Source organism: Scardinius erythrophthalmus, assembly GCF_964197995.2.
Source record: "Scardinius erythrophthalmus genome assembly, chromosome: 23".
NCBI classification, from domain to species: Eukaryota; Metazoa; Chordata; class Actinopteri; order Cypriniformes; family Leuciscidae; genus Scardinius; species Scardinius erythrophthalmus.
In genome coordinates this window covers 11,085,660-11,200,968 of record NC_138243.1, presented here as the reverse complement: position 1 = coordinate 11,200,968, position 115,309 = coordinate 11,085,660, and the positions used below count along the sequence as shown (strand labels likewise).

The 115,309-nt window shown below is 42.3% G+C and overlaps 1 protein-coding gene across 1 annotated transcript; it reads right to left on the bottom strand.

The window, feature by feature from the left end:
• Positions 1 to 17,878: 17,878 nt before the first annotated feature.
• LOC308683574 (sodium/glucose cotransporter 1-like) lies at positions 17,879 to 80,859 on the bottom strand (the record flags this gene model as incomplete). Its single annotated transcript, XM_081354071.1, has 14 exons — positions 80,788 to 80,859; positions 79,837 to 79,941; positions 71,933 to 71,992; positions 71,698 to 71,802; positions 70,804 to 70,909; positions 43,518 to 43,598; positions 43,210 to 43,421; positions 33,430 to 33,565; positions 29,879 to 29,986; positions 27,996 to 28,146; positions 27,723 to 27,891; positions 27,326 to 27,541; positions 20,005 to 20,110; positions 17,879 to 18,093 (listed from the first exon to the last, which is right to left on the bottom strand). The coding sequence occupies exons 1-14, from the start codon at positions 80,854 to 80,856 to the stop codon at positions 17,879 to 17,881; spliced, it is 1,839 nt and encodes a 612-aa protein (XP_081210197.1). The 5' UTR covers positions 80,857 to 80,859.
• Positions 80,860 to 115,309: the final 34,450 nt, after the last annotated feature.

Here is a 115,309-nt window from a genome sequence, read left to right as displayed (position 1 = left end):
CCCATGTGATTGTGTCATGTTGTCATTGGTTCATTGTGCACAGGTGTCCCTTGTCTTGCCTGTGTATTTAAGCCCTCATGTTTACCACGTGTCCTTATCAAGTATTTTTTCATGTTGTCAGGACTTGAGTTTGATCATTGCCCTTCCTGCTTTGTCTCTTGGTTATGTTTCCCTGTATATTTCCACAGCACCACAGCTGTGCTGTATTTGTAATCAGCGCTACTGCGCACCTATCTCTCACCTGTTTCTTAATTTCCCTGCACTTTGTTTCCTGGGCAACCACAGCTGCGCAGCATTGTAATTAGTTCTCTTGCACACCTCTCTCACCTGATTCCCCTCTTGTTTGATTTCTCACACTATTTAGATCCCTTTTCTATCTGCCTTCTCTGCCAGAGTGTTTTGACTGTTTTTCTGTCACTCTCCAGCCTCTCAAATATTGTTATATTTTGCCTTGTCAAATTCTTTGATCCTGTTTTGTTTCTCCTAGTCCTGTCCAGGCCTGCAGCTCAGTTTTGCCCAATCCTTTTGGGATTGCCTCTGTTATTGGACCTATGCCTGTACCTAGCTTATTCTTAGGCGGTCCATTTCATTCCCCTTCCCAAACTCCCTTCTGCCAGGGAGACGACTCAGGTGGTCATGGACCACGTCTTCCGGATTCAATGTCTTCCGGAGGACGTGGTCTCCGACAGGGGGCCCAGTTTGTCTCTCACTTTTGGAGGGAGTTCTGTCGGCAGATTGGTGATACTGCTAGTCTGTCGTTGAGATTCCATCCACAGACCAACAGTCAGACAGAGTGGGCAAACCAAGATCTTGGGCGGATTCTCCGGTGTCTTGCTTCCCACTATCCTTCGTCCTGGAGCCAGCTTCTCACCTGGGCTGAATATGCCCATAATTCCTTGCCGGTATTGTCTACTGGGTTATCACCTTTCTTATGCTGTCTTGGTTATCAACTCCCTCTATTTCCCTATTAGGGTCCCGAAGCTGCGGTTTCCTCAGTTCAGGCATTCATTGATCGGTGCCGGCGGACCTGGAGGTGGACCAGGGAGGCACTGCTGCGAACTGGGGAATGCACCAAAGAGATTGGCGGATAGTTGTCAGGCTGAAGCACCTAAATACATCTGTGGGCAAAGGGTGTGGCTCTCCACCAGGGACCTGCCTCTTAGGGTGCCATCTAGGAAGTTGGCACTGTGGTTCATCGGGCCATACCCTATTGCCAAGGTGATCAGTCCGGTGACGGTCCGGCTTTGGCTCCCGCAACCCTTTCACCGTGTTCATCAAGCCTTTTATTCGTTCCTTTGTTTACCCCTCTACCTTTGTGTAGAAGAGTGGCCTTTTATTGTGGCCAGCCTAAGGCACACCTGTGCAATAATCATGCTGTCTAATAAGCATCTTGATATGCCACACCTGTGAGGTGGATGGATTATCTTGGCAAAGGAGAAGTGCTCACTAACACAGCAGTCCAGCATACTAGATTTTCGTCCTTCATATCAGCTTACCTCATCATTGCCATGTACTGTTACATCAGTGAAGCTGCCTCTAGCTACAACAGCCTACACAATTTGTGTGCCACATGTCTACCAGTCACAGCCTGCTGTGCCATGCCAACCACATCGGCAGTCATTCACCATGCCAGACCCTATTGACCCCCATCATCGTTCCCAGGGTATTATGTCACTCAGCCTTCTACACATATTCCAGGACAGACGTGGTATGACTCTCCAGCGATGTACCCGCCACAACCTCCAACTTCTGTTTATCAGCAAATACCTGCAGCACTTCCACTCCAGCCAGTTCAAATCTCCAAATTAGCTTGTGAATGATAGTGAGAGAGAGTTTACGGATCTGAAGATGGCTTTGGCTTTCTCCTCAATCCTCACAATGAGCTTACTGAACATTATAAATACAGAGTGCTGATGGAACAGTTTTTTCTGGAGAAAGCAAGGCTAATAGCCCAAACATGCCAACATCATCCTGCGCCCTATGCAGCAGCTATGACAGCATTGCAATGGCAGTATGGCCAACCTCATCAGCTGGCACAAAGTGAAACTGCATCCCTGTTGAATTCACCTGATATTAGAGCTGGGGATGCAAAGGATTTCCAGAGTTTTGCACTCAATGTTGACTTGTTGGTAGGCATGTTGATGTCACTTGAGGGGCCACAAGGACGAGAACTCACTTGCATGGGGCATGTCGACAGACTACTCAGTAAACTATCCAAGCTCTACAGAGATAGTTTCATTGAGCACCTCCAGTTACAAGGCCAACTGAGCACTTACAGCCTCAACCCGTATAACCTCCATGACCTTGCTGACTGGTTGAAAGTGAAGACAGAGGCTCAGCGTCTGTCATCTAAAATGGTACAGTGCTACCAGACGGAGAAAGTTCAAGTCCCACGTAGAGAACGTCAACCCATTCCGAAGCCTTAAACTCGACTCACAGCAGTTTATCATGGCAGCGACCAACCCAAAGAGGTTAGCACAGTACATTCTGTCCATCCAGAGCCCGCTCATGGTCAACTATTAGTCAAGAAACTGAAACGTCTGTGTCTGTTCTGTAAAAGTCAAGAGCACTACTTGTCGCAGTGCAGTGAAATCACTGAGCGCTCACCTGAACAGATTCTCAAGTGGATAAAGGATGGCAAGAGATGTTGAAAATGTGGTCATACAAGTCATAAATGTGAGGAATGCACGCTAAAGAAACCTTGTAGAGAATGTGGCAATATACACCTCAGATTCGATTCAGGGTATGTTGTTAAGGTACCACTAGAGAATCTGCATCTCAATGAATAGTCATGTTTCATACCACACCACCTTGTACACCACAATGACAAAGACCGGCTGGTTTTTAACTGCTCCTACGTGTATCTGGGCTTATCAGCAGCTGCTCCTGGTCCCAGCCTTGGTGCCTCATTGATGGGAGTTTTCCTTCAGTTTAGGCAGTATCCGGTTGCCATTAGTGGTGTTATACATGGCATGTTTCACCAGGTGTGACTCCTACCCAAAGACAAACCCCTGCTGAGGTTTATTTGGAGGACCATGTGTAGAGAGGATCTGCCTGACGTCTACAAGTGGCAAGTCTTGCCTTTTGGGACGACCTGCAGTCTCTGCTGTGCTACCTTTGCTCTACAGACACATGTTCGCAGCCAGCAGCCTGGACATGAAGAAGTACTGCAGTCTATAGAGCGAAGCTTTTATGTAGACAATTGTCTACAAAGTCTTCCCACTGCTACAGAAACTTGCCTCAGGGGGCTTCGAAATAAGACAGTGGGCTTCTAATGTATCTTCAGTCGTTCAGCATTTACCATCAACGGTGCGTTCAGAGAACACTGAACTGTGGTTGCAACAGTATAATTTGGATCCTTTGGAACCAGCTCTGGGTTTGATGTGCCGCTGTCTAGAGGACCAACTGGGCTACCGGCATCGTGCCATGGTAGAGCACCCTCCAACAATGAGACACATTTACAAGGTCTTGATGTCACAATATGACCCCCTAGGGTTTATCATTCCTTTTATCACACGGGCCAAGATTCTTGTCCCGAAGCTTTGGGCTAAACCAAGGAACTGGGATGATTCGAACCTTCCCACAGACTTGCTAGAGAAGTGGAAAATATGGGAGGAGGAGTTGCCTGACAGATGCTACATCCCTTCCAACTTTGATGTGGAGACATCAAAATTTAGCTTGCATGTGTTTGGTGATGCATCAGAGGTGGCCTATGGATCAGTTGCTTACCTCCTTGTTGAGCAGCATGGAGAGATTCATACCTCCTTTGTCATGGCCCGCTCTAGGGTAGCCCCCAAACTGTCAATCCCATGTCTCGAACTCTGCACAGCTCTGACCAGTGTCCAGCTCACCAATTTCCTCAGCCAGGAACTGACGATCCCCATAGAGGAAGTGACATTATGGACTGACTCTACTACTGCCCTGACATGGATACAGTCCGAGGCTTGTAGGTATAAAGTTTTGTTGACAGAGTTGACAGAGCTTCTCTCATGAAGGTATGTGGATTCCCCCAATTACCCGGCGGATGATATTACTAGAGGGAAGATACTTACAGAGCTGGCAAACCCAGGCAGGTGGAGTTAGGGTCCAAAATTCCTTTGTGAACCACCAGATCACTGGCCATTCATGCTCTTGATGGCCCAAGATGACATATCAGAGACAAAGAAAGTTGTCTTTTGTGGTCTAGTTGTAAATGATCAAGGTTCTGGCATTCTTGATGAATCCCAGTACACTTCCTGGAAGGACTTGATTGATGCTGCTTACCAGTTTCTTCACGGGGTGGCTAGCCAAGGCATGAGCATGCGGATTAGCAGGGATCCACCCTGATTAGTGGAGTGCAGAAACACTTATATTGAGTGAATGTCAGGAGGAGGCCTTGAAGGCAGCAAAACCTCTGACTGCATCCAGCCATCTGAACACACTTGCTCTAGAGTTGGATTGCACACTAGGACTGATCCATGTGGGAGGAAGACTGCAGAAACTGGATTTCTTAAGTGTTACGGAGATCCACGCAGTAGTTTTACACCCAAACTTTTTTTTTTTTACTGGGTTTTACACCCAGAATTGAGCCTATTGTGCTGACTAAACTTCTCATAAAGCACTTTGATGAATGCCTTCTCCATCCAGGACCTGACAGGTTTTTTCGCTGAACTCTGTCGCCACTACTGGATCCTGAGAGGCAGACAAGCAGTAAGGCAACATCAGAGAGAGTGTGTGGAGTGCCAGAATTGGAGAGCCAAGCCGACTGTGCCTATCATGGCTGACTTACCTTTAGCTCGCCTGCAACTGTCTAACCAACCAACAGTCTTTTTTTCAACTGGAGTTGACTGTTTTGGGCCCTTCATTGTGAAGATTGGCTGTCACACTAGCGATGGGCCGTCGCAAAAGCGATGGGGAGTCATCTTCAAGTGTTTGACGACCAGATGCATTCACCTTGACCTCCTCAACATCATTGATACGGATGCATTTTTGTTGGCACTTAAGACGCATTATAGCCCGCAGAGGAACCCCATCCGAAATCCTCTTGGATCAAGGGACCAATATCCGAGGAGCTGAGACCGAGTTAAGCAAAACCTTTAAAGTAATGGAATCTAAACTGCAAGAGTTGTTGGCTAGTCATCAGATCAACTTTAAAATTAATCCTCCCACCGCACCACACTTCGGTGGTGCATGGGAAAGGGAGATTAGATCAATAAAGTCTGCCCTGCGGGTAGTTATCGGGAGCCGGTCGGTTCCAGAGGAAGTACTACGTACATTACTGATTGAAGTAGAGCATCCTCAACAGCAAGCCACTGGGATACGTCTCATCCGATGTTGCAGACCCGGTTACCCCTAACATGCTGCTTATGGGGCGGCGAGATGCCTCACTTCCCCAGGTGATCTACACTCCCGAAACGCTATCCAAGCACCGCTGGCGACATTCTAAGACCATTGTGGATCACTTCTGGTCCTACTACATTCATCAAGCCTCCCAAGCCTCCAGACTCACCAGAAGTCGCAGCGAAAAACCCAGGATTTAACTAAGGACATGGTGGTAATGATTATGGATCCGCAGCTTCCCAGAGCTCAATGGCCAACTGGTAGGGTTGTCAAGTTGATTACCAGTGATGATGGACACATTCGGTCAGCTCAAATCAAGGTCAATGACCACTTATACCTACGACCTGTGGCCAAACTTGTCAGACTTTCAGCACTTCCGGGTGGAGGTGACACAGACTCCAAGGACTAAGGAGTTTATCTTTACACATATTAGCTATGCTAATCTGGGGGCGGCTGTTCTAAATTAACTATATAAGAGTATATGAGAAGGACTTTTATTATGAAACGTTTTACTGTGTATGGTGCTGGGAAACATTAGTTTCCGCTATTCCTATTGTGTTTACTTTCACTTTCACTGGCCGTTTGCTCCACCATTTCCTCAGAAGTTAATGTGTGTGATTGAATGTAAGTTTATTTATTTATACACATTAATAAGTGATGTATGTTGGTTACATTGTTTTATTCAAATATTCATCTTGTGCAATCGGACTTTACATTGTGCACAACATCATAATATGAGTTGTATACAGTGATTCACTTGTATATGGTCGCAGCTGTTAATCCCATGTGACATTGGTTTATATTTAAATAACGTGTCAGTAGTGAGTTGATGTTTATGTTTGTGTAACTCAAAGATATTAGACATACACTGATGTATCTTTTTATTCTGTTTATTCCAGAAAAGCCACATTCAATACCTTTTACATATAATAGAAAACTCAGTACAGCTGGATGATGCCAATGTGTGTGAACATTCAAATCTATAAAGAGTTTACCAGTTCTCTGTCTCCTGTCTCGCTTCTTACCGGAGCCCCGTAGTGAAGTCATGTTTGTTGTTTGTATTTCTGCTTGATTCAGTTTCCTTGTTCGAGTTTGTCATTGCGTCTAGCTTGTTAATTAGTTCTGTTCTCCTCTGTTCCCTGCTGTTTAGTTACAGATTGATTAAAGTCCTCAGTTCAGGTGTGTATTTTTGAGTTATCGCACACCTGATTCTTTTAGATCGCGTCTTTGATAATTCCCACTGCGTGATTGTCACTTTGCCTATGATTTCGGGCATTTGTCTGTGATCTCACAAAACCTGTCAGCGAGCGGAAATAGGACCTAAAATCGTTCAGTGTGAACTCGGCATTAGTTGCTCCTCTTTATTTGTTTGGTGTTAGTCTAAGTTAGTTGTACAAAGTGGTTACCTATTATTCTCCTGTGTTACCTGGATTTTCTTTATGGATTATAATAAAGAGTGTTTTGTTTGAGCTCCTAGTCTACGAGTGATTCCTTACACCACAGTACGTGATTAGAATAGAACTAATTAACAAACCAGAAGCAATGACAAGCTAGAACATGACAAGGAAAGTGATACAAACAGAAATACAAACAATAAACATGACTAAAACAAACTCAGAATTTGACTATTATATTATATTATTATATATTATATTATAAAATTTTAGCAAAATCAGTCAGAATCATCATTCTTTCTTCAGACTTATCTCACATAGTCCAAGCCCTTGTAGATTTATATGTTGATGCAAGGTCAACAAGTCAATGGAAAATGTTGGTGGATGTAAACTGCTGGCCACTTACCCATACTCCCACAGCCAGAACCACCAAAAAATATATAACAATCACCGAGATGTCCGCTGGATTGTTAATATGAATGGTGACATTTCTTCTGTTCTCATTGCGGAGATAAGAGAATCCAAAATAATCTTCCCCCATTTTGATGGTGTTTGCAGGGCAAGTGGAGCACAACACTGCGTCCCTCTCTGACACAATGTTAAGGAGACCTAACTCAAACGTTCACCTGCAGGTGTGTGACTGTGTGTGCGCATGCTTTCTCTTATACGTGTGCATCTACAGATGGGTGTGACCGCCTCAGAGTTAATTATAAAAGTGTGTTTGTGACTTACAGCTGTCAAAATCTGAGGTTGAGAATCATTAATGATCAACTTATATAGTGGGAAGTATGAGATTGGGTTCCTGTAAAGTGTTAAAGCACATTTCATCAACCGCATCGCCTGCATCTTAATTAATGGGTTTCATTGATTCAGCTACAGATCAATTACTGCAATTTATGGTCCAGACATTAGTCTACACACTGTAACACTGGTTATAAGGACACCCTGATGTGCAAAGTGACGTTGCAGCTTGAAGACAAAAGAAAGTGAAAATATCTGATGAAACATCAAACTAAAATTTTGCATACTGGGCTCCAACACTACAGATGGATCAGTTAATGGATATGAATCACCCTTCCATCCTGAAGCGATACAACTGGCAAAATCTATTCTGTATACTGAGAAAGTTGTAAAGGATTGCTGCTCAATGCCTGATTAAAAATGACTGAAAACGTACTCGGTTACTAACGTAACCTCGATTCTCTCAAGAAAAGGGAACTCGTACTGCGTAATATCTTACGCTAGGGGAAAACCTCTTTTCCACGAGATATTGAAGCCAAAAAATTATCCTTATAATTTTGTATTATTGCAAAATGCGTTGCAGCAGCATGCGGCCATGGGCGAGACAGCTCGCGCGCCCATTGGCTGCTCTGCGGCAACTGCATCAGTCTACCGAGCGAGGCCTGAGGTGACGTCAGGCCAATGAGGGCACTTCGCGCCCTCTGCGTCACGTCCCGCCGAAACGGGCATGGCATAGCCCTATAAAGGAAGGCTCAGGACAGCTGATCCCTGGTTTTTCATCGCCGAAGCGAACCAGAGTGTGTTGCATGCACGGCAAGATACGCAGTACTCGTTCCCTCTTCTAGAGAGAACCGAGGTTACGTTAGTAACCGAGTACGTTCTCTTACGAGAGGTCTCTCGTACTGCGTAATATCTTACACTAGGGGACCCAGTGCAAAGCGCCGTGCGTGCTGGGATCAAACACCAATAAACCTGAGGGCGAAGCCGAGGAATTACAGTGCACAATCACCAGAGGGACTCACAGAGAGTCCTGGAAAAGGAGGGGAATCCCTCTATCCATATACAGTAGCGTCATATACGCAAAAGTCAACATGACATCACACAGACAGGGCGGAACTGGCCTGAACTGATGTAGGAAATGCGGGTCTTACGCAATACTGCCCATAGCATAAACAGTCGGCGGCGCGCAGCGCTCACGACCTCAGTGTCCTGGTTAGTGAGCACTGATTCGTCTATACCGACAGCAGCTTAGCCTGTAAGGTGGGAACCTCTAGGTTATAGAACCTTATAAATGTAGACGGCGAGGCCCAGCCTGCCGCCATACATATGTCTTGCAAGGAAATCCCGCTAGACCAAGCCCCCTGTCAGAGTGCGCTCTGACACCCAAAGGGCACTGTAAGCCCTTGGCAGTGTATGCCAGCGCTATGGCGTCAACTATCCATCTGGATAGGCTCTGTTTCGAAACAGCCAGTCCCTTGGAATGTCCGCTGAACGAAACAAACAGCTGCTCTGTCTGTCTGAAAACAGACGAGCGAGACACATAAGCTCTTAGCGCCCTAACTGGACAAGAAAGCTTGCGTCCCCTTCCTCGCCCGACACCGGTAGGGCGGACAGGGAAATGACCTGAGCCAGAAACGGCGTGTTGAGGGATTTTGGAACGTAACCATGCCTAGGTTTGAGTATGACTCTTGAGTCACTTGGCCCAAACTCTAAGCACGCCGCGCTCACTGAGAGCATGTGTAGGTCACCTACGTGCTTCACTGAAGCGAGAGCCAGCAAAAACACTGTTTTGAAAGACAAGTGTTTGAGGCTAATCGTTTGTATAGGCTCGAATGGGTCACCTTTCATGGCTTCCAGCACCGTAGAAAGGTCCCACATAGGGACTGAGGGAGGTCTGGGAGGATTCAGCCTCCTAGCTCCCCTGAGGAAGCGGATGACTAAATCGTTCCTTCCTATTGACTGACCGAGCGTTGATTTAGAAAACACTGCTCTGGCCGCCACATAGACTTTGAGCGTGGAGGGGGCTCTGCCCTTATGCAGCCACTTTTTTTGGAAGGAGAGAACCTCCGTCACCCCACAGTTGAAGGGTGAAAATCCCCGAGCTGTGCACCAGCCGGAGAATACCGACCACTTCGAGGAATAGAGCCGTCTGGTAGACGGAGCTCTAGCCTGAGTGATAGTATTTAGCACTCCCTCTGAGAGGTCAGCGGGTACCCGTTGAGCGCCCATACATGAAGGGACCACAGCTCCGGGTAAGGGTGCCAAATCGAGCACTTGGCCTGGGAGAGGAGGTCCCTCCTCAATGGCGCTGGCCATGGGGAAGTGTCTGCTAACAGCATCAGAACTGGGAACCACGGTTGGTTCTTCCAGAGCGGCGCTACGAGCAGCACTGAGCATTTTACTTCCCTGATCCGTTCTATCACCTGAAGCAGGAGAGAGACGGGGGGGAAAGCATAGAGCGGGCAGCGTGGCCACGCTTGGGCCAGCACACTCTTGCTCTTGGAAAAGAACACAGGGCAGTGAGCGTTTTCGTGAGACGCGAACAGGTCCACTTCCACTCTGCCAAATCTCTCCCACAACAGTTGGACTGTTTGCGGGTGTAGAGACCATTCGCTCGCCGGAATGTTGTTCCTGGACAGTCTGTCTGGCCCCAAATTCTGTAGCCCAGGCATGTGCACTGCTCTCAACGAGCGCAGGTTGCGCTGAGCCCATTACAGGAGGCGTTTCGCCAGCCTATATAAGTTTCGGGATCTGAGACCGCCTTGGCGATTTATGTAGGACACCACTGACATGTTGTCCGAGCGGACTAAGATGTGGTGGCCCTTTATCTGAGGACGAAAGGCGTCAGCGCGTTGTCCACTGCCAACATTTCCAGGCAGTTGATATGTTGGAGCTTTTCCCATTCTGACCACTGGCCGAAGAACGGTCTGCCCTCAAGCAGCGCTCCCCATCCCGAGGTGGAGGCGTCCGTCGACACCATTTTCACCCTCGAGGAAGTCCCCAGGCTTACACCTGAGTGGTACCAGTCGTTTGCTTTCCAGGGTCTCAGAGCTGAAAAGCAAATCTGATCGACCTTGAGACGAAGCTGACCGGATGCCCACGCTCTGCGCGGTACCCGCGCTTTCAACCAGAACTGCAGAGGGCGCATGCGGAGCAAGCCCAGCTGAAGAACTGATGATGCTGAGGCCATGAAACCGAGCATCTTTGAAACTGCCTGAGCGGGGCGGTCACGCCGCAGCGGAAAGAGCTCACTGCGCGCTGAATGTCTAGCACGCGCTGTGATGACAGCCGTGCTATTATAGACTGCAAGTCCAGAACTGTGCCCAGAACGATATCGTTTGACTGGGGTTCAGAGAGCTCTTCGCCCAATTGACTCTGAGACCTAGATTCTCGAGGTGATCGAGTAAGATGGTCCTGTGCTCCACGAGCTCTGAGCGTGATTGAGTTAGAATCAGCCAGTCGTCCAAATAGTTCAGCACTCGTATGCCTCGGAGTCTGAGGGGTGCGAGCGCTGCGTCCATGCACCTCGTAAATGTACGGGGTGCTAGGGACAAACCGAACGGTAGGACTGTGTACTGATAGGCCTGGCCCTCGAAGGCGAATTTTAAGTATCGCCTGTGACGTGACGCTATCTGTATTTGAAAATACGCGTCCTTTAGATCTATTGACATAAACCAGTCTCCTCGGTGAATCTGCGCGAGGATTTTTCTGGTCGTGAGCATTTTGAAACTGCGTTTCGCCAATGCTTTGGTCAGCTGTCTTAGATCTAGTATGGGTCTGAGACCTCCGTCTTTTTTCGGTACCAGGAAGTATCTGCTGTACAGCCCCCCTCCGCTTTTGAGCTTGAGATAAAGGCTCTATTGCCCCTTTGCTCAACAGTTTTGATATTTCAGCTCGAAGTAGGTGTACTACTTCTGAATTCACCGTGGTTTCGACACGCGCTGTGAAGCGGCGAGGGCGTTGACAAAACTGTAGCGAATAGTCTCCTTTTATAATGTCTAGCACCCACTCCGAAACCCCTGGAAGCGCTGCCCACGCATCTGCATGGTTGGCTAGGGGTTGGATGCGAAGCGCGCTCTGCTCGCTTGGCGACAGAAGCGCTTCAGTGTGCTGAGATAAAGGCGTTATGCCTGTGACATTTGAGGCGGGGAGCGCGCTGATCGCAGCGGGCAGAATGCTCGCTCTCAACCCCGCTGCGGTGCTTAACCGAATGGGGGAGGGCTGAGCGAGTCCCGTAGGACTCATAATGTCTGTGAGTAAGTGTGGACGCGGAGGAGCGGGCACATTTACTGCTTTGGACACGCTGTCTGCCTGGGCAGAGCGAGCGCGCGCAGGTTTCGTTTTTACAGATGTGCAGAACATAGTGTTTGTGGGCACTGGGCAGTGGGCACGTTTACTATGTTGGGTGCGCGATCGACCTGAGTCAATTTTGTGAGCGCGGGCCCTGTGTGAAGGGCTGTGCTTGTGCGTAGGGATGGGCACTGGACAGTGGCCATCTCTGCTCTACATTTATAGCACCATCGGCCTTGGCCGTTACAATTTTCAGAATGCCCGACCCCTCTGCGGTGATTAAACGAGCAAGGGAGGGCTGGGCGAGTCCCGTAGGACATATAATGTCTGTGAGTAAGTGTGGGCGCGGGGGAGCGGGCACATTTACTGCTTTGAGCGCACTGTCTGCCTGAGCAGAGCGAATGTGCACAGGTGTCGTTTTTACAGAAACCGTGAGACATGCAGAACATAGTGTTTGTGGGCACTGGGCAGTGGGCACGTTAACTATGTTGTGTGCGCGATCGACCCGAGTCAATTTTATGAGCGCGGGCCCTGTGTGAAGGGCTGTGCTTGTGTGTAGGGATGGGCACTAGGCAGTGGGCATCTTCTCTACACTTATAGCACCATCGGCCGTGGCTGGGACACCAGAAAATTCATTCCTATGGAATTTATCTGGGTAGCCGTAAAAACGTTTTTTGTGTGCAGGCAAGCGGGCAGCTGTTCCGGCTTGTACACTGCAGAATACACTGGAACAGTCACATTTCTTGGAACTGAACGAGCGACAGGCTTCGGTGGAAGCGGAGCGAGAAGTTGCCCTTGAAGCGGCGTTTGGGTGCAGGCGCGAGTTGTACCACATGCTCGTCGGCTGCAAAATACACATCTGCAGTCGCCTTTCAGGGAACTGACAGAGCTAGCATTTCACCGCATAATTTTTTTCTGCCAGTAGAACTGGGATTCGAACACGGGTCTCTCGCGCGAAAGCCTGAGAATCAGCCAACGGACGCTGGCGTTTGTTTGCAGGCGTGTGGGTAGCACAACAGGCTTGCTCACTGCAATATTGACATTTTCAGTCGCCTGAAAAGTGCCAGAGATGAGTGAAAAGTGGATATCGGCCCGGCCGCAGCGGGACTAAAACACTCTTGTCCTTTCGCCAGTGGCGCACGGGGACCGTAGAAACGGTGTTTGGGTGTAGGCGATGCGTGTTTTACTATGCGCTCGCTGGCTGCAAAATGCGCATCTGCAGTCGCCTTCAGGAAACTGACAGAGCGAAGCATTGGCGGCATAAATATATGCCGCTTAGACTGGGATTCGAACCCCGGTCTCCTGTGCGAAAAACCTATGATCCCGCCACTGAGCCACAAGGGCATTCTTCAGCGTTTGCTGGCAGGCGTGCGGGTTGATAACAGACTTGTTTGCTGCAATATTGATATTTCCAGTCGCCGATCAGGGAACTGAGAAATGTGAGAGAAAAGAGGCCAGTCCGGCCGAGGCGGGACTAAAAAACAGTCCTTTCTCCTTTCGCCGGTGAGTGACGTGCGCAGGGGCAGGGTAGCTTTCTTGTAACGTAAAGAAAAACTAACCCCGACCGTCCGCTTCCAGGAGGAGCAGCCTCGGAGAAGGATGTCAGGTGAGTCCTCAGAGTCACCATAGGCAATTGGCTCGCAGTGAGGGCAGTCGCCGTCAGCGAGCGCGAGAGCTGCGTGATCCTCTAGGAAAGGGGGCGTCTTGAAAAAGACACCCGGCTCTTTTAGTGCAATGAGAGTGTGTGTCGCGGCGGCGAGCACACATACATACACAAAACACAGTAGCAGAGAAAGGATATAGGCGCCGGATAGCGCAGCGGGAGCGGCAGTAGAAGGCGGCGTGGCCAGCAGCTTCAGATGATGGCTCGTCCCGCTGAAAGGCTTCTTCAGACGGCGCGGCTTCTCTCGGGATCCAACGATGCGTGAGCTTCGCTGAAGAGATGAAAAATCAGGGATCAGCTGTCCCGAGCCTTCCTATATAGGGCTAACGCCCGTTTCGGCGGGACGTGACGCAGAGGGCACAAAGCACCCTCATTGGCCTGACATCACCTCAGGCCTCGCTCGGTAGGCTGATGCAGTTGCCGCAGAGCAGCCAATGGGCTCGCAAACTGTCTCTCCCATGGCCGCATGCTGCTGTAACGCGTTTTGCAATAATACAAAATTATAAGGATAATTTTTTGGATTCAATATCTCGTGGAAAAGAGGTTTTCACCTAGCGTAAGATATTACGCAGAACGAGAGACCTCTCGTAAGAGAACTGATTTACAGTGTATTTTTTCTTAATCATGAAAATATGTAAATTTATATCATTTATCATTTGTATAATCTAATTACATACTACATTAAATTACCAAAACTATTTTTTTTAATTAAACATTTTCCTATGTGTTTTCAGTTAGCCTTTAGTTTGCAAGCTAACAGTTTAGCTACTATCTTAGCACAGCATTAACAAGTTAAGAAAGACGTGTTGTCCAAAATCACATGTACATTTGGTTTGAAACTTGCTTTGTGACTGTTAAGTATGAATGTGTTTAGCATGATATTCAGATGTACTACACCAGCCATGTTGTCACCGTCATGTGATCTACAGCATCAGTTGTGTTGCTTCACTGCCATTAATTTATCCTATCCCGTGGCCTCATGGATAGTAATTCATTGGATGTGCACTTCAGAATCTCGCCAGAAGTAGTCAGTCATCCAGGTACTTTTCACCTACGGTTTATGAATACTGAAATTATTTAAGTTCATTAGATAACCACATTTTTCTTTAGAAATGTGCTACAACACTCTGAATGTGCGGCTAAAGGATCAGTCATTAACCAATGATGCCATGAACATTTTCAGGTTCAGATAGTAGATGAATATCTTGTTGGTTATATCACGATACCATGAGCAGCCAAATCTCAGTGTCTATGATCTATCCAGTTTGTTTTGGAAATCTAATGGGGAAATTCATAGTATGCTCTCTTTTGGTACAGACAATGATGGATTAGCTTTAAAGGTGCACAGATTAAAGCTAAAAACAGATCATATGGTCTGGTTGACAAAGACATCTTTGACTTCATCAACTTCTCAACAATGCCTTTAAAAATACCGTCATATCTCATCACAGCCATGAACACTTATCTTTAAGATGTAAGGTCTTATAATCATAAACAACTGACCTTCTGCACGGCCTTCATCTTATTCACTATTACTATTATAAATCGATCATACAATGTAACTCCTGCATATCACTGTTTATGGTCTGTTAAAGGCATCTCTTGACAGATTTTTTACATAATCAAAAACAGCAAGATTACACTGACCAATGAGCTGGTGTTTCTCAGAAACGACACTAATATTTAGGCATTTTAATGAATGCTTATGTAATCAGATGCTATTTAACTCCATAATACACGTCTTCCATAAACATCTCCACCCCAGAATACCATTTAAAACGTGTTGTGCAATCATAATGTAAAAGTATTTTTTCTTTACATGTATGTATGTATATGGACAGTATATATTTTAGGAACACTTAATACTAATGCAATTAATGTCTAATAAAGTGTAATAATGTCTAAAAAACAAATACTGAGCATCAATAAGTCTTTTAAGGTGTCAGATAATTTTACCGTTTTATGACAAACCAAAGTTAGCTCAGGGTGTAAAAGGCTTGTCATAAAAAGGTAAAATTATCTGACACTCTATTGACCTTGACGCACAGTCACGAGGCTCCACCAGAGGTCTTCTCTATGATTTAATTTCCTGTTTTTTTTCTGCATGTTGGTTGAACCACATGACTTTTCAGCAAGTTTATTATGGGATTATTTTTGTGCCTTTAAAATTGAACTTTTCAAGAAATGAATGAAAATATAAATTGAAACTTAATAAAATGTCTTTGAAACCGGAAAAAAATTAATCGTAGGCAAAAGTTTTTAATACACTGCATGTTTTACTAACTGTTTTCTCTTTTTTTCTTTCGCTGATCTGTACAAATGCGCCTCCAGAGTTTTCATTTACTCTTCTGAAGTTTTCATTAAAATAACGAAATAATTTTTTAACTAATTAAAATGATCAAACTTAATTCAAACTTTTCTGGTCCAAACTTTCTCAAGCCAACTTAAAGTTTGTCTTGACGGACCTTTTAATCTAGTTATTATTGTAATGTATAAAATAGATTTAAAAAGCCAGCATTTCAGTGGGCTGTCCTTAAAGGTGCTGAACTTACACACAGCCTTAGAGATGACTACTGAATCTAATCATCTAAAGACAATAGAGGCAATTACCCCCAACTGGGATAATGGTACCCCCCAAATTACATAACCAACACATGGTCACGAGAACTAAGACTAGGTAAACATTTACACATAGTTCAACTCTTAGTAGAAAGATCAAAGACTAACAAAACCCCTTTAAAGGGAACTGTTAAATCTAATCAGTAAATGGATGCCCTCATGTTCACCTTGAATGACCAATACAGTATAGTTCACCTTAGTTTTTTATGTGATGTTATGTAGGGAAATAGGATAAGCAGATCTAAAACATATTTGAAATAGATTCTTAAAATTTGTTATTCTTCACTGCTCATGAAACAATTAAACATTATGCCAAAAAGTGATTGAGAAATATTTTAAGTGCCCCTATTATGATGTTTTAAAGGTTCCTAATTTTGTTTTGGAGGTCTCCTACAACAGGTTTACATGCATCAAAGGTCAAAAGACACTTTAATTTTATCATAATATACACCACATTTTTCATGATTCTCAAACAACTCGCTGGAGTATTCAGTCTCTATAAATCCCTCCTTTCCGTGAGCTACTCTACTCTGATTGGCCAGAGGGCCCAGTCTGTTGTGATTGGTCGACCGCTTACAGCACGTGTCGGAAAGGAAACAGCCATTACCATAACCGAACTTCATCTCCGGAGGCTTCCTAAATCCTCAGCGATTGTACGCACTGACAAGACTGTAATGATGGTGTCAATTTTACCATATTTAATCTGAGCGTGAGTCCGATGATGAAACATTGGAAGATCTAGTTATTCAGCCCGAACCTCCATCGCAAGGATGACTTCAGCAGGACGTTTCTCAGTGATGCGCTAAGTAGAATTGAGGTACATTATGAGATGTTGCAACTGTTTCCATCAACAAACCGATGTTTATATTTCTAATTTATTGAAGTGCACGTGTAGGAACTGTATCATTAACTGTATCAATAACAGCGCATACGTTAGCCGAGCACTAACGTGAATGACTAATGTAATATTAAAGTTTGTAAAAACAATCTTGCTCCATCCTTTATTTTTACTAAAAGTAGTAAGAACAACAGACAATCTGCATTAATGGACACAGTTTCAGGTAATAGTGGGCCCACAGTTGATTTGCGGAAGCATTTCAGTAGGACGTGAGTTAGCCGGAGAACTACACAATATAAAACACAAAACTACGTATTTTGAACACCTGGTAGAAAATATATACATCAATAATGATTCATATTTACAGGTTGTGATTCTGACACATTATGCAAATGTGTTACTGTGTTACGTATGCAGGTCACAAAAGTGAGACTGGAATTCCTGCTGACGATATCTTCTACACGTGTGGAATTGTTTTGAAATCGTCAGATGTTTGCCATTAAGCCAGAGTCTGATCCTGAATCAGAAAACCTACACCACAACATAGTTAAATATATTTTCATGATTTATCACAACTTTTTTTCTTTTGTCAAATCAACTTAGATGACTAATGTGTTTCAGACAACATATTATTTTGAGTTTCTGTTGATTAAAACAATCTCCATTTTTTTTAAACAAATATTTAATTTTAATTTCAATAAACTCAATTTTAAGGCAAAGTTTTAAGTTAAGTTAGTTTAGGTGCTAAAAACAATGTATATAAATGAAAAATTACAGAAAAATATTGTATTGTAGTCCCTGCCATCAAATAAAGTACAGTAAGCAGCTATAAGGAAGAAAAGGGTTTTTGTTGAGGATATTATAAGAAAGTATTGAGTGTTTCAAGAGGAAATTTGTAACCTCTCACAATCTGATTAATCACATTTAGCTTGATGTTACTGATAAGGTAACATTTCTGTCCACAGAATACAGGTCTAATATCCTTAACAGAGTTAGATGATACAGATGTGATCTTTAAGCAAAGAAACCATGGAAAAAGACACAGACAGCAAGGAGGATAATAGCGTTAGCGTTGACCACGTTTCTCCACAGAGGTTTTTCAGTGGTGTCGGTGAGCTTCAACTTCATCGCCGCCTCCTGTTCTTTAGTCAGTTTAGGGGCATTGCCTTGATCAAAGCCGCAGAACCAGTTGTAGGCCTTCTTACAACAGCCGGGTTCCTCACGCACCTCTGCAGGGTCAAGAGATGAACGGAAACGGTTGTTATTGGTTATTAAAAGTTAATATGTTATTATTATATATTGTGCAATGTGATTTACTCAAATAAGACGTGTCTGGATCAACATCCTTTGTTTTTCCTAGAACAAACTAGTCAAGTCAAGTCAAGTTTATTTATATAGCGCTTATCACAATACAGATTGTATCAAAGCAGCTTCACAGTATTAAATTAAAATAATACATCAATGTTTGTTTCTAGTGGAAAACCTCCACGTTTGGTAATGCTGATCAATAGTATTGTTGATTGATTAATTAAATTAAATATCCCCAAATATCCCCAACTGAGCAACAGGCAACAGTGGCAAGGAACCGAAAAAACTCCATCAGGTGACCTAATGGAGAAAAGAAAAAAAAAACTTGGGAGAACCCGGGCTCAGTCGGGGGCCAGTTCTCCTCTGGCGTTTATGAACTAGAGGTCGGATTTAACTGTAAGATTAAAAGTATTACATGAATGCCTGGTTGAAGAGATGCGTCTTTAATCTAGTTTTAAACTGGGAGAGCGAGTCTGAGCAACAAACAGTATCAGGAAGGCTATTCCAGAGTTTTGGAGCTAAATGTGAAAATGCTCTCCCTCCTCTGGTGGACCTAGATATCCTAGGTATGACCAAAAGCCTCGAATTTAGTGATCTTAAAGAGCGCGATGGATTATAGGGCGATAGAAGATCCGTTAAATAGACTGGAGCTAAGCCGTTTAGGGCTTTATAAGTCAGTAGCAATACCTTGTAATTAATACAGAACTTTATAGGTAACCAATGTAGTGATGATAAAATTGGTGTTATATGATCATATTTTCTTGATCTAGTAAGAACTCTAGCTGCAACATTTTGGACTAACTGTAGCTTGTTTATTGAGGATGCAGGACAACCAGCTAATAAAGCATTACAGTAATCTTAGGTCATGAATGCATGAACTAACTTGTCTGCATCAGAAACTGATAGCATGTTATGTAGCTTAGCAATGTTTCTAAGGTGGAAAAAGGCTGTTCTTGTAACATATGAAATATGATTTTCAAAAGACAGGTTGCAGTCTAGTATAACACCCAGGTCTTTTACTGTAGAGCAGTGGTTCTCAAACTTTTTACACCAAGTACCACCATAATGACCAATATGAAAATACAGTAGCGTAGTAGGCCTAACTATTCAGCTACAGTTATGCACAGCTCAAAAATGAGGCAGCTTCACTTCAGCCACTTTAAACATTGTAAAAACACAGTTTGAACATTAACTATGCACTGTGCTGCTTACATACAGGTTAATAAAAAAACTTAATGATTCAGTTCAAATGTATTGCACCTAAAAGTGAAATAAAAACTGTAGCCTACTGTCCTTAAAATATTAATAATAATAAAAAAAAACAGGCTGTGTATTCATATTTAACCCTTTTAAATGTAAATGTAAAATATTTTGGCTGACCCCTGTGAGTTTTTCAAGGCGATCATTATATAGATCTGATCACTTTACTGTTTCCATGGTGACGCTCCAGGGACCAGCCAAGACTGATCACACAATAATAGACAGTAAAAGATCACACCGGTTTGATCTTACGTGCGAAATTCAGTGATTCCTCACTGCGTACCACTAGACGGAGCCTGGGTACCACACTCTGAGAACCAGTGCTGTAGAGGATAAAGTAACAGGACATCCTACCATGTTAAAGATGTAGTGTGAGAGGTTTTGTGGGCGGTTTTTTGAACTACAATCTAGTCAATTAATCATGGACATAAACTAGTCTCAGCATCAGACGGCCCACCCACAGACACCCACAGTCCGTTTACTGAACCACGTGATGCACGCTGCACACAAAAACGGTGAGTGTTACCTCTGCTACCTAATGATTATGAATTTGGTGGCTTGTGCAGACGTACCTTCTGTTTCCATAGAGTTGGAATCCTGTTCATCAGTCCAGTCATCTAACTCAAGATCTATCCTCTCCTCAGTGCTGTTCCTCAAGCTCCAGCAGAGCCTGTACAGCTGCACAACAAAAAGCGGCCACAGAATGAGGGGCCGTGACAGAGAAGTTGCTTTTTTATAGATACAAAATAGTTATACACTTGCTCCATAGATTTCCACAGCAAATGCATAACTGTCATAGCATCTATCTATCTATCTATCTATCTATCTATCTATCTATCTATCTATCTATCTATCTATCTATCTATCTATCTATCTATCTATCTATCTATCTATCTATCTGTTGATCAACTTAATGCATCCTTAAAAGTAATGATTTATATATATATATAAAAAAAACTTTTCAACCACAAATTTTGAATTGTAGTATAATGTTATACGTATATTATGTGTATTTCAAGTGAAATAAGAATATTTAATATTTGTTAAAAAAAAATAATAAAAAATATTCGCTTTGGTACCATTTTCACAAGGTGTACATTTTCAAAACACTTTGTACAAAACTTCAAATGGATCACACTTGTAACACAGCTGGTCATACTTTCAAAACCTGATCCCATGCTTTCATTACAGTTATACACATTTCAGTCCACATAATCATTGTTTCAAACACAAGATTATTGTAATATGTAATATGAACATTTGGTTTAATCACCGAAACACAACAGTATGATTTTTCAATTTAGTAACAATCAGGGCTGCGTTCTCCGAAACTACCTTAACGCTTTGTTAAAAAAATCATGGACATAATGGACATAATGGACACCTTAAGAAGTACCTTTTCGTTAATACGTGGTTTCCAAAACCTTCTTAGTTACTTCTGTAAGTCATACGTTCGTAACACTGTTGCAGGTCTATATGAATATAATTCAGAAGTTTGAATACACCCAGACAGTGTTCAGTTAGGCTAATTCAATTGTTTTCATGCAAAGAATAAAATTGTCATTACAATGATTGTTGTTAGAATTTTAATTATATTATTATATAATACAATTTTATAAATTGATTTTAATTAAAGAGCGCTTTTAAAGGCCAGTGAAAGCATAGGCTACTGTTAAGTCCTATTCGGACGCTAATATTGTTTCTCATGGGCTCGTACGGTATTTTAAACATTTACAGGGGTAAGTCGGTTATTTTAGTGCCGTCCGAATCCATATCAGTGTTTTTTCTCACCCAACCTGTGTAAAAATCCCTGTCCAAATTAGTACCTACTGTTTTTTGACAAACAGGTCGTGTGGTAATTTAATTGCCATCTGAATCCAGTTTACAAAAAGAGATTCAAAATCCACTGTTCAAATCCTTTTTGATCACTGCCGAGCATCGTACGTGACGTACACTTTTATTTACTGAAATGCTGGAAAGTATTTACAAGAACAATATTTCATCGCAGCTCCACCGCAGCGAACAAAAATGGGAAAGAGAAGAAAGCACATAAAAAATTAAAATGGTTATTATGGCAGCAATATATGATAGCCTATAATTTTAAAATATGTAGGCAAGTATAGGCTAGTATAGTTTGGATTATTTTTTAAAATATCCCATGAGCCCTAATAAATGCAATTTAAACTATTTCTGAAGTGATTATTTTATAAAGAACACCACTTTCTAGCTTAACGCAGTGAAACAGCCCCTGCACGAGAGAATAATTGATTCTCGAGCCATCGATTTCAAACAATTCAGCACCATCGCCACGGACAGCGCCGGGTAACGTCACACGTAAGAAGGTATATCTTAAGCAGCTTCCTAAGGTATGGTTTGGGGAACACACCTACAAATCGTATACCTTCAGTTAAGTTATACCTTAAGAGTCTTCATAGCGCGCTAAGAGACAACGTTATCAGAGAACGCACCCCAGTTCATTCAAAAGCAAACAATGCAAAAAACATGTTTCGAATCACCCTTGTTGCTAAAATAATTACAGTAATACAGGCTACATTTGCCACATTAGAAAATACACTTACATTACCTAAGTTATGTAATTGAATCCATAATAGTAATGTAATAGTATCTAAGGTGTGATGAAGTTATGAAACTGCCATGAGTTTTTGTGCTAGAACAGAGTTTGCTGGCAATGCAGTAAATGTTCTCACTGTAAACCATATGACTGAATCTATACTGTAGTTGACCTTTACAGATGAAGGGTGGGTGAGTTACAGTAATGTGGCAGTCTCTACCATGGTAATCTGTTTACAGTATCACATGGCATACATACTGTAATGAAGAATACTGTGTTTGATGCCATCTGTCTTCTTTCTACTGATGCATCTCTGATCAGTCAGATGTTATACATTCCTTATACGTTTCCTCTCCCCTATACTCTATCCTGCTATAAAGTTGCAAATTTCTCTGTCTCTCTCTCTCGTTCACACACACACACACACACACACACACACACACACACACACACACACACACACACACACACACACACTTAGAGCAGAGTGTCAATGGAACGAGGAGGCACAGTGGGACATGTTCCTGCATGGGTTGGCTGACAGCGTCCAGAGAGAGATCTACGCCCTGGATCTTCTGACATCCCTAAATGGACTGATTGAGTTGGCTCTGAGAGTAGATGCACGACTGTCCCGAGTCGAGCGACGGGCCCTGCCCAGCCACACCTCCTGGGAGGAGCTGAGGGTCCACGATTCAGCGGCGGGAACGCGGTCAGCCCCGTCTACGATCACGAGCCCATTTAGGTAGGGCGAGCTCAGCTTTCCCGGGAGGAGAAGGAAAGGCGGAGATCCCAGGGACTTTGCCTCTACTGCGGTGGAGCAGGCCATTATGCTTACAAATGTCCGGTAAAAGGCCAAGCCCGATAGTAAGTATGAGGCAACTATCGGGTGGGATCTCCGCCGAGAAGACCTCATCCACATCTACGCTCCTCCCGGTAAGACTGAGATGGTCAACCAACATCCACGACTGTCAGGCACTTCTGGACCCCGGGGCTGAAGGTAATTTCATGGACCACACACTTCAGATTCCCCTCAAGCCCCTCATACACAAGATTGCTGTACACGCCCGCAACGGTCAAGAACTTCCTACCATTTCACTCACCACTGGAGATATCACCCTCATCACGTCAGGCAACCACTCCAAGATCATCTCCTTTTATATACTGGACTCTCCTCTTGCACCCATAGTTCTCGGGCACCCCTGGCTCATCCGTCACAACCCTAGTGTGGACTGGCATCTGAGGGGAAGAAAGACGGATCTTTTTTGTGGGGAAGAAAGACGGATCTCTGCGACCTTATATTGATTACTGGGGGCTGAACAGCATCACGGTAAAGAATACTTATCCTTTGCCACTGATGTCTTCAGCTTTCGAGAGGTTGCAGGGAGCGTCGATCTTCACGAAATTGGATTTACGTAATGCTTATCATTTGGTCCGCATTAGGAAGGGGGATGAATGGAAGACCGCTTTTAACACCCCCAGGGGGCACTTTGAATATTTGGTCATGCCTTTCGAGTTGTCCAACTCCCCAGCGGTCTTCCGGGCACTCGTCAACGTGGATGTCAATGTCTACCTGGATGACATATTGATTTTTTCATCTTCTATCCAGGAACACATGGAACGCACGTTCGACGAGTGCTTCAGAGGCTGCTAGAGAATGGGTTTTTTCTCAAGGCGGAGAAATGCGCTTTTCATGCACAGTCTGTTCCTTTCCTGGGGTACACAGCCAAGGCTGTGTTTGTCAAACTGAAAGGTTGCTTTGTTTTAGCCCCCATCTTAATTGCCCCTGATCCGTCACATCAGTTCGTGGTGGAGGTCGATGCATCAGAGGTGGGGGTAGGTGCAGTGCTATCCCAACGTTCTCCCACAGACGACAAGATGCACCCTTGCGCGTTTTTATCCCATCGTTTATCCCCTGCCGAACGTAATTATGACATTGGTAACAGAGAGTTGTTGGCAGTCAAGTTAGCATTGGAGGAATGGCCCCACTGGTTAGAAGGCTCGGGGGTACCTTTTATCGTCTGGACTGATCACAAGAACTGGAATACATTAGAACCGCTAAAAGATTGAACTCCAGGCAGGCTCGGTGGGCACTTTTTTTCGGTCGTTTTGATTTTACTCTCTTGTACCTCCCTGGTTCCAAAAACATCAAACGCGATTCTTTATCACGCATTTTTGACCGTTCCGAACGCCCGTTTACTCCCGAGTGCATTTTACCCGAGACCCTATTTGTCTCCACACTCACATGGGAGGTCGAATCGAAGGGCAAGACGGCCTTAAAAGGGGTAACGCCTCCGCCCGGTTGCCCACCGAATCGGTCATTTGTGCCGGAGGGATTACGGTCTGACATCATTTAGTGGGGGCATTGTTCCAATGTGGCTTGTCATCCAGGAGTTAATCGCACTAAATTTTTGGTCAAGCAACGATTCTGGTGGCCACTTATGGCTCGCGACATTCACAGTTTTGTTTTGGCTTGCTCGGTTTGTGCCACTGGTAAGACTTCCAATCGACCCCCAGATGGGCTACTTCAACCGCTGCCGGTCCATTCGAGACACTGGTCCCATATAGCGCTAGATTTTATTACCGCCCTCCCGTCCTCTCAGGGCAACACGGTAGTTGACCGTGGTGGACCGGTTCTCGAAGGCGGCCCACTTCATTCCCTTGCCCAAATTACCCTCAGCCAAGGAAACAGCGTTGACCGTCATAGATCACGCCTTTCGCTTACATGGCCTCCCGACAGACGTGGTTTCCGACAGGGGACCCCAGTTTGTGTCAAAATTTTGGCGAGAATTTTGTAGATTGCTGGGAGCGACTGTCAGTCTGTCCTCAGGGTAGAGGTCTTCGCGGTTCCAAAAATTCGTGCCCGAACCCGAAAGAGACCCGTAATGTGCTAAACCGAACTGACCCGGACCCGTCTATTATTTCAAAAGCTGGACCCGGACCCGTGCAGATCCGAGAAATGTCTAACCGGACCCGACCTGGACCCGTCTATTATTTGAAAGCTGGACCCGAAACTGCCGGGAAGACACAGACCCGACTGGACCCGATTGTCACATATTCCACCTTAAACTGCTATTATAAGTCAATAAACCTGTTGCGAAAAATACAACTTTTTGTCATACCTAATTTAAAGAGCCGTGGTAGCGTAGTAGTCTCCTCTCCCTTCCTTGTAACGTTAACGTTACCTGACTGACTGTGATCATGCATTACAATCCTCCGACAAGAAAGTTATTCATGTTATTCCTCTAGTTATTCCAAGTCCAAGCTTAATCCACTCATTATTTCAGCTTCAAAAGTCCACTTGATGTCACGGTGACGGATGACAAATGCAACTTTGCACATGTAACATACATTCTGACTCGAGTTAACTCGCATAATACCTTTGACTGTTTGCCCTTTTTAACTGACGTTATAATAACGATTGCTCGTTCAGTGCCATGGCCGCTGACGTTATTTATTTGCTATCATCTCCGTGCTCTCTGCTCTGCATCGAGTCTGAATCTGACCACTAAAACTTTAAGATTAAATAAGACGGTTAATTTATAATGTAAAATCTAAAGCGCGGTTTGGCGGTCCCTCACTGAAACTCTGCTGGTTGCCATAGAAACATGACACGCACTTGAGACTGCACATGCACGCTAGCTGGATCAACCTAAAATATGCTTTTTAACACAATTTATTTTGAGTGTCCTAATTTTACAAGTTGCAAGTTACAAAAAAACGCAAGCAGTGTCTAATCACGGCCGGGTTTTCTCCGAGTCTGATCTAATGACTCCGATCGCACGGGTATTACACACAATGTTAAACAGACCCGGGACCCAAAGTAATCAATTCGGACCCGCCCCCCAGACCCGGCTGATAATTTAAAATATAGACCCGAACCCGTACGGGTCCCGGGTCAGGTCCCGGGTCGACGGGTCTCGGGTTCACTGTGAAGACCTCTACCTCAGGGTTTCATCCCCAGAGCAATGGTCAAACCGAGAGAGCCAACCAAGATTTGGAAAGGGTGTTGCGATGTTTGGTCTCCAAGAATCTTTCCTCATGGAGCCAACAAATGTCAATGGTGGAGTACGCCCACAATACGCTACCAGTGTCATCTACGGGCCTATCTCCGTTCGAGTGTAGTTTAGGGTACCATCCACCAATTTTTCCCAGTCTGGAATGCGAAGTCACAGGCCCGTGAGACTCTACTCCAAGTGGGGGGCGCGCACCAAAGCCAAAGCCGGTCAAAAAGTGTGGCTTTCTACCAAGAACATACCTCTCCGCTCCGTTTCTAATAAGCTTGCTCCCAAATTCATTGGCCCGTTAACTGTCACCAAGATCATTAGTCCGGTGACAGTCCGCCTCAATCTTCCTCCAGCGTACAGGAGAATTCATCCCATCTTTCATGTAGCAAAAATAAAGCCTGTGTTTCGTTCTCATATTAATCCGCATGCCCCGGTCCCCCCCCCCCCCCCCCCCCCCCCCCCCCCCCCCCCCCCCCCGCCCCCCCCCGCCGCCCCCCGCCGCAACTCGTAGATGGGGAACCTACATATTCGGTTAATCGTATTCTGGACTCAAGACGGAGGGGACACGGATTTCAGTACTTGGTGGACTTGGGAGGGTTACGGTCCGGAGGAGAGAAGTTGGGTACCTGCTAGAGACATCCTGGATCATTCCCTTATCGATGATTACAATCGACAGGTAAGGGAGTCTGGGGACGCCAGGAGGCGTTCCTAGGAGGGGTGGTACTGTCACGGTTCATGAATACATTTTTTCCTTCTTGTCTTGTGTTATGTTGTTATGTGTGTGTGGGTGTGTGTGTGAGTGGGCGTAACCAGCCATCATTGTCTGATCAACGGTTCAGCTGTTCTCACTCACGGCGCCAGCTGCAGCTAATCCACTCACCTTTAAATACTCACCATATTCTCATCTCCTTTGTCAGATCGTTGTTCGAGGTCCTCCGTGCTGCATGTCTGTTTCCGTTCCTGTTCGGCGTTTTCCAGTCTCGTGCTTCATTGTTCCTGTTCAGTGTTTCTCTGTGGATTACATCTTCGTCTGTATCTGTCACCGTCATTCACCAGCGCACTCAACTCACCGTCTCATCTGTCCCGTGTTGACCATTCGAAGACCCTGCGCCACCTGCTGTCATCCGGATCTGGATTATTATTATTATCTGTCTCAATAAAGAGTTTACTTGTATTTGCTTCCTGTCTTCCATCATGACACCTTACTTGTGAAAATAGTACTAAAGCGTATAAAAAAAACTGTAAATGGAAAAAATGGTGGTGCAGAAGCATGATTGAGAACACTCTATAATACTAAAGAGTATCAGAAAAACTTACATGTTTGTCGTCGATGGGTTTGGTCATGAGGGAGATGCCCAGTATCAATATACAGGACAGGGTGAAGAGGATCAGTCCAAAATAGAGGTAGTGCACACCACAGATGATCGTGGGACAGTTACTGGGGTTCATGCAGCTGCCCGTGCCATAGGCAAACTCGGGTATCATACGTGCCAGACCCACCAACAGACCAATACACAACCCGTAGAAAGCGCCCTGGAATACCAACACCATGTGTCAATAGATACAAAATTTACAGCAAGACTTGAGAGAAAAAACATGAACAATATTATTAATATCAAGCTGAATTTAACAAGCAACATGGATATAAACCAAAATATATAAATGGATACAAAGCAAAATATATAAAACTGTGAAATGTGAAGGACTGACTCACTGCTTCATTTACTCTCTTGCAGAAAATGGCGAGGCAGAAGACAGCGGCGATGGGCGGTGCCAGATAGCTGGTGACGGACTGCATGTAATCGTAGAGCTGGCCGCTCTGAGCTGACTGAACTATGGGGATCCACGCGATACTCACAGCAATCAGAATTAGCATGAACAACCTGTACGCATGAACACAGGCATCTCAGAGCCTTTTCACATCCTTTTCTGCTCACAAGGTCAGAAAATCAATATGCAACACATACAAACAGACACGAGAAAGCACCTCCCAGCAATCATGAGCTCCTTCTCTTTGGCTTTGGGACGGATCTTGGTGTAGATGTCCATGGTGAAGAGTGTGCTAGCGCTGTTAAAGATGGAAGTGAGTGAACTCATCAGAGAGGCCAGCATGACAGACAACATCAAGCCTCTGAGACCTTCAGAAACACACACAGCAGTTTAGACTCATAACACCAGACAGATCCTTCAAAGCATGTAAATAGACAGATCATCTAGGTTACTAATGTAACGTTACGTCAGACTGACGTCATGGGGTCTCACCTGGGAGCCCAATCACCTCCAAGTGGTAAAAGAACAAGCCAATGAACATTGGCCAGTGAGATTTGGATGATGAGTCACACCCACCCGGACATACGGGTATAAATAAGACCGGCATTACTCACTTCATTTATGTTTTGCTGAGGAGCCGAGACAGCATTCAGCGGTGGTTTAGGGCTGTGGCAGGGGGGGACGTAGCGTCTCCTAGGTTTACATTAGCAACCTAGAAATTCCCATTTAGTCAGTGACATTCGACATTACATCCCTATGGAAAGTGCCACAGCCACTGAACCGTGTTACGATTGTTGGAGATGCAGATGATGGCAAGCTAAGGCGTGCCCTTTTGGCAACTGCTCTCACAATTTCGTAACCTACCTAGCACCCCATGTAAGCCTGAGAAAGCAGTCTTACCAAAGGAGATGGAAGGGACAGGATCTTATTCTGGGGACGGTCGAAGCTGCTGTTCCTACCCCAGGGAAGAGTGCCTTGGAACTCAATTCCCAATGTTTCTCAGCCATGACCATAATGCTGGGGAAGTGTTCCCAGTCCCAACGGAGGGGAACGCTATGGAGACCACACACATAAACACGCAACGCGCGAACTGGACACAGCAGCGTGAGGGTTGGGTCTCCTACTACCTGTCCCGAAAGGGAGTGGTGGGAACTTTGGGCATGTATCCGGGCCGGGGTCTCAGGAAAGTGTGAGATAAGGCCAGCCTGAACTCTAGGCACGATTCGCTGACCGAAGAGGCCTTCAGGTCCCCCACCCTCCTGAAGGAAGCAAGCGCTGTCTTTAAAGACAGGATTTTAAGCTCAACTGAATCATGGCACATGGCATGCTAGAGGAGTGCGAGGTTCGTGGGGACGGACTCGACAAAGAAGCTCCCACTGTAACCGTCAGATCCCCCTAACCAGTGCTAACCAGACCCGCGGCTCTACTACGAGAAGTGGCGGGGGGCTGGTTAGCAGCAGAGGGGACTCGTGCGTCCGTATTGAAGAAGGGGAGCCGCGACCGCAATGCCAACATGGACATACTCTGGTAGTGAGCGTTTGTGGCCATCAGATGAAGTCAGGAACGACCACATCCAGAAACACACGGACGGAAACACATCTTGAAAAAGACGCTGACCACCCGTGCTTGCTCTTTTAGGAGCTGTTAGGAATGTTGCACTGTGTGCACAGCAAGCTGGATGCATACACCGCTGGAATGCCCCGTCACACGGCAAAGAGATCCCACGATAAGCGAAGATCCCACAATGAGCTTGCAAGCTGCAAGTTTTCACAGTGTTCTCCTGATAGCAATTAAAATTGCTGTTATTTGCTCGTCAAAAATGTACTCTCTTTTCAGTAGAGGTGAATTGGAAGAACGAACGCTGTGCAACCGCTCGGCTCCAAAGCAAAATATAAATGAAGTGAGTAATGCCGGTCCTATTTATACCCATATGTCCGGGTGGGTGTGACTCAGCATGCAAATCTCACTGGCCAATGTTCATTGGTTCTTTCTGTTACCACTTGGAGATGATTGGGCTCCCAGGCAAGACCCCATGACATCAGTCCGATGTAACATCAAACGTGACTGGCTGAATGGGAACTAGAAATATAAGGATATTACCATTTGGCATCAGGTCCACCACTAGTTTCGGATAAGCAATATTACTACAGCCCACACTGGTTCCACAGTATAAGTCACACTCTTTTGGATCCACACATGCAATCTCATCTGACACAAACAAGAGAATATACATAAATATTGGTTTCTCTAATAGTCTTCGTCTGTTCACTGACCTTCTGATGCACATTGCATACAAAAACGTCACAAAAATGCTTTTGACTGTGATTGCATTACTTTTGGACTGACAGAATTTCTTATCACAAAGTCCACATATCATTTCCACAAATCAAACTGTTGTGGAATCATGAATTCAGATTTACTCCCCTGAAATGTCACACATGCTATTTGTATAAATGTTTTTATTAATTAATTTATAGGCTTTTATTGTCAATTTTCATTGTAATTTTAGTTTTAGCTTTAGACATTATGCTATGTTTGTCAGATATGCAGAACTGATTTTTAATTATTATTTCATGTCTGCTTTTCAAAAGTTTATAAAAATTATAATTTTATTAGAAGGATAAATACATACTATGCATTATTATTAAGGTATTTAATATTAATAATATATTAAAGAACCAATTAAAGCATGCATATTATTTTGTATTATTTATATTGTAACAGAATTTATTAATATTTTGAATGACATTTTACTGACCTTTTTTTAAATTTTGTATTAAAGGGGTGGTTCGGGATTTTTGACATCGGACCTCATTTTTAAGTTAGCCTGGTTGTTATTCATCAGTGGAGACATTTTTTTTTTTAAATGATCCAGTCCTTATATTTGGATAGTTAGCCGATGCTAGGCTAGCGCGAGTCAAGGGTAGATGTTAGCCAGCCATTAAAAACCGTTTTACCCACTCCACAGTGCACCAAACACAAATCAATTATAACACTAGACTATCGATGCAAATGAACGTTGAGAGAATAATGTTAGAAATCAAACTTACCTTTCATCTCAATGATCCCAAAGGAAGTAGTTTCTCAGCAGCTGTGGAATTTTACTTTGCTCCAGTTAGTAATTCGGCAAAAAGTAAACACAGAAAAGAAGCGCACTACAGTGTGTGCAGTACATGTGTGTACCGGCTCACTCGGTTGCCTAGGTAATCAATATAACTCAGCTGCTGCTGTAGACAAGGCTTATGATTACAGGGAACAAATTATAACTAATGCAATGTGATGAAAGGTAAGTTTGATTTCTAACATTATTCTCTCAACGGACATTTGCATCGATAGTCTAGTGTTATAATTGATTTGCGTTTGGTGCACTGTGGAGTGGGTAAAACGGTTTTTAATGGCTGGCTAACATCTACCCTTGACTCACGCTAGCCTAGCATCGGCTAACTATCCAAATATAAGGACTGGATAATTTAAAAAAAAAAATGTCTCCACTGATGAATAACAACCAGGCTGACTTAAAAATGAGGTCCGATGTCAAAAATCCCGAACCACCCCTTTAATTTGTATTATAATTTTTCCATTGTAGTAATTTTAGTATTTCAACTTAAACTTATTTTATTTCAGTTAAAACATTTTTCATTTTAATTTAGTTTAAAAAAAGTTTTTCATCTAAATTTAATTGATTTCAATTTTACTTCAATTTACAAAATTTGTGTTAACAACACTGCGTCAAACAAAACAAACTGGTTGTCAGATACTCGACCTGGGGCTTATACCATGAAGCCAGTTTAGGTGGCTAGCCAGCTATGTTTCAGTTTAGTTTCCATCAACCCTGGGTTTTAGGTACTATGAAAGTAGCTCGGCTTTAATCGGAGATCGTCGCCATGGTATCTTACGCTGCACGGCTAACCTGCTCCGGGGCAGGTTATGTTCTGGATTCGAGATCTCAGACTGAAGTTTGACCAATCAGCTGTGAGCAAAGAGACACATCTGATGCGATAAAGTCACTCCACCTGTTTCTGCTCCAAATTAAAGGTCACTACACAGCAAAAGATTTTTAAAGACAAAATCGTCTGGCTTATAGCAATGCTAATTTAGAATAATACATTTGTATGATTTAAATATTGTAATTATTTAAATAATGTAATTATTATAGCCTAAATCAATCAATCACAGGTACAATTTTAGTTCATCTATTATTATTACGCAGAGTTTAAATGAATACATATATAAAAGTCATATAAATACGCTTTAGAATCAATAGATGAAGCTATAAAATGACTACATGTTCAGTTCTCTCTATACCTTCATCAACTGTATAAACTAACTTCACAAATTTTTACTTGCACTGATATATAGTAGCAAGACTTTTACTTTTAGTTGTCCTCTTATAGACAGCTGTTTTCTTCTTGCTGTGTAAATTTGTTTAAATTCTTAATTTTTAATTTCATTTAATATGTGAATCGTGCTGCTTCTCTTGCGAGAAATGAATCACAGTTTCACTCTTTCTCAGCATGCGATTGGTTGTTCGCTACTGATGTCACATCTAAACTCCTAAACGCAGGATCAAAGCCTGAGTTGACAGAGAGAGTTGACAATCAGCATCATGGTACCAACAAAGCCTGGTTGGACAGGTTTGGTTTTGTCAACTCGAAACTAATCCTGCAACCCTGAGTTTGTTCAACTACCATCCTGGTACAGGCCCCAGGGTTGCTCAAGTTAAGGATTTATTAAGCCCACATGTCATGCAAACAAGAAACTATGCTTCTAACCACAGGTCGAGAGCTGTCGTTCAGACCACACAACTTTGCGATGCTGTTTGCGAATGTTCATTGGAACTATGGTTTTGGGAAACACAGACTCATTTAATGATGCTGATAACGACAGAACTTGGAACCATACCTAGTTAGCTAACGATGCTTTTTGGAAACGCACCCCTGTCTAATTAGGCGATTGTTTGCTAGAATAAGATGCTAGTAAGTTGCTAGCATGTTCTGTGAGAAATACATGGACCAGACTTTATTCTGATGGGCAAAAATCTAGTTGGGTGAGACTAACAAACCTAGTTGGCCATATATTAACATTAAAGTTGCCATTAAATATCACTTAGTCAGGATTCAGTCAACATATTTGCTAACATGTACAAAATAGTTAAAGGGTTAGTTCACCCAAAAATGAAAATTATGTCATTAATGACTCACCCTCATGTCGTTCCAAGCCCGTAAGACCTCCGTTCATCTTCGGAACACAGTTTAAGATATTTTAGATTTTGCCGAGAGCTTTCTGTTCCTCCATTGAAAGTCAATGGACGGCATACTGTTCACGTCCATAAAGGCAATACAGACATCATCAAAGTAGTCCATGTGACATCAGTGGCTCAATCTTAAGTTTATCAAGCGACGAGAATACTTTTTGTGCGCAAAAAGTAAACAAAAATAACGACTTTATGCCACTATTCATTTCCTTCTCTCTGTGCCTCAAGTGAGTTCACGTACAACCCAGACGCGCTACGCTGAAACACTACGCGAACTCACTTGGCTTGGAACGACATGAGGGTGAGTCATTAATGACATAATTTTCATTTTTGGGTGAACTAACCCTTTAATCCATTTATCACCCATCTCAGCCAGGATGCTGCCAATCGTTCTCACCTGGGTACAGCACTCTGCTGATCATGCCAGGGAAAACCATGAGGAACATGGGCAGAAGTTTGAGATAACCACACAGGATGCAGCCAGCTTTCACATGGGACAGGCTCTTGGCAGAGAGACAGCGCTGCACTATCACCTAAAACAAGATGGAGTGTTTGTGTGAATAACCCAGAGGAACATTTTAGTGCTCAGAATCCAGTGTTTCCCCATACATTGATTTATTTGTAGCGGCCCACCACAATATCAGCATTGACCGCTATAGATTTCACTGCTTCCCATTCATTAACTAGACTGTGGCGGCCTGAAAATATATTTCAACTTCTCATAATAATATAAAAGTCTTTAATGTTGTGTTTTGTGTCATTGCTCTCAAATAAATAAAAATTTCGATAAGCTCAATAAGGCTTTCAATCCTTTTCAAAAGACTGCGCAAAGAGAAGTGTGTGCTTCACTCACATGATCAGCACATGATCAGCTCAGCTCTCAGTTCACAGTGAATGAATGCAGTGAACTCTATCTGTGCATGTGCTGATTTAGCTTGCATTTGGGAACGCAGTTATGCATTATTTTCACACTTGCATAGTTGACGGTTACAGCATTTCACTAGATTTGTAAAGAGAAGCTTTTGTAAACTTGTTTTCCACCAAAATTAAAGCTTGACTGCAGTTTCCGTCAAAATAAAAGCTCACGTTTATCTCTTGCATGTATAGAAATTAGGACAAAATTAATTTAGAAAGTTCCATTTATTTTTCAGTGCATTTGTTTTACATTATACATGGCTATTTGTTACGGGAGAATGGAGACATGAGGCGTACGGATCCATATGCAAAGGTCTTTATTCACAAGAGATGTGTTTAGAACATGCAGGGGCCCAAACAAAGGCAAACAGGTATGAGATGGACAGGACATTGAGCATTCCAGAGATAGGTGAGGATAAACAAACGAAGACCGTAATCCAGTGGACAAGGCAAGGGAATAAAACAGCTAACCATACTAAAGTCCAGGCATCAAGCAAACAATATCCAAAGGGCAAGACGAGAGAGGTAATCCAAGGCGAGCAAGAGTCCAGAGCAGTATAGGCTAACAATACTCAGCAATAGGTGAGCTTGTGCATGAGTGCTTTATAGTCCCTGTAATTGACTACAGGTGTGGGAACAATTAAAGCCATGAAACATGGAAAATGCAGTCCAGGGTAATCTGTAACTTAGTGTGCAGTGAAAAAGTCTTGATGGTGAACAGGCAACCTCTGGTGGTGAATGGATGGAAACAGCAGGCGTAAAATGTGACACTATTACTGTCATAGGAATATTATTATTTGTATTATTAGTGTAATGTAGACTGAGACACTATCACTAAAAGAGGTTTGAGTCCCGGTTCAGTGACAGACTTTTTCTTTGTTCAGTTTTCAATTTGCTCACTGAATATGGTTTGGAGCTCTTAAATTTAAACTCTCAAAGATTATTATTTTTTTTTAATCTCACCAGATTTATGAATTAAACATGAAAATTCACAACATTAATCGTACGAGGGACCCAGAGTGACCGAGGTCCACCCACCACAGTTTCACAAAATCCTTTGGGAAACACTGGAATCATTTAGTCCGGTTATTGAATGTTTAAACAACTGTTTAAAAAGTTTACAAGGGCTTGCTGATTTAAAAATTTAGAGTTTGAACTTTTATGTATTGTTGTTGTTCAGTGTATCCACCACTGTTCAAAGGTTCAAAAGATTTTTTAATGTTTTTGAAATAAGTCTCTTATGTTCACCAAGGCTACATTTATTTGATCAAAAATACAATAAAAACAGTAATATTGTGAAATGTTAATAGAGTTTACAATGACTGTTTTCCATTTAAATATATTTTTAAAATGCAATTTATTCCTGTGATCAAAACTGAATTTTCAGCATCATTACTCCAGTCTTCAGTGTCTTCCCAGGTGTTTCTGATGAACCACATCCCCTTGTTATCTTGTTTAGCTTGTTTGCCTGTGTATTTAAGCCCTGTGTCTAGTTCAGTCGTTCAGTCATGATCCTTCAGAAATCATTCTAATACGATGAATTTGATCCGTAAGAAACTTATCTATCTGTCTATAAATTACAGGAACGTCTGTCTGTCACATATCTCTTGAACCATTAGATGGATTTCAAGCTTGACAGGTGTCCTGCTACGGGCATGAGTAAGTGCAGTGCCAAGTTTGACGTTGTTTGGATTAGAAATGCAAAAGATATCAGTAAATATATCGGTAAAAGAAGCACACGTGTCATGTGTCATAATTCCTGTCTTGTGTTCCCCTTGTCTTGTGTCATTTCCTGTCCTGTGCCATGTTTTGTAGTCCTTTGTAGTTAGTTTTCTGATCAACCACGCCCCTTTGTCATCTTGTTTAGCTTGTTTGCCTGTGTATTTAAGCCCTGTGTCTAGTTCAGTCTTTGTTAGTTCTTGATGTTGTATGTTCTGTTCCTGAGCCCTGTTCCCTAGTCTGAATTTGTAAAGTTTTGAGTTTATTTTATAAAAGACTGCTGCTGTTTGTGGATCCTGCTTCCTCCTATGTTTCAACCGCATCATTACAGAAGAACTAACCATAACATGGATCCAGCATATCGTCTCTTCCTTCTCGGTCATGGTGACTGTCCAATCAAGGAGTCTGTGAGGGAGTTTTGTGAACTTTGCCATGTGGTGGACTTTTGTGATGAGATCTTAAAAGACATGTTTCACCATGGACTTAATAAGCCGCTTTACTATTTTATGCCTGGCAATACCCCTCACTACACTCTGGTGAAATATATCTAGACTTTGCCCTTTCGTTCAGTGGCTCGTCATTTACTGTGGGCTTTGCAGATGAGGAGCCCCACAAGCCCACAGTATCCCCTCAGTCTGAGCTTCACGTTATGACTGCCGAGCTTGAGTTTCTTCACGTAAGTCCTGCCGAGCCAGAGACTGTTCACGCCAGGTTAGACGTGCTTGTGTCTTCAGACAAGGTGGCTGCTACACCTGAAACAGTTCCGGAGAATACAGCACTCATGGTAGTCGCCACAGCGATTTTGTGTGTGAGAAGCACACACATTGGCTGCAGCCCGCAAGCTCTCACCAAAGTTGGCTGTCATACCCTGGTCACCTGCACAGCCCGATCTGCCCTGGTCGCCTGCACAGCCGGCGCAGCCCACGCTCCACGGCCCAGGTCCGCCCATACTCCTCAGCCCAGGCCCGCCATTGCCAGGTCCTGTTCCCATTTCACTGCATGGGCCTGGCCCTCCATCCCTCCCCCAGGACCGCCTCCGCTCCACCACCCTCCTGGACTGTTGTTTCCTGAGGAGCGTCTGGAATCTGCTCCTTAAGATTCAAGATTCAAGATTCAAGATGTTTATTTGTCATAATTTAAGTGGGGGGGCTCTGTCAAAAGACTACTGCTGCATGTGGATCCTGCTTCCTCCTATGTTTCAACCGCATCGTTACACACTGGCTTTTGCTGCTTTAGCCACTGGCCACTCCCCCTCTCACACTGATGAGGCGCCGGACTGGACAAAAGCGAACTGCGAGACCGAGTGTGTCCGAGAGCGTGCTCGACAATGCGCAAGAGAGACCGAGTGTGTCCGGTGCCTCATACACTGAGTGAGCACAGCGCAGGACCAGAGACAGAGAATGTCAAAAAAGGAAGGGGAGCTTAAGTAGCATTTTCTCTGCGTTCACTCTGTAGCCTCCTCCCCGAATCGTCACGCTTATTAATTTGTGGATGTTAACTGAATCTGTAAGTCAGCTACACTGTTTACTTCTGAATATTATATTTTATTCTGGTGCGCTTAACTTTATCGCTACTGTGTAATAGTAGCCTATGCTATTCACCAACTAAACATATCCTATTCAATGCGTTCAGTCTCTTTCACGGCCATCATTTGTAGTAGCCTATTCACAAACCGTTTGCTCAAGCATAGCCTAGTCTCAATGCTAAGTTATTACTGTGTCATGCATGTTGAAGTTAGCCTGTAATTATGTGATGTTGAATATGCTATGTTAAATAGTTGCCCTGCCTATACAACAGGATAGCTCATGTAGGCTATGCAGGCTTAAATGAGGTTAACTCTCCTCTTACCGATCGTGATGGCAAATCCCCATATCCTTACTGTACACCATACCACTTCATTCACTGTATACTATAACGCATTAATTTACACTTAATTTATTACTTAATATATTAACCATATAGAATCTTTATTAGTTGCTGATGCAGTAATCATTAATTAATGGTTTAGTTCTTCATGAGTCATACATTAACACATGATTATCTGTGCATTAATTAAGCATGAATTAATGCATATTAGTGCACCTGTATTGTAAAGTGTTACCATTTTTACTAATGTCACATCACCCAATTACCAAACTAGGGCAACCAAACATGGAAGTCTGAAACAGTTATGTTTTAAGTTTTGTTAATTGGCTGTTGAACTTACTTACCTGTGGTGAGTCTATATCTGCTTGTTTGTGTCTCTTATCTTATTTAGTGGGGACTAATCAGGGGTCAAACTAAAAGTATGTCTGTTAATGCTTAGACTCGCTCTGACTAAAACAAGAAGCACACTGTTCATTCTGAGAAACTCAAGTGCAGTTTGTCGAAAAGTGGACACAGAAGACATTTGTCAGTTGTATGAATGATGTGTTAATGTCTTAACACATAGGGCACATATATCTCTTATTTTCTCAAATAATGCTTCTTATCCCACACGGAAAGAACCTATATGTGGATATATGCACATATATGAAACCTATATGCAGCATATATGCACATATATGCTGCATATATACAGCATATATGCACATATATGATAATATATATGCTGCATATATGCATATATATACCACATATAGGCAAAACTGAGGTGCATATATGCACATATATGATAATATATATGCTGCATATATGCGTATATATGCCACATATAGGCAAAACTGAGGTGCATATATGTGCATACAGGCCATATAGGTCTCCTGTATTGCTTCTTTATATCCACATATAAGCCCTATATGTACATACAAGATATGCCTCCTATATAGCTCATGGCAGGATGGTCATTTTGTAGCTCATATCTCACTTTGGCAACTGTCATACATGATGCCTAGCTCTGATAGGCACTATCAATTCGAGAAGATCAAAAAGATACATTTTTTTCTGTTCATTTTTTTGTCTTATTTATGTTCTTGTACTATTTGATTGTTGTTAAGTAAATAAATAATGTATATTTCTACATTTTGGGCTTTTATTTATGTTGCCTACACTGTAAAAAAAAAAGTGTAATTTTACAGGTAATGGTCTGTATTTTTTTCTTTTTTACAGGATTTTATTATTTTGTCATTATACAGTGAATGCCTGTTATTTTACAGATATTTGCTGTAATTTAAGGTCCACTATTAAATTTACAGGTAATTGCTTGTATTTTGGTTTTACATCAATTTTACATTTTTTTAAAAGGAACTTGTCTGTATTTTTACAAAGTAATATTTCTGTGAAATTAGAAAACAAAGAAAAGGTGTGTAACTGCAGAAATCTGCATCTATTCAATATGTTGTCTTGTCCTTACATATTATTAAGCATGTGTGGGTTAAAGTGAGTTACACATAGGCTACAGTAGGCCTGTATTGAATTCTTTTTTTATTGCATAGGCTATAGTCTTTTAATCTTGTCTTGCAAATAGATGCTCATTTTGATCATTATTTCATTGTCTTATTCTCCCATAATTTCATGTATATTTTATTAATATTTTCCAGATCTCAGTTGCTGCACATTCAGGGCTTTGTGTGTGTGTGTGTGTGTGTGTGTGCGCACGCAATGACGCAGATTCAAATTCGCCGCCATTACGTTTACGCTGTTTAGTCCCGCCCACAACGGTTAGTTGTTGACCAGTCGACTTTGTTTGGATCTGTATCAAGGGCAAGCGGGAGATTTGAATTCAGTCTACTCTTGTGAAGTGGATTGTGAGATTAACAGTGGTTCAAAGCAATCGTATTCGTCGAGAGCAGCCGTGAGCAGGATCCCTGTTGTGGTCAGTCAGCGTTTGATCACTGATAATAGATCAGTGGTTTGGATTCTTCGGGAATAACGCCCTTTTCAGTGAGCCTGGTTCGTCACAGCGGACATCATGCCAACCGATCACCGGCTGCAGGTAAGAGTCTACATGTGAACGATATTTTATATTACATTTGTGTTACGTTTACGTTACAGTTTTCAAGCTAACGTTAGCATTTTTAAATGATGTTCAGTTAACTGGCAAGAGCTGGAGGCAAAACACTGAAAATGTAGCATGCATCTTTACATTTTCCATCTGTTTTAAGAAAGATATCCCACACCTCAAAAGACCCAAAACAAGCTTTCGTAGACATGTTATACATATCAAAGTCCGTTTAATTGTATATAAAATCTTTGTTAATACTTGATAGTATCTGTCAGTAAATCAATCTCTTAAATGGCAGGACATTTTGAAACACTGTCTGGAAGTGGAACATATTCTGACATGTGTAAATGTAATACTGAGTTGTAATTTTTTTTTTTTTTTTTTTGTGATTTCAGGTCAAGTGGAAAGCAGAATGATCATGGCAAACAAGGTATGGGAAGAAGTAATTTAAAATATTGTAATGGCTGAGTCTTCTGATTCCATATGATTGCACTAAAAGTGGCAGAAAATGTAACATTAATTTGTTTTATTTTATATTTTCCAATATGAATATTCATTTGATTCTTGTGAGGCCACTGGAGCTGCACAAGGTTTGGTTTTGCTACAGTAAGACCACGATTGTGTTAGATTTCACCCATCTCTTTTTTCTTTTTTCTTTTTTTGTATTGTAACTAGGTTCTGTCATTTAGAAACATGGGTTTTCCTATCACTTAATGACATATATCTCTACTTTTCATTCCAGCCAGAGGATCTGACGGTTGCTACAGCATCTCAGCCTACCTGATGGACAATTCTTGCTGGATGAATGACCTTCACCTTCAACTCAACCTTGCCAAGGCAGAACTGCTTATGGTTTCAGCCAAACCATCCTTGCTGTGTGATCCTGCTGATTTGCCTTATACAACACCAGAAAGATCCGGCCCTTCCTATCGGAGCCACACAACTCCTTGTCTAAGCTCTTGTTCTATCCAGACTGGACTATTGTAATGCTCTCCTGGCAGCTCTTCCAGCATCAGTCAAACCTCTGCAACTGATCCAGATGCTGCAGCAAGACCTAAACTCACTGCTTCAGATCTATGTGTTAGTGGTGCAACGGATCATCATTGATCCGTGATCCGTTCGGATCAATATCTTCGGTTCGGCACACACGTGATTCGCGGATTGATTTATGAAAAAAAAAAAAAAGAAGTTGTGCGCATGTTCAGTCCACACACAGCGTGGTCATGGCGAGCGGAGGAACCGAAAGGAGGAGCTTGAACGCCCCGCGTCAAAATTACCTGTATGGGAGCATTTTGGCTTCCCTGGAACACGCGTCTAATTCGCTTCAAACGCTCGCTTTATCACGCGCGCGGCGCGTCCTATTCGCTTTGGACGCGCGAAAGGATTCAAACTGTTCAAGCATCGAACTAGACGCAAATTTGACGCTCTATTCGCGTTTCGTGTTAACGCAGCAAAATGAACAGGCTGCGATGTCAAGATTGCAATGCGTGCGTGCGTGCGTGCGTGTGTGTGTGTGTGTGTGTGTGAGAGAGAGAGCGAGAGAGAGAGGCACGGGCGCGATCGAACAGTGGAAACATGTGGAACAGTCAAACTGTAAACTCTTGTCAAACTGTAACCTAACTGTCACCCAAACACACACACACACACACACACACACACGGTGTTTAAAAGCAAAGATTATCTAATCTTTTGGACATTCATCATATTGCATTGGTTTTCATTTCTTGTCCTCAAACAGAGTAATCTGTTTATTTTGAAGTTACACATTCTACATTGATTAAAAAAGAAAATCAAATGTGTTTTTAATGGTAGTATTATTTTATACAGAAATAAATTATTTATAATTCAGATGAGAATAACGTTAAAGTTTAATTTTAATTTTAAATTCATTCAGGTACAATTACCAAACATATCTAAAGGTCTTTCAAAAGGGTGGCAGTCTTTCATTATCAACTGTTGTTGTGGACTATATACTGGAGAAGTATTTGTTCTCCATTTGAGTGAGATGTTTTTATGTGGCTAATTGAGCAAAGTGCTTCCATATATTTTATTATTAGTAGTATTAGTTCAAGATTAAAATAAAAATGTCGGATTGATTTCGGTATCGGCAAGTAGCCAAAGCTGCGGCATCGGAATCTTATCGGAAGTGAAAAAGTGGTATCGGGACATCGGTGGAAACCTTTTTACAGTCTATGGTGGAAATACATCAAGCATGGCCACGTTACGTCATCCCGTCGCGCACCCACTGTTGATTTTATATATTTTTATTTAATATTTTAAGTGTTAATAAACAAAAAGACAAAACTTATGTTTATTTGTCTTGTCTTGTCTTTTTTTTTTTTTTTGCTGATCCGAAAAATGATCCGATCCGTGACTCTGATCCGAGAAACGATCCGAACCGTGAGTTTTTTGATCCGCACCCCTACTATGTGTCCTCCAGAAGCTTGTGTTATGCAAGTGAACGGCGCCTTGTGGTGCCATCATCCCAAAGAGACACATTTTCACTGACCTTTCCCTGGACTGTTCCCTGCTGGTGGGATGACCGGCCCAACTCAACACATTTTCAAGAAAACTCTAAAGATCCATCTTTTCATAAACACTTGACCCAATAATACTAAATCTTTGTAAAAAAAAAAAAAATGCTATGTGTACTGTGCTGCACTAACTGGGACTTGTCACTGCACTTGTTGCTTCTATTGTTCTCTTAATTTTTAAGTCACTTTAGATAATATGTAATTGTAAATGTGTAAAAATAAGTTATATTAGAGTATAAAGGCATACAGCAATTGCCTTTTAATGTGGATATTTTTACATGTTCTAAATTATATACTAAGATTGTATTTCCTATCATTCAAGTATCTTGATGTGCAGTGTTTATGTTTAATGAGTAATACTGTAAATGTGCAGGTATTCAGGTATGTTTAGTTAATTTAACAGACATTGACTGTACATTTGCTATTATTAAGTACTTAATTAGAGATTGGTTAAAGTTGTGAAATTTGAAATGCAAAAATTAAAACTGTAAATATACAAACTTTGTGTTTGAATTTATGTACTTTGCATTTTTATACATAACTTCATAGTAGGTCAACATATAGGTGCATATATGCACGCATATATAGGTGCATATATAGGTGAACATATAGGTACATATATACACACATATAGGTGAACATATAGGTGCATAAATAGGTGAACATATAGGTACATATATAGGTGAACATATAGGTGTATATATAGGTGAACATAGGTGCATATATAGGTGAACATATAGGTACATATATGCACGCATATAGGTGAACATATAGGTGCATATATGCACACATATAGGTGAACATATAGGTGCATATATGCACACATATATAGGTGCATATATATGTGAACATATATGTACATATATGGACATATAATATAGGAAAACGGTCAATTTTATATATGTCACATATATTCAAAACCTATATCAAAACCTATATTAAAACATATATGTTTATATAGGTTATTTCCATGTGGGATGTCCTAAAAATTCTATGCACAGAATAAAGCAATACGAGAAGGTAGCCACAATCTAGAAAGTGTTACTGCACAAAAATTACTCAGCAACCTTGATAAATGGATCAGTACCTGGTCAGTGCACCAGTACCAGGTAGCCTGGATAGTAAGACCAAAGACCATTCCAGGCCAGGGCAGATTGCCGGTAATGGGGTCTCTGAAAAGGTGGAATGAGTCCTCGCGAGGGGTGTAGCACGCTTCACTGATGTTTGCACCCACCACTGATGGGATCGCATTCATATAACGGTCCTTGAAGCTCTCATAGCCTCCGACCTCATTGAACGCTGAAAGAAAACAGAACACGTTGAAGCAAGTAATCGTTTAGCAGACTTTTTTTATCCAAAACGTTTAAAGTACCGAAAAAAAGTGAACGGACGTACCAAAGCCCATGAGAATGAATGATCCCACAACCATGATGACGGCCTGCAGGGTGTCTGTGTAGATGACTGCAGCTAGACCACCTGTAGAATAAACAGGGAAAGTTTTTCAAGGGAAATCAACTGAGCAACTGAAAAAATCAAGTTCTTAGAAATGTACTTTTGGTATTCATGTTGGTTGCTTTTTTTATATAACATTGTAAAGAAACTTTAAATTGAATGATTTTACAAATGTCTTGTGGGGTCACCATCTAGTAAAAAGTTACTTGAGGCTAAAGCTTGTGAACAAACTTGCCTTGTGCACAGCTGTGGCAAATGTATTATTTTGGCAGCTTTGGAATTCCATACGTATGGGCAGGGGTTAAATTGGGATTTATTATGTGGGGGGGGCTCTCCCTAGGGGGGTCCGGGGGAATGCCCCGCGTGAATTAAAAAAAAAAAAAAAACTATTAAATGGCATTTTCTGGAGAGTTTTGTGCAAAGAAATGGAGAAATTGAGTCTTACATGATATGTGAAAAACTGCAAGGTTAATAGCATATTTGCATTGTTGTAGTATCAACAGGTATTAGGACATTTAGCATTTACATTACTGTTAATCAGCAGTGGTGGAATGTAACGAAGTACAAATACTTTGTTTCTGTAAGCCTACTTTACTTAGGCTAAGTAGAATCAATAGTGCATACTTTTGACTTTTACTTCGTTACATTTTGCTGCAATTATTATACTTTCTACTCCACTACATTTCTACAACGTTTCGTTACATTTTCTGATCAGTTTTTCCCCTGCCAAAACAGGGATTGAAAAAAATGTCCTGTTTTCGGTGCTGATGCGGTGGTGAGCGTTCATGTAACATGTGAGGGTGGCACTGCCAACAAAGCACCTAAAAGCTGTCACAAAGAACCGGCAAAAGTAATGATTAATATGTAAAATATAGCAAGGAGACATTTTAATTGTTTATTAATAAACAAGTGTTTTCTGTGTCAGTGCCCTGCATAGATGAAGTTGACGATGCTATCCTCGCGATCTTCGCAGTAGTGAACTCGCCAGAGAGAAATACACATTTCATAGGCCTACGGATTACACAAGCAGCCAGTGGCGTGCACAGACCTCCTCCGGGGCAGGGGCGGAAGGACCAAAAAGGGCACTTTTTTTTAAAAAACTTTTATTTTTAAAATAAATCACCTGTATTTAAAGCAGTATCCGTCTGTCTGTTGTGTTTTATATATTTTAATGACTTCCTCACAATTATTTGGAATATCTCAGTCGATGGAGAGCAGCAGTAGGTCAGAGAACCTCTCTCGGAAATGATGATAATATATCTAAATATTATTTACTTAACCTAACAAAACCGCGAATCAAGTCGGTAATTATGAGGAATTCATGTTTAGTTATGTTGATGTTATAAATTGTAGGCCTATGTATTCAATAAAGTGTTAGCTATCATGAAATCAGTAACACTTTACAATAAGGTTTCATTAGTTAAATTTATTAACATGAACTAATAATGAACTACACTTCTACACAATTTATTAATCTTAGTTAATATTAATTTCAGCATTTACTAAAACATTATTAAAATCAAAAGTTGTATTTGTTAACATTAGTTAATGCACTGACTGTGACATAACATGAACAAACAATTAAAAGTTGTATTATTATTAAGATTAACAAATAGGCCTACAGTAGCCTAACAAATGTTTAGTTTAGTTTAGTTTCAGACACAGTTGAGCTAACAAACAACAGCACAGTCTGAAACAGGTGTAGGCTGAAGCTCTTGCTTATAATGCCTACCTTTTTAAAACATCTCATATTTTAATAAAAAATAAAAATAATTATTGTCTTACATCATTATGTTGACAAACAAATATAAACAGAATACAAAAACATCAGTATTTCCTATGCAATACCATTGCACAATCCAAATACAACAAAAGCAGCTTGTTCATTTACATTCTTTAAATGGTTTCATATAGTTTCAGTGCATTATTTTTTAAATAGTTTCTTTAACTTATTAAGTGCCCCACATATTTTTAATTCCTCATGACAGCTATTCCATAGATTTACACCTTTAACTGAAATGCAATGGTATTTTGCATTGGTCCTATGTTCTTTTTGAATTGTACAAGTTCCCCTTAAGTCATGTTGGCATTCTCTTTCTGTGAACAACCCTTGGATACTTTCTGGCAATTGATGATTTTTTACTTTGTACATGATCTGTAATGTTTTTAGTTGTTTTGCTCATGATTAGTTAATGTTAGTTAATATGAATAATAAACAAATGAACCTTATTGTAAAGTGTACTATGAAATCAAAGATATAAATTCCTTACAATTTAGAGCTGGACATGGACTTTTCCTTGGACATGAAATTTCCTTTCACTAGATGTATTTCCCCAAGCTAGTAACACTTGCTATGGCCTGGACAAAAACGAATGACATTGTCAGACTCAGAATGCGGCTGAAATTGAGTTATACTTTTATGATTGTTAAGCATAACTCACATGCTGACGCAACTTTTACAGTAGCATGGTAGGATAAATGTAACTTTTCCGTATTAGCTTAATGTTACCTGCTGCCGTGCAATTTGAAGACTCGCGGCGAACTGCTGTGTATAATACATAGCGCTGAAAAAAAGAACGCCTACTGCCACTTCACATCCGCCAAATGCTTCCGCCAAAAAAAAAAAAAAATTTAATATTAGTTTGTATTATTATTGTTCGTGGCAATGGTGTATAAGTGTATTGTTATTTATTATAATATTTATTTTAATAATTGTTATTATTTACATTTATCAGAGAGGGGCACAATACATTTTGAGACAAAAGGGGCAGGGGCTTGAGCCCCCCCTGTTTTTTGTCTATATACTATATTTACTTATTTATTAAATCCAGGCAATTGGTATTATTGACTAAAATTAAGATACAATTAATACAAAACGAAATTCATTTTAAAGAAAGGCTTTGTGCTTTCTGTTTGAGGTCTCAGTGAAAGTTTTAAACAGTCTTTTAGTGCTGCTTTCAGAGCACTCACGTCCGTAACATTGTTTTTTCCTCATAAATGCGAACATGAAAAATAAAATAAAATGAATGTGTTATGTTCTGAGGAGAGCCAACCCTTCTTCATCCGGTGGGTAGTATTAGGCTTCTTTGGTTTGCAGTGCAATTCACAGAATTACAAAAAAATATTTTGCCACCTAAAAGTTCAAGATTTTTTGTGTCACGTCCACGGCATGTGTAGCCTATTTCCCTCATATTAAATATAAAACGCTTGATTACACATTGTATTACCTTGTTATGATAGTGACCCATACAATGTGCCAAACATTTTTTCCTTACCTTGTCATTCAAGGCCAGGGCACTTTTTGTACAACCAACGTTGTGCTGAACTTGACAAAATTGATCTGCTGCTAAAGCAGCGGCCAGCAGCACGTTTTTTTTTTTTTTTTTTTTTTTTTTTTTCAAGGTAGTAGAAGGTTATGGAACTTTTGCGCGCTTCCACATACCGCGCAACTAAGGATCTCCCAGGAACATTCATTATATATTGCTGCGTAGTCTACATTTATCCGTGTCGGAGTTCTGAGTAGTAGCCTATACCTAGATGCGCATGGCATGCACGAGCGGTGCGCGATCATGGTCGACTGACAATGAGATTAAGCAGCTGAACAAGAGTACAGCTGTGTTCCGATTGTTCTCATCTCAGCTCCGCCGAGACAAAATAGACATGCCATTTCAAAATCTTTCAATTATAATCAGAAATATGTTTTCAAAAGCATCACTTTCATCAAATTTTATGTGACATAATTTCCAGTAGGCAACTGACTGCAAACGAGCAGGCTTATGTGCCGGGGCTGAGCCCCGGAGAGCCCCGGCCCAATTTAACCACTGCGTAAGGGATAATGTACATCCAGCGGTTGTTGATAATGTACGATTGTATTTCACCACATAATTAATTATGGATATAGAGATATTGATTTCAGATTAAACTGTTTTAAAATTGTACCTGTTTGTCTCTTAATCCAACAGTTTATAAAATAATAGTCACAAAATGGCAGCAGCTGCGTTTGTATGAAACAAGAGAGAGTGAGTCCACGATACTGGATGGCATAATTAAATAACATACACAAAAATATTGATTTGACTGATTTTTTATATTTTATTAGCTCACCAAATACAAAACATAGCGCTACTGACTTCAGCATCCCGGATGAGCCTGCGTTATCCGTTTTCAGCGGTTGTTATCTGGGAATATCCTACCACTAGATGGTGCGATCGACCAATCAGAATCAAGCATTCCACAGAGCTGTGTAATAAAGACAGTGATATTGCTCCAACATAACAGCTAACTTTCATTAGTTACTTTACTATGGGTTGTCCCATTTCTTACAGATTTCTAGTAGGAATGCATTATAATTATGCATTATAATCGATGTCTGAGGAATGTGTTTATGTGTGGTCCTAAGTTTGAGGGTATCAAATCATTGGATTATGATTATTTTTATTTTGGCATTCTTAATTGGAACGCTGGGAACAGTATCAGGAGCACCAAACTTCTGCTCCATTATTTATTCAATACAACAATAATTGGCACTTCAACATAAAGCGATGTCATCTGTACCTAGAATGGAGAATCCTGTGGAACTAAGGAGGAGGAAAGAGCTGGAGTAAAGCATCGACTGAAGAAAAAACGACATAAACCATTTTTACCCGTGATTGTCATTGGAAATATCATAGACAGTATATAAACTGTACACAGCGACCCCATAAGTTTCAACGGAGAAAAGTGAAGTCAATTAGAAGCTCTCACTTCCTGATGGCTGACCGTACTGCGCAGACTCAAACTGAGCTTGACGACGTAGATGTGACGTGAGCAACCCGTCTGTCTTCTAGTAGCTGTGCCAAGAGAAATCTGAATCATTCCCTTCCGAATCTTGCAGAGACGGAGAGTGTGAGTTGGAGCTGTCCATGAGCTAGGAGCAGGAGAAACTTTTGCCAAGTATTCTGATTAATTACTTTGTCATTTTGCCTCCACGTCCCCCCGATTGCGCGCAAGCTTCTCCTCCTGTCCATACGGTAATTTCTCTACTGTGCGACAGAGAGTCGCGTGGTTATGACGCAATCGTTAGCCTATTTGTACAAAAACTGCATCAACGGGGCCATGACGTAAGATACAAGGTAATGGAGCCTTTTATACATTTTCGTGTTTCTTTAGAAATAAATAATGGACAAATGGAGTTTTTAAACCCCTCAGATGTAAAGTTAATCGCTGTCAAAGTGACGCCAAAACGAATGGGAGTCAATGGAATGCTAACAGCAGGTGGGGGTCCGCTAATCAATGGCGGCGCCCGGGAAATCTTCAATGTTTTCCGAAACACTGCCCCCCTGGGAAATATCCGGTCGCTTGGGAATAAAATGGAGGAGCTTACGGCACTAACAAAGATGCAACCAGGGGGGTAATCGAGCTCTCGGATAGCGTACCACCCCTGGGGGCTGCCATTGGCTAACAAGCCATCACCTGCTGTTAGCATTCCATTGACTCCCATTCATTTTGGCGTCACTTTGACAGCGAATAACTACCTAACAGTAGTATTTTTATGGGTACCGACACATATTGGTATCCAAGGAAATGAAATAGCAGTTAAGGCAGCAAAAGAAGCCATAAAAAAACAATGACATCAGTTTATCAGTTAGTCTAAGTCAGAATGAAATGAAGAGTATTATTTAAAAAAAGGTTGGCAAAAACAATGGGAATAAGGAGAAAAAAGGCGAATGGTTTTATAGAATACAAAGGAAAGTAGGAGAGATGAGAAGTGCAGGAAAAAACGAGAGATGAGATAATAATAATTTCAAGGATAAGATTTGGACACACAAGACTTAAAGGAGCATTTCACCCGTGGGAACATTAATCTTTATTGAAAGTGGGTCATACATGTAGTTGAAATGGAACATAAATTTCAAATTTGGTGCCTTCTTGACCGAGGAAAGACAGATAGTAACTTTAGGGCGCATATGTATGGAAGACAACAACTTCCACAATGCACCACATTGCACAACTCCGCAAGACACTCCCAATAATCCAGAACACCGCCTATGAGGTATCCGCCTATCAGAGAAATCACTCTTCTGTCTACAAGGCTAGCTACCACCAGAGCTTAAAATTCATTTCACACAAAATTTCTAGTTAGTTGGCGACCTCATTAGTGAATTACTCCTCGTTTGTATTTCTTTCGAAATGGTGAATTATTGCATGGTACCTGGATGTTCAGTCCGCGTCAGTGACAGGTAGGTCTTCTGCCTCAGCTCCAGAAGCCGCAGCAGCCGCCTCCTGTTCCTCCATCAGCCTCAGCTGCTCTTCGCTATATTGCGGCTCATAAAGGTAGCCACGAACATCTGATTCGAGCATCAGACTTTCAAAATCCTCTTCTTCCATATCATATTGAGTACCTTCTGCCATTGTCGTAATTTCACATCTGTCTCCACAGTGCCTGTTAGCTAAGCTTCCAAACAAGATGGTGGATATTGCTTTTAGTTTCTGCAAGTGAAGTCCCACCCACTGATCTGTAATAGGTCTGTGGCGAGAGTGGGTCCCACCCCCTGGGGCGCCAATGTGAATGTGCACACCGACGCGAAAAACGCCACGCGTAAAAGCGTCATTTTTAAAAAAACGCCTCGGGTTCTTTTTTTTGGTTTGATGCGCCGCGTCAAAAACTATCCGACCAATGAGATTGGCGCTTTTGCTCACGTGTCTGGAGCTTCTGAAGTTACAGTAAAACACAACTTGGGGGCGCTCAAACACAAAACAGTCTTGCCGAGCACACATACGTAACGGCGAAGAAGATATATGCTGAGTAGCGTCTTAACCAGGGCTATTCAATTGGTGGCCCGCGGGCCAAATGCGGCCCGCCAATCATCTCCATACGGCCCGACGGCACCAACCTCCCTCCTCCTCTTTTTCTGGCGGTTCGGCTAATTCAGTTTGATACTCGCTCCGATTGACCTGAGAAACGTTTTACGTGCGAATATTTCAGCAGTTATTATATGTGTCCCGAATTTATGTTGACTGAACCAGCAATAGACTACCAATCATTCGTGAATGAATCATTCTTTTGGCTCGGTTCTAAACGCGCTTGCATAACGGTCTAAAACTATTCGGATTCATTCGGACCGCTCCGTCACTGAATCATCAGAAGCGGTTTCTCATTCAGTACAGTAACAACAAATAGCGCTGTTTTCTGTTGTTTCACTAGTTGTTTCAACACGGCCCAGCACGGAGTTGCGTTTACTCCCGGTCCGGACACTATAGTAAACAGTGTTGCGACAACCAGTGGGAAGCGTTTCAGTTCGACAGAAACCTCTGTTACAAACCACAAATCACTTGATGATTTAATTAGTATTAAATCGGATGAAACAGCCTCAACATTCCCAACAAGACTGATGAGGAAAGCAGGAGAAACACTGAGGCATGAACGAAATTAGAAGACTTTAAATCCCCTAATCACCCTTACAAACATTTACCATGAATGTACTGTAGTAATTTACCATGGTTGGGCAGAAATGTGCAATATTTCTATTGAATACTATGTAGTAATAAATAAATATAGTAAATATATATACTATAATATTATGTACTATAATAGTAAATATAGTGATTAGTTTATATTGCATTAGTTTTATTAGGTGGGTAGAGGAATATATAATTAATTTGTTATGAAATTATTATTTATTTGTTATGGTTTTATATATCTGCATACTGTTGGGTACCACATTTCCAAGTAAATACCACACTTTTTTAGGGTTACTTTGACTTATTTATTAACTTATATATTATATTTCAATAAATAAACTAAACCCCCAAACCAACCCACCGACCCACCTCAACTTTTCAATTTGATAATGTGGCCCTCGAATGAAACTAATTGAATATCCCTGGTCTAAACACTGCCAGGAAGAAATAAGACGAGGAAGATGCAAGGCAAGATGAATGTAGAGCTGCTGGTCTCGTTGGTGTCGGAACATAAAGAACTATGACTATGACAAACGCGACAGCGACTACAAAAATCTTGATAAAAGAGAACTGTTATGGAGTGGTATTAAGCGCCATCTAATGTCAGGGAATGAATTTGCATGTTCACTTGGCTCATCATCAGCGAAAATCGCTTGGGTGTGAACACAAAAAACGCATTGAAAAACGCTGGGGAATAACGCGCGCCGATATTCGTCCCGGTGTGAACGGACCTTAAAGGAACACTCCGACTTTTTGGGACTTTAGCCTATTCACAGTATCCCCCAGAGTTAGATAAGTCCATACATACCTTTTTCATTTCTGTGCGTTCTATAAGTGTTATTTGACGCACCCACCGCTAGCCTAGCTTAGCACAAAGACTGGATGTAAATGGATAATGGTAGCATACTAATCCCAATAAGTGACAAAATAATGCAAACATTTTCCTATTTACATGTTGTGATCTGTATAGTCACAGCGTGTACAAATAACAAGGCTGTATGAGACAGAGACCATTTTTAATCGTATAAATACTGGGAACTATATTCTCACTAGGCGTAGGAGCACAGCTACTTGGGCGGAGTGGCTACTTGGGCGGAGTGATTAGCGCAGCACACGAGACGCCCTGTGGTGAGGAGCAGAGAGTTTGCTCAGAGTTGGAGTAATAGAGTCAGCAATTACTAGATAGTAAATTTATAGTTTACAATCATGGGTGTTCGCTGTATTGTAAAGAGCTGCGACAATAAACAGGGGAGACCAGGTAATACTATGATGTTTCATAAAATTCCAACCAAAAACGCTGACCTGATGAATCGATGGCTACTTATCCAAACACACCTGTAAACAGCATCAATAAGTATTTCGCTTGCTCTGAACATTTTACTATAGACGACTATTTTGAAAAAATGCAAGTTGCCACACGGACCATGAAACGTGCTAAAGGATACAGCCATCCCATCGATAATAAAGACAGGACAAATTGAATCACTTGTTGCTGCGGTAAGTGTTCCGTTATGTTTTGAGATGACTAACATTAGCCATACTGTAACAGTGCCATGCTAATGTAATGTAACCTTAGTAGTGACACTATTACGTGAATAGAGGCTCCGTGTATCCCCTTTATTGTTATTATCACTGTACTATGAATGATCATTATAACAAAATCACTTACTTGGTGGACAGCTGACCATTAGGTTCACTCGGCATGGGACGTTTCTTCCAGTTGATCTTCCGTGGTAGTGACGCAAATATTTTGATTGTCATCACTCATCAAGCCTTGACATTGATGGCAATACCCGGTCCCATTCATTACAACAAAGGCACTAGGTTTCTGTCGGCATAGGTTGGCATGTTCCACATTTACACCACCAGTCCGTGTTCGTTCTGATTCTCCCTTCGACATCAATCTGTTCGGCATCTTGTCTTACAGCTTCCAAAGTTTGTAACTCCTCGTGTCTGTGTATTCTGGCTCAAAACTATGTGGTTCTGGATCTTGGTTTGATACACAGTAAAATTCCTCTGACAATTCCTCAAAGTCAGCCATGATCCCGAGTCGCATTCGCTACTAGCTAGTCTGTCACGTTTGTTTTGTTTACGGAACCATCAACAGTCAGGGCGTCTCGTGTGCTGCGCTAATCACTCCGCCCAAGTAGCTGTGCTCCTACGCCTAGTGAGAATATAGTTCCCAGTATTTATACGATTAAAAATGGTCTCTGTCTCATATAGCCTTGTTATTTGTACACGCTGCGACTATACAGATCACAACATGTAAATAGGAAAATGTTTGCATTATTTTGTCACTTATTAGGATTAGTATGCTACCATTATCCATTTACATCCAGTCTTTGTGCTAAGCTAGGCTAGCGGTGGGTGCGTCAAATAACACTTACAGAACGCACAGAAATGAAAAAGGTATGTATGGACTTATCTAACTCTGGGGGATACTGTGAATAAGCTAAAGTCCCAAAAAGTCGGAGTGTTCCTTTAACAGTATACACTTTACAAAATGAGTGAACGTAATACGGAAAGGTGTGAATTTTGTGGACAAGAAGAATCGGAACATGTTGTGCTGTCAAAAATATACTGTCAGAAATATGAGACTGAAAGAAGGATTTATATAAAAAAATCTAGCAAAGATAAAAATTTAATTTATACTAGGAGATATTCTACAAAATAACTCAAAAATCTATATTTTTTAGTATCTTAAAATAACTAATTTGTGGGAGAGGATATAAAAAGGGAGGGGAAATATGTCATTTTGATCCACACTTCATACCAGTCGGTAGCGGTAATAAACCATTTTATTGTTTGACAACCACCTATAAAATCTCAAAAAAAGAAATCATGGCACACAGTGGAAAGTGCAGTTGATCGGTTCATTTCTGTGTTTACTTAAGTTAAAGAAGTTAGAGATCAGTTAAAGTTTATTAACAGCTAATAGTCCACGTGTGAACATCAACATTTATTTTAAAGGAACCATATGTAAGATTGTGGCCAAAACTGGTACTGCAATCACTTTCAAATTACTGTAGAGCGGTGTTTTTCTGTTAATTATGTTTATGCTTCATGAGAGATGTTTTGCGAAGTAATTATGTATCGCAAAAATTTACTAATGGCGTAACGTTAAGACATTTTTTATCCGACACGTTTGTAGCTGCAGCTGTGGTAACTAGAGCAGAGCTGGCAACCCGGATGCTGAAACACTACTGACTTGGTCGATAGGTGGAGGGTGGCGCATCAGGCCAAAACACAACATGACAACATCAACATCAGTTGAGGGCTGCAACTTCACTTTTAAATGACAATATCCTGGCCGGACTACTGTTGTCAGTGATATAAGTATTTGAAATGAACATGATTTCTTAATGTCTAGTGACATATCAGGGCCATTTTATGATTAAGTCAAGTCAAGTCAAGTTTATTTATATAGTGCTTTTCACAACATAGATTGTATCAAAGCAGCTTCACAGTATTAAATTAAAACAATACATCAATGTTTGTTTCTAGTGGAAAACGTCCACGTTTGGTAATGCTGATCAATAGTATTGTTGATTGATTAATTAAATTAAATATCCCCAAATATCCCCAACTGAGCAAGCCAAAGGCAACAGTGGCAAGGAACCGAAAAACTCCATCAGGTGACCTAATGAAGAAAAAAAAAAACACCTTGGGAGAACCCAGGCTCAGTCGGGGGCCAGTTCTCCTCTGGCGTTTATGAACTAGAGGTCGGATTTAACTGTAAGATTAAAAGTATTATATGAATGCCTGGCTGAAGAGATGCGTCTTTAATCTAGTTTTAAACTGGGAGAGCGAGTCTGAGCAACAAACAGTATCAGGAAGACTATTCCAGAGTTTTGGAGCTAAATGTGAAAATGCTCTCCCTCCTTTGCTGGACCTAGATATCCTAGGTATGACCAAAAGCCTCGAATTTAGTGATCTTAAAGAGCGCGATGGATTATAGGGCGATAGAAGATCGGTTAAATAGACTGGAGCTAAGCCGTTTAGGGCTTTATAAGTCAGTAGCAATACCTTGTAATTAAAACGGAACTTTATAGGTAACCAATGTAGTGATGATAAAATTGGTGTTATATGATCATATTTTCTTGATCTAGTTAGAACTCTAGCAGCGACATTTTGGACTAACTGTAGCTTGTTTATTGAGGATGTAGGACAACCAGCTAATAAAGCATTACAGTAATCTAGTCTTGAGGTCATGAATACATGAACTAACTTTTCTGCGTCAGAAACTGATAGCATGTTACGTAGCTTAGCAATGTTTCTAAGGTGGAAAAAGGCTGTTTTTGTAACATTTGAAATATGATTTTCAAAAGACAGGTTACAGTCAAGTATAACACCCAGGTCTTTTACTGTAGAGGATAAAGTAACAGGACATCCTACTATGTTAAAGTTGTATTGTGAGAGGTTTTGTGGGTGTTTTTTTTAACCGATGATTAGTACCTCTGTCTTGTCTGGATTTAATAAAAGAAAATTGCGCTTCATCCAATCTTTTATATCTTTACCACACTCTGTCAATTTGGATAATTTAGCGTTTTCATCTGGCCGTGATGAAATATAGATTTGAGTGTCATCAGCATAACAATGGAAACTAATTCCATGTTTCCTTATAACATTTCCAAGTGGCAGCATATATATTGAGAATAATAGAGGGCCTAACACAGATTATCAACATCCTTGCAGCACTCCATAGTTTACTGGAGTTATGATCGATTTTTCTCCATTTAAATAGACAAAATGGTAGCGGTCAGATAAGTACGATCTAAACCAGCTTAATGCTTGTCCTTGAACACCAGTATAATTTTGTAGTCGATCTAAGAGTATTGTGTGATCTATAGTATCGAACGCAGCACTAAGATCAAGTAAAACTAATATTGAGATACAGCCTTGGTCAGAGGCTAAAAGTAAATCATTTGTGATTTTAATGAGCGCAGTTTCAGTGCTATGATGCGACCTGAATCCTGACTGAAACTTTTCATAGATGTCATTTTCATGCAAGAAAGAGCCCAGTTGGGCGGACACAACTTTTTCTAGTATTTTAGACATAAAAGGTAGATTTGAAATGGGTCTATAATTTGCTAGATTATGTGGGTCTAATTGTGGTTTCTTAATGAGAGGTTTTATGACTGCCAGTTTAAATGTTCTTGGAACATGACCTAAAGATAAAGATGAGTTAATAATATTGAGGAGAGGCTCTTCCACTACAGGTAACACTTCTTTCAGTAGTTTAGTTGGTATAGGATCTAATAAACATGTTGTTGTTTTAGATGAAGTGATAAGTTTATTTAACTCTTTTTGTTCTATAGTTGTAAAGCACTGTAATTGTTATTGCGGGGTGATAATTGAGGCTGAATTATAAGGCGCGATTGAGGATTGAACGTTTACAATTGTTGTTCTGATGTTTTCTATTTTCTCAGTGAAGAACTTCATGAAATCAATACTACTAAACTGTAATGGAATATTTTGTTCAGGTGACATCTGTTTATTTGTTAGCCTAGCCACGGTGTTAAATAAAAACCTAGGATTGTTTTGGTTGTTTTCTATTAGTTTGCAGAGGTGCTCAGCCATGGCCGCTTTTAGGGCCTTTTTATAACGTGACATACTGGGCCCTATCTTGCACCCAGCGCAATTGACTTTGTACACCGACGCATGTATCATTTCTATTTTGCACCTTTCCCTCCACAGAAGCACGTCGCTAAACTAGGGAATGAACTTGCGCTCCCTGGGCGGTTCAGCGCAAAAAAGGAGGTGTGTTCCGGCGCAAACGTTCCTTCATGCTATTTTGCAGGTTTAGAAAACAGTTGCGCCACTAACCAGTAAAAAATAGTTTAAAGTCAGTGGCACGTTGTGCATGTTATTCATATGCTATTTTAAGGGCGCATGCTTGGCCATAATCAATGAAGCGTGTGCACAACGCGCATACACTTTGATTCTCTCATCTACACAGAAGCAGCAGTTTTCATTTTTGCAAATCATACATTATTACGATAGATAGATAGATAGATAGATAGACAATTTATTATAAAAGCATACATCTAGCTTACACATTTACCCAAATTATCATACGCCTTTTTAACCGAAGTTAATTTGGGTGGGTTTCTCCATCCCCAACGTCCCTGTCGAGAGCGTTGCTCTCCTTGGCTGTGAACCGCTCCTGGCACGCGCCTGGCAAATCCGCCGTTACAATAGGAATCCGCTTTAGAACAAACGTGCCTGCTCTTAAAGGGAATGTGAGATGACGCTCTGATTGGTTTATTTCACGTTACGCCCAAACCACACCTATGAATAATGAAGCTGCTTCAGACCTACCCATTTTAGATTTGCACCTGGCGCAAGAGTCATTTATCCCGCCGGGAAAATAGCAACAGCGCCAAGACCCGCCCACAAAGTTACTTGCACTTTGACACTTGTGTTTCAGATCGTTAAAATAGGGCCCACTGTCTTTCCATGCGATTCTAAAGACCTCTAAATTAGTTTTTTTCCATTTACGCTCTAAATTACGGGTTTCTCTCTTTAGAACATGCGTAGTATTGGTGTACCATGGTGCTTTACTTTTCTCTCTGACCTTTTTTAGTCTAATGGGTGCAACAACATCCAATGTTCCAGAGAGAATGGTGCTCATAGTGCTAGATAATTCCTCTAGTTCATCTGTTTGTTTGGGTTCACTGAGCAGCTGAGACAGATCAGATAAGCAATTTGAAAAATTATCTATGGTGGATGGAAGGATTGTTCTGCCTGATCGATAACGTGGCGCAGCATGATATATTACAGGAGTACGTAATATGCAAGTTACCATGTAATGGTCAGTGACATCTTCACTTTGTGGAATGATATCTATATCGGTTGGATCGGTTCCATGTGATATAATTAAATCGAGTGTATGATTAAAACTATGAGTTGGTCTGGTAATGTTTTGCTTGACCCCAAAGGAGTTTAATCTGTAAACGCAGCCCCTAACGCATCATTTGGATTATCTACGTGTATGTTAAAATCTCCAACAATTAATGCTTTATCGACATTAACTAATAGGTCTGAGAGAAAATCTGCAAAATCTTTTAGTAAATCAGCGTAAGGCCCAGGCGGTCTATATACGGTAGCCAAGGATAGAGATAATAGGGATGTTTTTTGAACATCTAAGAGCGTAACATTTAGAACAAGTACTTCAAACGAAATAAACTTATAGCCCGTTTTCTGAGTAACATTGAGAATATCTCTATAGATTGTTGCAACACCGCCGCCACGACCAATCAGACGGGGCTCATGTTTATAACAGTATCCTGTTGGAGAAGACTCATTTAGACCGAAATAATCATTTGGTTTAAGCCAGGTTTCAGTAAGGCAAAGTACATCGAAGCTATTATCTGTGACTATTTCATTTACAATAACTGCCTTAGGTGTGAGTGATCTAATGTTTAGAAGACCTAGCTTTAGAAATTGTTTTTGTTTACTAATAGCAACATTTTCTGGTTTAATAACAATTAGATTTTTCCTAGATCCTGCAGTAGATTTATTATTTGATCTCACTAAACAAGGAATAGACACAGTTCTCTTACGAGAGGTTCTCTCGTATTGCGTAGTTGCTTACGCTACGGGAAAGCCTTTCTTTCTCGAGATACTGAAGCCAAAAATTATCCTTAATTTTTATTATCTTGTCAACGCAGTGCGGCAGCCTGCAGACCTAGGGCAAGCTTACTAGCGTGCCCATTGGCTGCCCTGCGGCAACTGCAGCAGCCTACCGCTGAGCCCTTGGCGTGACGTCACGACCAATGAGCGCGCTTGGTGCGCTTAATGCGTCACAGCCCGCGAAAAGGGGTGTGGCTTAGCGTATATAAACAGGGCTCGGAGGCTGCTTCTCTGATTTCTGTCTTTTCAGCGAAGCTCTACGCATCGCTGCTCTCTGAGGAAGCCGCCGTCGAATCAAGCGACCAGCACGCCGAGGATCTCAGCCTGAGGACGCCGGCCGCCTTCGCCGCCTTCAGCTTTCCCTGCCTGCTTCGCTATCCGGCGAATATATCCTTTTACTGCTCTGTGTTGTATGTGTTTGTGTGTTCGCCCCGCGACACACTTTGCATCTAAAAGAGCGCGAGGCGTTGTTGCAAATGCCTCGCTCATCCTGTGGCTCGTGCAGAGCCGCGCTCAGCGACGGAGACCGCCACGTAATCTGCGCTCTCTGCCTGGGTTTCGACCACGCAGCCCGCGCCCTTCACGGGCGGCTGCGAACAGTGTGAGGACTTGCCGATGTCGACCCTGCGGGCTCGACTCGCCATGTTTCACGATCCTCCACCTTCTCCGGCTGCCTCTTCCGGGCCGCGTAAGAAAAAAACGCCGCTCTCAAGGCCTTCCGAGCCGGTGGTTATAGCTGAGCGCTCGCCGGAGCCCCTCCCGCGAGCCTCGCTCTCTCCTTCTCCCCCGCCCTTCACCGACGCGCAGCGGCCGGCCTCTGCCCGCACTGCCGTCGCCTCAGGGGATGAAGCAGACCAGCAGGTTACTCCCCTCTGTCAAGCCGCGCAAACGGCGCCGCTCACAAGGGATGTCAGAACGGACGGTCACGGGCTATAGCTTCCTTTACGTTACAAGGAAGCTACCCCCCCCGGATGACGCACGCCCTCTCCCCCTCTGTTCGAGCCGCGCAAGGCGCCGCTCACAAGGGATGTCAGAAGTAGACGGTCACGGGCTGGCTTCCTTTACGTTATAAGAAAGCTACCCCGCGTCTCGGTGGCGCGCGTCACTCTCCGGCCACCTCCGTTTCTCACACATTTCTCAGTCCCCTCCTAGCTCAGGCGACTAGAAATATCTATATTGCAGTAAACGAGCCTGTTATACACGCACGCCTGCAAACAAACGATGTCACAGCACATAATGACATCTTCCCGCTCTCTCTCCCTTTGTTCGAGCCGCGCAACTGCGCCGTTCTCAAGGGATATCAGAGCGGACGTCACGAGCACCGGCGAAAGGAGGAAGAGAGAGTGTTTTCGTCCCGCTTAGGCCGGACTTCCTCCAATCCTCGCATATTTCTCAGTCCCCTCTAAGTTCAGGCGGCTGGAAATACTATTATTGCAGTAAACGAGCCTGTTGTAATACACGCGCGCCTGCAAACAAACGCTCGGTCATATGCTCGCACTGACTGGAAGCTCATGTGTGCCCCTGTGGCTCAGTGGCAGAACATTAGACTTCCGCACCAGAGACCCGTGTTTGAATCCGGCTCTGGCAGCAGAAAAACTTTTTTCTGCTTGCTTCTCTCGAGCTCGCGGCCAGCTTTCTTACATACAGAAAGCAAACCCGCATCTCACGGGATACATATTTCTCAGTCCCCTCTAAGTTCAGGCGGCTGGAAATACTAATACTGCAGTAAACGGGCCTGTTTTAATACACGCGCGCCTGCAAACAAACGCCGAAACGAAACACGACGCTCGGTCATATGCTCGCACTGACCGGAAGCTCATGTGTGCCCCTGTGGCTCAGTGGCAGAACATTAGGCTTCCGCACCAGAGACCCGTGTTCGAATCCGGCTCTGGCAGCAGAAAAAATTTTTTTCTGCTGTCTTCTCCGAGCTCGCGGCCAGCTTTCTTACATACAGAAAGCAAACCCGCATCTCACGGGATACATATTTCTCAGTCCCCTCTAAGTTAGGCGGCTGGAAATACTAATGCTGCAGTAAACGGGCCTGTTTTAATACACGCGCGCCTGCAAACAAACGCCGAAACACGACGCTCGGTCATATGCTCGCACCAACTGGAAGCTCATGTGTGCCCCTGTGGCTCAGTGGCAGAATTTTATGCTTCTGCACTGGAGAACCGTGTTCAAATCCGGCTCTGGCGGCAGAAAATATTTTTTCTGCTGTCTTCTCCGAGCTCGCGGCCAGCTTTCTTACATACAGAAAGCGAACCCGCATCTCACAGGATGGTGCTTGAGTATTTATGAGCGTCTAAACATATGAGCCATCAAAGCATTTGCTCTATAACGCCGATGGTGTTACAAGTGTAGAAAATGTGCCCACTCCCATGTGCTCACTGCTACACACAAACACGGTCCCCATGGTAACGCGTTCAGAGCGCTCTCTCATAAAGCGGTCACACGCCCCTCGAGTAATAAGTGTAGTAAATGTGCCCACAACTCTGTGCTCACATCTACCTGTAACTCGCTCTGCCACTCGGTTACCCCGGGCAACAGCGGCTCAAGCCGAGGGTGTTATAAGTGTAGAAAATGTGCCCACTCCCATGTGCTCACTGCTTCACACAAACATGGTCCCCATGGTAACGCGCATAGAGCGCTCTCTCATAAAGCGGACACAAGCCGCTCGAGTACTAAGTGTAGTAAATGTGCCCACAACTTTGTGCTCACACCTACCCGCTGCTCGCTCTGCCATTCAGTTACCTCGGGTCGCACACCCTCTAAGCTCCCAAACTCTGGCCGTGTCATAAGTGTAAACTCTGCGCCCGCTCAGGTGCACGCGCACTCACTTTTAGACATTACAATCCCCACGCCGCTTTCGCGCCAGGGGTGTTTGTCAGCAAATCGCGCTCCATCCTCTGGGACCGAGCTACCGAACGCTGTACAGCCGGCCAATACTGTTTACCAGCCCCCGTGTTCGAGCACCAGCGGCGCGCACGCCGCTCCATCCTCTCTGATACAGGTTCCCCAATCCCGCGCAGCGCGGCGATCTGAACCCAGAGACCATTCAACCCCTAGCTATGCATGCGGAAGCATGGGAAGCTATTCAGGGCGCGTCAGAATGGGTGCTGAGTACTATAAAACACGGCTATTCGCTTCAATTCGCTCGTCGCCCTCCGCGCTTTCTAGCACAGACGGAGACGAAAGTGAGTTCAGAAGCTGCGCACCTGCTTCAAGCCGAAATAGCGAAGCTACTGCGCAAAAGGGCTATAGAACAGGTTCATCCTTCTCTAAGCGAGTCGAGCCTTTACAGCCGCTACTTCCTCGTACCCAAGAAGGACGGAGCGTTAAGACCTATTTTAGATCTGAGACATCTGAACAAAGCCCTCATGAGACGGCCGTTCAAAATGATCACAACCAGAAAAATCCTCGCGCAGATTTGCCCAGGAGACTGGTTTATCTCTCTCGATCTAAAAGACGCATATTTTCAGATCCAGATAACTCCCCGTCACAGGCCATTCTTGAGATTCGCCTTCAACGGTCGAGTATATCAGTACACAATCCTGCCCTTCGGCCTGTCTTTGGCACCCCGTACATTACGAAATGCATGGACACGGCTCTCGCTCCCCTGAGAAAACAGGGAATGCGAATACTGAATTATCTGGACGATTGGCTTATTCTAGCGCTGTCAGAGACGGAACTTGTGTCTCACGGAACAGCGCTTCTCAGCCATCTGGAGGATCTGGGTCTCTCGGTCACTGACCAAGAGCTCGCTATCGCCCCGTCAGTCAATTTCCTTCTTGGAATAGAACTGGACTCGGTGGCTATGACGGCCAGACTGTCGGAGCAGCGCGCGCGCCGCATCCGCCTCCTCGCCGCATCCCTCCAAATAGGCAGCCGGGTTCCGCTGAGGACATTCCAGCGTATCCTGGGGCATATTGCCTCAGCTGCAGCAGCGCTCCAGCTGGGCTTACTGCGCATGCGCCCGCTTAAACGCTGGCTGAAAGCGCGCGTGCCCCACCGAGCCTGGGCGGCCGGCGGCTTGCGAGTCAGAGTGAATCAGAGCTGCTTTTCAGCCCTGCAGCCCTGGCTGGCAGCCGAATGGTATCACACAGGAGTGACTATGGGAGTGATTTCACACCGGAAAGTTGTCTCGACAGACGCTTCCAACCTAGATTGGGGAGCGCTCTTCGAAGGCAGACCGGTCTATGGCCGCTGGTCAGACCAGGAGAATCTCCTACACATAAACTGTCTAGAGATGCTCGCGGTCGAGAAAGCTCTCAAACACTTCCTCCCATTCCTCCACGGTCACCATGTTCTAGTCCGCACGGACAATACATCGGTAGTGGCCTATGTGAATCGCCAGGGCGGTGTCAGATCAGACGCTCTGCACCCTGGCGGAACGCCTCCTCGTGTGGGCTCAGCACTCTCTGCGCTCGCTGAGAGCCGCGCATGTGCCTGGCCACCTGAACGAGGGCCCCGACAGACTGTCCAGGGACAGCGTTCCCCCTGAGGAGTGGTCTCAACACCCCCAAACAGTCCAGTCACTGTGGCGCCGTTTCGGCAAAGCGAAAGTCGACCTTTTTGCGTCAAAAGACAACGCTCATTGCCCAGAGTTCTTCTCGAAGAACGAGGACGCGCTGGCCCAGACCCGGCCCAGCGGCCCGCTGTATGCTTTTCCCCCGGTCTCTCTGCTGCCTCAGGTCATCAAGAGAATCAGGGAAGCGCGCCACACAGTGCTCCTCTTAGCCCCATACTGGGAGAACCAAGCTTGGTTCCCGGATCTAATACAGCTGGCAGACTCAGCCCCCTGGCCGATACCGGTGAAGAGAGACCTTTTCTCTCAAGCCCGCGGCTCGATATGGCATCCCCATCCAGAGCGCTGTCTCTGCATGCGTGGAGCCTCAACGATTACACGCTGATCTGCCAGACGGGGTCATGAACACGATCATACAATCTAGAGCCCCCTCTACGAGGCGGCTCTACATGTCGAAATGGTCAGTGTTTAACAGATGGTGCACTGCTAAGGGGCTCGATCCACAGACATGTGGGGTATCGCGAGTACTGTGTTTCCTTCAAGAGTTACTGGACGCGGGCAGGTCCCCCTCCACGCTCAAAGTCTATGTCACGGCCATTTCAGCGCTCTCTGTTCAGAGCTGGGCCGCGCATTAGGAAGGAACGAGTTCGTCATCCGCTTCCTTAGAGGAGCCAGGAGGATGAACCCCCCGCGACCCCCCTCGGTTCCTATGTGGGATCTTTCACTGGTCTTGGAGGCCCTGAAAGCGCATCCCTTCGAACCCTTGGAAACTGTGGATATGAAATACCTCACGCTCAAAACCGTTTTTCTGATAGCACTGTCTTCAGTCAAACGAGTGGTGGAACAGCTCTTTGTTTCGTTTGGCGGGCGCACCAAGGGTCTCGCCGCCTCGAAACACAGCCTGTCCAGATGGATAGTGGACGCTATTGCTGCTGCTTATGCGTCTAAAGACCTGCAGTGCCCATTGGGCATTCAAGCTCACTCCACCAGAGGCATGGCCTCGTCGTGGGCGTGGTCCAGCGGGATTCCCATTCATGACATTTGTGCAGCGGCAGGCTGGGCCTCCCCCTCCACATTTGTTAGGTTTTACAACCTGGATGTTCCCGCCTTGCAGGCGAAAGTGTTATCAGTCTAAGTCTCGCGTATGCCAGCCCACTATCTGTGCGCGGGCTACGTTGTGTGATTTAGCTCTACTGGTTGAGCTGCACTATGCAGGGAATTGTCAGTTCGGACCGGCCGTGCCGCTCCTAACCCCCTAGTGTGTGCTTATGTACGGCGCTAGCCCTCTTCGGGCCGCCCGGCTCTCTGCTATCACGTTCCCCGGGCTCTCCCTGGGACTCATTCAGTGGATGCTGGGCGCGCACGGCGTTGACAAGGGCGTTCCCGTAGCGTAAGCAACTACGCAATACGAGAGAACCTCTCGTAAGAGAACGTTTCGGTTACTCACGTAACCTCTGTTCTCTCTAGAAGAGGGAACGAGTATTGCGTAGCCCGCCGTGCTCGCACCACGAGCTCATTTCGCTTCATGCGACAGAAACCAGAGAAGCAGCCTCCGAGCCCTGTTTATATACGCTAAGCCACACCCCTTTTCGCGGGCTGTGACGCATTAAGCGCGCCAAGCGCGCTCATTGGTCGTGACGTCACGCCAAGGGCTCAGCGGTAGGCTGCTGCAGTTGCCGCAGGGCAGCCAATGGGCACGCTAGTAAGCTTGCCCTAGGTCTGCAGGCTGCCGCACTGCGTTGACAAGATTATAAAAATTAAGGATAATTTTTGGCTTCAGTATCTCGAGAAAGAAAGGCTTTCCCGTAGCGTAAGCAACTACGCAATACTCGTTCCCTCTTCTAGAGAGAACAGAGGTTACGTGAGTAACCGAAACGTTTCTATGCAATGTTCAACACTAGTAATTATATCCGTTAAATTGGTGCAGCAGAGACTATGATTTGGACTTTTGGTTACTAGTCAAAAGGTATTTAACATTTTGGAGATGTTATCCGACAGAAGATCTGATCCGAATCTGCTTGGGTGTAAGCCATCAGCACAGTAAAGCCTAGGACGCTTCCAAAACAGATTCCAATTATTTACAAAGAGCAGTTTCTGCTCATTGCACCATGACATTAACCATTCATTTAGCGCGAATAATCTACTAAACTTTTCATGACCTAGTCGGTACGTGGGAAGCGGTCCTGACACAATGATCGTTATTTCAGGCGATGTGCTGCGTACCGTATCGATCAGATTCCTGAAGTCTTTCTTCAGAACCTCCGTCTGGCGCAGCCTGATGTCGTTCACTCCCGCGTACAGGACCACAGTTCCGACGCGCTCGTCACTGTTCAGAATCTCGGGAACGCGAGCAGCAATTTCAGAAACACGAGCACCAGGAAAGCAGTGACTATGCACTTTACTTTTACTTAACGTAGCGTGTACGTGCCGAACGATGGAATCGCTGATGATCACAGCATCGCGTTCTGTTTTGCAAAGAGGGGAGAAGCGGTTTTGGGTGGATATCTCGAAAACCGGGAGGGTCGGAGAGAGTTTTCTTGGTCTAGACCTGACTCGCGTCTTCCGCTGCGGAACCATCCAGGCTTCGTTGTGGCGTGTTGGAGCCGGAGTGAACGAGACCATGGCTGATCGCGACCTTGACGCTCGGGACCGATGTTGAGAAACGCACGGAGTAGACGAGGTCGGAGTCAGCGGATTAGTAACGTTAATCACTGATTTGTGTGCATCGGCGCGTGATGTTTCAAGAGCCAAACGGCGGTCTATCAGCTCGGCTTGTCTCACTAAAAGGTCGTGGATCTGTTTCTCAACAGCTTCCAGCTCTGCCTGAAGTGTGTGAAGTTCAAATGTGTCTTAACCTGCACCAAAAGGTAGACTACTTACATCTGATATATTCGCCATTTTAACAGATGGACAGTAACGTTAAGTTAGCAACGACACTACCAGTAATGCTATCAGTATTAATACTAATTTATGGCTGAAGTCTTGGATATAATCCGTCTTTTTAGTAGTACGGGTATAGAGTAGATGCACGATAGCACGAAAAAATGTTTGTTTGTAAGTGAGTGTGGAGAAGACGCGTTCAGCCTTGATCCAAGGGAGTAACCTATAAAAGTATCCGGCATTGGATCACTAATAGGCTTGAGACACGTCTGCTCAACAGTCCGCGTTGTAACTATGAGGTTTGAGCAGCAGTGCTTCTCAGTGAGGAAAGGTAGAAAATGATTGTTGTAAGTGAGTTTAAAGAGAAAATCAAGAATTATAAATCAAATCGATGGAGCTCCAAAGACAACAACGCGTTCAGACGCTACGATTAATTGAAATACATTTCTTACATACGGTTCCTTTAAGTATTGATGGATTCTTATTTTTACATAAAGAATTATTATTCATGTGCATTCCATAGAACGTTAAGATTTTAGAAACTCATAGAAAGCACAACAATGTTTTTGCTGATGAGAGATGTTGTATATAAATAGATTAAGAATATATATAATATTTTTGGATATTTTTCACATAGTCTCTTGTAGTTTTATTTAATGTGGATGTTAAAAAAAATGGTCACAGCAGTAGTTATACCAGTACTGCATGTCATGTCATGTTACCACACATTCAAATGATGATGATAATGGAGACCATTTACGTTTAATCCATGTTTTGTTTTAAGCTGCAAATAGGCTATATGTAGTTTAATTGTTTCAGAGAAAGGACAAATTGTGATGGCACGGCGCCTCTGAACTTCGATCTCGGAAACGACGCGCCTTGTGGGTTGTTCACATGCTGCTGTAGTGAGTACTTATGAAAAAAGTGGTGCACGAATGGCCAAACGATGAACAATAATCCAGCTGTGTGTAGTTTGCAGCTCATTGATGCCAGAGGGGAGGGGAGACTGTTGTGAATTGTTCCACAGTGCGACAAATCACCAGCAGCTATAACAGTGGTGACAAGGGCAATGTGTCACAGCACAAAGTTCATCACAGCCTTCCGACGACCCAGCCGGGTACCCATGCTAACTGCACGACATCGCCAACAACACGTGAAATGGGCCTCAGATCATCGAGATTGGACCGTGGATGATTGGAAGAAAGTGGCCTGGTCTGACGAATCAAGATTCTTAGTGCATCACATCTATTACCAACAGAGGCTATGTCACCAGGATGCACTGTTGGGCGGACACAGGTCAGCAGTGACAGTGTGATAAAGTGATAGTGTCTTCTACCGCTGAGGGGAAGGCCACTTGAGTCTTATGGCGGGTACCATACGGTGCCCCATCCCTGCAAGCAGGTCCTTTCTCAGGGGAGTCCACCAGTGAGGAGCATCGTGAGTGGGGTCTGAGTGTGCGGTGCAACACTTGTCTGGCTCTACGGTTCCTGTGAGGGAATGGCAGGAGACACATGAAAAGGTGTTGTATCCTCGAACCACAAACTCCTGCCTTCTGGAGATAGAAGAGGCGGCTGAGAGTGGCAAGGCATAGTGTCGCTCACTGTCAACCGAGCTGCATCTTAGGACCCAGAAATTGCTCCTTTGTTGAAATTGTAGGAACAAAAATAAACTCATTAAAGGATTCTCCACCCGGCCGTCCTCTGGGGGGAAGGAGCGGTGTGTCCACCGTCTTCTAAAGAGCAGTTTCCTCCGTCTCTGGGTTTCCCGTCTCAGGAACACCGCTTTGCCTGACGCTTAGAGGGTCTGGCGAGGACTGGGTTGGGCTGCCTGGCCTGAGGCAGAGGTAGAGGCTGCAGAGGGACACCCTTGGCGACGAGCAGACGGGGGACTGCCACAGGCGGATTGGTGGAAGCCATAATATTTATAATATATTTATAATATATTTTAAATGTATTAAGTTGCAGCTTCATTACTACTAATTACTAAAATATGAACCCCCTGAGGTCAGCCGTCGCGACCGCCTCGTTTTTTTTCTTAGTGCGAAAGAGACTCAAATAGCTCTGTACATTTCTGTCATAAATATAAGTGTTATACATGATTCAAAACTGTTAAATGTCTACTTTTGTTTGTGTACACTCATAATAAAAACAAAATGTTGAGATTTTAGTGAAATAAAAAAATGTAACATGATCCGTGTTCTGCCATCTCTCTCAGTGTGAAGCATTCTGAAATGCGACAGAAAATGAACTGTAACTCAGCGAAAACTTGCCACACAGACATGAGAGATGAGTATTTAGAAAGCTTGATGTGTCTATTTTCAAATGATATAATTCATATCAATAACAAATATTCTCTGTTTAAGTAATCCATATGAAACCAACGAGAGGTACAGTTTCTCAAGCATCTGCTCATTATCTTTAATGTGACCACACCCACGCGCGCACAAGCAATTCACTTGCTAATCGTCCACGTGAAGGAACGCAAAGCTGTAAACACCCCCATTACCTCAAAACAAAGGATCAAACTTTATCATTCTTCTGCTTTTCATCGAGTTTGGAAGACACGCTGTGAGTTGACCTTAGATTTACCTCAGAAGAAGATAAACACGATTTGAAGATACTAAAATGTATGAAATCAACGGAAACATGTTGAAATATGAACTATAGACTGGTAGGCAACCTTTAAATGCTAAATAAATATACATGTACGACACAAGGAGGTTTTTATGAATATTATAATGTTTAGACCAATGTTTTCTAAGAAATACTGTGTTTGTGGATATCTGCTCAAAACGTAAATGTTTAATGTGGTAAATATAATGTTTCATAGTGAGGAGCGGCTTGATCGTTTCAGTAAACGGTCTCTGCGCGCTCTGTGAGTTTGAGTCACTCGCGCTGTGCATTTGAAAAGCACAACGCGCCAAACATTAGGCTATATGTTTTTACTCTCATCTCATTTCATAACGTCATAACGAATGTTAATCCATACATATGATAATCCATATATTTTTCTATGGAAGTGTTCTTTTCTAATTATGTATAGTTATAAGCTGCCTGCACACCCCCCTCCAAAAAAAGTTTTCTGTAAATAAATAAAAATTATTATTATTATTATTATTGTTATTATTATTTTACGCAGCCCTATAAGTATATGCCTACAAGGCACAACAAACCTAGTGTTCTTTATGTATATTTTTGTGAATTTTAAATAGCAATTTTAACTAGAAAAATCACAATTAGATTTTCTTCCCCAAATCGTGCAGCTGCTCCTGATATCAGCATGTTCACAGTTGTTGTTTTTTTTTTATTTACAGGGCCCAGATGCCACTGATGAGTCCTGATGACTTAAACATTCACACAAGTCTTTGTACTTGAACATAACATGAAAAAATGAAATGAAAATTAAATAAAATGAAAACACAAACACCTTGGATACGACAGGTATGTTGAACAGGAACTTCTCAGGAATGGCACAAAGGTGTGTGACTGTTCACGTCTCTCTGTTTAGATCAGTGTGCTCAATAATGTGCCTTTTTTCCTTCGTTATGTATCTTTGGATTAAGTTGTGTTGTAAATAAATCCAAACAATCAAAAAGCCATTCTTATAATCTATCCACATTCTTTGTTCTAGTTCCCTCACAGCCCCTCCTGATAGGGCCATTAGGGGAGGGTCTTTGTCATCAAAGACATAAATATTCATGATGATTCAAGCCCTCCCCGCATACACAAAATATGTCTTACAAATTATAAATCAATATATTGTTTTATGTAAATGAGTGGGCAGGATGACTTTCACATAGTTTTTAAGCTAAAATTTTAGGCTACATGATACAATTTTCAAAAGACTTGCGAAAAAATAATCAGTATGGGTTTTATGGCCTTTTTTTAGTGACAATTTTTGTTTTTTCACAAACCATGCATAAACGTCATTTTCTCAAAACTACAAACTTTTACATATATGCTGCTCACATATTATTGTAGCAGAGTTTGTGCTGAATACAGTGTAATCAGACTTTAGCCATGAAAATGTTACAAGTAACAGAAATAAGCACAAATGTCAGAGCATGTCAGAACTCCTCCAGGGCACAGAAAACACCTCAGACCCCAGATGGTTAATGCATATTTTTACATGTTGGTCGAACCACATGTCTTTGGTTTGGCTGATAAATATTTCTAACAAAAAAGATTTCTCTAAAGCTTTAGCAACAGCAGTTTAGCAAACGCAGGACCATACAAACACTCGCAGCCACAGCTCATGTAAACATTTACAGCTGGCAGGATGATGTCTGATTTCTTATAGTTTATTAGTGGGCTGGTTTGTTCCTGAGATAAACCTATTACACAACAGACCATTACAGAAGTTTAAAGTCACAATGCAGCTTGCCTTGCACAGGCTTATCATCTATTGTTAGAATGGGCAATTTCTCATAACACATACATATCACGCTACAATAAGCATCTCACCGCATGGTCCTACAACCCTGGACTTTACTCTATGTTGTAGTATAAACTTCAGGGACCATATAAAATAGTTTTTTTGCATCCCTAAATGATTTTAAAAAAAATGGAAATGGAGTATAATGCAAATATACTGTATGCAATAAATACCATATATATATATATATATATATATATATATATATATATATATATATATATATATATATATATATATATATATATATATATATATAATACAATACAATACAATAGAATACACTGCAATTTTGGAGTATTTATATCAACAGACCTGTTACTGTATAAAGAGCTGTAATCAGCAGCAGAATAATCACGGCCAGGTAAATGTTCAGTCCCAGAGCCTGGTTGATGAAAATGCCCCCTGCAAACATGTCCATCTGAGAAGTGGAAAAGGCAGAAAAATAGTTTGAACTGTCCGTTTCAAAACAACGTCTATATCTTTATAATCTAAACCCATTTTAGTCTGAATTCACATGGCAATAAAATATATTTCTATAAGGAAATCACCGCCATTTCAAACTATAACCTGTGTTAGTGAAGACTTTATGTAAAGATTATCAGTAAACTAAATACAGAGGCTGGACAGACAGCACCATATTGTGAAAATGTTGGCAAGTTCCAAGTAATCATTGTCAATGTACACATAAGGGGAAGAAGCAAATGGAAGGTAAAACTTATATATATATATATATATTTTTGTTTTTTTAACTGATACACAAACTGGTTACAATTTATTTTACGCCTTCAGTAGTGTATTTCAAATGTTCTTGTACTTGATGTGTGCATGTAGTTTCTCATTATTGGTAAAAAAAATCTGCATTCATAATAATTAACGGAATAACAAAATGCTTTTAAAATAGTTTTCGATTGAGTGTAGCATGTTACACCACTGATGTTAAAATTTTCTAAAAGTATTGCATGAAAACTACCTCAAAGTACCATGTTATTACAATTTGATACATGTAATTTCTGTAAGGGCTGAGACCAGAGGCGTAGATTTGGTTTGAACATTGGGAGGGTTGAAGTTTGGGTCTGCATATTTTTCATGTGATCATGGTATAAATATTGGGGGGGTTGTAATACATAGATTTAAATATTGGGGGGGTTATCTCCCCCCCAGCCCCCCACAAACTACGCCCCTGGCTGAGACAGATTTTAGACTCACAGAGATTTTGGTGAAAACGTAGAGAATCAGGGACAGCAAAGAGAGATAGATACGGATACGCTGCCCACCAAAGCGTTTCTTCAGGTACTCCGGCATGGTCACGACCTGCAGATAATGCCAACAAAGGACCATAAAAATGATACCACAGAGATAAAGTACACAGTCATGTTGTGTAAGTAAGCAATATTTGAAAGATTTGTTCTGTAATGCTGGAGAGGAAGGAATGTAAGCATACCCCAGCCTTTATGTAGATTGGCACGAAGAGCCATCCCAGAATAATCACAACAATAAGAGCCTGAGAGGGGAAAATTAAAAAGAGACTGTAATTACAGATATTTGATTTGATATTTTCTACACATAAAACCATCAGTGTTGTAATTGTTTACTAAAAATAAAAGGTTAACACTTTACAATGGGTTTTCATTTCTTAACATTAGTTTACTACATTAGTTAACAAACTAACAATGAAAAATGCTACAGCATTTATTAATGTTAATAAATTCTAATTAAATAAAGTTGTTAATTTCTACTTTTACTAATACATTTTTAAAATCAAGTTGTAGCTGTTAACATTAGTTTTGCAATGTGATCTAACATTAACAATGAACAACTAAAATCAACAACGATTAATAAATGCTGTAAAAATATATTGTTCATAGTTACTTCATGTTAACTACAGTAATGCACTGACTAATGTTAACAAATGATACCTTATTGTGAAGTGTTTGCACTAAAACTATTAAAAATAATTTTCATTAAATTAAATTAAGCTGAAAAAATAAAAACTACAAACTTAATTAGAATTATATTAGACATTAAAAATTTTGCCTTGGAAACTAACTGAAATAAAAGAATTACTTAAATTACTAAAACTTTAAATGAAATAAAAATAAATTATAGCTAAATAGGAATATTTAAAAAATTACAAAAGTAAATCACTACATGACTAAAACTTAATTTAAATTCAAATGAAACATTAAAATGTGAAAAAAGCTAATTTTAAATATTAACAAGCCCTATAACTAATATATATATGTTGGTGTTTAATTGGTTCCTTAATATAATATCTTATAATTAACAACAACAAAAATAATAATAATGCATAGTATCCGTGATGGTGGGTCCGTGATGGGGAGGTTGACCGGGTGCAGATGGACAGACTCCAGGATGGTGGTAGAGCAGACTGAGGAGGAGACCACAGCCGTGCAGGCTGAGCAGGGGACCACGGCGGTGTGGGCCGAGGGGGAGACCATGGCGGTGCAGGCTGAGGAGGTGGCCATGGCGAAGTAGGCTGAGGAGGTGACCATGGCGAAGAAGACCCTTCAGGCGGCCATGGCGGAGAGGACCCTTCGGGTGGCCATGGCGGAGAGGACCCTTCGGGTGGCCATGGCGGAGAGGACCCTTCGGGCGGCAATGGCGGAGAGGACCCTTCGGGCGGCCATGGCGGAGAGGACCATTCGGGTGGCCAGGACGGCATTTGGAGACCTCCACGGTCCCCCCAGAGGACTTATAGCCCCCCCCCCAAAATTTTCTTGGGGAAATTATCAGGCTCTGGTTCTAAGCTGGATGAGACAGGGGGCGAAGGCGGCTCTGGGCTGGACAGGACCAGGGGCGAAGAAGTCAAGTCAAGTCAAGTTTATTTATTTAGCGCTTTTCACAACATAGGTTGTATCAAAGCAGCTTCACAGTAATACATTAAAACAATACATCAATGTTTGTTTCTAGTGGAACGTCCACATTTGGTAATGCTGATCAATGGTATCGTTCATTGATTAATTCAATTAAATAACCCCAAATATCCCCAACTGAGCAAGCCAAAGGCAACAGTGGCAAGGAACCGAAAAACTCCATCAGGTGACCTAATGGAGAAAAAAAAAACCTTGGGAGAACCCGGGCTCAGTCGGGGGCCAGTTCTCCTCTGGCGTTTATAAACTAGAGACCGGATTTAACTGTAAGATTAAAAGTATTATATAAATGCCTGGCTGAAGAGATGCGTCTTTAATCTAGTTTTAAACTGGGAGAGCGAGTCTGAGCAACGAACAGTATCCGGAAGACTATTCCAGAGTTTTGGAGCTAAATGTGAAAATGCTATCCCTCCTTTGGTGGATCTGGATATCCTAGGTATGACCAAAAGCCTCGAATTTAGTGATCTTAAAGAGCGCGATGGATTATAGGGCGATAGAAGATCGGTTAAATAGACTGGAGCTAAGCCGTTTAGGGCTTTATAAGTCAGTAGCAATACCTTGTAATTAATACGTGACTTTATAGGTAACCAATGTAGTGATGATAAAATTGGTGTTATATGATCATATTTTCTTGATCTAGTTAGAACTCTAGCGGCGGCATTTTGAACTAACTGTAGCTTGTTTATTGAGGATGCAGGACAACCAGCTAATAAAACATTACAGTAATCTAGTCTCGAGGTCATGAATGCATGAACTAACTTTTCTGCATCAGAAACAGATAGCATATTACGTAGCTTAGCAATGTTTCTAAGGTGGAAAAAGGCTGTTTTTGTAACATATGAAATATGATTTTCAAAAGACAGGTTGCAGTCTAGTATAACACCCAGGTCTTTTACTGTAGAGGATGAAGTAACAGGACATCCTACTATGTTAAAGTTGTAATGTGAGAGGTTTTGTGGGTGGTTTTTGAACCGATAAGTATTACCTCTGTCTTGTCTGGATTCAATAAAAGGAAATTGCGCGTCATCCAATCTTTTATATCTTTAACACACTCTGTCAATTTGGATAATTTAGCGTTTTCATCCGGCCGTGATGAAATATATATTTGAGTGTCATCAGCATAACAATGGAAACTAATTCCATGTTTCCTTATAACATTTCCAAGTGGCAGCATATATATTGAGAATAATAGAGGACCTAAGACAGATCCCTGCGGCACTCCATAGTTTACTGGAGTTATGATCGATTTTTCTCCATTTAAATAAACAAAATGGTAGCGGTCAGATAAATACGATCTAAACCAGCTTAATGCTTGTCCTTGAACACCAGTATAATTTTGTAGTCGATCTAAGAGTATTGTATGATCTATAGTATCGAACGCAGCACTAAGATCAAGTAAAACTATTATTGAGATACAGCCTTGGTCAGAAGCTAAAAGTAAATCATTTGTGATTTTAACGAGCGCAGTTTCAGTGCTATGATGCGGCCTGAACCCAGACTGAAACTTTTCATAGATGTCATTTTCTTGCAAGAAAGAGCCCAGTTGAGAGGACACAACTTTTTCTAGTATTTTAGACATAAAAGGTAAATTTGAAATGGGTCTATAATTTGCTAGATTATGTGGATCTAATTGTGGTTTCTTAATGAGAGGTTTTATAACTGCCAGTTTAAATGTTCTTGGAACATAACCTAATGATAAAGATGAGTTAATAATATTGAGGAGAGGCTCTTCCACTACAGGTAACACTTCTTTCAGTAGTTTAGTTGGTATAGGATCTAATAAACATGTTGTTGTTTTAGATGAAATGATAAGTTTATTTAACTCTTTTTGTTCTATAGTTGTAAAGCACTTTAATTGTTCTTGCGGGGTGATAATTGAGGCCGAATTATAAGGCGCGATTGAGGATTGAACGTTTACAATTGTGGTTCTGATGTTTTCTATTTTCTCAGTGAAGAACTTCATGAAATCATTACTACTAAACTGTAACAGAATATTTTGTTCAGGAGACATCTGTTTATTTGTTAGTCTAGCCACGGTGTTAAATAAGAACCTAGGATTGTTATGGTTGTTTTCTATTAGATTGCGGAGATGCTCAACCCTGGCCTCTTTTAGGGCCTTTTTATAACGTGACATACTGTCTTTCCATGCGATTCTAAAGACCTCTAAGTTAGTTTTTTTTCCATTTACGCTCTAAATTACGGGTTTCTCTCTTTAGAACATGCGTAGTATTGTTGTACCATGGTGCTTTACTTTTCTCTCTGACCTTTTTTAGTCTAATGGGTGCAACAATATCCAATGTACCAGAGAGAATGGTGCTCATAGTGCTAGTTAATTCCTCAAGTTCATCTGTTTGTTTGGGTTCACTGAGCAGCTGAGACAAATCAGATAAGCTATTTGAAAAATGATCTATGGTGGATGGAAGGATTGTTCTGCCTAATCGATAACGCGGAACAGCACGATATATTACAGGGGTACGTAATATGCAAGTTACCATGTAATGGTCAGTGACATCTTCACTTTGTGGAATGATATCTATATCGGTTGGATCGGTTCCATGTGATATAATTAAATCGAGTGTATGATTAAACGATGAGTTAATGCAGCCCCTAGCGCATCATTTGAATTATCTACGTGGATATTAAAGTCTCCAACAATGAATGCTTTATCGAAATTAACTAATAGGTCTGAGAGAAAATCTGCAAACTCTTTTAGGAAATCAGCGTAAGGCCCAGGCAGTCTATATACGGTAGCCAAGGCTAGAGATAATAGGGATGTTTTTCTAACGCGTAACATTTAGTACAAGTACTTCAAACAAAATAAACTTATAGCCCGTTTTCTGAGTAACATTGAGAATATCTCTATAGATTGTTGCAACACCGCCGCCACGACCAATCAGACAGGGTTCGTGCTTATAGGAGTATCCTGATGGAGTAGACTAATTTAGACCGAAATAATCATTTGGTTTAAGCCAGGTTTCAGTAAGGCAAAGTACATCGAAGCTATTATCTGTGACTATTTCATTTACAATAACTGCCTTAGGTGTGAGTGATCTAATGTTTAGAAGACCTAGCTTTAGAAATTGTTTTTGATTACTAATAGCAACATTTTCTGGTTTAATAACAATTAGATTTTTTCTAGATCCTGCAGTAGATTTATTATTTGATCTCACTAAACGAGGAATAGACACAGATTTTATGCAATGTTCAACACTATTTATATCAGTTAAATTGGTGCAGCAGAGACTATGATTTGGACTTTTGGTTACTAGTCAAAAGGTATTTAACGTTTTGGAGATGTTATCTGACAGAAGATCCGATCCGAATCTGCTTGGGTGTAAACCATCAGCTCGGTAAAGCCTAGGACGCTCCCAAAACAGATTCCAATTATTTACAAAGAGCAGTTTCTGCTCAGTGCACCATGACATTAACCATTCATTTAGCGCGAATAATCTACTAAACTTTTCATGACCTAGTCGGTACGTGGGAAGCGGTCCTGACACAATGATCGTTATATCAGGCGATGTGCTGCGTACCATATCGATCAGATACCTGAAGTCTTTTTTCAGAACTTCCGTCTGGCGCAGCCTGATGTCGTTCACCCCTGCGTGCAGGACCACAGTTCCGACGCGCTCGTTCAGAATCTCGGGAACGCGAGCGGCGATTTCAGAGACACGAGCACCAGGAAAGCAGTGACTATGCACCTTACTTTTATTTAACGTAGCGTGTACGTGTCGAACGATGGAATCGCCGATGATCACAGCATCGCGTTCTGTTTCGCGAAGAGGGGAGAAGCGGTTTTGTGTGGATATCTCGAAAACCGGGAGGGTCGGAGAGAGTTTTCTTTGTCTCGACCTGACTCGCGTCTTCCGCTGCGGAACTATCCAGGCTTCTTGGTGGCATGTTGGAGCCGGAGTTAACGAGACCATGGCTGACCGCGACCTCGACCTCGATGCTCGGGACCGATGTTGAGAAACGCACGGAGTAGACGAGGTCGGAGTCAGCGGGTTAGTAACGTTAATCTCTGATTTGTGTGCATCGGCGCGTGATGTTTCAAGAGCCAAACGCCGGTCTATCAGCTCGGCTTGTCTCACTAAAAGGTCGTGGATCTGTTTCTCAACAGCTTCCAGCTCAGACTGCACAGCGTGCAGCTCAAATGTGTCCTCACCTGCACCAAAAGGTAGGCTACTTACATCTGATATATTTGCCATTTTAACAGATGGACAGTACTTTAAGTTAGCAACTACGCTACCAGTGATGCTATCAATATTAATACTAATTTATGGCTTAAGTCTTGGAAATAATCCGTCTTTTTAGTGGTACGGGTGTAGAGTAGACACACGATAGGCGAAAAAAAGATGTTTGTTTGTAAATGAATGCGGAGAAGACGCGTTCAGTCGTGATCCACGGACGTAACCTATAAGACTTTCCAGCGTTGGATCACTAGGCTTGAGACGCGTCTGCTCAACAGTCCGCGTTGTAACTATGAGGTGAGGAAAAGTAGAAAATGTTCGTTGTAAGTGAGTTTTAAGAGAAATCAAGAATTATAAATCAATCGATGGAGCTCCGAAGACAACAACGCGTTCAGACGCGACGCATGCGCATTCGCATGCGCATTCGAACGCATTCGAAGAAGTCTCTGAGCTGGGCATGACCAGCGGCGAAGAGGGCTCTGAGCTGGACAGGACCAGCGGTGAAGAGGGCTCTGAGCTGGGCAGGACCAGCGGCGAAGAGGGCTCTGAGCTGGGCAGGACCAGCGATGAAGAGGGCTTTGAGCTGGACAGGACCAGCGATGAAGAGGGCTCTGAGCTGGACAGGACCAGCGATGAAGAGGGCTTTGAGCTGGACAGGACCAGCGATGAAGAGGGCTCTGAGCTGGACAGGACCAGCGGCGAAGAGGGCTCTGAGCTGGGCAGGACCAGCAGCGAAGAAGACTCTGAGCTGGACGGAACCAGCGGTGAAGGCTCTGTGCTGGAAGGGACCAGCGGTGAAGAGGGCTCTGTGCTGGACGGGACCAGCGGTGAAGAGGGCTCAGTGCTGGACGGGACCAGCGGTGAAGAGGGCTCTGTGCTGGACGGGACCAGAGGTGAAGAGGGCTCAGTGCTGGACGGGACCAGCGGTGAAGAGGGCTCAGTGCTGGACGGGACCAGCGGTGAAGAGGGCTCAGTGCTGGACAGGACCAGCGGCGAAGAGGGATTTGAGCTGGACGGAACCAGCGATGAGGGCTTTATGCTGGGCGGGACCAGCGATGAGGGCTTTGAGCTGGACGGGACTAGCAGTGAAGAGGGCTTTGAGCTGGACAGAACCAGCGATGAAGAAGGCTTTGAAAACTCTGGCTCTGGCTCGGGGAGAACGACGCTCACAAACTCTGGCGGGCAGGCGAACGGCTCTGGGTCGTCAGGGCTGATGAGAGGAGGAAGATCGCTGAAGTCATCAACCTCGGACATAGGCTTGGCGGGCACGACGCTGTCAGTCACAGGTGCGGCGGGCATCACGCTCACAGTCTCAGGGGCGGCGGGCACGACACATACTGCCTTGGTCTCGGCAACTCTGGCGTGAAGTGCGGGCTCGGCTGGACTGGCGTGAAGTGCAGGCTCGGCTGACTTCCGGATGATGATGGGTGGCGTGGTGAAGATGGCTGGAGATGGTGGCGTTCCGGACCCGATCTGGAATACCGGCTCGGCAGGAACCAACCGGATGATGAACGGGGCTGCATAGAATAATGAAAGCTGACTCATCCTGGAATCCGAAGGATTCTGCATCTTGGTCTGGTCTTCTGTCAGGTTTCGTATAGACGAAGCAGGCAAGATGGTAAGTTTAAATGCTTTAATTTGCAGAATGGATCGGTACAGCGTAACAGGTGAGTAAACAGTAAGTTGAAAATCAGATGATAGCTTAACTGAATGATAACAAAGTCTCTCTTTCTCTTGCAGATGCAGATGATGAAGATTCTCTTGAAGATGGACTGAAGACAGGCTGAAGAAGATCGGGATCGACGGTAAGTATGCAGGTAGGTGAAGTAGAGAGTCTGTGAGCCATGAATAGATGTGTGTAGACGAGACCAGACGAAGAGAGAGTGACTGAGTGCTGAATATAAAGGACTTGTTAACGAGGGAGTGCAGGTGTGCCAAGGAGGATGATGGGAAGTGTAGTGCACACACAGATGAAGACAGATGGTGAATGTGACAATAATAAATAATTATACATTTGTTTTTATTGTGTAGAAAGACAGATATAAAATAATAATTAAAAATCAGTTCTGCATATCTGATATTTTTATTATTCCTTAATTAGTAATAAAATATTATTTATAAAAATTGCAATAATATAGTTCAATATATATGCAAAATAATTATTAAACATTATTTTTTAATGATCCATATAGTCTTGAATACTAGGCTAAAACATATTTAATGACACACATTATATATAAATATTAGGCTTTTTTTAAACATACATTCCACTCAAAGCCTCCAGTGGCGATACCAGCAGCTGCTCCACTTCCTGCTAGTCCCACAAAATGCCCACTTCCAATGTTACTTGCAAAGAGAGAGGCTCCAATCTGAAAAAAAAAAAGTTTAAGATAGGCCTACTTTAGTTTTGCTTTATATTATATTTATTATTAAACAAACATTTGATATTCAGTGTGAGGGGTAAACCCAACAGAAATCCACATCTAAGTGATCTGCTACCTTTTTGCATGTAAGAATGGTTACAAAAGTCATCAGCAAAGGATTGTGGGAACTGTATGTGAAGGGTCTTGCTTCAGAATATATTAACTCTGTCTACTGTTTCACTATAACTGGCAATACAATCACCATGACGATAAGCTATAAAACTGCTTCTTGTGCACAACCTGAGGTGTAACTCAAACAAAAACAATTGGAACAATGAACATAATAACAAATAAAACGCTTCAAACTTTATATCATGGACCAAAGCATGATTACTCCATAAATACTGCATGAGAAAAGCATCATAGCATTATGGCCCCACAAAAGATTTAATTCACCCTATCATCATATCAAGGTTCTGAAATGGAGGGGCAGTATAGGGTCATTGTCAAATCAGTAACAAAGTGAAACTAGAAGCTAAAGTTTGTGAACAAACTTTGATGTTGGCTTGATAAAGCCAGGCCCACAAACGCGCGTACACTCTGCTTATTAAACACACAGGGACACAAACATGCCAAATATTTAAAATAAAAGGATTACAATGTAAAAGATTATTATAGTGTACATGAAGATATGGTGGAATTCACCACATTGTGCACACTGATTGATCGCTATTGACGTAGTAAATGATCAGGCATTGTCATTTTGTATATGTCTATCACATCTGGTGCACAAAACAAAATGCTTTTAAGGTTTAAAGCTTGGTCATCCACCATCCAGGTCCATTTCCTTACCGGCCACCACACCATACTTCTGCCAGCCAGGAAGAAGCCTCCTACTGTGGATCGATTTGTCCGTACCATTGCCTTTGAACAAAAAAAAAAAGAATTCAATTCAGCATATGAAGAGTTCCAGAAACTAAACATTTTAGACAAAATCACATTTGACTTTATATGTTGTCATACCTGCAGACACATTTCTTAAAGTGTTGATGGATTGGCGTTCAATGGCCGTGTTAAAAAATGATGCCAGTAATATAATGCCCTTAATTAAGATACATTAAGACTGTACCAAAGATTAATGAGTTGATTTGAGAATATTGTAATGTACTGTATGAAATTTTTTTAATTTAGTAATAATTTAAAAATATATATTTTTAATGTTAAATAGATAGAAGTATCTGTCACGTCTTGTTTTGGTTCATGTTTCATGTCAGTCATGTGATTCCCTCTGTTAGTCATGGAATCCTGCCATGTGTTGCCCATGTGATTGTGTCATGTTGTCATTGGTTCATTGTGCACAGGTGTCCCTTGTCTTGTCATTAGTCTTGTGTGTATTTAAGCCCTCATGTTTGCCACGTGTCCTTATCAAGTATTTTTTCATGTTGTCAGGACTTGAGTTTGATCATTGCCCTTCCTGCTTTGTCTCTTGGTCAAAGAGTATAGAAGCCCAAGAGGCGAAACTCTGTTGTGTTATGGGTAACAGTCTGTAGATGGCGCTGCGGAGGCGCGTCCGCCATTATGGACTGAAAGCTGCTGAAATCGTTAGCGCCAGTCAATGGCAAAATCCATTTTAGTACTGTTAATGTGTGCACTTGCTAGATTGCACATCTTTTTTGTACCTTTCCGCCTGTAATAGGACATTCACAGATTGTTTTTGTTCTTGCCATTGAAATGTTCACTGTGTGCACTTTCACTGAAGATGTTGAAAAAACAAGTTGTTAATATTTTTGTGATATTCTATGTAAAATATTAACTGTCTTTAGAAATGTTCATTTATAATTTTATTTATTTATTTTTCCAAATCATATATATGATGTTCACTAATTTGAAAAAACATTTGAAAAAATATCTTATTACTTATATCTAATTACTGTGTGTATGCCTATAGCCTATATTATTTCATGAATTTCTGTTAGTCATATAACAAGGAAAATGCATAACAGAACATAAATATTGATAGATTAAAGTTTTGCAGTAATTTTATAATTGTATCTTTGCAAACCGTAAGTGGTAGGCTAATGAAGCCGATTCGGTGGGGGACATACCCTTACTAAAAAGTACTATAGGAATCTTATAGTATTTTGGGACAAAATATTATAGTAATCTTATAGGAATACTATAGTAATTTGGGACATACTACAGAAGTAAGATAAGACTACTATATAAATACTATAGCAGCTTTAAAATATTATAGAGGTATTACAGAACATCACAGTATGTTATGTTCTGTAATACCTCTATAATATCCTAGAGCCGCTATAGTATTTCTATAGTAGTCTTATAGTACTTCTATAGTAATATTTTGTCCCAAAATACTATTTTCCTAAGGGTAATTAGGCCATGCATATATAACCAACACATAGACGTATATTTTCTGTCATTTAACGTCATTTATCCTCATTAATGTATTTTAAATTGTTTTCATATTTAGATATGACGGCCAGAAAAAAAATAAGTTATGTTAAGTTTTTGTTATGTTAAGTTTTTCAGTGCCATTGACTCCCATTATTTTTCGGCGTTTTCCTTCAGTTTTCAGTCCATAATGGCGGCCGCGCCGTCACGTCATGGGGGCAACTGTTGCTATGGAGCGTTCTATTGAGTTTCGCCTCTTGGGCTTCTATACTCTTTGTCTTGGTGTTTCCCTGTATATTTCCACAGCACCACAGCTGTGCTGCATTTGTAATCAGCGCTACTGCGCACCTATCTCTCACCTGTTTCTTAATTTCCCCGCACTTTGTTTCCTGGGCAACCACAGCTGCGCAGCATTGTAATGTTCTCTTGCACACCTCTCTCACCTGATTCCCCTCTTGTTTGATTTCTCACACTACTTAGGGCGTTTTTCCACTGGGTTCGTTTGCTGCGGTCCGAACCCGAGTGCGCTAGTTCCCGGCGCCCCCCGCAGCGTTGGTCTGGTTTCACACTCGATTAGTTGTATCGAACCCAGGTGCGTTTGCAGTGATCTTACGTCATCGCAAACGCACACGGAAAACGCATGGAGAATACAACTCGACTGAGCATAGCTGTAATTTGTCGGGGTTTTTTGGTGCTATTATGCACAACATAGTGAGAGACAACTACGTTTATGTGCATTACATGGTGTAATTCAGCACATATCCAGGGGACGCCGTGTTTCTGCTGCTCGTAGAAGATTTTTTTGAATGAGGAATGTTTTTTGAATGAGATTTGTATGAATTTGAATGAGGCACCTCACCTCTTCAGTGTCCCACAACGTTCCCCTGCCACTCATTTAAAAAATAAAAACATGACTGTGATAGCCTTTAAGATTGGTCTGATTTCTTCAAGCGTTCGCTATGTTTTTTTTTAATATGCGTATCTTCAAGCGTTTACTATGTTTACTATGGTAACGGTTAGCGCGCATAGTCTTTTGCATCACAAACAGAAGGCATTCAAACATGAACGCAATTTAAATTATTTTATTTTGGTTGTCTTGTGTGAGGAAACAATGATATCGACAGTGATACGCATGCGCGGGATACTATACTTCCTGAACAAGCGCGCACCCGAGTCCGTGTTGCTTGCACATTAACGCGAACCACACCACGGTTCAGGAGCAACCGAGCTCAGACCACCTCCTCCAGGTAGTCTCGTGTTCGGTACTCTAGTGCGCACCCGGGTCCGATGACAGCGTTCACATTAGCGTTTTTTCATGCGAACCGTTCCCCGGTCCGCACTAAACTGCCAGTGTGAAAGCGCCCTTAGATCCCTTCTCTATCTGCCTTCTCTGCCAGAGTGTTTTGACTTTTTTTCTGTCACTCTCCAGCCTGTCAAATATTGTTATATTTTGCACCTAAATACATCTGTGGGCAAAGGGTGTGGCTCTCCACCAGGGACCTGCCTCTTAGGGTGCCATCTAAGATGTTGGCACAGTGGTTCATCGGGCCATACCCTATTGCCAAGGTGATCAGTCCGGTGACGGTCCGGCTTCGGCTCCTGCAACACTTTCACCGTGTTCACCCTGTCTGCCATGTCTCCTGAATCAAGCCTTTTATTCATTCCTCTGTTTACCCCTCTACCTCTGTGTAGAAGAGTGACCTTTTATTGTGGCCAGCCTAAGGCACACCTGTGCAATAATCATGCTGTCTAATAAGCATCTTGATATGCCACACCTGTGAGGTGGATGGATTATCTCGGCAAAGGACAAGTGCTCACTAACACAGATCTAGACTAGGGATGGCCCGATACCGATACTGGCATCGGGGATCGGGCCGATACTGTCCTCATATACTCGTACTCGTACTAAAAAAAATTTGCCGATACCACGCACATTTTGCAAAACGAAACTGGCCGCCGCGAGTGCTTTGTGGAGGTGAACTGAGGCATAGGAAAGTATAATGTAGGCGGTTTGGGCTCATTTCACAGGGTTCGTACAAGGTGCGTGTGTATAGTAACATAGCTGTGGTGCGCGAGCTGATAAGAGAAAAACGCGCAGTGGATTAAGTGCGCAACGGCACAGATGCGCGAGCTGGTCGAGCACATCCCTTTAAACAGACATCAGTGGAAAGTTTGTTCAGTCGGATGTCAATGGCAAAGAAAAGAAAACGAGGCATGTAGCTTATTAACGTTAACTGACCAGAGAGAGAGAGAGAGCGAGCGAGCGCACTTCTGTTGAATGCTCTTGATTGCTGATCGTTCACTCAGCACATTTTATTTGGATGAAAACAAAATCGTTTAAGTAAAGTAAAACATTAACTGTTACCTGATTTAAGTATAACGAGTGGTTCCCTACATTATTACAGGACGTGTGCAGGTCAAGAAGTTCCGTGAACGCAAACATCCAAAGCGCGCGCCCCGCAAACCAGCATCTCAGCGTACTGTTACATTACATTACATTACATCAGTGAAGCTGCCTCTAGCTACAACAGCCTACGCAATTTGTGTGCCACCTGTCTATCAGTCACAGCCTGCTGTGCCATGCCAACCACATCGGCAGTCATTCACCATGCCAGACACTATTGACTCCCATCATCGTTCCCAGGGTTTTATGTCACTCAGCCTTCTACACATATTCCAGGATAGACGTGGTATGACTCTCCAGCGATGTACCCGCCACAACCTCCAACTTCTGTTTATCAGTCAATACCTGCAGCACTTCCACTCCAGCCAGTTCAAATCCCCAAATTACCGAAGCTTGTGAATGATAGTGAGAGAGAGTTTACGGATCTGAAGATGGCTTTGGCTTTCTCCTCAATCCTCACACTGAGCTTACTGAACATTATAAATACAGGGTGCTGATGGAACAGTTTTTTCTGGAGAAAGCAAGGTTAATAGCCCAAACATGCCGACATCATCCTGCGCCCTATATGCAGCAGCTATGACAGCATTGCAATGGCAGTATAGCCAACCTCATCAGCTGGCACAAAGTAAAACTGCATCCCTGTTGAATTCACCTGATATTAGAGCTGGGGATGCAAAGGCTTTCCAGAGTTTTGCACTCAATGTTGACTTGTTGGTAGGCATGTTGATGTCCCTTGAGGGGCCACAAGGATGATAACTCACTTGCATGGGGCATGTCGACAGACTACTCAGTAAGCTATCCAAGCACTACAGAGAAAGTTTCATTGAGCACCTGCAGTTACGAGGCCAACTGAGCACTGACGGCCTCAACCCGTATAACCTCCATGATGTAGGATTATCCTTGAACAGTCCATTTCATATGAACCCAACACCACATTCCACAGTTCGGAACGATTCCCCAGTGAATCATTAGTAAGTCATAAATCACAGTCATGGTGCCGAGATGGCTAAAGGAGATGTCACCCCCCTTCCCCTTGTTGTGCATGTCTAATCTCATACCAGCGATGCCAGGACAGCAGGAAAACATTCCTCTTTGTTCCACAAACTTAAGACCAAATGGCCAAGAAACCCTGTGGTGACCCCAATGCATAAATACACAGCCTTATCAGGAAACGAAGGATGCTAAAGCATTCCTATGGCCCAGAATCACCACAAACCCTAAACCAGGACACCTCCTTTCTGTAAATTCCAGAGACTTTTGTCTCCAAAACCAAGACTGAAATTAACCCACTTGTGGTTTAATACAAACAACGGTCTCAAAATTGCTTCCAATAAGCTGAATTGATCACCAGTATTTACCTCACATATATGTTAAGTATCATGTATGTTTTATATAACCTGTGGAGTTCTTTCTGTGTGTTTAAAGGGTTACTTCAGGATTTAGCATTAAGCTTTGTATTAGTAGAAAACCTGTAGTATTTTCGAATTACCATGCTTTCCCCCCTCATATCCCCCTGAGAGAAGAGATTTATGTATTTTTTGTCTGGAAAAAATCCTCCGATGACGCAAAAATCGTCATTTTGCGTCATCGGAGGATTTTCTGTCCAGAGGCTAAAGACTACAGCCAGTAGATGGCGTTGTTCCGCATGTTTTCAGCCCGCCCATACAGGGTGGGATCTCACTCACAGAATGTACACAGTATCAGCCGTCTTTCTTTGGAAGCTAAGCTAGCAGGCTCTTGTTCTGTGGAGAAAGCTGAATAATAGGAGAAAGCTGAGTAAGTAGGGGTTACCATCTTCCTTTTCCCGGACTTGTTCGGCGGGCGAGACTGTTAAAAATGTCCGGGATTCGGCTTTTGCGTTCTGCGGTTGCCATTCATTGTTTACATGCACACCTCTCGTTTCAATCTAACTGAATTAATTCCGATCGGTGAATCTGACTGTAGTGTTTACATGAATGCTAAACAAGTGATCGGTTGATGTGCGCTTTACCCTTGCTAAGAAAATTTCCGCTCCTCCGTGAGAGATGCGAGACCTGGCGCGTCTCAGTAATGACGCCACCGGCCTCGCGCCGTTCTCCCGCGGCCGTCAGCCTCGTCCTGCTCGCCACAGTAAACATGATGAATGGCGACTGTAGAACGCAAAAGCCGAATCCCGGACATTTTGGGTCTCTAAATCCCTGGCAAACTCATCACTTACTTAGGCTAGCCTTGTTGTTTTCAACTGAGCACTCTTACCGGTAGGCGTGGCCTCCTAAGGCAGCGAAGCAAGTGCATTCTGGGAGTTGTTGTCTTTCATCCACATAAGCCAAAAATACATTTTCTGGCTTTTCTCAGTCTAGAAAGCTCCAAATTCAAAAATTTCTCCACATTTCTTCTACTTAAATGACCTATTTTAAATACACATTCTTTTTCCCAGAGGTGAAGTATCCCTTTAACTTTCATTACAGCCTATTTGTAAGGTTTTCTACCTCAGTTATAGGAACTAATCACCAGAAGTTGCCTCATACATGTGTATTCTCTGTATTATGTATGCTTTATATTACTGAAGTTAATTTTGTGTGTTAAACACTTATCACAGCTAAATCCTTATTTACTTCCACCTCAACTATGGGAAGTATATGTATTTTGGTACCTACTTGATGGGTAAATGATTTCTAGAATTTTGATATAAAGTAGATGTGTGTAGGATGCACCATATTTAAACTATTAAGTTTGCTTATTAAAGCGTTTAACTAAACTCTCAGGAGTTTGGGCACACATGATCACGTGGACTTTACGCTAATTACATGCAAGAACCGGAGAACGGGGCGTAGGTCCCGCCCAAGATGATATCTGATTGGCTGTCGCACTAGGAAGGACGGGTCAGATGGACACGCTTATAACCCAATGACAAGCAGCTATGAGTTGCTTTTTGCCTGCCTTGTGCCTCGCTTTTGCAGTGACTTTTGCTCGTGCTGACCTTTCCATCGTCCAGCCTGTATGCTTACATACTCTTCAAACCACCAAGAGCTCACTCAAAACTCATCAACTCTTCCGTAAGATCCTTCGTTGAACTTCGTCAAAGAAACCTCTCTCAGATTCGAAGCGAAGGCCACCGAAGCACCAACGAAGCGCCACCCGGCAAAGCCAACCAACCACTCACCATCGAGTGCTGTCCCTCAGAACGCATCATCGACCGACTGCCAGCCAATCAGCGCCAGAGAGAATTCCTCTCCAGCAACTTCGTCACAGGGAACGCACGCGCTCAGGAGCATCTAAACGCAAGTACACAATATCTCCTAATTCTGGCTGAACTGGTGCAAATCTTATTAAGAAAACGAACTAAGATTAAAGTGCTAGTAGATTGATTCTCTCAGGTTGCGGTCAAGAAATAGTGTCTAACACTAGACATTCGGGACTCCATTCACCCTCCGTTAATAACATCACTCTCTGTCACTGTTTGAATGAATGTTTGTGTGTTTTCGTTAGTTTAGTTTGTGTGTATTAGAGTAGTTCAATAAAGTCTCGGTTGATTTTACATACAAGCGTCTTGTGCTGTGTGCTTACAAGTTACTGCCTTAAACTTTAGATTTTGCTACCTTGCTCATATTAATCAGTTATCATAACTTTATGATATTATTACCGTAGGCCACGGGATAATATTCTGTCCAGAATTGATAAAATACCCTAATCTCAACTTATCGGTGGACGAATAGTTGATAAAGTATTAAATATTAATTCTGAATAATTTGCATATTAATTCGGTTCTTATTCCCTGTAATTCAATCCCCTTTGAGTTATATTGATCCTAATTCCCTTATTAATCTTACAATGACCTTGATGACTGGTTTAAAGTGATCTAACATGGTACAGCGCTACCAGATGGAGAAAGTTCAAGTCCCACATAGAGAACGTCAACCCATTCCGAAGCCCTAAACTCGACTCACAGCAGTCTATCATGGCAGCGACCAACCCAAAGAGGTTAGTACAGTACATTGTCCATCCAGAGCCCGCTCATGGTCAGCAATTATTCAAGAAACTGAAACGTCTGTGTCTGTTCTGTAAAAGTCAAGAGCACTACTTGTCGCAGTGCAGTGAAATCACTGAGCGCTCACCTGAACATATTCTTAAGTGGATAAAGGACAGCAAGAGATGTTGGAAATGTGGTCATACAAGTCATAAATTTGAGGAATGCACACTAAAGAAACCTTGTAGAGAATGTGGCAATATACACCTCAGATTCGATTCAGGGTATGTTGTTAAGGTACCACCAGAGAATCTGCAGCCCAATGAATAGTCATGGTTCATACCACACGACCTTGTACACCACAATGACAAAGACCGGCTGGTTTTTAACTGCTCCTACGTGTATCTGGGCTTATCAGCAGCTGCTCCTGGTCCCAGCCTTGGTGCCTCATTGATGGGAGTTCTCCTTTCAGTTTAGGCAGTATCCGGTTGCCATTAGTGGTGATGTACGCGGCATGTTTCACCAAGTGTGACTCCTGCCAAAAGACAAACCCTTGCTGAGGTTTATTTGGAGGAACATGCATAGAGAGGATCTGCCTGACGTCTACGAGTGGCAAGTCTTGCCTTTTGGGACTACCTGCAGTCCCTGCTGTGCTACCTTTGCTCTACAGGCACATGTTTGCAGCCAGAAGCCTGGACATGAAGAAGTACTGCAGTCTATAGAGCGAAGCTTTTATGTAGACAATTGTCTACAAAGTCTTCCCACTGCTACGGAAGCTAAGCAATTGATCGACAAGATGAGACCTCTTCTTGCCTCATGAGGCTTCGAAATAAGACAGTGGGCTTCTAATGTACCTCAGGTCGTTCAGCATTTACCATCAACGGTTCGTTCAGAGAGCATTGAACTGTGGTTGCAACAGTATAATTTGGATCCTTTGGAACCACCTCTGAGTTTGATGTGGCGCTGTCTAGAGGACCAACTGGGCTACTGGCATCGGGCCATGGTAGAGCACCCTCCAACAATGAGACACATTTACAAGGTCTTGACGTCAGAATGTTTATCATTCTAGGGTTTATCATTCTCTTTACACACGGGTCAAGATTCTTGTCCAGAAGCTTTGGGCTAAACCAAGGAATTGGGATGATCCGAACCTTCCTACAGACTTGCTAGAAAAGTGGAAAATATGGGAGGAGTTGCCTGACCTCGGCAAGATCAAGCTTAACAGATGCTACATCCCTTCCAACTTTGATGTGGAGACATCAAAATTTAGTTTGCATGTGTTTGGTGATGCATCAGAGGTGACCTATGGATCAGTTGCTTACCTCCTTGTTGAGCAGCATGGAGAGATTCATACCTCTTTTGTCATGGCCCGCTCTAGGGTAGCCCCCAAACTGCCAATCCCACGTCTCGAACTCTGCACAGCTCTGACCAGTGCCCAGCTCGCCAATTTCCTCAGCCAGGAACTGACGATCCCCATAGAGGAAGTGACATTATAGACTGACTCTACTACTGTCCTGACTTGGATACAGTCCGAGGCTTGTAGGTATAAAGTTTTCATTGGGACAAGAGTTGCAGAAATCCAAGAGTTGACAGTTTTCTCATGGAGGTATGTGGATTCCCCCAATTACCCGACGGATGATATTACTAGAGGGAAGACACTTACAGAGCTGGTGAACCCAGGCAGGTGGAGTCAGGGTCCAAAATTCCTTTGTGAACCACCAGATCACTGGCCATTCATGCTCTTGATGGCCCAAGATGACATATCAGAGACAAAGAAAGTTGTCTTTTGTGGTCTAGTTGTAAATGATCAAGGTTCTGGCATTCTTGATGCATCCTAGTACACTTCCTGGAAGGACTTGATTGATGCTGCTTACCAGTTTCTTCACGGGGTGGTTACCCAAGGCATGAGCATGCGGATTAGCAGGGATCCACCCTGATTAGCGGAGTGCAGAAACACTCAAATTGAGTCGATGTCAGGAGGAGACCTTCTCAGAGGAACTTAAGGCCTTGAAGGCAGCGAAACCTGTGACTGCATCCAGCCGTCTGAACACACTTGCACTAGAGTTGGATTGAACACTAGGACTGATCCGTGTGGGAGGAAGACTGCGGAAACTGGATTTCTTAAGTGAAATGGAGATCCACCCAGTGGTTTTACACCCAAACCATATGCTGACTAAACTTCTCATAAAGCACTTTGATGAATGCCTTCTCAATCCAGGACCTGACAGTTTTTTTTGCTGAGCTCCATCGCTACTACTGGATCCTGAGAAGAAGACAAGCAGTAAGGCAACATCAGAGAGAGTGTGCGGAATGCCAGAATTGGAGAGCCAAGCCGACTGTGCCTATCATGGCTGACTTACCTTTAGCTCGCCTGCGACTGTCTAACCATCCAACTGTCTTTTTTTCAACTGGAGTTGACTGTTTTGGGCCCTTCATTGTGAAGATTGGCTGTCGCAAAAGCGATGGGGAGTCATCTTCAAGTGTTTGACGACCAGATGCATTCACTTTGACCTCCTCAACAGCATTGATACGGATGCATTTTTGTTGGCACTTAAGACGCATTATAGCCCACAGAGGAACACCATCCGAAATCCTCTCAGGATCAAGGGACCAATATCCGAGGAGCTGAGACTGAGCTAAGCGAAACCTTCAAAGTAATGGAACCTAACCTCAGGTGTTAATGTGTGTGATTTAATGTAAGTTTATTTATTTATACACAGTAATAAGTGATGTATGTTTGTTACATTGTTGTATTCAAATATTCATCTTGTGCAATCGGACTTTACATTGAGCACAAATTCATAATATGAGTTGTATACAGTGATTCACTTGTATATGGTCGCAGCTGTTAATCCCATGTGATATCCCATGTATAAATAACGTGTCAGTAGTGAGTTGATGTTTATGTTTGTGTAACTCAAAGTTATTAGACGTACACTGATGTATCTTTTTATTCTATTCTGTTTAATCCAGAAAAAAACACATTCAATACCTTGTACATAGAAAACTCAGTACAGCTGGATGATGCCAATGTGTGTAAACATTCAAATCTATAAAGAGTTTACCAGTTCTCTGTCTCCTGTCACGCTTCTTACCGGAGCCCCATAGTGGATGAGCATTCACCTACCTATATTAAAACCCTACAGTCCGCAACAGCGTTTTTGCTGATCCGTGTGGATGGGGATCGGTTAGACAATGGTGTTGTCTGTATGCAGAAAACTCAGGAAAAACTGTGTGTAAACGTACCCTAAGTCATATTTGTTGTTTGTATTTCTGCTTGATTCAGTTTCCTTGTTCGAGTTTGTCATTGCGTCTACCTTGTTAATTAGTTCTGTTCTCCTGTGTTCCCTGCTGTTTAGTTTCTATGGTTACAGATTGATTAAAGTCCTCAGTTCAGGTGTGTATTGTTGAGTTATCTCATTTAGTCTATATAAATTCTCTTATGCCGAGTTAACACTGCACAATTTTCAAAGTAGTCGGGTCAATGTTCTTTTCACACTGCACAACTATCTGGGGTAAAATTTACTTGCTAGTGTGTGGACACCTGATTCTTTCAGATCGCGTCTTTGATAATTCCCACTGCGTGATTGTCACTTTGCCTATGATTTCGGGCATTTGTCGGTGATCTCACAAAACCTGTCAGCGAGCAAAAATAGGGCCTAAAATCGTTCACTGTGAACTCGGCATTAGTTGCTCCTCTTTATTTGTCTGGTGTTAGTCTAAGTTAGTTGTACAAAGTGGTTACACTGTTAGAAAAATCTGTAGAAATTACAGTATTACTGGCAGCTACTTGCCAGTAACTTACTGTAGATTTAAATTTATGTTATTTACTGGCAACAATTTGTTCAGAATTAAATGAACATTAAACATTAACAAGTCTTTATCTTTACAGAATAAAACTAAAATAACATCCTCATGCAAAGCATTCTGGGAACCAAAATCTGAAGGAAAAAAACAGAAAAAGGTTGATGAAGATTTCTGGTTCCCAGAATGCTTTGCATTAGATTGTTATTTTATAATTTTATTCTTTAAAGACAAAGACTTGTTAATGTTTAATATTCATTTAACTTTGAACAAACTGTTGCCAGTAAATAACATAAATTTAAATCTACAGTAAGTTACTGGCAAACAGCTGCAAAACTACAGCAAATTTTTTACAGTGTACCTATTATTCTCCTGTTACCTGCATTTCCTTGTGGATTATAATAAATAGTGTTTTGTTTGGACTCTTCGAGCGATTCTTTACAACCACAGTACGTGATAATAGAACTAATTAACAAGCTAGAAGCAATGACAAGCTAAAACATGACAAGGAAACTGATACAAACAGAAATACAAACAATAAACATGACTAAAACAAACCCAGAATTTGACTGTTATGATTATATATTATAATTTTTTTGCCAAATCAGCCAGAATCATCATTCTTTTTTCAGACTTATCTCACATAGTCCAAGCCCTTGTAGATTTATATGTTGACACGAGGTCAACAAGTCAATGGAAAATGATGGTGGATGTAAACTGCTGGCCACTTACCCATACTCCCACAGCCAGAACCACCAAAAAATATATAACAATCACCGAGATGTCCGCTGGATTGTTAATATGAATGGTGACATTTCTTCTGTTCTCATTGCGGAGATAAGAGAATCCAAAATAATCTTCCCCCATTTTGATGGTGTTTGCAGGGCAAGAGGAGCACCACACTGTGTCCCTCTCCTAACTCAAACGTTCACCTGCAGGTGTGTGACTGTGTGCGTGCACGCTTTCACTTATACGTGTGCATCTACAGATGGGTGTGACCTCCTCAGAGTAATTTATAAAAGTGTGTTTGTGACTTACAGCTGTCAAAATCTGAGATTGAGAACCATTAATGATCAATTTATATAGTGAGAAGTGTGAGACTGGGTTTCTGTAAAGTGTAAACGCACATTTCATCAACCACATCACCTGCATCTTAATTAATGGGTTTCATTGATTCAGCTACAGATCAACTACTGCAATTTATGGTCCAGACATTAGTCTACACACTGTAACACTGGTTATAAGGACACCCTGATGTGCAAAGTGGCATTGCAGCTTGAAGACAAAAGAAAGTGAAAATAGCTGATGAAACATCAAACTAAATTGTGCATACTGGGCTCCAACACTACAGATGGATCATTTAATGGATATGAATCACCCTTCCATCCTGAAGCGATACAATTGGCAAAATCTATTCTGTATACTGAGAAAGTTGTAAAGGATTGCTGCTCAATGCCTGATTAAAAATGACTTAAACTGATTTACAGTGTATTTATTCTTAATCATGAAAATATGTAAATTTATAAAATTTATCATTTGTATAATCTAATTACATACTACACTAAATTACCAAAGCTAATTATTATTTTTTTTTTTTAAATTAAACATTTATTTTGCAAGCTAACAGTTTAGCTACTAACTTAGCACAGCATTAACAAGTTAAGAAAGACGTGTTGTCCAAAATCACATGTATTACATTTGGTTTGAAACTTGCTTTTTGACTGTTAAAAAAAGTACTATCTGTATAGTATGAATGTGTGTAGAATGATATTCAGACTTACTACACCAGCCATGTTGTCACTGTCATGTGATCTACAGCATCAGTTGTGTCACTTCACTGCCATTTTTTTATCCTATCCCGTGGCTTCATGGGACAGTAAAGTGTTCAATGGATGTGCACTTCAGAATCTCGCCAGTAAGTAGTTAGTCATCCAGGTACTTTTCACCTACAGTTTATGAATACTGAAATTCTTTAAGTTCATTAGATAACCACATTTTTCTTTAGAAATGTGCTACAACACTCTGAATGTGCGGCTAAAGGATCAGTCATTAACCAATGATGCCATGAACATTTTCAGGTTCAGATAGTAGATGAATATCTTGTTGGTTATATCACGATACCATGAGCAGCCAAATCTCAGTGTCTATGATCTATCCTGTTTGTTTTGGAAATCTAATTGGGAAATTCATAGTATGCTCTCTTTTGGTACAGACAATGATTGATTAGCTTTAAATGTGCACAGATTAAACTTAAAAACAGATTATTTGGCATAAGATCTGGTTGACAAAGACATCTTTGACTTCATCAACTTCTCAACAATGCCTTTAAAAATACCGTCATATCTCATCACAGCCATGAACACTTATCTTTAAGATGTAAGGTCTTATAATCATAAACCCTTCTGCACGGCCTTCTTCTTATTCACTATTACTATACTATTATAAATCGATCATACAATGTAACTCCTGCATATCACTGTTTATGGTCTGTTAAAGGCATCTCTTGACAGATTTTTTACATAATCAAAAACAGCAAGATTACACTGACCAATGAGCTGGTGTTTCTCAGAAACGACACCAATATTTAGGCATTTTAATGAATGCTAATGTAATCAGATGCTATTTAACTTCGTAATACAAGTAAACATCGTTATTCCATAAACATCTCCACCCCAGAATACCATTTAAAAAAATGTAACGTGTTGTGCAATCATCATGTAAAAGTATTTTTTTCTTTACATGTATGTATGTATATGGACAGTATATATTTTAGGAACACTTAATACTAATGCAATTAATGTCTAATAAAGTGTAATAATGTCTAAAAAAAACAAATACTGAGCATCAATAAGTCTTTTAAAGTGTCAGATAATTTTATCGTTTTATGACAAACCAAAGTTAGCTCAGGGTGTAAAAGGCTTGTCATAAAAAGGTAAAATTATCTGACACTCTATTGACCTTGACGCACAGTCACGAGGCTCCACCAGAGGTCTTTTCTTTCATGTCCTGTTTTTTTTCTGCATGTTGGTTGAGCCACGTGACTTTTCAGCAAGTTTATTATGGGATTATTTTTGTGCCTTTAAAATTGAACAAACTTTTCAAGAAATGAATGAAAATATAAATTGCAACTTAATAAAATGTATTTGAAACCGGAAAAAATAAATCGTAGGCAAAAATTTTGACTTTGTTTTTAATAAACTGCATGTTTTACTAACTGTTTTCTGTTTTTTTTCTTTCGCTGAACTGTACTTACAAATGCGCCTCCAGAGTTTTCATTTACTCTTCTGAAGTTTTGTGTTTGAAAAGGATTTTCAGGCTAGTAAATAAAACTAGATAATAGTTATAAATTACACACATGATAAGAATTCTTTTATTAATTACTGAGCCTCACAGACTAACCTTACAGTCGCTCACATGTAAACACAACACTGACGTCTTCACTTCCAGGTCAAGAATCTGTCAATCAAAAACTCAGTAGCCAATGAGAACACATCGCTGTTAGCCCCACCCTCACGAGAGTTATGTCGGACGAAAACTCAGAGAGCATAAACGAAAACTTCAGAAGAGTAAATAAAAACTCTGGAAGCGCATTTGTAACTACAGATCAGTGAAAGAAAAAAAGAGAAAACAGTTAGTAAGACATGCAGTGTATTAAAAACAAAGTTAAAAATTTTGCCTGCGATTTTTTTCTGGTCTCAAAGACATTTTATTAAGTTCAATTTGTATTTTAATTCATTTCTTGAAAAGTTACGTTCAATTCAACGTTCAACAAAAATAATCCCATAGTTTTTCAGATTTTGATAAAAAGTTGTTAAAATATTTTATTATAAATAGTAAAGATTGTCAAACTATTTAAGATTTTCTCATCAAGATTTCTTTTAATGAGGCTGATTTATTTTATATTTTCTATGATATCAGGACAGTTGTGTCACCTTTTAATTTTTTACTTCATATTAAAATGATTTTTAATTCAGCTTAATTTGCCAACTGTAACGCAGCTGAGAAAAGCAGGCGAAGACGAGGATCTAAACGCAGGGTGATTTAAAGGTCACCCAGGTTCTTCGTGATCCCATGTTTCAAACTTTAGTTAGTGTGTAATGTTGCTGTTAGAGCATAAACTAGATGTACCGCATGGCGGTACAAAATATGACCGCCGCTCAGGCCTGCACTGGCTTTCCACCAAAATACATGAAGCAATTTGGAGCAATTTGGCTGTATTGCGTGTTTATGTATATACCTAAAAAAAGTAGTAGTATGTGCATGTCTGTCTGTGTGTGTGTGTCTGTGTGTGTGTGTCTGTGCGTGTGGATTTGTATGTGTGTGTGTATGGGTGTGTGTCTGTGCGTGTGGATGTCAGTGTGTGTGCATGCTTGCGTTTGTTTGTATTCCTGCATGTGTGTGTGTGACAGTTAGGGTTGCCAACTTCAGAAAAGGAAAATGCGGGACAATCGTGGTTATTTATAGGAAAATGTGGGACACTCAAAATATTTGTACTGTATCACACAGTGTACGTCATTTCAGTGTCTGCAGTTAAGTTTGTGTTTAAAAGGTTATCAGACATAAACACATTTGTATTGCTTAACCTTTATGTATTTAATTCTAAAAATAATTTTAATGTCATACATGAAAAAAGTCACATTACAAACAAATCATAGTTCAAAATAACAGCATTTATCTAAAATAGAAAGCTTTTTTAACATTATACACTAGGCTTACAGTTCAAAAGTTTGGGGTTAGTAAGATTATTTTTTGGGAAAAAAAATAAAGAAAGTAATTGCCTACTTTTATTCAGCAAGGATGCATTACATTAATCAAAAGTGACAGTTAAGATAATGTTACAAAAGCTTTCTATGTACTTTCTAAAAGCTTTAAAACATTAATAATAATCAGAAATGTTTTTTGAGCATATTATTCCCTCAGGTAGATTACATGTTTTCTTGCGTGGCTGGATGTTAGACTCATGAACAATAATCACGTTGTTTGCATTCGCCAAAATTGATTAGCCGAAATCAAAACGTGGACAGTGAAAGGAAATTACCGTTAGCGCGAGACGAGTCCGGCTTGAAGCGGAAGCGACCAGACGGCAGAGGATGTTCGCAAATCAAACAATGATTTGTCTCAAAACAGCGATTAAAAAAAGCTGTGATTGGATGATGACAGGTGTCGGTGATCATTCTCAAGTGTCGTGGTCAGCACTGCTGCTGTTGCTGTTGTATCAGTCAATGGTTTATCAGCTTGTCAAAAAACGGGACACGGGAGGTCACGCAAGGGACAAATAAATTAGGCCCAAAATGCGGGACGTCCCGCCTAATTCGGGACAGTTGGCAACCTTAGTGACAGTATCATCCTAAACCGAGAAGGGTCTGACTGCAGAGCCACAGTTTCACCCTAGCAGTTTTACCCCGCTCATGCGCAGTTTTGGTTTATATTGATATTCAAATATATTAAAAAATACCTATATTTTTGTGAATTGGTGAATTTCGTGGCCACGAATTAATAATAGCCTACCTCAGCAGGTTATACTAATTTGTTCCCTCGTTTTACTATATTGTGGCCACGTTGTAATTCGTTAAATCAAAATGAGGGAGGGAATTAGTTGAACGTGTCCACGATTTATTAAAACGAGGGATCAAATAAGTCAGGGCGCATAAAAGAACAAGCAGAGAGAGGATTTTTTTTCCCAGGATGGTAGGGGAAGACTCATGAATATTCATACCCCAAACCCCACCCCTAAACCTACCCATCACTGGGGTCTATGTGATGACCTACCCCAACCCCGCCCCTAAACCTACCCGTCACTGGGGTTAAGACCAATCAGGGATGACTTTCCTAATGAATATCATGAGTATTCCCCTACCATCCTGGGAAAAAAAAAATATCGCGCCCCGGTCGCGAGCGCGCAGCCCGCGCAGCTGCCTTCAAAATAGACAGTATATAAACAAACAACACGAGCGCTGTATTGCTCTCTCCCTCGCGCTGTCGCGCATATAGTAATAGGTCGGAAGACCGATTGTGTTTTATAGATTAGTAGTTTGTTCATAAAGTGTTTGGTCATAAAGTGTTTGATTAGAAGTTCAGGAAATCTGAAACTGCGCATGCGCGGGTAAAACTGCTGGGGTGAAACTGCTGGGGTAAAACCTTCTTTTACTGTCTATGGGTAAAACTGGCTCTGCGGCTCTGCAGACAGATATTATTGGCTAAACCAGCAACCCTTCGCTCAACACCACCATCTACAGGCCACTAAATGTACACATAAATGAATTTATTTTATACCCCCCCATGGATGAAATTCTACGAAACTTAGCATACCCCCAGAGGATGTCAAGTTAATCATACACATGAAATATGGTGCAGTTCTGAACATCTCAACTGAAGATTAAAGCAGAATAATATTGCATTTTCATTTTTTATGGGAGGGGCGCAAATCACAAATGAGTGATTATGGGCTAGGTTGATGTGGGCCCTTAAAGGAGAACTCCGGTCAATTTTAACATTGAGCTCATTTTTTGTACATTTGGAGTGCTGTCAGTACAAAGAACAACGACAAAAATCGGTGTTGCCTACACCGTGTTATCCTGTTTTTAAAATTTGCACCCTGTTGACTTCAATGGGGCAAGTTTTAAACCTGCTTTTAGCCTCTTAACATCCTTTATGTGTCATTACAAGTGCACAGGTCATGTGAGTGATTCCTTCGGGGTGAACGCGGGTTAGACTGACTGTAGATGTGAAAGATATGAATAAAAATGTTTATTTCAGCCAGCGCACATACCTGCATTTTCTTCCTGTTTTCGGTCGAAGGCCATAGTAATCGATTGTCGAGTTCACCCGCATAGGTTTAGTACCTACGATCACGCGCGTGAACTCGACAATCGACTACTGTGGCCTTCGACCGAAAACAGGAAGAAAATACAGGTATGTGCGCTGGCTGAATAAACATCATTTTTAATCATATCTTTCACATCTACTGCAGTCAGATTCACACCGTTATTTATAGGAAGTGGACATAATAACCAATAGATCATAAAAAAGACACAGCCCCATTAAAAAAAAAAGTTATATATATATAGATAGATAGATAGATAGATAGATAGATAGATAGATAGATAGATACTATTGTTTTTAAGTTATATCCACTTCCTCTAGCTGTCCTGTACACTTTTGATATGATGACTGTTTGCAAGGGCGTAGGTTTGCATATGGATAGTAGGGACATGTTCCTACCAATATTTTGGGAGGACAGAATTGTCCTTCCTATTACTTCAGTGAACTCGATCACATTATTTTTCATATTATATACTACCGATGTGGGGGTAAAGACCAAACCTACGGCCTTGACTGTTTGGCACGTTCATTTTGCCAAGTTCATTTTATGTTGGCTCGTTGGCCCTGTAAAGTTGATTCATTAGAAAAATTATTGACAACACTAACTTTGTCTTTCTTTTTCTGTAATGAAGGTCTGGGCTGCAAATGTCACTGGTCAGGTTGAAGCAGTTGTTGGGCCATATAAGCTCTATGACTCTTCTTTTCACTCACTGCAAGGGACCGAGTGGCTTTCTGATGAAGTAAGTTATTTATTCTTATGCTATGGGTGGCCTTTCTTTACAATCGGCCAGTTGTCTAAATTACTTGTAAACCCAGAACATGATTTTGGGTCAACATGATTTTAAGAGTCACAGTTCCCTTACGAGAACGTTCTCTCGTACTGCGTTGCAAACGCTGTGGGAAAACTCATTTTCTCGAGAATATTGAAGCCTTTATTTTAAAACGCATTGCATGCAGCACAGGCGAGAGCATCAGGCTCGCGCGAGCGAGCTGATAGGCTGTGCTGTGGGCAACTGCACGAACCAATGGCGGATCAGCAGAGGCGCGCAAACCAATCAGGTCGCTTGGCACACTGCCCGTGTCAAGCGCGCGAAACTGCATGTGATCAAAGCATATAAATATAGATAATAATCCGCCATTTGACAGATTTAATCTCCTTCAGCTCTCGACTCACCTCGTCGCTGATCTTCTCCGGATAGAAGCCTCTCGTCGTCGAACAGCCGTCCAGCGGAACAGCTTCGCATCCCGGCATCTGCCAGCTGAGCGTTTCCCTGTGGCATCCGACGAGTATCCTTTTTCTCTATCTCTCGCTTTCTAAAAGAGCTAAATCGCTGTTTTCACAGCGCGCGGCGTTGTTTCAAATGCCGCTCTCTTTTTGTGAATCCTGCGGGGTTCCCCTGCATGTGTCTGACAGACACACACAGTGTGCGGCCTGCCTCGGCCCTGAGCACGCCGAGTCAGCGCTCACTAAAGGCGGCTGCCTTCTCTGCGACGGGATGCCTGTTTCTACTCTCCGCTCGAGACTCGCGCTCGCTTCGTCGGTGAGTGGTCCCGCCCGTCTTCCATCTTCTGCGCCTCGCGAGCCCCGTAGGAAGAAGCGGTGCGATCAGAGGCGTCCTGAACGCGGTGAGTTTAGCGAATGCACGCCGGGCCTTTCTCCACGTGCTTCGCCCACGCCCTCTTCTCCAGTTCTGTTCTCTCAGAGCGACCAACGCCCCTCGTCTGAAGCGGCGGGACTCGTCTCTTTTGGCGGATCTGTTGAAGAAATGGATGACGCAGTTTCTGTGGCGGCATCTGAGAGTGAGGATTGGTCGGGCTCCACGGACCCCGCCCCCCCCTCTCAGTTAGATCCTTCTGACACCCGAGCGAACATCGACGCCGAACTCTTCCGTGTCATGTCTCGCGCTGTCGACGAGCTGGGACTCGACTGGCTTTCCCCAGCCGAGCCCGCCAGAAGCCGCCTCGACGAGTGGTACCTGCCGGGGCGCCAACAGGCCCCTCGTCAGCGCGCCGCTCCATTTCTGCCCGAGGTCCACGAGGAGCTCACTAAAAGCTGGCGCGCGCCCTTTTCAGCGCGAACGCGCTCATCGGCTTCTTCAACGCTCTCCACTGTTGACGGCGCTGAAGAAAAAGGTTACGTGCGTCTCCCCCCACTGGAGGAAGCGGTCGCTGCACACTTATGCCCTCCCACTGCAGGAAGTTGGAGGTCTAAAACTGTGCACCCATCCAAGCCGTGCAGAACTACTTCGGCCATTGCCAGCCGCGCTTATGCTGCCGCCGGTCAAGCCGCCTCTGCTCTTCACGCTATGGCGACCCTCCAAGTGTTTCAGGCAAAGCTCCTCTGCTCTATGGACGAGTCAGGCCCTGACCCAGACACTTTTAAGGACCTCAGAAGTGCGACGGATTTGGCGCTACGGGCCACAAAAACCACCGCTCAAGCCCTGGGCCGCAATATGGCCAGCCTGGTTGTTTTAGAGCGCCACCTGTGGCTGACTTTGACGGAAATCAGGGACGCAGACAAGACCGCCTTCCTCGATTCTCCAGTCACAGCATCTGGTCTCTTCAGCCCATCTGTCAGCGGCTTCGCAGAACGCTTCACTGAGGCTCAAAAAGCTTCCAGCGCTATGAAGCATTTTCTACCCAAACGCTCCAGTTCGGTCCAACGGTGCCCCAAGAGCACGCCGCGACCTGAGAGGGTAGCTTCAGAGGTCCTCCAGCCCCGCCCAGTGGCTGAGACCAGCCAGCGCCCGAAGCATGCAAAGCGGTTCCCGTTCCCTAAGCGCCAGGACCTGCGGCCGAAGCTCACGCTCGATCACGAGCCCAAGAAGCCGTCCTAACCGGCATAAAGAGGGGTCATTGTCCCGCCGCGGCCGGACCAGCCCCGAAGATCGCTCGAGTGCTACTCTCAGCCCCCTCTTCAGTTCAGGCGGTTGGAGCAGTTTTAAATGCAGTACATGGGCCCGTCACCTGTCACGCACCCCTGCACACAAACGCTGTTTTAACAGCGACCCACAAAAAGCACAAATCGAGCAAAATTTCCCCCTCACATACATGTCAGTTCGAACCCCCAACTCCGGGCGTTCCAGATATGATAATGCCTCTGGCTCTGCGGGCTCTAGCTTGGCAAGCTATCCCCGGAGTTTCAGAATGGGTGATGAACATCATAAAGCGCGGTTACTCGCTTCAGTTCGCCCGCAGACCACCGCGTTTTCACGCGGTTATACAAACCACGGTAAGGAGCACACTGAGTCATGTCCTCCGCACCGAAGTGTTAAGTCTGCTGGCCAGGGCCTGAAGTTAACTTTTTTGACCACCAGCCACTGTGGCAGGTGGATTTAAAAATTCACCCACCACAGTGGCTTTTTACCAGCCAATTTTTTTTATTTTTTTTGGCCTCATAATAGGTAAAAAAAAAAAGGGATTTGCACAAACATTTGTTCTTTAACTTGTAAGAATACACATTTAAGTGCTGTCAAGTTATTAACGAGATCCATACAAGTAATAATAATTGTTAGAATACATATAGACCTAGTGCAGCTCGTATGTAAACAAATCACACGCGGCTGTGATGATGGCTGGGCAGCTGTTAGTTACAGCGTTCAGGAACCGTTAAGCAGAACTAAATTAATATTGTTATTACTGGTAAAGTTACCGGGTAGGCTACCGGACATTTTGGACACAACATCTGTGCAACTGTCATTGTACTGTAGCCTATGTCAGCGTTGCATTATCTCATCTCATCTCATCTCACCAACAGTTTAATACAACTCACACATAATTCAAACGTAACTTAGTCAGAGAAGATGCATCTTTCTCTCCGATCACATACGTTCCGAAACAATCAAACTGCGCTGCTTTCACAGATGCTTTCTTTACTCCAGTAATGTGCTGCCACATTTTTTGCTAAAATCCAATGAAACATACAACTTCGTTTGAATGTCAAAGAACAGTTGCAAAAAAAAAAAAAAAAAAAAAAAAAAAGCCCCTTTAGTTACTGTTGCTATGTCCGACAAGCTACACCGCGCTCACGCCAAACCATGATCTCACGCAATGAAAAACACATCGCGCAGCAGAGAGGACACTGACAACACGCTGACAGACAAGACAGTCCAGGTTACTTTTGATATTAAACAAAGTCTCAACGTTAAAATTTGGTCATTTTTAAAGAAATTTAGGCAATGCCGTTTGTGGCTCTGTAATCTTGACAGATCGCTGGTGCCTCAAGTTAAAGCTGCTCGTGAACCTATCATCTCTTCCTTCTAGTTAATTTATAGCATCAAATAAACATGAATGAACATAAGAAGGAATGTAGTTTTAACTGCGGAAAGATGTCAGTAGGCTTACTCAGTACACCGTTTTTTTAAACTCTCCTGACTGCTTTGTCGGACAAAAAAAGGCGGATTATGATTGGCCAGATCGCCTGTCAATCAAACTCCCCGCGAAGGGTCGATTCTCATTGGCTGCCTGCCAATGTGGCAGTTAGATTGACAGTGTTACCCGCCAATTGAAGAATTCATTCATTTGGCGTGTGGTCGGGTGTTAATTTCAGGCCCTGCTGCTGGCCAAAGGGGCCATCGAGAAGATCCCCCCATTGCTCTTCCTGCTTTGCTACTGTTCGGACGCTTTTGCCTACTGCTCCGCACTCTGCTCTATCGCTTTCGTTATTATTACATTTTATCACCTAATTTTAACTTCAGTGAATCAGCACAGTGCTCAGAACGCTTGGATTACTATAAAAAAGCAGAATTATTTTCATTCCTTCAGAATTCACTGAAGCTTACATTCCGAGGAAGAGAAAACTGAACTGCTTACATTCCGGCGGAAGAGAAAACATTCACAAGGAAAATGCGTCCTTTTGATTCTACTTGCTGTTCTAACTGCCAAAAACTTTTACAAAGGATTACAGTTCTTGAAACAAAGCTAATGGTAGGATCAAACCAGACGGAACCCACAACAGAGTTTCATCATGGACAAATACAGCGCACAGCCGGTGAGTGTCATGAATTTAATGCTCCTCAACAGAACATACCTAGTGCAGAGAAACAAGCCGATCGACCTACAAACCGTTGGTACAAAGAGGGGGCAAAACCCAAAAATAGAGACATTAGACTCTCTCAGGCAAAAATAGTTTCATCTACACCATACACAGCTACAAGGATTACAAACACTGGTCGTCTTCCACAACCTATTCATCTTAAGAACAGATTTGAAGTATTATTGAATGAGGAATGCTCAAATTTGTTAAATGTGGATGAACACAGACAGCCAGGAGCTCACTCTGATACCAACAGGCGCTCAAGGTCAAGCAGACAGCAGCACTCAGCTCAGAGCGCAGCCGAGGTCAAAACATTGATAGTTGGGGACTCTACGATCAGAGATATCAGCTCGAAAGATACAACTACATGCTGCCTTCCACAAGCAACAACCTCTGACGTAAACAGAGAAATTCAAAACATTTTGATGAAACATAAGACTGCAAATCGACTCATCATTCATGTGGGGAAGAATGATATCCATAAAGAGCAGTCAGAACAGCTTAAGAAGGATTTCAATGAACTTTTTGAAACACTCAAAAGACTTAAAGTACAAACATTCATCAGTGGACCACTTCCAGCTAGAGGAAGTAACAGGTTCTCACGATTGCTTGGGCTTAATTCATGGCTGCAAAAAACCTGTAATATAAAAGGAGTGAACTTCATAGACAACTTTAACCTTTTCTGGAATCAGAGGCCACTGTTTCAACAAAATGGCCATCTTCCAAACAAACTGGGTTCAAGAGTGCTAAAGGACAATATCCTTTTCTCCCTTCATCATCCTTCTGCCAATCCAATCAACCAGAATGGCACACACTCACCTGGACACAGTTTGAATGACCACAGGACTTCACTTCAGGACTTGAATGGACATGCGGCTGACACATCTCACAAAGACAATGATAACACCATGCAGCCAAAACAACTTCTGCTCACGGACACAACTTCAGCTGAGCCCTGCCCACTGAGCTCACCAGAGTCAGACTGTGACATATTAGAAATGTCACAAGATTCAGCTCCCAAGGACAGCATATTACAGCCTCGAATAACAACAGATTCAGCACCCAAGAATGACCAGGGAAGCCAGGACAGCATATTACAGCCTCCAATAACAACAGATTCAGCACCCAAGAATGACCAGGGAAGCCAGGACAGCATATTACAGCCTCCATTAACACCACAGCCACTCTCACCGCTATCACTATCTCCTACATCCCCATTGATGTGTTTCTCAGAGAAAATGGAAAAACTAGTGTATGCTGGAACCCAATTCGCTGGAAGCCCCCAGATATCAACCAGAAAAACATCACTACCACCAAAGTCTATGAGCGCAGCTCGCCCTCTCCCCCCTCCCCCTCTTCCTCCTCCTCGAGCATTAAGGCCCCTTCCACAACGCCAGGGCCCACAACTTCCACCGTCTGCTCGAGGTGTTACAAAATCAACCGATACCAGCTCCAAGTGATTTGTGCCGGGTCCCCGCTGTGATAACAGTAACTTTCTCAAATGTTTACAGAACAAGCGGGAACCCAGTGTTCCTGTATCATCTGTTCATTCACATGTTAGAAAGTCTAAGGCCTTTAAAAGCCGTACAGCAAACCCATCTAATCTGGTGCCTATCACACGACAAACTAAGATTGTGGACACAAAAAGCAAGACTGTTAAGTTAGCACTTTTAAACATCCGCTCACTTAAAAATAAATCACTTCTAGTCAATGACTTTATAAGCACACACAACCTGGACTTTATATTTCTAAATGAAACTTGGCTAGAAGCCAGCTGCAGTGCAACAATCCTCAATGAAACATCTCCTCCGAACTTTACCTTTATGAGTGTCTCCAGAGCTGGAAGGAGAGGTGGGGGTGTAGCTGCTCTTTTTAAAGATGTCTATCAATGTAAGCAAATATCATTTGGTAATTACCCGTCTTTCGAATATCTGGGTATTGTGTTAAAAGGTGCTCCACGGATTTTACTTATCATTATTTACAGGCCTCCAAAATAACTTTACAGAACTGTTATCAATAATTTCCTCAGAGTTTGACTGTTTTGCCATTGCTGGAGATTTTAACATTCACATAGATAATGCAGAAAATAATATGGCAAAAGAAATCAATACTGTTTTAAAAACTTTTGATCTGATTCAACATGTACATGGGCCCACACACAATCGTGGACACACTCTAGATTTACTTATCAGTAAGGGTCTAAACATTTCATTGAATGATATTAAGGATGTCGCACTCTCTGATCATTACTGTATTTTCTTTGATTTATTGATCTCTCCTGCCATTGAAGTTAGATCTGTGTCTGTCAAGAAGAGATGCCTAAATGAGAACACTAGTGTACTATTTATGAAGGCCATATCCCTAAGACCGAGCATATCTGCTGACTCGGTTGATTCTCTCCTTGATTCTTTTTTTCTTTTATTGAGTATAGGTGACCATAAGTCTGAGTGGATGCCCATGACATGCGGAGTCCCTCAAGGCTCAATTCTTGCGCCACTCCTGTTCAACCTGTACATGCTCCCAATGAGCCAAATAATGAGAAAGAACCAAATCTCTTACCACAGCTATGCAGACGACACACAGATCTACTTAGCCCTATCGCCTAACGATTACAGCCCCATTGACTCCCTGTGCCAATGCATTGATGAAGTCAACAGCTGGATGTGCCAAAACTTTCTACAGTTAAACAAAGACAAAACTGAAATCATTGTGTTTGGAAACAAAGATGAAGTTCTCAAGGTGAACGCATACCTTCACTCTAAAGGTCAAACAACTAAAAATCAGGTCAAGAATCTTGGTGTGTCTTTAGAGTCAGACCTTAGTTTCAATAGTCATGTCAAAGCAATAACTAAATCAGCATACTATCATCTGAAAAATATTGCAAGAATTAGATGCTTTGTTTCCAGTCAAGACTTAGAAAAACTAGTGCATGCTTTCATCACCAGCAGGGTGGATTATTGTAATGGACTCCTCACTGGCCTTCCCAAAAAGACCATAAGACATTTGCAGCTCATACAGAACGCTGCCGCCAGGATTCTGAGCAGAACCAGAAAATATGATCATATCACACCAGTACTCAGGTCATTACACTGGCTCCCAGTTACTTATAGGATTGATTTTAAAGTATTATTACTAGTATATAAATCATTTAATGGCCTAGGACCTCAATATATTGCAGATATGCTCACGGAATACAAACCCAACAGATTACTCAGATCATTAGGATCACATCAGCTAGAAGTTCCAAGAGTTCACTCTAAGCATGGCGAGTCTGCTTTTAGCTATTATGCCAGCCACAGCTGGAACCAGCTTCCAGAGGAGATCAGATGTGCTCCTACATTAGTCACATTCAAATCCAGACTCAAAACACATCTGTTTAACTTTGCATTTAATGAATGAGCACTGTGTCACTGTTTGTCCGACTGTTTATACTGTGTCTTATTTTAGTCTTTATTCTAAACTGTTTTAATTATTTTTAGTTCTTTCTCGTTTCTTTATTTTAAACTGTTCTTTATTCTAAACTGTTTTAATTATTTTTAGTTCTTTCTCGTTTCTTTATTTTAAACTGTATATTCTTATTTCTTCTGATTATTTTTAATAGTATGTAAAGCACTTTGAATTACCATTGTGTATGAAATGTGCTATATAAATAAACTTGCCTTGCCTTGCCTTGCCTTGCCTTGCCTTCTCAGAGCGAGTCAGGTTTTTACAGCCGTTACTTTCTTGTTCCAAAGAAAGACGGCGGCCTGAGACCCATTTTAGATCTCAGACATCTGAACAAGGCTCTCATGTCACGGCCGTTCAGAATGCTCACGACCAGACACATCCTGGCGCAGATTCGCCCAGGCGACTGGTTTTTCTCAATAGATCTAAAAGACGCTTACTTTCACATTCAAGTGAACCCCCACCACAGGCCATTCTTGAGATTCGCCTTCGAGGGGCAGACATACCAGTACACAGTCCTACCATTTGGGTTAGGGTTAGGGTTAGAGTATTCTGTTGCCCAGCCAACGTATCACGTTCCTGGGAACAGTTTTCGACTCCGTAATTATGAGAGCATGGCCCACACCGGCCCGTTCTCTAACAATTCAGCAGCTCGCGACATCGTTCACAGAGGGCTCTTATGTACCCCTCAGAACGTTTCAGAGGATCCTTGGCCTCATGGCCTCTGCATCATCAGTACTCGAACTCGGCCTACTGCGTATGTGTCCTCTTCAGCTGTGGCTAGCACCTCTGGTGCCACCCCACGCCTGGCACTCAGGCCACTTGATTATCAAGGTGGACCAGCGCTGTGTTCAAGCCCTGGCCCCTTGGAAAGACGCCAGCTGGTACCAGCAGGGCGTAAGCATGGGGGTGGTCTCAGAGAGGAGGGTGATTTCAACAGACGCTTCCAACTCGGGTTGGGGAGCTCTGTACGAGGGCAGGCTTGCCTCCGGCCTCTGGTCGAGCTCGGAGAAACGCCTACACATCAACTGCCTCGAAATGAGAGCAGTTTTTCTAGCCCTAAAAACCTTCCTCCCTCACCTGGCTGGACACCACGTGCTGGTCCGGACGGACAATATGTCGGTGGTCTCTTACAAAAATCGCCAGGGTGGCCTCAGGTCCCGCAACCTGTTTGCCATAGCCACGCAGCTCCTACTTTGGGCTCACACCAACCTGCGCTCGCTCAGGGCAGCTCACGTGCCAGGCACGTTGAACACAGGAGCAGACATGCTCTCTCGGGGCACAGTTCCCCCAGAGGAATGGTCTCTCCACCCTCAGACAGTTCTCTTGCTATGGGAGGTCTTCGGGAAGGCAGAAGTAGATCTTTTCGCCTCAGAAGACAACTGTCACTGCCCAATCTTCTTTTCAAAGAACAGGGATGCGTTGGCCCACGACTGGCCCAACCTTCCTCTCTATGCATTTCCTCCGGTCTCGATGCTCCCTCAGGTCATCGAACGGATCAGGAACACCAAAAGCGCGGTTCTCTTGGTGGCTCCTCTCTGGCGGACCCAGATTTGGTTCCCAGAGTTGATGCAACTGTCTGTAACAGACCCGTGGCCAATTCCACTGAGGTGCGACCTCCTGGCTCAGGCCAACAGGACAATCTGGCATCCCCGTCCCGACTTGTGGGCCCTACATGTATGGCCACTCAACGGGTACCCCAGGATCTCCCAGAGGGTGTCCTGAACACTATTATGGAGGCTAGAGCTCCGTCTACTAGACGCCTCTATCACCTTAAATGGTCAGCGTTCTCCAGCTGGTGTTTAGCTCGGAACCTCGACCCACACACTTGTGAAGTGGCAAAATTGCTTTCTTTTCTGCAAGAGATGTTGGATGCGGGTCGCTCCCCCTCCACTCTCAAAGTGTACGTGGCAGCCATTGCTGCTTTTCACGTATTGGAAGCCAGAGCCTCCTTAGGTAAAAACGACCTTATAGTTCGTTTCCTTAAGGGCGCCAGAAGGCTTAACCCGCCTCGGCCACCGTCTGTACCGGCCTGGGACCTTTCTCTGGTCCTGCGGGCTCTTAGGGGACCTCCCTTTGAACCACTTCAGTCAGCTGATCTCAAGCCCCTCTCTCTGAAAACCGCCCTGCTTCTAGCACTGGCGTCAGTTAAAAGAGTAGGGGACTTGCAGGTGCTTTCTACTAGCGCTTCCTGTCTGGAGTTTGGCCCTAATGACTCCAAGGTCACTCTTAGGCCAAGACATGGATATGTGCCTAAGGTGCTCTCAACTCCGTTCAGAGCCCAGGTTATTTCTCTGTCAGCTTTTCCCTCCTCTGAAGAGGACAGTGATTCTCTCACGCTTTGCCCCGTCAGAGCTTTGAGAATTTATCTGGAGCGTTCGGCCTCTTTCAGACAGTCTGAACAGCTCTTCGTTTGTTTCAGGGGCCGAACCAAGGGCCTTCCTGTGACTAAGCTCACGCTGTCCAGATGGATAGTTGACGCCATTGCTCTGGCTTACACCTCACTGGGCCTCTCTTGTCCCATAGGTGTTAGAGCTCACTCCACGAGAGGCGTCGCCTCTTCGTGGGCTTGGTCGAGTGGTGTTCCTATTGAGGACATTTGTGCGGCGGCCGGCTGGTCTGTTCCGTCCACATTTGTGAGGTTCTATAACCTAGATGTTCCTGCCCTGCAGGCACAAGTTCTTTCTGTCTAGACCAGTGTTTCTCAACCTCTCCTGCAGGGACCCCCTGACAGGCCATGTTTCTGTTTTAACCCTGAAATGGCACACCTGATTCAGTTAATTAAAAGCTTAATGAGTAGTTGACTAATTGATTAATTGACTAAGTCCTACTCTTCCTACTCTAATAACTACTCATTAATTGAATCAGGTGTGCCATTTCAGGGTTAAAACAGAAACATGGCCTGTCAGGGGGTCCCTGCAGGAGAGGTTGAGAAACACTGGTCTAGACCCTGGCTCTGTGGACCCAGACTAGTTTTGGAATTGGACACACAAGCTGTCATTATGAATTATGATTAAGCTAATCTGGCCCTTGGCCCAGATCTTAATTATTGGATAATCTCTGGGCCCGATGTTCGGTCTCGTTTATCCTGGCTATTCTGTAACTTCCCGGAACTTCTGGTGAGTCAGAGCGGCCAAAAGATTAATAGCACGGTGTTTTAAATAGCGTTCCCACAGCGTTTGCAACGCAGTACGAGAGAACGTTCTCGTAAGGGAACGTACTTGGTTACTTACGTAACCTAGGTTCCCTTAGAGATAAGGGAACGAGTACTGCGTTGCCTTGCCGTGCTATTTCTCTTATGTCAGGTTTTTTTTCGCTTCAGTCGATTATACCTGTCAAATGGCGGATTATTATCTATATTTATATGCTTTGATCACGTGCAGTTTCGCGCGCTTAACACTGGCAGTGTGCCAAGCGACCTGATTGGTTCGCGCGCCTCTGCTGATCCGCCACTGGTTCGTGCAGTTGCCCACAGCACAGCCTATCAGCTTGCTCGCGCGAGCCTGATGCTCTCGCCTGTGCTGCATGCAATGCGTTTTAAAATAAAGGCTTCAATATTCTCGAGAAAAGGAGTTTTCCCACAGCGTTTGCAACGCAGTACTCGTTCCCTTATCTCTAAGGGAACCGAGGTTACGTAAGTAACCAAGTACGTTTTTTTCTCTCACAAAAACAAAGTTTAGTTTGTTTATGTTTATTTTTCTTAATTTAGGTCATTGATGCATACCTGCACCTGGTCATTGAAAATCAACAGGTATGTATAGAATGTCTACTTATTTAGGAACACTCATTTAATTTTATATACTTACAAAATGTGTGTGTGTTTTTTTTTTTTCAGAACCACGTACACCAGCTTTGAGCAGTTGTTGCACGTTCCTTGTTTGCTGGACAGTTCAGATGCCTAGGGAAGGTAATTTAGCTTTTCATAAAGTAATAAAGTAGATATTATTTACGTGTTTTGGAACCATCACAAACTTATTAAACATTTTTCATAGATGAAGTTTCCCATTGAGGACATTTGGCTGTGCCCTGTGAACATTGGAGCACATTGGATTCTTGTGGTGCGTGTGTATTTTTCATTTCATTTTAAGTACATTGCAAGTGAGATCCTAACAATTTTGTCCATAATCTGCAGACATTCTTTAATGCTTTAGGTCAATAATTTAAAGGTTTATTTATTCCATTTACATAAGAAGTATTTCAGAGATTGATAGTGTCTATACCAAGCAGCTTCCTGTAGTTGTTAGTGGTGATCTAAAAATATTTAATAACCTTATTTATGATTACATGACATTATATTCTAGATTATCAACATGCCTGAAAAAACACTCCTTCTGATTGACCCAATGGGAAATGAACGTTCCTACGAACATAAAATTCTACGGAACTGGAGGTAACCTTGTTAGAACTGTTATTCTTTTTTTTTATTCTGTTCAATTCTAAACAGTACAAATGTCTCAACGACATCAAGGATTTTTTTAAAACTGAGGTATGATGAGCAAACAGCACAGTGGCAATTACGGACCTTGAAGCACGACCTGCAGATGGATTCCAGCAGTTGTGGAGTTTTGGTATTAAATGTATGTGTTCATATATTTGCACAAGTGGCTTCAGATCTGGAAATGTTGTAATGAATTGAATTAAATCATCTGTCAATTAATGTTTCAGTTTGCTGAACAATACCTGCTGACAGGAACGATCAGCAATGTTCAGACTACGCCTGAAGCGGTCAGCTTAGCACGCATGATAGTAGCCTGCACAGTTCTTGGATGTCGAGGTGAGTACTGTTTTAATTCTGTAATAATACCGTAGTAATATTGTATTGTACAGTATGTCATGTAGTACACCTCTGTAGATGCTATCTTCACTCTGAGAATTGTATTTAATCAAGTAAGAATATCCAAATATACAGAGGGGATAGAGAAGAAAATTATAGAGTAGAAAATAACTTGAAGGATGCAAAAAGTAATGCAAGAATGATTTAATGTAATTTCAGAACAGGTCTGACATAGTATTTTTCATGGCGTTTATGTTGACATTTAGTACACTATGATATGATTGCCCAATTAATTCGTATTTATCTTATTAATGTTAACAAATTTATAGGTAATGCAGAGGAGTACTGTGTGCTTTGCAGCATGCTGGAAGACGACCCCAACGAAAGCATGATTGAAATGGTATACAACTTATAATACACACCCAAAAAGCAATAGTTTAACTTTATGTGCCTTTTTTTTGTGTGTGTGTGTGTGTGTGTGTGTGTGTGTGTGTAGAATTTTGTTATTTAAATCTTTTCAGATTTTTAGATTCTATATTGTTTTAGATGTACTAATTTACAAATATGTTCATCTCTTTTATTTTCAGGTACAGTGCGAGAGCTGCAATAGATGGGCACATTTTAAATGTTGCAACTTCAACAGCCTAAATGTGTTCATGTGCAAAAAATGTGTGGTTTAGTTTGAGTGTGTTTGCATTGATAACAGTCTGCAGCACAATGTGGTCTTATTAAGTTCATATTTATATTAATAACTAATTTTATTATTTTACTTGTTTTGTATTGTGCCTCTGTTGCATGATTTTGAATTTTTGAAATTAATTTGATTAATTATCTCTTTTCTATATTGTTCTGCTTGATTATAAATGATCTCAATAACTAATCTTATTTCAATTTACATAATCACTTTACATTATCATCTGTTTTTGGGTAAGTTTGTAACATCTGTCCAGGGACTGCAGATTAAAAACTTACAAATCATCCCAACTGTTTATTTCATACTGGTAGGACAATCTGATGATGTATTTTGCACTGTAAAATCATCCTACTCGTTTATTTCATACTGGTAGGACAATCTAATGGGGCATTTTGCACTGTAAAATCATCCTACTCGTTTATTTCATACTGGTAGGACAATCTAATGGGGTATTTTGGACTGTAAAATCATCCTACCTGTTTATTTCATACTGGTAGGACAATCTAATGGGGTATTTTGGACTGTAAAATCATCCTACCTGTTTATTTCATACTGGTAGGACAATCTGATGATGTATTTTGCACTGTAAAATCATCCTACTCGTTTATTTCATACTGGTAGGACAATCTAATGGGGTATTTTGCACTGTAAAATCATCCTACCCGTTTATTTCACACTGGTAGGACAATCTTAAGATGGTATTTTCCGCCTGGGGACGCTGGGGGGAGCGGGGAAAGTCACCAATATCACCAGAACAGGTTGTTTAACCATCCAAATGATTTCTAGACAGTTTTATTAAGTTAAAAAAGTTACCAAGTTCTCCTTTAAGCTAATACGGACAATTACATTTATCCTACCATGCTACTATAAAAGTTGCGGCAGCATGCGAGTTATGCTTAACTATAATAAAAGTAAAACTCGATGTCAGCCGCATTCTCAGTTTGACAATGTCATTCGTTTTTATCCAAGGCCATAGCAAGTGTTATGAGTTTGGGGAAATACATTGAAATGAAATCTTAAGTCCATGTCCAACTCTAAATTGTAAGGAATTTATCTTTGTTTTCATAGTAACACTTTACAATAAGGTTAATTTGTTTATTATTCATATTAAATTACATGAACTAAAGAGCAACAAGTTACTGTATTTGTTAATGTTAGTTAATAATAATAATACAACTGTTAATTGTTCATATGTCACAGTCAGTGCATTAAGTAAGGGATAATGTATAGTGAGCCGGTTGTTATAGTGAATAACAACCCCGACAGGCTGAACGGGATCCCGACGCGAAGCGGAGGGATCTTGAATCAGCCTGAAGGGGTTGTTATTCACTATAACAACCGGCTCACTATACATTATCCCGCTTATTACATGGCTACCTACAAAATAAATGAATAATTTGCCGCGAATTATTGATTTAAAAAGGGGTTATTGATTTAAAAACGATTGTATTGCTTCCGCTAAAGAAAATAGTCCGTTCCGCGTCCATAGCAACGCGCTGTTTTTCATGGCAACGGTCTGTTATACTCCGCAGCGGTCTGTTATAAAGAAATAACAGACCGCATTCTACATTGGAATTCAGCCAAGCCATGTAATAACTAATGTTAACAAATACAACTTTTGATTTTAATAATGTTTCATTAAATGCTGAAATTAACTACTTAATAAATGCTGTAGAAGTGCAGTTCATTATTAGTTCATGTTAACAAATTTAACTAATAAAAACCTTATTGAAAAGTCTTTTCTGATTTCATGATAGCTAACACTTTAATGCATGTAATACATAAAATTTACAACATCGACAAAACTAAACATGAATTCCTCATAATTAACGTACCTTCTTGATTCTGACTGTTTTGTTTTGGTAAAGTAAATAATATTTAGTAACATTATCCCTATTTTTGTTTTGATGTGTTATGCAATCTGATTGCATCAACGTCTTTTCATTTGTAATTAATTAGTTTTCGGAGGAGAATTCTGAATTTCACTAATGAAGGGAAATGCTGTATTGTGCATTTTCAATCATTGTCATCAAAATCGG